Genomic DNA, 144,179 nt, shown 5'->3' with positions numbered 1-144,179 from the left:
TGCAGATCGGTGAATCGCCTTAATGTGCTGTAGCGCCGTTATCCGCTCACTGGTACCACCCAACCCATTTCAAATTTTCCGTGTTCGGAGTGCTCGCGCGCCTTCTGCTGAAACTGCGCGAGTGGGAGCTCTGTTCTCTTTGTGCTTTTCCACCCGCACGTGCCGGCGTTGCACTGCCACTTGTTTTCACTTACTATCGTATTTTGCCTCAAATGTGCCTATATTTTTATTTTAGATGTAGGACAAGCGCCAGCGGTTCACAAGTTTCGAAAGCGTACGGCTATATAAACCGCTTGGCTTTCGAAGCCTCTCGGGTACGCCTAGAATGACAGCGTAACAGCGGGACGCCCTGTTGCCCTACTTGGGTTCCGCGAGCGATCTACGACAATGCGCAGCCCTAAAGTGCTCTGCAGTTTAAAAATTGAAGCCGTTCCACTCAATGTGAAAGTGGTCGTAAGTGCAGATCGGTGAATCGCCTTAATGTGCTGTAGCGCCGTCATCCGCTCACTGGTACCGCCCAACCCATTTCAAATTTTCCGTGTTCGGAGTGCTCGCGCGCCTTCTGCTGAAACTGCGCGAGTGGGAGCTCTGTTCTCTTTGTGCTTTTCCACCCGCACGTGCCGGCGTTGCACTGCCACTTGTTTTCACTTACTATCGTATTTTGCCTCAAATGTGCCTATATTTTTATTTTAGATGTAGGACAAGCGCCAGCGGTTCACAAGTTTCGAAAGCGTACGGCTATATAAACCGCTTGGCTTTCGAAGCCTCTCGGGTACGCCTAGAATGACAGCGTAACAGCGGGACGCCCTGTTGCCCTACTTGGGTTCCGCGAGCGATCTACGACAATGCGCAGCCCTAAAGTGCTCTGCAGTTTAAAAATTGAAGCCGTTCCACACAATGTGAAAGCTGTTGCAAGTGCAGAGCAGTGCTTCCCCGTAATGGGCAGTACGGCTGTTTTCACATCACTGCTGCCATCCCACGCATTTCAAATTTCCCGCCTTCGCAGTGCTCGCGCACCCCCTGCCTGCACCTGCGCCAGCGGGAGTTCTGTTCTTTTTGTGCTTGTTTTAGTGTCGTACGCTGGATGTGTGTTGCGTCATATCGAATGCGTAATTTTTTTCTTGCGGGGCTGGAGCCTTTCTGCGTCACTTCAAACGCGCCATTTTATTTTCCGCGGCTGAAGTCTTTCTGCGGCATTCAGAACGCGCCAGTTTCTTCTTGCGCGTGGAGCCTTTCTGCGACGTTTCTAACGCGCCATTGTATTTTTGCGCTTCCGCTTTTCTCGCTATCGTAAAAAACAACCTAAAGAGCATTCCAAACTGAATGAGCACGGCACCGCAGTTTAATTACTTATAGTTTTACTCAAGTGTACTTATACGTTTATTTGCGCTAAACAACGGCGATATGTGGGATAAGCGCCAGTGGTGTACATGTTTCGAAGGCTTATGATTATATGAAGCGCTTGCCTTTGGAAGCCTCTGGGGAATGGGGCGAACGACAGCGTTAGCACGAAACGCCTTGTTGCTCTACTTGGGTCCAGCGAGCGAGCTACGACGACAAGGCGATCGCCTAAAGTGCTCTCCACTTAAAACTATATTTCTAGCCACTATATCTAGGTGCCCCTGCTTTGAGAAATCGCGAAGACAATACTCTGCCTGGTTTAATTTAGAAGGACTGGCATTTTATACCTCGCTAAAGCCTATTCCGCTACAAAACCACGGTTTTTTTTACGAAAAAAATAGTGCCCTTCCACTCCGTGAAGGATGGCCTACAAAGCTGGACGCATTCCACGGAGTCCAGGAAACAAAACACGTTTATCGTAATTTGCGCTGGAGAATACTTCCTAGCCAGTTGGCTGAATGAAATTCTGAAGGATCCAAGCTTTGTTCTTGCAGATAAACCTGGAACTTACTGCCCCCCCCCCCCCCCCCTGCGTCGTAACCATCGTACTCTTTGTGAAATGCTGGGGTTGTATTGTTGCCGCAACTGTTGTAATAACTTTACAGAATGATGTCATTTCACGTCTCAGTCAGCCGAACTGCATGACATGCCATTTTTTTACGTCCATAGATTACGATACGGCTTTTGCATCGGTAGTATGAACCACGGAAAAAGAACTAGGCTGGGACAGCGCAGGCCGGTGGCGGGTTGTCACTGCCTGGAGAGGAGAAAATGCAGCTTGCGGAGCAGCACAACAGATGACGCGTCAATCATGCTGCCATAGTCTGCATGCTCTTCTACGGACGTGAAGCACAAAAACCATTACTTCATCGAATACATTGTGAACATTTCCAGATATTTTCTGTAAAATACATAAACAGAAGGGCAGAACATTTTAGCAGCAGTTATTGATAAATACAGCCCTAGTTACAAGCCCCACCACACTCGAAACGAATCACGAGAAGGAACCACTGATCTCCAGATCTGTGGAGGGAACAGACGACGAAGGCCGACATCGCCTTCCCTTCCCACCACGAGTGTTTCACTCTCGCCGCTCCCGCCCCTCGCAACTCCTCAGATTTGCGCGCGCTCCTGATGTCGCACAGGCAGGGAGGCGAAGTTAAGGCAGTTTAGATGTGAACTGACGGCATAGAGGATGAGAACGATCATTACCTTGAACTAATGATACCATGATTCTCAACTGCATGTTTTTTGTAGGTATCGCCTTCTAAAAAAATTAAACAAATCAAATCCTCTTCATCTCACAGCGATGTTTGAAACGCGAGGATTTCTTCACCCGCCAACCAACATCAATGAAAGTCCAGTCGCGCGAGGGATCTATTGGCGTCGTCTGCACATGACGGCAGCCGGCTGTGCACTGACTGACCTTTATCTGGCGAGCCTTTTCCCTTTGTCGCCTCGCGACGGAGCGCGCATCGGTGCCGTGCCCGGCGCCGTGACTTTACCGCCCCCGCCGGAGCAAGCCCTGTTGCGTTCCTAAATAATTCTTGCTCCTCGCTCTGAAAATAGCCTAACACGCAAATCCAATCAACTCTAGCAGTAAGGAGGCCGGACTGGTCCCATTAGGCTGTCTAATTTCCGCGTTGAAACTTCGCACCAGCACAACGGACAAGCCATTCATGAGCACGGGCATGAAACCTATTGCTGAGCCTGCACACCCACCCTCCTCCCTCCAACTATTCCCCACTACAAACCTGCGCACGCATAAACCGGCAACCGGTCATGTGCGCGTGCTTAGAAGTGACAGACGGCGTCGAAATTATCCCCTGAAAGCCCTCTCAAGAAAAATTGGCCCACGCCCACCTTCCAAGCTGACAAGTTGCTGTTCATCCGGGATGGATTCGCCGCTACTCCAAAGCTGAACTTTAGGTGGTAACTGCGGCGCCAGCAGCTTTTCGTTGTTTTTGCGCCCATTCGGGCTTGTGTTTGGGGACAGCGCTTTAATTCTTGCTCTTCTTCCTCCAAACGAACGGACCCGCCGCGGTGGCTCAGTGGCTAAGGCGTTGCGCCGCTGAGCACGAGGTCGCGGGTTCGATTCCCAGCCGCGGTGGTCGCTTTTCTGATGGAGGCGAAAAGCAAAAACGCCCGTGTGTTCGAGATTTCGGCGCACGTTAAAGATCCCCAGGTGGTCAAGATTAATCCGGAGCCCTCCACTACGGCGCGCCTCATCAAACCCTACAATCAATCAATCAATCAATCAATCAATCAATCAATCAATCAATCAATCAATCCAAACGAACGGCATCAATCCGTCCCATAACGATTGAAAACCTTCAAGCCCTCGAGCTCTATTCTCGCGTGCAAACATGAGGCTGTTCGTTTTCCTTCCCCCTCGATTGCATCTTACTGTGAGTGTAAAATGTCTGTTTAACACAACCCACACCCGAACCCACGGAGAGCCAAGTATTTGGGGAGGGGAATCCGTTGGGCAGGCGGCTCGTTATTGTCACTGTATGGCGAGAAGGAAATGCAGCTTTCGAGGCAGCCCAACAGATGACACGTAAAGCGCGTTGCCATAGTTTACATGATCTTCTAATATCAACTATATCAGGAAAATTGCCACATTTCTTTCTGTAAAATATATAAATTGGAGTGCTGGACATTAACATCACAGTTCATAAATACCGCCCTAGTTACAAGCCGTACCGCGCTTGAAATGAAGCACTAGAAGGATTCCCGGAGCAGACGACGTCTGCCGACGCCGCCCTCTCGCGGGTTTCTCAGATTTGCGAGCGCTTTTCAAGTTGAAGAGGCATGGCGGGGAAGTTAGGGCAGTCTAAATATGTACTAATGCCATAGAGGATAACAACCATCATTTCTAGAATTAATAATACCTATATTCTCAACCCTATGTTTTTTAAATTGTAGGTTTTACGCCCTGCTAAAACCAAAGTCCCTCCGAGTAACGACAAGAATGTTTGAAACACGAATATTTCTTCCGCCGCAAACCGACTCCCAAGTCTAGTCGCGCGAGCGCTTCATCTGTGTTGTCTTCACATGTCGGCATCCGGCTACGCACTGACTGACCATGAACCGGCGAGCCTTCCCCTTTTGGCTCCTCGGAACAGAGGGCGCGTCGGTGCCGTGCCCGGCGCTGTGACTTTATCGCGCCGCCGGAGCAAGGCCTGTTGCGCCTCGTCAATAATTCTTGCTCCTTGCCCGAACCACTCAATTAAGGAGAGCAGCCGGCTAACCGCATTGAGCCATGTTTTTTCGGCACCTAAATCTCCAACCAGCACAGCCGGCATTTTATCGGTAGCGGCATGAAGCCAGCCGTGCGTGCACTCCCCACTTTTTCTACCCGCAAAACAGACAACTGATGGCGTACACTTAGGTATAAAAGGCACCGGTAAAAATGTCGCTCGGAAGGCCTTCCAAGCAGAAAACGAAATGTAGTCTCAGGCCGGCGTTCCAACTCGGGAAGTTTGTCTTCTACCGGGAGGGATTCGCAGCTACTTGGAGAAGTGAATGTGAAAGGAAACGGTGAGGGCGGGCTTCGGTTGTATTGGGGGGCAGCCCTTTGGCAGCTGTCACCTAAGCTTCGCAGAAGAGGTGTCGGTTTATGTCCGCGTAACCCAGTGAGTGATGAGATGAGGGAGATCAATGAGGGAGATCCCGTGAGACAAATAAAAACTCTCCCTGTTCATAATCATGACGTAGTCACAGTGAGTCATCGACTGGGTTAATGATCAAAGCGATGCCGCCGCAGGAAATGGGGTACCAAATTGAAAGTCTTGATGAGAGGAATCATTTCGAAGAAATAAAAGATGCTTCGTTGTTATCCTGATGAGATAGCCATGGTAAGTCAACTTACGGTAAAATGGAACGAAATGCCGCGAGGAAGTTTAGGGCATCAAATTAAAGGTTTCGATGAAAACAATCACACGGGGCAGATAAAAAGGGCACTCCGGTGATCAGCACTGGTCAGGAGTACCTGAACTGCGCGAATTCATCACTAGAATGGTAGCACAAAAGGAGATGTGGTGACAACGAGACGAGTTTGAGAGAGCAAATTTGAACGAGGCAATGACCACATCATAAGATCATTATGTGCAATCACTTCATAAATAAAAATTCGGTGTTGTGTCGTAAGCTCATGGGCGCTAAACTAATATTGGTTTCCATGTCGCGATTAAGCGAGTGAGTGCTTGTGCTGACGGCGAGCGGTGAGCGTGAGCGTGAGTGGGTGCGTGTGGTAGAGGGCACGCAGTGAACTTGAGTGTCAGTGAGTGCGGGAGGAAAAAAAATGGCTCCAATCCGCGTTGTGAAGGTTATTGAAAAGCAAATCTTTAAAGGGACACGGAAGTGAATGTGTCAAGTTCTCTTTTTGCTTGCACTGCATAGACTGGCTCAAATAGGCACTTTTCATCGTTTATCCAGGCGATAAGCCGGTAATTTTATAAAGACTCAAGGAAGAACAACTCCTATGCGCAGTTTGCGGCGGCTGCACCAACTAACCGCAGTGACGTCAGGTAAAGGTGGTACATGATTGGGCGATGTCCAAGATTAGTATTCAAAACGGCTTCGCTTTCGGTTCTCTGAAACATGCTTGGCATCCGACATTATCGTTCGGTGGTCATTGTCGATATTTCAATAATCGCCATACCGCGCTTCTGTCATGTAGGCTGTAAATTGCCTCAGATAAGCTTCCCAGGACGGCTTGGAATAGTAGCAATCACCAGCCGAGGCCTCCGCAGTGGATGAACGCCCTCCGAATGACCGCAGACGCTCAAAGGCGATGCGCTTTTCCTCAATCTTTGGAACTTGCCTAACTCATGCCTGTATCTTAAAAAGCGTGTTCGCACAAGGACAAAGGTCTTCTGATTCTGGCCACTGCCCAGTGCCCGGAAGCAGTCGGTGCTTATGGCCTTAGCACGCCGACAAGAACTCGCTCGCGCGTTAATGTCAGTCTGCGCACGTTCTGCGAACTCGCTCATGGAGCAATGAGCATTACGGCAAAGAATTAATTCAGTATAGAAAATATCGGCCGACAACGAAGAACTGACCTTACAAAATAGAAAAAGATGTAGCCTCGGGGACTCGAACTTACGGCTTCAAAAATGACCTGGCTAGCGCTTCAGGCCACTGGGCCACGCGTCTTTTTTTAGGCGCGGAAACCTTAGGACCCGTGATGTCCGTACACGTCCGCGCGCATAGCATATACCATTATACAAAACCTCACAGCCATTGACAGGATTCAAGCCTGTGTCTGGTAGACAAGACGGAGTCGGTGTCCGTCGTCTTACCCATTGGGCTACGACCGTGAGTTGCGCCCGAGAGTCAAAGGGCTAACTCCCTCGCCGGTAACGGTGCGGCGTACCCCATGCCCGACCGCGTCTATCCGTGCGGACACCACCATCAAGCGAAAATCTAGCGAAGTTCGATTTGAGCCGTGATTTGCACTTTCGTGTAGGAAATAATACAGTTGCAACTCACGGCTCAAATTGAATAACGGTCGGGGCGCAAATCAGATGTCACTCGAAGCGCAACAGGCACGTCATTTCGAGTCCCGATAGTCCGCACCTTCGCCATCATCCACGGGGTGGAGATGCTGCCATTTTTTCTTTATTACGGGGCCACAAGTCAGCGATAACGTTCTTGGAAATATAAGGCATATAATGCTTAACCAGTTTCCCTTTTTATATCGTTTTACCATTTCAAACTTCTTAGATGACTTTTTGTGTAGCGCTCGTGCAATAAGGGTTCCCCAAATTTCATCAATATCTCACGTCTAGCAATTGCATTTCTTTGTCAGAAAAGGCGTTCACCGGTGTGCGGTCGTGCTGCTGACCGCTGTGCTTGTTCACCCAGAGCAAAAAGTGCCTCCTGCGCCCCAGTTTTACCGTGTACGGTAAAAGTTCCAGTTGATTTTATTCCCTTACTACGTATATTAACTTCGCTGACTCTTCTCTCGCCTTCAATGGGCCTTAAAGGTTCCTACTAGCGTACCAGTCAAGCGAACCGTCGTACGTGCTCTTGTGCAGCCCTTGTGTGGGGCTACCTGGACTTGGAGCTTGATACAGTGTACAAACTAACAAACTTAAGAAAGACCCATTCTTTCATGAACAAACGTGTCCCGGCTTAGTTTGAACTGAGCGAAGGAATTCGCACGACCCGTCGGCGACCGTCGGAGTAAACGCTGGGCCCACTAACTCTGTTGGAAGATCGCCGACCCGTGCAGTAGCGCACTCAAGCCAAGTCATTTGTTCCTGACGTCACACGAAAGCGCCACACAAAAAGGTTGCGGATACAGAGGTTACAGCACATTTGAATTGATTTTTCAACTAAATGAATTCCCGTAAGTGCACCCAGAGTGGTCAAAACATTGCCTAGGGACTCCGGACTACCATTTGAGCTAGTAATCCCGAAATGTATACAAATCACTTCCGTATCCCAGTAATTCTAATTGGAGAAGTGATTGTTTCGGTAGTTATTACTACCTCTTTAAAAACCTTCAGGGTAATTATGCCATAATTAGCGACCAAAGATTAACTGCCAAGTTCAGTTTGGATTTTAATTTCCTAAGTGCGCTAGGAAGTGTCGAGGCCCTTGCGCCTGACTTGCGCAGTGCGTGCGCGCAGACTCGAGCTCGAGTGTTCGTCCATGTAAACCGTGTACAACTCCGATGCACGCACTGCGCAACTGCCTCCCCGGGCGCTTTCGAGGCCGTCATTCGTTGCTTCACGTTAAGCACCCTATCTATTGCTCCTGAACTGACGCAGGAACAGAGATTTCAATGTGAACTTGACTACTTCAAGTGTTCACTAAAGGCTATGGAGTGGCAGCCAGCGATCGTTCCCATCGAAAACGAAATGAAACTAGCTTTGATAATCATTCCTCTTAAATTGTTTATTCATGAAACTTCGCACAGCTCTCCGTGTTTCGAACTTTCGCGCAGATGTTCGTGAAGGTATAAAACAAATACGAAGCGAAATGCGGTTTTTTTATCGGTGACAATCAGCGAATTTTCTCTATTGTCTTTGTGCGTTAAATTGCTGCCACATTCAGCCCGGCGATCTTTTCCTTGGAAGTGGTGGAAAGCAGCAAGAACTTGAATACAGATAGAAAAGACAACGAGACACGCCACTGACTGTGTTTCGCATACTGTCCTTGGCATGCATTCTGCCACTCGATCGGCCTGCGATCGACCGCGCTCTTTCGTTCCTGTGCTTCAAAGGACTGCGACTCACCAGCACAATGCGCGTTGGCCCATGCAATAACGGTTTTTGTGTATGTGTGTGTGTTAATAAAGGTTGCAAATTCAGTTAAATCCACAGTTCACTTCGCAGGAAAAGGATTAAGCACCTCGCAAAATATAACACAATGGCAAATAAAGCGATATGGCGAAGAAATACGCGGTATCATGACGCAGATTTATTTCATGTGCGCATCCGTAGGAATCAGCTGAATCCTTCGCATCCTCGTGCATGCGATCAGTCACATTCGAGCTGACGCTAAAGTGTTCTGTGAGCGTTGCCACGTCTTGATCAAATAGACTTGTTTCAATCTCACTTTTGTGTAATCGATAATAGAAGTGTTGCGAAAAGAAAGAATACCGCTTGCCAAAGTACAGATCATCATCAGTAGTTGCTTCGATCACATCGAATAAAGAAGCACAGGTCGCCCTGTCTAGCGCTCTCGGCCGTGATTCGCGGTAGCTTCCTCACGGTAGATTGGTGCCGATCTACCCGGGAAATTGCCCTTCGGAGCATCACCCGCATGGCGTCGTCGATATACCGCCTTTGGAAGACTCGTGGCGCGGTTAGGAGTGGTGCCACGCGAGCTCTCACCCAGCTTAATGACTTGCTGCAGCAGCGCTCTCCCGACGCGGCAACCCTGAGCTCCCACGTCGACTACATCGTACAGCGAGAGCCTGAGCTCACCGCCCTCAACGAGAAAATTGGCGATGCCCCGGATGACGACCGCCTGGAGCAGGAGATCGAAGGAGTGGCAGACTATACCCGAAAGGTATCTTACGCCGTCTCTCAAACACGCTTCCTCTAACGAAATGCCGAGCAAGTGCCAAGCGCAACCCATTCCGTCGCCAGAGGAGGGACAGCTGCTCCAGTCATTGATCCCATGGAAGCTTCATTCGGGCACACGCATGCGTCACGTCAACGGACGGTTACGCTTCCGAAGCTCCAGATCCCAGCGTTCTCAGGAAATCTGCACGGCTGGCAAGCGTTTTGGGATCATTTCAACGTGATCATCCATGAAAATACCGAGCTTCCGAAGATAGAGAAGTTTAAGTACTTATGGACGTACTAGGTCGGCGATGCCAAACGTGCCATTGAGGGAATCCGTCTTGCTGACGTGAACTATGACCTCGCGGTGAAGAGTTTAGTTCAGCGATTCGGCCGACGAGACTTGCTCATCAACGAGCACATTGACCAACTCATGGCATCGAAGCTGATACGAAGCTCAATGGATATCGAGAGGCTCTGCGAAATGTATGACAAGGTACAATTCCATGTCAGCGCCCTGGAAGCCCTGGGAGTTCCGCAAGAGCAATACGCCGTAATGCTGAACTGTGTGCTCCTCCAATGCCCTCCGGATAACCTGACTCTAATGTATCGGCAGTGGGTTAAGCAGACGGATAAAGGGCTAACGGACGAATCCGCGACGCGGCAGCAAGGAGCTGGCCAGGTCAAAAAGCTGAGGGAATTCCTCAGAATTCAAATCGATATTCGCGAGGAAGGAAGTCAAGGGCAACCTGTATCAACCGCAGTTCGTCGGATCGTCCAGAACGCCGACTTGAACGCCCCAGGACAATCAAAGACACATGTTCCCTCAGCGTTGGCATTGACCGCAGAGGCCGATTCCTTAGCCACACCGGCGTGTCCCTTGTGTGACAGCCGCGGTCACAAGGTGGCGGACTGTCGGGTCAACCTGTTGGTGGCCGAGAAGAGGACGCGATTGCGCAATGGATGCTGCTTCTTCCGATGCGGCAGACGCCACCATGTTGCTCGTCACTGCAAAGCGTCGCGCAACCTGACCTGCAGTACCTGCAACGGGGGTCACCTCAACGTGCTGTGTGACGTGCTCCGGCCGGCTGACCATAACACGCAAAGAATCAACGCCGCAGATACAAGCTGGACAAGGGGCACCGCCAACTGTGGTGACGGATTCGAGCGGGCACTCCGGAGCAACGTTAGTACTACTGCAGACGGCGCGAGCCTGGTTAGAGGGTGCTCGGCGATGTTTAGTCGACCACTTGAAGATACCAGCAGCCAACGCACCTCCATTCGCCAGGATGTGGCTAAGGCACTGAAATGCACGGTTGTCGGCATGGAAGAGCTGTCCTCAGTAACGTTCAGCAGTGCGAAGTCACTGAAGGTTCCACGGTGCCGGCGACTAAAGGTGAGGCTACGCGGACAATCTCGTGGAGGACTGGTCACTTTGGAAGCCTTGGAGGTCCCTGAGATTATCTCCGTGACCAGTCCGCAGCTAGATAGTGCGGCGTCTGCAACCATCCTGGATAGAAAGCAGTATGACATGGCCGACGCCTTCCAGCCTGGTACATGGAAAGCAGGAAAGATCAGCAATCTGGTTGGATCTGACGCCTATTGGAAGGTGGCCACAGGTAAAATACAGGATCAACAAAGATCTGACACTGTCGGGTGGCACACGCAGGCATTTCGACTTCGAAGCATCTACTGTATGGCGTCGAAGAGCTGCTGTTCCTCATCGCCGGAAATCCAAAACCCTAAGGCCCGTCCGAGCACTCGTAAGAAGGCAAGCACCAAGCAAAAAGTTTGAGAAGTCATTACCAATGAAGAGACGCAGATAATATATAGTGCCAGCCAGCCGACATCCGAGCGTGCAGCTACCCAGAAGATAGTCAAGTCGAAGGTCACATCGTGGAGACGGGAATGCACCGATAGCGCCAGAAAAATCGATCCGGTGAAACGGCCCCGAAAGACTATGGAACTAAGGATCCGACGACGAACCCAAGCGCACTATTGAAGGAGGGGACCATAAAGGCATGCTCGAGAGCTTTCAGTCATGAAAGCACATCCAAGGGGAGAAGAAGATAAAACGTACGCCCCAAGGGCGTTCAACCAAGTACAATAGAACCGCAAGAGAACTACCTGGAGAACAGCAAGAACAGCAGCAACGGAAACGACAGGCAGACCATCTCGCGCATAAGCGGTTGCCCAAGGCAACGCAGGACCAACCAAGAACGCGCAAAGGCACTTGTGTCAGCTAGGCTGAAACGTCAGTCATCGGGTGGCTGGAAGGAAGCTCATACGGTTGTGTGTAACCGGAAGATTCTTGCGCTGTTGACTCCATCGCCAAGCGAAGTAAGCAAAACGTGGAGAACCGCTGATGGAGATAGACGACATCGCGATTGTGAGCCTGGCCGACAACGCACCACAATTGCAATGGGGACTCTGCCAAGTGTCAGTTCTGTGTGACGTTTTAATCTTCAAGTTTAAAAACTGTACCTATTTTGAATCTACCGCCTAATCATCTTGGGCCCGCGGGAACGTAAAAAAAGGACGAAGACGACGAAGCGGGTGTGAACACGCGCTACGATCATCATCAGTAGTTGTTTCGATCACATCAAATAAAGAACCACGGGTCTCTCTGTCTAGGGCTCTGTGCAGTGACTTCTGGTAGCTTCCCCGACATCTTTGGTAACGATCTACCCAGGAAATCGCCCTTCAGAGCATCACCCGTATGGCTTCGTCGATCGACCACCTTCGGAAGACTCGTGGCGTCGTTATGAGCGGCGTCACGCAAACGCTCACCACCCAACTGAATGACTTGGTGCAGCAGCCCTCTCCCGACGCAGCAACCCTTAGCTCCCACGTCGACTACATCGTACAGCGAGAGCCTGAGCTCACCGCCCTCAGCGAGAAAATCACCGATGCCACGGATGACGAGGGCCTGGAGCAGGAGCTCGAAGGAGCGGCAGAGTATACCCGCAAGATATCTTATGTCGTCTCTCAAGCACGCTTCCTCCTATGAAATCTCCAGCAAGTGCCCAGCGCTCGTTGGTCAGCTCTACAGCTGGTCGTAATAAGGCATGTTTGGTGCCGAAACACAGGAGGCACGGCCTGGTGGACACCAGATGATGGCGCACAGTGACGTCGAGGCGCGCGAGGCCCGGGAAACCGTTTGATGCCCAGATCCCGTGGGCCTTGCCCACGAACGGCGCCTCCCATGGCCGGCTGCTCGACGCACCGGACTGACCACATGGACCCTGGAAGTATCCAGCAGCAGCGCCGTATCTAGGACACCCTCCCGGCGGGAATTCATCCTACTGAGTACAAGAGGCCGTGATTGAACTCAAAGGGCTGAGGGACAGTCTCCAGGGGTACAAATCCGAACTCGTCAAAGCAACTGACAGTGTTGTGGAATCACAAACTCCGAGATAAAGTATGCTTAAAATTCTTCTTGAATCTCTTACCGAAGTGCTGGACGACATAAATAATATGACATACAGATACGAGATCTCCTAGATATCGAAGACTACGAAAAAGATTACGAAGAGCCTGACAAATACTTATAAATAATTTTCAGCGCGAAGTGCCTGCTTAGTGATGAGATATCGAAGATGAGCTTGATCCGGAAAAGATAATCACGCAGCATGTCACGAATCTGGCAACCACTCAAGCCGCAGCCGACCACACATCATGGAGCTCATTGGTTACCTCTACAGCTGCCCGTAATGAGGTATCTGAGTGCGCAGACCCATTACTCATAACGAATGCGACAACGGCGGAAACCATCCCACTGCCAGCAGGTGACTTGCGTACTTCCCCAAATGCTACGTTGTGGTCACGGATAGCTTTTTTACAGAGTTCAGAACTCTTACCACAACCTCCTGAGGCCTTTCTCAACCATCACAAGACCGTTGTTTCAATGCCTCTGATCACAAACACTGATGCCATGAACACCGACATGAACCGGCGCAAGCGGCGAAGACTTCGGGACAACACTGGCAAACAAAGGACTGCCAAACTAAAAACTAGACGCAGAGTTTGTGGACATTCGCCTAAGCTACGACCCCATTCCGCCAGGCCTAGTGGAACCAGCTCCTCCACATTTACAAAGCGTGTTCAGACAAAAGAGGTTCGATCGAGGCAAGTGCGATCCCTACCAAGACGATGAGAGAGACCAGCTAGACGCCAGAAAGCCCGAAGTTTTGTCTCTGCAACACAACAGAGCGCCGCTGTATCTTCATCTCCGACACTAACGAAGACCGTCAGTAGAAGGCAGCATCAGACGCCAAAGCACCGAAGGAAAATTAGGCTGCTGACGAACGGTGACCGAACGGCTAAACGGATTCGAACAAGGCTACTGAACTGACTAGAATTTTGTTTCTGGCATGTTATTTTCTCAAGAATTTTTTAGTATATGCCTCAATGTCGCGGGTGGGAGGATGTTGCGAAAAGGAAGAAGACTGCTTGCCAAAGTACAGATCATCATCATGAGCGAGTAAAGAAGATAAATTAAACAGCTGTTCTCATCAGAGCCATGGCGTGTGTCTAGTTCCTCAACAAGGAGGAGGGATATTTGGCGGAAAGCGAAGGAATTTCCATCAAACTTTGTGCCGTCACTCGAACGTCAATAAGGGGGTGATATTTTCTTACGAACGCTGTCACCATACAAAGTACTTCTGTGGGCATTGCGGGGGTCCACCAGGTCCACTTCGTCAATCTCACACACGCTGCCCTAGTATATATGTGGTCTAACCGTATTGTGAGACTGGTGCGGAGGTGCGCTCTTTGTTACGTACTACTCAAAAGCAAGGAAGAGAGTGCAGACGTAGCTGGAGAATAATTGGCAGACCCGGCGCTATCTATGTCTACTACAGTCGAGTCATTTGGTTTTTAATTTAAAAAAAACTTTGACACACTCCTACAATTAAAACCAGCGATCCTTCTTGCCCAGTTTGGGTGTTTATTAACCACTAAATCCTATCAGCGGAATCTAACGATTCCTAAGGTGTTCGGACGTGCATGCAGCGTGGACGCTTCGCAGTACATGTTGAAATACTGATTATAAATTGTCCCTTCTTTCGATGGAAGAGCAGCATCATAGTTTACGATCGAATTGGCTAACAATTCAGCGACAGAGGAGGTATTACTGCGAGCATTTTATATGCCACTCTAAAAATCTCCAAGGAGCCTCAGAGGCAGATTAGTTTGTAGAATTTAGATCTTGAGTAAGTCTTGATATCGGCTAGTTGGTACTTGTGCATTCTTGAATGGAAAGCTTTATTCTTAAAGGAGGCCTGGCACACAAAAACTAACATTCCCTTCCTCTAACAAAACTGGCAGTTATAGCTCTCAGCGTTCCAGTGAGAGATTCGTTTGTTATCCTTGGGGTTGTACGGTTCACAGAATTTCGGTGGGTGGACGGTCACGATGACTGAGATCAAGAACGCTACTCTTTAAATCCAAACTGCTTGGACCATGTCGAAATGAGGCCATCGAAGTTTGAACAGACCTCGACTTCTTAATTCGAGGCACCCAAGTTCGATTCCAATCACGGTAAGCGTCGTTCTCTTTAGGCGCTTCATATGCCTTCGCTCATTAAAGTGATTGTTTTCTGAAACCTATTGTGTAAAGTGGGCTTTTCCTCGGCGTGTTTTCTTGATGGTACGGACGTCGCCAGTGAGGCACTAAAAGCTTTGCTCTAAAAGTTTACGTAAGGAGAGGTGATCCCGCTTCACCCTATAGACTATCGAGCATGCCCAAAATAAATGTACAAAGCTTTTTAATTTCATAAGAACAAACAAGTACAGTTGGTTTGCACATATATCTGTACGAACATGCGTGTTCAGCCGGAGTTCACTCGTGCTTCACGAGTGGGTACACAACATCAGAAACCCGCTTCATTTACGGTTAGCAGCAGTGCACAATTCGCAGGAACTGTCGGCTGCAGACATCTGCTGAGCCGAGTGCCCGAGTTTTCTTACCACAAAATTGACGTGGCCATCATAAATTTAATAGTGCGTTTTTTCACCAAACTGCGAAACACCTCCGACCATTACGACGGCTGTATCTGAAATCACCAAAATTAGGCCACCAACAAATGTTACGCGAGAGCCTTTGCAGCAGAATTTTTTAGTGGTACCAATGCAGCGCAAACCACAAACCCGAAGTAAGACCAAGACGACATGACGCGTGTCCTTCATGTCTTCCTTTGTGTATTGTTTATGGCGCTGCATTTACGCTATGATTATATACCAGTCTGCCCGTATTGAGAGTGCGCATAAACTGTATTAGTACTCTGTGGCTTTCTTATTCCTACTCACACAGCGCAGTGATACTAATAGTGACAAATGTCATGTCCGTATAAAATCTAATAGACTGGAACATTGTTAGATGTCCAAGCTATTCCCTTTCGCTTTGATAGTTTTAGAAACTTTGTGTTTCGGAGGCTCGCATCTTGCCCCGCTTATTTTACGGCTGATATTTCCTGGTATATGAAAACGTAAAAAGAGCAGCAGTGATTTCCAATGATTTGGGCTAAAACAGCGTATACAAATCATAAATATGCGCCATTTCAATCTGTCGTCTTAGTGACGGTGACAATGCACGGTAATGTTTTCTGTCAGGGCTTGTTTGTTTCTTGGTAGACTTATATGCACCGTAAAATGCATGAATACATATAGATTGCCGGATTCAAAACCATTCTTTCTTAGTTCACAAGCAAAAACTCTGGCGTAAATCTTTTTTTATAAACAGGGCAAGCTTTCGACCTTTGCAGAAGCTTGGGTGATTGATTGATTGATTGATTGATTGATTGATTGATTGATTGATTGATTGATTGATTGATTGATTGATTGATTGATTGATTGATTGATTGATTGATTGATTGATTGATTGATTGATTGATTGATTGTAGGGTTTAACGCGCCGACCCAACACAGGCGATGAGGCGCGCCATAGTGGAGGGCTCCGGATTAATTGTGACCACCTGGGGATCTTTACCGTGCGCTAAATTCCCGTACAAACGGGCGTCTTTGCTTTTCGCCTCCATCAGAAAGCGGCCGCCGCGGTCGGGAACCGGACCACCCGTGACCTTGTGCTCAGTAGCGCAACGCCTTAGCCACTGAGCCACCGCGGCGGTTCTTTGCAGACGTGGACAGTATAGTTCTCTAATATAGAGCAACAGTTCATTTAGCGCCCAGTTTTTTTGTTTGCAGTTTGCCGTGGCGGCTTTACTTGGGCTTTTCCGGAGAATATTTTACTCCAAACATCGCTGAATAAACAGTGCATATTCAGTCTCCATTGCGAATTTCAGCGTCCGTAAACATGAATCGAGCATCATAGTCTTTACTAAAGATGGTTCAACCTTTACCGGAGCAGTGAGTACAGTTCGCTCATACAGGGGAACAAAGTGCACCTCATAATTTATCATAGCTGAGGATTTTAAGACTCAAGCCTCCAACAACCTACCTTTGGTTGCTGAAGGTTGACTTCAAGTGGCTCATTGGGTTGACTCTCGGGTGCAATTTGTCCGGATTTTCCTCCCTCATGTGCGGTTGCATCGGCCAGCTTCCGCTTCGGTGGTTTGGAAAGGTCGACCTCAGCTAAGGCAATTTCCCGTTCGGCATACTCCGCCCTGGAGGCGCCAAAACAGACTTGGTCCATAATCGCGATGTCTTCGGGCCATGCGGGACCGTTATCACGAGCATCCTTTTCCGAAACTTTCACATCGGCGACGCACTCTTGGCCCGTTGGTTTTACATCCAACTCGGCTCCGACAGCACGTGCTCCTTCCTCGCCTGGCTCAGATAGTTTCTCGATCGGATTTTCCTCGGGCAGTCCAACGGGGTCTTGCACATTTGGATCTTTTACCCCGTTTCTAACACCCGCGGCCTTCTTTTCGAAAGGCGTAGAGTCTGCACCCTGGCGTGACTCCGAGCTAGACGCACTTTCCCTGTGCTGGCTTGCCTGTGCGTCCGGAACAGGTGGAACTACCGGAGGCAGCGGCTGCTCGACCAGCGATCCCACTTCTACAGTTCCGGCCTGCGGCTGGTGTACAGGGGCTGTCTGAGATTCGCGAATCACGTTCAGTGGTGCCGTCAATGTCTTTTCAAGTCCGCGGTCATCAGGTGCTGGCTTCGAGGACTTAGCACGAAGTACAGAACGCCGGACAGAGCTGAGCCGGCGAGACACGTGCAGGGTTCCAGACACCGGGGTCAAGATGGTCCCGGGTTTAACAGCCCTGCTGGCTGACTCGCCCAAGCTGTCGTCGCGCCAGCCTTCACTGCTGGGACTGAGGAACTTTTTTCGGGCGAGCACGAACAGACGTTTCACGCCCATAAACTCGGTCGACCACGAATCCGACTTTTTATCTGGCTTGGGTGACTGCTTGCTTGCGACCTGCAGTGGTTGCCGGAAAACACCAGCTAAGTTATTTGTGGTGGACTCTTAACATGTGGGCTCCCTGGGCCGCCTCAATGAGGCTTATTGCGACAGGTTGCTCTGTTTCTTATACAGTAGGCTATAGCGTAAAACGTTATTTCAGTGTATTCGGATAAAGAAACATGCTACAGTTTAAACGCGGTTTTAATCCATTGTTCGCGCGGATGCTTCATGCAAATGAAATTCGGGAGTTCTCCGCGTTAATTCTGCTTCTGTACAACATGGTCTCTGAACGACTGTAGCAGCACTACCGTTCTGAACCTAGCAAGAACCCTTAAGACTGAATGCTGTCTCGCGTACCGACATGATAATGTTACCCTGTTCATATACCTAATCGCGCAAAATCACAAACATGGCATATTATATAATTATATACTTTGTCACCAACACAAACCATGAAGCCTCCGTAATAAGTCACACGGGTACTGTTGTCTTTAGTGGTAGTCATTAAAATCCTATAGGTTTGTTGCTTCTTTAGTAGACATCGAACACATCACCCAGACGCGCACGCACGCACGCACACGACCACATGCTTGCGTGTGCGTGCACGCGTGTTTGTGTGGGTGTGTTTGTATTGCTCCGTTACCGCCCCGAGACAGCCCGTGCCGGCTACTGGCATAAGACCTTGCTTTGTCCAGGCATCGCCTCCTGTATTTTTGCAAAAATACAGGAGGCGATGGTGCAGGATGAGTGTGCATGGGGGAAAGCCGTATAGTTCACTTCTTGCTTTGACAATTCTGGAGGCGGGAAGTCGTCGGCGCACGGTTCCCGGGGGAGCAGCCGGTGTGGAGAAGCTGGCCTGTTCGACTGGATGTCCAGGTTGAACATGATCATTCTTGTTCAAATACCGAAGACCGATAGCAGGCCAAGAGCGCCAAAATTTATTAATAAATACAAGCTTTCTAAAACTACTAAACTAGGTCATACAAACTTAAATCGTTTAAAGCACTGATAAGAAAGCTAATACAGAAAGCAGGGTTGAGAATATGTGTGACAGAAAATGGGGTGTAGAAAATATACTCTCTGCGGGAAACTTAGAAGCCCGCTTAAAATGAAGCATGGGATCATCGCCAAAAAGCAGGATGGGTGGAATCCATTATGTTTCTGTTATGTTGCCGGAAATGGTATCGTCGTCTTTATTGTAGTGGTTTACATGCATGCGTATGACCTAACCATCCCCTAGCTAGGGCAACTTGCGTGTCTGTTGTGTGAGTGAGTTGTGCATCGCACGAAGTGTGGTATTATTAGGTGTAACTTGTTGTCCGCTCGCTCTAGTCTGCGTGTCATGTTTTACAAAGTTGTCTGGTGTTAGGCTTGTGGCCGGTTTAGAGCAATGTCGTTATGTCCACTGTGTTTGTAAGCGCAGCAGCAGCGGTCATTTCATCTGTGATCTACCTTCCAGTGATCCTACAGTGGCCTCTAACTCCGCACATGACATTTCGAGAATTAAGGCCTGTGGGGGCATAAAAGGCTTGAAAACGGGATGGGGCCATTTTAGAAGTGTCGGGGATGATAGTACACACACAGTGTCCAGTGAATCTGTATAGAGATGGACCATGAAATATGTCGTTCCAAAAAATTACCTACCCCAATTAATATGCCGATACTTTCGCCGGAAAAACACTGCTATTGAAGTTTATGCTCCGACAGACATTCACATTGGTTCCTTTCAGCGCATTGGACACGTTAGGAAAAATTTTCGAGAAGTCCCTGTAAATTGTGCACACTGGTGTTTCTCCTGAAGAAACAGGACGTGCTAGAGAATAGAAATTTTTTGTTCCTTGTTCCTGTCAGTTTGAGTGGAAGACAGATCGCACGACAAGGTGTGACAGTGTTATGGCGATATACAGTCAGTGGTACATCTTTTTGCCGTGTCTAAAGAGAATACCTTTCGTTTATGCACTTTATTTTCACTTTTAGAGAAATTGTAGATCATTTGATAGACGATTCGAAACGTTGCAGTGACGGTGAGTGGACATAGACATGATTAAGCAGCATTCAAGAAGTGCATGTATGTATTTACAGTATTATTATCAAAAGAAATAAGAAGAACTGAGTGCTCAGTCTCAGACGCATGCTGCAACATTTAGTGGTCAGTAAACTGCGCTCATGTGCACTTCTTCGAGAGATATTTCGTGCACCCTATATTTATGGAAAATGCTTGATCAGGACGCGACGCGAGTTATTTATTTCGAGGAGCCTTTTCAGGCTGCGTTGCCACTGAGCAGGGTGATTGTTTATGGGTATCGAGCATGCTAGCTGCAATCAACCTGCTGCGCGCTTGGCTCCTTATATAGTGGATAACAGGCACTCCCATCCTGCTCAGTAGCGACAGAGCGCGAAAAGGTGTCGTAAAATAAATGATAGCTTCGCATCCTGATCAACCATAATAATGATGATCATTATGATGATCATCACCATCCTACTCAGTTCTACTGCAGGACGAGGGCCTCTCCCATTGATCAACAACTCCTGTCATGCGCTTCTCGAGTCCACAGTTCACCCCCCAATGTCTCTTTTCCTTCTTCCATCGTGTCAATGGCCTTCCAGATCTTGTAGACCCACCTCTTGGTATCCACTCAGTTGCCCTAATTGTGCACCGGTTGTCGGTTCGTCTGAATACGTGGTCTGTCTAAGTTCATTTCTTCTTCTTTATTTTAACAATAATAGCTCCTACTCTAGTTTCTTCAGCGATTCAGGTAGCTCATTTCCGCGCCCTGAGTGCTATTCCTCATAGTCGTTCATGGATCGTTCAACCGGTCTAAGTTTGTTTCGTAGTTGTTTAGTAAGGGGCCGAGTTTTAGATCCGTATGTCATCAGCGGAAGTATGCACTACTTGTGGATTTTCCCTTTTAGTTTCAGAGGTAGTTTACTTTTGATTATTGGGGAGTGCTGGCCGAGTGCTAAACAACCAGTACATATTCTGCGCAGGATTTCTCTCTTGTGGTGGGGGTCAACACTAACCATCTGTCCGAGGTAGTTATACCAATATTCTTTTAGCGTGTTGCTTCTTAAGTTGAAGAGTGCGTTTTGATATGGTTATTCGTCATTACTTTAGTTATATTCATATTTATTTTTAGCCCCACGCCCGCGCTTCCAGATTGTAGTTCCTCAAGCAGTGTTTGCATGTGTTCTGTAGTCTCCGTTTGCAAGACTGTGCAAAACCTCAAATGGCTCAAAAGCTCAAATGGCTCAAGTAATCCCAGTTCATCGTTAAGCTTATGTTTTCGCACTCAAGCTTTCTAAATACACGCTCCAGAAATGCTGTGAATGATGTGGCGAGATGGCATCTCCCTGTCTTCCTCCCTTCGGGATCGGAAATTTATCGTTTTGCTGCTTGTTGCGGATTATCCTGTCCACTATATATATATATATATATATATATATATATATATATATATATATATATATATATATATATATATATATATATATATATATATATTTCGCGAATCAGAATAGGAAATGAGGGACTCGTTGAACATAAGACAGAAATAAGAATTAGCAGTCAAGAAGACCTCGGAAAGCAAAGGGGAGAATGTAGTAGCTCAAGATAAAGAATTCGGAAAATAAGAAAGTGGAGAAAAAATGCCCGCCAGGTGGGATCCGAACCCACGACCTCCAGAATACCGGTGCGGTGCGATAATCACTACGCTACCGGCGGGGCTACTTTAGCCTCCACTTTCTGGGGTATTTATGTTCAGGTGTTTTTGTTTCTTGCGCTTGGGGGTGGTAGCCAGCGCCACTCGGACTACTTGGGGTGAAGGGGACCTTCTTTTTAACCCCCGGGCCGTGCCTCGAGCGTCTACGACATGTCGAGAGTGGTCGACCAGCGTTGAACCGTCTTAAGCTCCCTATGGAACCAAGACTGCTAGAAAAGAGGCCCTCGCTATGCATTTAGCGAATCAAAATAGGAAATCAGGGGCGCGTTGAACTGCCAATTCTTAATTGCTGTCATATTATATATATATATATATATATATATATATATATATATATATATATATATATATATATATATATATATATATATATATATATATACAATATGTCTTTTAAAAGTCTTATCTAGGTTTCGGTTTCCTCTATTACCTGGTAATTTAGTGCTTCTAGCACGGCTGCGGTGAGTACGGAATAAAACGCTTCCTCGCAGTATATAAGCCATGTAAAGGGGTTTAGTCCATTCTGTGGATTTTTCGATCGCTTGATTGATGACATGGATGTGATCCTTAGATGAGTAGCCTTTCCTAAACCCAACCTGTTTTCTGGGTTGTTGCGAGTCCAGGCTATCACCTATGCGCTAACTATAACTTTGGTACGCAGCTTGTAAAAATGCGAGAGTATGTTCCAGGGTCTGTAATTCTTGAGGTGTCTGAACTCTGTCTAGTTACGAATGAGGGTAATGTTCGAGTTCGTCCCGGTTATGGGCACTTTTTGAGTCTTCAGGCATTCCCAAAATAGTACAGCTAGCTTCTCCAATACAATAGTTTCTCCATCCTTTAAAATATCAAAAATTATTCCCATTACCTGCAGTTTTTTCTGTTTTCATGTCTTTGAGAACCTTTCCGACTTCCTACTTAGTAGTGAGACGTGGCAAGTTGAGCTTGTAATCTCAGTAGCTTCCCTTAGTCTAACGCCACTGGCGCACAGCCTGGTGTACAATAGTTCTGCTACATTTATTATCTGGTCCAAGTTGTGCGTAATGTTACCCTATTTGTTTCTATGTGCGTATATCAAGTTTCTGTGGATGTCTAGCTTTCTCTCAGTTTCTTTCAAGCTACACCCTATTTGCAACGCTTCTTATATCACTGCCCTATTATATGCCCCAATGTCGTAATGTCGCTTGCTTCGGTAATCCGTTTCGCAAGTTCGGTAATTGAATGTGATCCGCCGTACTTGACACTTTCATGTTCTTACATTTGGCAATTTGTTCCTTCGTTTTCTTATGTTCCCAGTTTGTTCCCTACAGGTTGTTTTTCCCACAGCTTCTGCTTATTCACTGAGTGCCGATGCTGGGCTGTCATTTAGCCTGTCGACACTGACTTGTTCTGCTCATCTAGAAGCGCAAATTTGTTGTGAAGAAGTATTTTAAACTCCTGTAATCTGGCTCTTACCGACTTTATGGGGAGATTCCTAGTTTTCACAAGTTTATTTCCTTCTCGTTTGAGATTCGGCCTTGTCTTGCATCTAAACCTTTAATGATCGCTGCACCTAATCTTCTGCAGCGCCGCTACGTCTGGCACAATATCTGGGTTGTCCCTTTAAAAGCTGTCAATTTCCTTTGTTTCGTGCCATCGGACATTTTCGTGCTCATTTCCTACTCTTTTTTGTACAAGAATGTGCTCATCAACCTCAGGTTATTTTTCTCGGCAAATCCCATCAGTCAGTTTATCTCCGAGGTTGTTTCGATTGTCTATTCCGAAGTTTCTAACTGACCTCTCTCCCATTTGTTTCTTACCAACCTTTTCATTACGTTCCCCCATCCCAATCGTGAACTGCGTTGTTGCCGTCCTCGTAGAAGCTGTCTACGGCTTTGTTATCATTGCTGGTCGTCGGCGCACAGGCATGTACTATACTTAATCTGTATCTCTTGTTTAGCTTGACCACAACAGTCGCAAACCTCGCTAATGCAGAAAATCTCTACATTTTTCTGCAATTTTGCTGTGGACTAAAAATCCCACGCCATGTTCTTTCTCATCTTGGGGTCGCACAGTATATGCCTACTAGTGACCTCCATGAAGCCTTCTCCTGTCCTGTAATATCCAGCTTAATATCCGAGACGTTCTTTAGTAGTACAGCTAAGCTTTCACCACTAGACTAGTGCGTTGAACTTTGCTAGGGTCAAGTTTCATTGAAGGCCTCTCCAGTACCCGCGATTCTTAGCACCCTCTGCTGTGTCCCTGTTCTGAAAAGCACCGTGGACAGGCGCTCTACAGCTGCTGGGGACTGAGGGCCGAGAGTTGAATTGTTTAGTCATGGGAGGTGGCGGCCAACTTTTACACCAGGGTGGCCAGATACTTCTGTGGTGAGGGAGTGCTGTTTATGTCACCATGAGCCTTCCTATTATGGTTAAACCTTTCTAGTGTAGCGTCATAGCCATCCCGGATGATTGTTTTTTGTGTAGAAGGCAACGCTCCATTCTCGCATAAGTACAGCCCAGAGCCAAACAAAAAAAAAGACAGAAAGCGAGAGAAATTTCCCGCCAACCATTTTGCGGGACACGCCTGCAGAGATATTGAGCCAACGTTTGTCGGTTTTACTTTTTTTGCGCAAGATACTTAAGGAACAAGCTGAGACACTGGCTAACGGTTGAGGTCCACTGGCGACTGGCCGTTAAAAGCTAGGCCACTCCCATGCTTAAGTGCATAGCTACGCAAAAAATAGGTAGTTTGAGGCGCAGCTGGCCAAAAAGGGGCTCTCATGTTGTATTAGAGTCCTTCCTCGCCGTTTTAATACCATACAAGTGTCCCGGTATGGCGCACGTGTTTAGACAAAGCTACGCGAATATTCAAATTTCCGACAGGACATATGCCATATAAGTTCAAATTCTTTCACTCTACTCTTTCATGAAACCCTGGAGCCCCTTTGTACATAATTTTAACCTCTTAGCAGCAATATTGTTACACATATTGTAATAAAGATACTACAAGCAGCAAGGGAACTTTCTTAAATGGGTGTGTGCGCAGTAGCGGGACAAATCACCCAGAGTGGGTATGTGCTCGAATATGGGGCAATCCGCCCCAAGTGGGTATGTGCTTGGATCTGGGACTGGCCGCCTCATCGAGATGGCTTTACCCGAGACTGCTTCTTAGACCCGCCGAGAGCTCGCTCTGACCCGTTTGGACTTCACGGCAGGAAGACCTCGCTACAACGTCCTGTCAAAACCCCACTACAATATAAACGTTTTGTTTGCGTCGGCACAGGAGTGCCCGCTTGGAGTCACACCTGGTATCGTATCAAAGCAAGTCAAACAAACCTAGCTGACTTCCGCGAGAAGGTGGCCCTTTAAAGGCCATGCTGGCGTTATTGCAGGATTATTATGATTGTTTGACAAGTTACATCAGCTCGCTAGGCGCATTTTTCGTGAAGCTAGAGCCAAAATCCCAAGTGTGCACAAAACGTGACCGTAGCTTCGACACGTTTCCCGTCATGGTGGGCGAGTTTAGACGGAGCTGTGCGAACTTTCAAATTTTTGACAGGAATACTGCGATGTAAGTTCTAGTCCATTCGCGCTGCTTCATAAATCTCTAGAGCACCTTTGAACCAAATTTGAAACTCCTAGCTCCACTAGTAGTAAAGATATAAACGTTTTCTTTTCTTCGGCGCGGGGGTGGCCGCGTTGAGTCACACTTGGTGTCAAAGCAAATAAAAGAAACGTCGCTCACTTCCTCGACAGGGTGGCCCTTTAAATACTCACGTTATCGCCATACTGTTCCGAGAGCTTGACAAATTAAACCATCTCTCAAGGCATATTTTTGGTAAAGTTACAGCCAAAATCCCAAATATAAACAAAGCAGTGACAATGAATTTACACGAAGCCACCTGAGCAATATTCCACAGTAAGCAATTAATTCACACGGCGAAGCCTTTAAAGAGTTGAAATAGGCCAAAAAAGAATTACACTGTATTGCGCAGGCAACAGAAGAAACAAGGAAAAGCCGCATAACAACACCGATCGTCTCAACGTGAAATAAACCTTCCACATGATCAAGCATTTCCGATAAATCTAGGACGCACTCTTAAACCCTCTAGAAGTGCGCACGCGCGCAGTTTATTGACGTAGTAGCCAGGCGGTGCAGCATGCATTGGAGGCTGGACGCTCCGTTCATCGTATTTTGTTGCACGTTTTAATCCCTTCTGCACATTGTCTGGTGCTGTAGGCACAATTTATAACACTCAGTGTATAGGCTCTACACTGGACTAGAACATAAAGCGCCTGACGAGGGGCGAAGCCCCGATTGAAGAGCTGGGTCATGCATTTTAACAGCTGTAATCGTGGCTGACCCTTACCATACACTCCCATACTGCAACAAACAGCATAGCAAGTTACAGGAGACCTTGTTCATTCGCGTGTTGGTTTTGGTCTAAGAACATACTGAGCAGCACAAAAAACACACACTTAGAACAGGACACCATTAGCCTGTGTCCCGTGTCCTCTTTCGTCGTTGTGTTTCTTTGCGCTACTCAGTAGTATGTTCTTCGACATATCAAGCTAGTAAGAGCAGGCAAAAAAGTTGCTTGTCTGCACCGCAGAACTGGTATGACTGGGCCCCTAGAAAGTTCACTGTTCTTACGTTTACGTCATTTGATGTGTGCATTTAATGACACTTGATTATAAAACAACACCTCCAACCCGTGTTATTTACAGGAATGGAGACGCCGTAAGGTATGATGTCGGGATCACGTCGGATCCTGTGCCTGTTTGAGATTAGAACACGCGAAGCTTTTTTCTGAAATAAGTTAAACTCTTTTTATCCGCCAAGCTGGCTGCTTTATTAACTTCAAGCTGAACACCCCGTTTACACATACCATGTACCACTAGTTAGAAATATTAGAATATCACCTGCATACGTGAAACAGAAAATTGTAGGTGGGAATCCCTTTCAAAGAGAGGTCATCCTAATCATAAGCCTGCAGTACAGAACTAGCCCTTGATGACATCCAGTTCCGTGTTAGTGAAACCTGGTCGTCCCTTGGGGCGGCGGAGAGGGTAATGTGACATCCTAGAAAACAGAAGAGGGGATGCAAACTCTCGCCGTGGGGACTCGATTTTAAAGACGGTGGCAAAAGCAGTAGCGAAAGAGTCCGAGTTCTTCTTGCATAGATCAACATCGCCCCCCATTTGCGCCCGAGCCACCCAACGGCTTTGGCCGCCGAACCAACGTTACACTCCTGGAAGTGGACGTACAAGTGAGGTTTGGAAACCAAACACCCTTGAGGATTTTCGTCGGTTGGCTTCGTTGCTTGCCTACTTCCCATTCCGGCATCGTAGCCATGACACCTGGTTGTGGACGATTCTCTGACTGCGACCAGTGTCACACTTTAGCACTAAATGCATCCTCGGGGTAGTGCCAGTGCGGATCCCTGCTCAAACCTACGCCGACGTCAAGCGCCTTGTCTTCTACAAATGTCGTAATGCAGACATTGCATGCGCCGTAGCCCACAACTCCCACCCAACAACATGTCTCTCTAGAGCTCCCAGGTATTAGATTGGACATCGTCGGTATATGCCTGTGCGAATGACTTCAGCGCCTTTGGGCAACACCGGCGAAATTGGAGGATTCTCATTTTTGACCAAGCTCATGATGGGGTTGTGCAACACACACACGTAAAAGACCGGTGCTTTTTTAGCCATCAGCAACCGACTATACAGGCTCCTTGCATCATGTGTGACTGAACGAACGCCTGCCAGAAGCGCTTGTCAACGTGGGTCCTAAACTCCAGTGACCTAATTCTCACCAATAAGATGGTTAAAAGAGGCTCTAGGCTCCCTTTTGGCAAACCATATTCAACGCGAGCTGGACAGCCCACTAATATTCTGTATTTCCTTTCGATCATCATCGCCGCCTCAAGACATGTGGCACTGCACCGCATGTCGGCGCACTGTGGGCTCACGCGCGCTCTGTTGAAGGTGAAGATGCGTCACATGCAACGAAGGCAATGGGTCAGCAAATGTTTGTTTTGCCCCGTGACAGCCTGTCGCACGAGAGAAGGTCGTGAGCGTGAACACCGAAGCGCGTTGGGAGACCGTGTTCGCTGCACCGGCAGCGCTTTCGAATGCGCGTCAATTTCTGTGGGGTAATCGCACGTGTTCTGCTATGTTGTGGTCTAGAGGAGTCTGTTTCTATAATCAAAGTCGGCACTTTATACCGCCCTGCATTAAGAAAGCAGCTGGTCACTGTCATCGACTCAATGTGTAGAGTTTCATCATTTCTGTGATTTCGGTCCCCACAAGCGCTTCTTCTAATACATACTCTTATTATTCTGACTAGGTCTATATATATAGAAAGAAGGAATGGTGACGATTTAAAATAAGCCGGGTCAGTACTGCACTGAAGTGATATTTAAAGGAGTACTAACACGAAAGTTTCGTGTTATGTTTTTTTTTTCGCTGATACCAGCCCAGCAATCCTAGAATGGTACATTGGATGGTTGGTGCCAACGGAAATACTTATTGACAGCCTCGTTTACTTGTGTTAGTTTCCATTTGACCTAATGAACACAGAGGGTGCCGCCACAACAGGACGTCGCTCATGACAACTTTTTTGGATGCACTACGGCCGGTCTGGACCAGCGCGCGGCTTCCCCGAGACCATTTGTCGAGACGCGTCCGCGCCATGCAGCACGTATCAAGGCAGCATGACGTCAGTCCCAATGCTGTGCCATGATGCACAACACTAAGCAATGCGTGCCAACAGCACTCGTCGTATTGGCTACGTCACGGAAGCCCTGAAGTGTGCAGATTGGGGGCGAGGCGCTCTTCTAGTAAGGCTGATGCCGATGCCGTAAGTGTATTTGTTTAAAACTCTCTGGCACGTGCAAAGGTTGAAATTGATTTGTAATTTATTATTCTGAAGCCTTACTGTTGAACCTTTCTGGGAAGCATCTCCATGTACAAAGTAAGCCTTTTACATGGTTATCTCAGCCTAACATTTTGTCTTTCCTCGGCTAAACTAAATGGCCAAAATGGCACTAAATATCATAAGTACGTTCGACCGAAACAAACTGCTTATCAAATGAAGGTGAATTTTTCAGCCAAAATCCTTCGGTGCCTCATTCTGCAAAAAAAAAAGCGCTGCGGTTGTTGCTGTATTTCTCCGGTTAAGGAAATGACCGTCGCAGTAATAGGTGGAGAACTTGGGTGATGCGATCCAATTTGAACACTGGTATACACAGTAGAAGCCCATCGCTTCAATAAGTGTGCGATATCAAGTGTTTCAAGCTTAGAACAGTAGTTCCTCCCTTCATAGCAAATACGCGCTTGGGATATTGACGAGGAATTATGAGCTGTGAGGGACAATGCGCTCAAGAATTAAGACGTTAAAGCAGCAGAAAAATCCACGTCGCGTAACACCTGGATGTGATGACGCGTGAGAAGAACACGCGTAGATTAGTCACGCAGAAATATTATTCTAGTGCATAGGAAGGCAAAACAGAAAGAACTCACTCAACTCGATCACATTTTTTTTCATTCACGCTGTACTCAATGAAACTCAGATTCAAGAAGCTCGTCTGTTCTCAAAATCACTCGTACTCACTCATCAAATACTCATTTGTAATCATACTCACTTGTACTCAAACTCATTTGCCCTCACACGCATTCGTACTCAATCCGTACTCATGAGTACTGAATCTGTACTCATGAGTACTCAATTTGTATTATAGTGAAGCTGTGGCCTATGTGTAATTCTACTTGCTGACCTTAGTCGCGCCGTAGAACGAAGAAACAAAAACGAAGAAAGAAATGCATACACGGTGGAGCACAAAAGGAGGAGCTTTTATTCCCGCCAAAAAAAGAGGAAATGAAAGGAAAGAGAACAACGTAATTGTGACGTTCCTTCGAACAAGTTGTTAAATAAGCATCGCAACGCTTTTCCATTTAACGTACGTAAGGAGGGTTACGTTTTCCCTAAGATTTTTTCGAGAAGAAAAAAAGTCCTCTTGGACGGTTGTAAAAGCAAAAAATATTTCCTCATGGAAGCGAAGCGCAAGTATACATAGGCTAACTATATATGGATACGACGGCCACTAAACGTGGCTTGCTTGCTTGCCTTCGGTTGTGGCGGCGGAAGCAACCTCGCCGGTGGCACCCCCTCCTCTCGGGCTTCTGTGTCCATGCCTTCGGCGGCCACCATTTGCCGGTAGAACATAGCTCGCTCCCATCCGGCCGGCATCCAAGTGGGAAGGGGAAACAGCGAGTCGCCCACGCTCTGTTTTGCCGGCAGAGATAAGATGCAGTGCCTCAGGCTATATATCGGGCTTTCGAAAGTTGTCCTCTATGGTATAGCCACCACGACGATGCTCGCATATACAATACGGAACACATTGAGCATGCCTAGTTTCAAACGATTCATGGTTACGATTTCGCAAAAACAAACCAGAGCTAGGAAGAAACCACGACTAGCGCAATCTAACAACTAAATTGTGTTGCTGTACATACGAATCTCCGCAACATCACGAAAAACGTTTTACAACATGCGTAGGACTGAAGCCCTCAGATACAAGATGACAGCAGCGACATTTCATCCAACGAAGCCATGCATGGGTGACTGACACACCTGTCTTTGTACCAATATACGTATAACACTTTCACAGACTCACTCGAAGTTCGATTATTATGCGAAAGCAAAACTTTTCAATGAGAAGTGGTGTGCACCCACACTCCTTACAATGCGTTGCTGAGTCAGTCAAAGGGCATCTTTTCGTCCTCGATCCATTGTTCTCTTAATCTTATATTAAGGCACCTTCCAGTTTGTCCAAGGTTTACGTGCCTGTATGGCAAGGGTATCTTGTACCCCACATTTTTGTACATTCAACTAAGCGAAGCTTCTGACTAACAGTGCAGTCTTTTCTGACTATCTTTCCGCACTAATTCCTGCTAGACTATAGGACAGACACTAACTCCTCTTTTTTTGCCAAGAAAGCCACTTCACGGTTCACTGCCACGTTTTTAGTCTGTGAGAAAATATGTACTAGTGACACCTTGGAGCGTCTTTCTGCGTGTCTTCCTTTTACTCTTGCTTCCTCCTCATGCTTAAGCTTTGTTCAACAGAGCTAAATAAATATTCATGGCAAATTGAATGCCTGCAAACTTTGCTTCCGCCCTGCGTTGTTAAAGTGCTTCGTCCTCTGGCCCCTTGGCGTGAGGAGCTTCGCTATCTGCTTTCTTTTTAGGCTTTTGTTTACCGTCGTTCAACCTACAACGCCTTCGCCACTTCTCATTACCTTTTGCTACAGCCATGGTTAGGCGCATGCCTTAGAGTGCCTTGCTCTTCAAAAACACGTAGAGCCTCGGGAGATTCTATTTGAGGACATAAAAAAAATGTACAAACATAACTTACTACAGCCATGCTGCAATATCATGGTTCGGGTGCTCCGCGTGCGTTGATTGAAGGAGCGCTAGTTAGGTGACCCAAAGCCGAATTCCCAGCAGTTCTCCGCATGCTCTGTCTTCCCCTTATGATGCTTTCAACCATCATTTTCTTGAGAATGTCCACAATTACGCTAGTCTAGTCACCGATCGAAATGTATTCCCGAGACTCCTAAGCAATGCCTTTCCGCAACCCAGTGTTGCGGCAGTTGCTTTCGTAGCTTTCGTGTTATTTGTAAACTTGCACTTATGCCAAATATAAACAACGTATTGTCCCTGCAACGGACACTATCGAGCCAGGTGATATGAAGTAATCATGTCCAAATTTTCTAGTTGTTGAGCTGTAGTGAAAGCAATTGATTTTGCAGTACATTTTTGCACCCGGAAAAATAAATGACCATACAACTTGGTAAATGTAAAGATATCTGTCTTAACGCTAACGGGATCTTTACACTAAACAAGCCGGACACACTCACCAGGCGAGATTCGTTCATGAACACAATGGCGAACACCGGGATGAAGCTGAGGTGCATGATGTCCAGCCACACCATGATGGCGTAGATCCACGTGGAGTACTTGTCCCGTTGGGGAGGTCTCACGGCCACTTCGGCGTAGAACAGTGACTAGAAAAAAGATCAGATAAAAAGAAGCAGAGTCCTTCAATATAGCTGTGTATATTCTTTTACAGAAGAACCGTATATTATTAGCGCTCACTTTCGAATATTGCTCCAAATGGTGCAACAGCAGACCCCATGCGCCTCCAGGATACGCCGTTCTGGCTTAAGCCTCGGAGCAAGAAAATGAAACGATGGGAAGCTTTACTTCGTGTGGCAGATTACTTCACAGGTACTTGCTGCACGTTACGCGAGCAGGTTAAGCTAGTGACAGCAGGTTTAGGGATAAACTTCGCGGAAGCAGCGATCAGCATTACCGCTGGTTACGAATACCAGGAATGTCCATTGACTGGACGTGGGTGCTATGATATGGTTCGCCATCGCAGCTGCGAAACTTCGTAGTCCGTGTGTGAATTCATCGTCACGTCATCTGGTCGCTCGCTCGCGAGAAACACAATAACCCTTTTGCCTCATCAAAAAATCAAAGCCGCTTCGTCTATCGAATAAAAATGGTTGAAACACGAAGCTTTGTTTCCCCTCAAATAGAGTAGAATCGAAGTCCAATCTCGTGAGGCATTCTTGCGATGTCGTCTGCCGATGACAGCAACCGGCGGTGCACTGACTTGTGTCCTGATACAGTAAATATGTGTACCTGCATCTAACGCCGAACCGCCCTGCGACAAAGCAAACTTTTCCACGTGCTCTATTGAAGATGACGATCGTGATGGCCTTGAAGCGTTTCGCACGTGCACACTCGGCGGGATTGACCAGGGATACCTTGTTGACTGTGCTCATGCGCTTGATGTGCCTTTGTGTAAACCTATTCCGTAAGTTTTTGGACTTAGACATTTGACTTTGAAGACACTGCCTTTCGACCAGACAAAACTACGCGTTTCAACGGTCTTTACCTTAACCCACGATCATCATCATCGTAAGTTAAACTTTTATATCCTTCAGTGCGTGCGATTGGTAAAGGGTCGCCATCAGACAGGCAAAGGAAGCTTCGCTTGAAACTGCATCCATCGCGTCGGGATGGCGCTGTCAGATACACACAGTTTGCATAACGTGAGTGACCCGGAATCGATTACAATCACCGGACGCGCCTTTTAAAAACGATAGTCTTTCTTGGGCTACTTAAACCCAGGAATTTTGGTCTGTCTGTATGTCTGTCCATCTGTCTGTCTGTGACTCGATTCAGCCCCCCGACCAAAGTAATTAAATGCCTGCGCCATAGTCTTATAGAGTCACAGCTAAATGTGCCCGTCTAAGGCCGGTGTACTATCATACTTGTCAATATTGTTGAAGAACAACAAGACATTACGCATATATACGAAAACAAATTAATACAGAAGTGATATTTGCAGCGTTCCTTTAAAAAAATCGTACATGTTTGATTTTGGCGACAATAAATACTTGATCAACTGAAGAAAAAAATATCACTCCACCGTCGCCTGCTGTATCCCGCGCCATATAGCTTATGGCGGCATTGAAGTAATCAATTTGCAAGATTTACGACAGGTTCCACTAGATAGCTTCCATGTTCTGCTTGGAACGCACGTGGACTAGGGAAACGCGGTTCTATAGACCCTTTGCAAAATGTCCAAATCGTTGGCGGAAAAGCAGCAAGCCACTCTGGCAACACTGTGCACCCGCTGCTCCGCCATTAGAAAGGGAGCGAAAAGGCTGCGAGCACAGAGTTTCTATGGAGTAGCTACCGTCCATCTTCCACGTAACTGCATACGCGTCCCGCGAAGTGGTGTTTCCCACTGCAGGATGGGAAAATAATTTTGCCGCCCTTCCTTCAATAGCACATTCAGGATTTTTATTCTTCGAGGTCGACCACTGAAAGGTCCTACGAGTACGAGAGATCATACGTCAGTGTGGAGTCCATCTTCAGTGTTGACAAACAGCAGCAAGCAAAGGTAGGATTTGTTGCTAATAAAGAATAGCCTTAGCGCTGCCTCCTTATTTGGTTGTCGAGTTTTAATTGTGTTTATTCGATGCGCCCTTGCCCCGTGGTAGCGGCGGCTGGCCGCTATGAACGGGCTATGAAGGGTCCGTATCTAGTGAGCGCTCACTTTGCGTATGTTCAAACTTTTAAAACTATTCGCGAAAATGACCAAAGCATGCATAATGAATCTGATTTTGATGCCTCTGCTAGAGGTCATGTTTGCTATTCACCGCCTCTGTACTTGCGGTGCTTAATTTTTCCGTCGGTGAATGCGGTGCTAATACGGGAGCGATAGGTCGCACGCGTGCGTCAGCAGCGAGCAGAAGCAGTCGACCTTGAGAGGAACTCAGAGGAAGGGACAAACACAGAAGAAATAGGAGAAAAAAGGGGTACGTCTCGACTCGCCCCAGACGAGCCGTTGTGCAGCGGGATAGATTAGAGGAAGTGATTTGACCAGCGTTAATCTTCGAAAGGTAGCGCAAAACACCACTTTAGGAGAGAAATATGACTACGGCGATGGGGCAACAGACTCGTGGGGCAACAGACTCGAGAAGCCGTAGACGAAAACGTGCAACCGCAACTACGTTGCTACGACCTGCTTCCTTTCTAATGGCGTCGTCGCGTTCACCGTCAGTGTTACCACCACTGAATTCTCAGTGTTGTCCGCCTTTTTGCAAATGGTCTATAAACGTTGAAGTTGGGCGCTTCGATTCACACGTGTCTTCGCCGTACGGCAGCGTTGGCATCGAGACACCCGGTTTGGAGCAGTGGTACGCGGGAAATTTAAAATGATTTAAGCAAACATTTGGCGTCTTTACCTTGGGAGGAGCGCGACGCAACAGGAACAACATGAGAGGTGAGCGGGAAAGCGAAGGGAGGCATTTACTTAGCAAAAGTCGACAAAGACTATCGTCATTTGATGACATTTGCAACGAAAGGAGCAGATACGCGGCCAATTTTTTTCTTGGGGCGCTTGTGCAAAGTTGGCATTCCTGTGGTAAGTTTTGCCACGCGCTCGACGACATCTGCGAGGGAGAGAAAGCTTTGTTCTATTATGTTTTTGATATGTGGATTAAGCACGATGTCGGTATGCCATGGAAGCTCAGTCCCTTTTTATACACTCCGACAACAGGTCTTTTTAAAGGCATTGATCCAATAGTAATCGGGCGAACAGGTATTCCATGTGGGCGAAAAATGTTACTAGATATTTCTGCTTTTTTTATTTAGAGTTAAACGTATGGTCAAAAACATCGTAACGCGCCTGTGACATTTTTGTGTGAATTGCCAATGCACGCACCGCTGGCGAAACCACGCACAGTGTTTTTAAGGCCACGTTTAAATGCCCTCAGCCGGAGACAAGAAATTGGAAGTAGTTTACTGCGAGAAGGCGGACATACGTTTCCACGTAATTTGAAGAAAGAGGGCACATTAACAATCTTCTGCAAAATTTCAGAGGAAAGGATAATTGTGCCCGCTAAGGTTCAATGATTCTTGACTGGTCTCCCCATTTGTTGAGACAGCTGCCATCAAAGTTTACGATATTTCATTTTAGAGGTCAGGATTACCCTACCTCCCTAATCTAGCGACCGTTTTTATTCATATGCTGTTACGCAATTCGTATCAAATACGCAGTACATATAGCGACTTCTTCGCGACTCTTGTGGGTGCAAGACCGTCGCGACAACAATCACAGCGGATAGAACCGAAGTGATGAATAAGTGTTGTGACTTAAGAGGCAAATGTTCAAAATTTGTCATAACACCCACACTGTATATCTTCCTTTTTTATATCTTTGTACAGCCTTGTTTCTTTTGGCAAATGCTCACTAACCAATTTAATTCCAGTGTATTGTTGTAGTACTTCTTTATAAAAGCGGCTTATAAACCGCATCACAAAATGGAGTATGTTAAACCTGTTCTGCCCTATTGATAACAAGAACCGGTATTTTCGCCGTAAAGTCATGACAGGAACCGTCCTTAAGAATTGGAACGTCAAAGTGTCACTGCTGGTCTGTATCGGAAAACGTAGCCACTACTGGCCTACATATAGGTCTCCGTGTCAGTATGACTAGCGTGGCTTTGATAGATTTTGCGTCGCGCTTGAGATCATGATAAAGTGAAATAATGACTGAACTCAATTTTTTTCTGTGTTCCCTGATGCATCTTGCTTTTCTGGACAAAATGTTACATCATCTTAGAGTCGCCCACCTTCGTAATTGTCATTCATTTGAGGCTTTCTGAAGGATGAAATCTTCGGCTAGTAACCTGATATGCGCCAGTATGCTTATCCAGCTATATTCATTCGTTGCAACTAAAATTTTAATTTCTAAGCTCTGTGCCTAATTGTCTGCACCGTTTGTTTTTCGTCCCGTATGGTTGCAGCCGTAAGTTAGTTTCTTCAACCACCTGTACCCTCCCTTCGCGTTGCCATATTCGGTTCCAACGTACGCACAAAGCAGGAACTTTGGGTGGAACGGAGAGCATGAATTAAACATGCTGATATGTTGCGCCCTACCTTTGCGTCTACATAAAACATACCAGATTAAAAGAATGCACTGAATTGAGCGAAGCGAGTATTTTGCAGTGAAAAAGGAATCAGGTAGGAAAAATGTTGGCACTCCAGGGGTTGGAACCACGCCTTTTGTATCCCAACCCGTGAATGCAATCTGAAATCCCCTGGTAGAACAGCACGATATCTTAGCAGTTTGCCGAAAGAACACAAGGAGTGAACCACTAGGTTACTCTGGACGCGCAGAGAAAGTGCTTGGATTGTACGAGTCTGTGAAAGGGATGTAGCCGCCGTGCTTTAACCAGGCACAACTACTCCTTCATTCAAGGCTTTCTGAGCGAACATCAGTTATAACATACTCCCTCGTCTGCGCGTCGGCCTTTCCGCTCATCGAGATAGCTCACGTTTGAAAATAAAATGCCAGTATGACAAAGTAACTAGTGCCAAGGTAATGAATTCTGATACTGAACTCCGATGATTCCGAGTGGATCCACTACCGACTGTATTAAACGTGCCAAAGCGGTCGTTACTATTTATGAATGAAAGGATGGTATATAAAAAAACAGAAACCTTTGGATATCAAAATCTCGTAGAAATGGAACAAGGTTCTTATGGAGGCAAGTCGTAGTTGGGGCTCGCGCAGCCCCAAGCATGAAGTGTAGGTAGCTTGGGACTTCGGAATAAAATGTGCAGCTCGGCTCAACCAGAAATAAATCAAATTGAGGTGATGAGGGTACAATTCGGCAAATATTGGTGTAAATGCGCTCCAAAAAGATGTGTGCAATGGAAACGTGAAATAATATTTCCCCCTATTGGCAACCTTGAGCTTTCCCATGCATTTTGCAGCACTGTAAAGTAGAACGGAGGTATATATCTAAATTAGGCTAAACCCATTTGTTAAAAAACGTCTACGGTGTGTCTCTCTCCTATCTGGACTCTAAGACGACAGAATACTTCACCACACTCGAAAGATTGTTCCAGAAAGCCTGCACTGAAATTTAGACGCAAGGCTCTAAAAGTTAAGCTTCATTTAATACGTGCGAATGGGCGGCAATTCACAAGCTGCTTTCCCGCGGGTAAACTCCCGTCAAAAGACGTAACTTTTGTGATTGGGGGCATGACAACGGAACTAGACACTTTGTAAAGTTCTCTAGTACGGTTGGCTTAAGTGTTGGATTTTAATGTATTTGAAATTTTAAGAAAAAAGTCATTGTTTTGCAACGATACGCTGATTACGAGGAGCCCACGGGGAAATTAGTGTGGAAAATAGCGCGGTTCGGAGGCGAAAGTTAAAATTTCCAAGCACTCTGCATATTTCTGAGCGGCTTTCTCCTAAAAGCATCCCAGAATTTTAAACAGAAGGAAATAGCAAATCACGCGTTTTTTTTCAGATGTGCTCGGAGGGGCACAATTGGCCGGAATTGTGGATATTCTTGTAAGATTTCTTTTGGGTGCCAGAAGGAATTTCTATGCCTAAGCCATACGGCGCCACTGCCTTCGCCAATTTGTTTACATACGCTGCAGAAAAATTTTCGGAAGAACGTGCAAAAGGGCGAACACCTGACCGCTCTATGCAACCCTAAATCCTCACTGATGGCATCAAAGTTTTACGCCGAATACAATTGTATGCAGGTTTGTTCTGCTGTATCTTTCGGGTAAGGCTTCGGGTGACGACAGCACCGTTTAGCGGTGCTGTCGTCACTTTCCCATTGCGCCTGCGCGATTTTCAAAAAGCGTCCAGAAGCATGCACCTTTCCTTGTAAAACTGCTCCTATGTAGCAATGAGCATTTGTGTGGAAGCAATGATGGAAGGCATTTTTATAATGCACCTGTGGTAGTACTGAAAAGAACTGCTTCATAAGCTTCAGTGGCAGCACTCGCTCACTCCCAACTGTTGTGCGAGGCATATTTCTACGGTTAGGTTATCAACAGAACTGAAGCAGTAGTACTGCAATGAGTCTCTGAGGGGGAGCGCGTGGTCCAAAAATTCAACTAAACCAAATACCAGCCCGGGGAAGTCGAGCGCCTCACTTCAGTTTGTCTTGAGTGAAAATAACCCGTAGACTTGTACTCACAATCACAGCCACCGGAATGAGAGCGGCCCAGCAGATCTTCACGAACATGCTGCACTCGAGCTCGGTCATCATGTTGGAAATGATGTCGAGCCGACGCATGCCTGTAAGAAATTGAGGCATGGACATGAGGGGAGGTAGTCGAACTCATTCAAAATACTGCTAGTGCTCTATTCGAATAAATCACTGGCAGACACAAATGTTTTTTAGGGGACAGCGTTGCTAAATGCTTTGGCGCTATCCAACACCAAAGGCCCAATTAGGCGGGAGACAGCATAAAATCGTGCAGGAAAAATAGACGAGCGAAGATTTCTAAAAAGGCACCATTACTGTGTAACAAGAAAACAAGAAACTCGATGTTGAACAAAAATTTCGCGAGTTTGCGCGACACGGCGCCCTATCACCATGCGTGCACGTACTACGTGCACGCGTACGTGCGTCGTTGCACTAAACTGCTGCAACATCTCCGTGAACTTGCTGCAAGAAATCATTATAAAAGGAATTCATTACTATTTACAAATAAGCAGCTCGGAGGACGTTTTTGAGCAGTATTGGGAGCCTTATATGAATGTATGAAGAACCTATAACGCCCGTTAAAAAAATACTTCCGTAAAATCTTAAAGGGACAGACAACCGATTTTTGTCGAGTATATATTCTCTATTCCAAATGAAAGGGCATCACTTAAAGCACCTTGACGAGGAACGGTTTTGCTGATAACGCCCTAGAACTTTTTAAATCGAATTTTGTGATCTACGAGCCGTATGTGTCCCTCCCAAAACTAATGCTGGCAACCATGACATAGAGTAGCTCGGCAACATACTTTTGTCTGTATGCGAAATAAAAAACAATATTTAAAAACTTGTTCCCAGCTAAAAAAGTTTCAATCGCAGGCTTTCCTGTTCCTTTAGTGTTTTCTTAATGCAACAGTCTATTTTGCACGAATGCGCCATCTGTTGGGATAGACGATAGGTAGAATCTGGTTTCACGTTGTGGAGGCGGGAAGTTCGATTCTCCCCGGGCGCGACTTTTTTTTTCTTTTTTTTAAGCTGCCGTTGGCGTATTTGGAAACTGAAATCAAATATTTTGGCAGAACAAACGCCTGTGACTCAGGCAGAATCGTCAAAACTCCTTCACTGGGTCTGTTTACTGAACGCTGCCGTTGATTCTGGGCATGGAGGCTCAGTTAGCCACACTGAGAGCAACCCAGCGGCGGCGGGCGGCGTGTCTAAAAAAATTTCAAAATAATGCTAAAAAATACATATACAATTTCAGTTCGTACAAATACTTGTGTTAAAAGGTCTCCAATACGTAAATAAACATTTAGGCAGTTACAGTAGCTGCTAGGTTTGCAGGTCACGTGACAGGGACACATATTGTAGTGCCAAGTTTCGACACTACGAACCGCCACCCTTCCGTTTTCAGGAAGTTTGCTGCCAAATTAAAATTATTTCCGCCAGTTTGTTTAGAAATCGCTTGTGGTTACCGGGCTATATAAAACGCTGGCTTTCATATGAGCTAGAGAACATATACGCGACAAAAATCGGTTGTCTGTCCCTTTAAGTTTAAGGTGACACATACCTAACGCATTTAAGATAGTCTTTCCTGCTTTATAGAGATGCATTTCTGGTAGAACAGTTTTAAGGAAATGTTCGGAGCCTGATGTATGTTATGAAGGCCTACATAAAGTTTTCATCGAAGAATATCAACGTCTCTATCAAGGTAAATGAGGACCTATACCAAGCAGCCAGTCGGCTTCCATGCAGCACTGAAATAATTTGGTGGTCTCATATTAAAATATGAAAGCCCCAAGGCATTTTTTTCTCCTTGTAATTTTTATGTGTTGCAAAAATGTGACGCAATAAGCGTTCCAGACGGATAGACGGCTGCTTCACCGAGTATACATACATTGCTTACGCACCTTATAGTTACACTAGCCCGAAATAATCATGTGGCTGGTATTCGCTGCACCGCACCCGCTAAATTGCCCAGTCCAAATAAAAACGGTATTCGCCCCAAACGGACAACTCACCACAAAATTGCAGCATAACGACACATTCCAGAAACAGCACGAAAAAGCGCAGGTTCTGATCGTGGCGGTGGACGAAGATGGCCGCGATGCTGGCACCACCCTGGGAAAACATGACGATTAACCAGTAGAGCTTAAGAGTCTCTTGCGCTAACGTTGGTGGACCTCTTGAGAGGCACTTCTGCATTGGTGATGAGTATTTATGCTTCTGCTACCCTAGGTGTTCACGACACGATCTGTTTCGATGTACCAATAGATGTGCTTTCTATATCTACGTAATGGCGAAGCCACTGATAAGAAAAATGTGGAAAGGGGCCCTCCTGTGACGAAGCTACAGCGATACTGCGAGGGGCGTCGTGTAATTGAGGCTTACAAATTGAAGGACCAAATACAACCTGGTTACTCTTTAAAAACCTCGGTTTTCGAAACAGGCTCAGATCACCTCAAGCTGAGAAATAATTTTCTTCACCGGAAAAACAGTGCAACTATTACAAAGAATAATTACAATATCACACCACACATCGTCAGCAGTTACACCATACACGGAATTACTGAAAGCATGTTTATCATCGTGTTACCTGTGCTTTAGCCTTTATCTCTTCTATATTTTTAGCGTTATTTTTTTTTATTAAGCCTTTTTTGTTATTTATTTGCTGGACATCTACTTTCTCAGGGCCATGCTGTCATAAACCACTACAAACGGTGATGGAGGAAGGTATGAAGTGTTTCTCGTCGTCTCAGTGGGCTTGTCGCTTGCGCTAGGCTACTGTCACTAGATGAGGTTATAGAGAATCGGCACTATTTTCTCCTGTTGTTCCGAACCGCCTCCATGATCATTGGTTATTTCGCATTACATTTATTTTTTACAGTGCCACTGTAGATCGGCGGCGCCACATTGTTACTTATGTTCTTTAGTCTGTCAACTCTGGCAGGCTTAGCTTCTCCACCCTTCTCGGCAGCTGCGCGCGACTTACGCCGTTCCGAATGCAAATCAACGATTACGGATGCAACAGCATTTCAGCAGCAGAACTGTGTCCGGAGATGTGACTTCGCTGCATCTTCGGTAGTGTTGTAAAGAAAACACCTGGTCAAAGTTAGCAGGGAGGCCGTAGATGCGGCAATCGCGCAACACTGATAAATGACAATCGCTGCCGTTGTTGTCTTGCGTGGCATAGTGGCGGTATTCTGATACCTTATCTACTCACACTACGCTTGGCTTCTCTGACGACAAAAGGTATGTCTTACGTAGTTTCACGCATGCGCTCGGAATCTTGGGCAAGAACTGCTACATGTAGTGACACTAGTCCTGCCTAGGCTTCACATATTGCCACGGGAAGAAGAAGTGAGGTAAGGTATCCACCCAACCTCCGGAGAACAACAAACCCACCCAGTTGTGTGGGCTGTGTCATGGTCGACATTGTGTACTTAGTGTAAATACATCCTCGCATCCATCACGGTTCATTTCCTGTGTCCTACCGCCACTTCACAAGCTTTGGGAAACTTGTGGTTTTCATTCCCATACTGGAGATATAATCTGCAAACAATCTCTACAAGGAACAAAGTGGGGAAGGGGTCCCATTTGTTCACAGGGGCCTTATCGTTCCTAATGCGGTTTCGATGCTTGTTTTCTGGTTTCCTTAAATTCATTGTGACCTGTACGCAGTATGCCTGATTAGCCGGACGAATGCGCTCGGCGTCTTAGGCCTGGACGCCTTCGCGTTTTCGCCATGGGGATAAAAACCTTTGGAGATAGAGGTACACAGCTTTGCTCTAAAAATGATTTTTAAAGCCCGATACAATCTCCCAGTCATGAATTTGTTGGCGGTAATGTTGATCGGCAGCACAAACCTGATTCCGCGACGTAATAGATACCTCACTCAACAGATTGATTGATTGATTGATTGATTGATTGATTGATTGATTGATTGATTGATTGATTGATTGATTGATTGATTGATTGATTGATTGATTGATTGATTGATTGATTGATTGATTGATTGATTGATTGATTGATTGATTGTAGTGGCTAACGTGCCGACGCAACGTAGGCGATCAAGCGCGCCATAGTGGAGGGCTCCGGTTTAATTTTGACCACCTGGGGATGTTTAAGGTGCACTGAAATCTCGTACAAACGGGCGTTCTTCCTTTTCTCCTCAATGAGAACAGTGATCGCCTCTGCCGGGAACGGAACCCGCCACCTCCGAAACAGGCGGCGGAGTCACTATCACTACATCAGTTTTATTTCATATCAAGCTTATTTTTTGAAGTTCGCAAAAAAAAATGTGGTCCTCGTTACCAGGACAGAGTGGTCACTTTAATGGAAAAGGGCATGCTTTGTTTTCATGCCCCCTCTAAGTAGGACTACCGTGAGGACCTAAACTTTCTTCCAAAATATTGCGCATATACATTTAAGCTTTTACGATTCGCGTAAGTCAGAGAAACAGCCACCACTGCACTTTATAGATGCGGCTACATTAAGTGTACGTACGTTAACGCACAACCCCAGCATATACACAGCGAATGAGATGCGAAGTGCACGATTGTTTTGCCGTGTCCTAATCTTTCGGGTCGCGAACTAATGTAGATTGCCGCACGTCAGCCTCTGGATTTAATCTAAGGGGTCTTTCGACTACTCAACTTCGATTTTCTGTCACGCAAGTTGGCTAAAAATAACTATTTATCGAGACGCCCTGGTCAATTTTTCCAGTCTTAGTGATTGAAATCTGTGCAGAATTCCTAAAGCATTTGCGTCACATCCTGGTAGGTCGTCTCCAAAATAGTCTGCCTACACTTGCAGGTACCCACTCCGTTGTTAATGTGGTCACAGGCCTTCAAGCAATCAAGCTGCGACTCAAAAAGACAACCCGAGATAAAGGTTTCGCCGACAATCGCTGCCATCAACACTTCCGTATTCTCTCCTTAAATAACTGGCTGTAAACGATTTCCACAGTAGCTGACTATGGCATTGTCGAGACAACGCACATTACAAATACCTGCAATTAACGCCATATGTATCGATGTTTCGCTCATTTGCTATAGGAATGAACGCTACACCAGATATACGCGGAATAACCACCAGAAAGCGAGCGCTCCGTGATATCATTTTATTTCTAGGAAAAGATGGCATTATGTAATTTATGGCAACATTAGTACAGCTATTGCGCAGACTTTACGTTTTAACATTAAACAACAATATTTCCAGTATAGGCGGGGAATGCTTCGAACGGTACATGTCCAATATTTGTACATCAGTTAGTGGTCTTTCCCAGTAGACAGAATAAAGACGACCTTTTTGACATCTTCATACTTTCGACATTATATCCCCACCGCGTTTAAAGCATTAGCCCTAACACTTGTAGTACAATTACTCTAGGTTAAAGTAACGGGTCGTGGGTTATTCAGGCTTGACTGCACTATTGAAAATAAGCTAAAGGAAGAACAACCAGTGTCATTTGCAGATCTTACTTCACTGCAAGACGGTGACCATCATTCGATACGTAAGCTCCAATTCGGCCACTTCTAGTTATACCACGAGGGTCAAGTTTCGTAACTTGTGTAATACAAAATACTGTACCCGTTTCAATTAGGTTAACTGCCCCTCTGGTTAGGGACTTCAGCAGCCAAACAACCCGCGCGGCGAAGCGCTGAGTTCATTTAACAATACCGGCAAAGTTGCCTTGAAATTCGAAGAATGGCTGCTTTCTCAACTCTCATATTACCTGCGTACCTCGGACATGTTTCTCACCACTGCATTGCTATCGCTTGCTAGAACAATTTACGCGTGTCTAAACGACGGTAGATAAACCTCGCTCTATTGCTAGATACCGCTATTTTACTGGATGATAATGGTGGCAGTAACAGTTATGGTGGAGATAGAATGGCAGTTATTACGCCGAGCGTAGCCGCGACTACAGACCGGGTTGCAGACGAGAATGCTGACCACAACCATGAAGCTGCAGACGAAGAAGTGCACTACGCTTCTATTCGTCAGCACTAGCGGGTGCGAGGCAGCCAGGACTTCCAGTATGATCTCCGGCACGATCAGCTGCGGTAGGGAAGGTTGAGAATATCGGGCTGCTTGCCTTCTTGCGGCTGTGCGGTAAACGCATCATCGTTGAACACATTACAGAGGCTAGGAGAGCATATCGGACAAGCACTGGCTTTTAATTGTGTAAGTTTAGAGATAACACACCCACAATCAAGATACATAAAATGAAAAAAAAAACGGAGCGAATCCTTTCAGTTCTGCTGCGCAACCAGGTAAGTGGCCACCTATGCTCATGAAGAGTAGGTTACGAGAATTCGTGTTTAACTTTCATAGTGACCGTGAATTGTTTACCCTGTGAGCATTTCGGATTTGCCCACAGCCGCTGTTAAAGGGACACTGAAGTGATATGTAAACATTGCGGGATTACTAGCGCAAATTGTAGTCCGGAGTCCCCAGGCCATGTTTCGACCACTCTAGGCGCGTTTACGCGATTTTATTTAGTAGAAAAACTAATTCGAAAATGCTGTCCTCCTCTCTTTACGCTCGCCCATTTTCAGTGGCGTTTTCATGTGACGTCAGGAGGGGATGAGCTGGCAATTGGCTGCGCCACGGCTGCGCTACTGCACGGCTCCCCGGCCGACAGAGTCAGTCGGCCCAGCGTTTCGTCCGCCGGCCGCCGGCGGGTTGTCGCAATCATGCAAGGAGGTTAAAAAAAATTGCTTGGGCGCAATTCGTTCGCTTAGTTGAAACGAAGCCAGAACACGTTTGTGAATGGAAGAATGTGCCTTTCTTAACTTGGTTTGTTTGTACACTGTATCTAGCTCCAAGTCAAGGTCGCTTCACACAAGCGCTGCTCAAGCGCACATGCGACGCTTCGCTGACTGGTACGCCAGTAGGAAAATATAAGGCCTCTTGAAGGTGGGAGAAGAGTCAGCGAAGTCAATATAGGTACTAAGGAAATAAAATCAACTGATATTTTTACCGTACAGCGTAAAACTAGGGCGCGGGAAGCACTTTTTTGCGCTGGGCGAACAAGCACAGCGGTCAGCAGCACGACTACGCATCTGCGAACGCTTTTCCGTCTACGAAATGCAATTGCTAGACGTGAGCTACTGTGGAAACTCGGGCGACGCTTACTGCACGATCGCAGTACAACAAATAGTCACCTAAGCTGCTTGAAATGCCAAAACTAAATAGAAGTGTAAACCGGTTGTACAATATATACCCTATATTAGCAAGGCCTTCGCGTTCCGCTCCGTGGCTCAGTGGTCTGGGGCGCTGGGTATGTCTCCGCAAATGTTTTGCAAGTCACGAGTTCGAATCCCCGCCGGTACGTGCTTTTTTTTTGTAAGTTAACTTTTTTGTTTACCGCCGATGTTTTCTATATTGAGTTCACCTTTTTTTGGGCCGCAACGTTCATGGCTACACGAACTAGTTCACAAAACGCGCGCAGGCTGGCACTGGCGCGCTAGCGAGTTCTCGTTGGCGTGCTGTTGCCATAAGCACCGACTGCTTGCAGGCAGTGGGCACAGGCCAGAATGAACAGACCCTTGGCCTGGTGCGAACACGCTTTTTACGATACAGGCATGAGGGAGGCAAGCTCCAAATATGCGGGAAAAGCGCATGACATTTGGGCGTCTGCGGGTACGCGGAGAGCGTTCATGCACTGCGTAGGTCTCGGCTAGTGAATGCTACGACTACAAGCCGTCCTGGGAAGCTTATCTTGTGCATTTTACAGCCGACAACATGGCAGAAGCGCGGTACCATGATTACTGAGTTATTGAGAATGCCCATCCAACAACGCCACCGGTTGTATTTTACAGAACCGAAACCGAAACCGAAACTTGTGTGATTGCATACCTTGGGCATCGTCCAATCACGGCGCCCCTCCTCCCAACGTCACAGCCTTAGTTGGTGCGGCCGCCGCAAACCGCGCATGGTAGTTTTTCTTCTTTCGCGCTTTGTAAAATAATATACCGATTTGTCAACCGGATAAACGATGAAAAGTGTGCTAATTTGAGCCAGTCTACGCAGTGCAAGCAAAAACGGGAGCTTGACAAATTCACTTCAGAGTCCCTTTAAGCTCTGGCTCTTGCGACGTCTAAGTTAACGACGTCGATAACGGCAATTATGACTGGTATAATACAGAAACATTGTAGTAAATGCGCCCAAAAACTGGGCGTTGTGGGCAGTGTATCTCAAACGTTTAACGCGCCTTCAACAATAAAAAAAATTTGGAGGAGGAGGAATCGGTCCTAGAGACATGTAGTGACAAGCAAGTATTCCAATCACTACTTTGTACCTTTGTCACACGAAAATCACTGGTTCTGTACAACAGTTTTCGATGTGAGCCCCGTTCTGCATGTGGGTTTTTAGTGCGAACTTATGATGGCTCTGCAGGACGATTACATAACGCAACATGACACGTGAATCGCTGTGTTACTAGAGCTGCCATAAAACTGAACAACTGTCCGGCCCCAGAGGGTGGGTGGAAATCCTTTTGGGTCTACAACAGCAAACACACGATAAAATTGTTTGATTTAAAGGAATGCACCTTTCAAGTGCTTTAGTTCCTCCAAATCGTAACGATAATAGCCTTGTGATCACTGTGGTATATTCCAAATTGTTCGGTTAGAACTCGCAACACATTGTTAGCCAACACGCAAACCAGGCACTCTGGGCTGTAACGGGTGCATTCATCGCGTCTGGAAACAGTCCTGAATATTTATTTCGAAACGCCAAGAGGGATTTCCACCTCACCAGCGGCACGTTGTGTGCCTGTCGGTACATTTGCTTTCGAGGTTGTCTTGTTTGAGATGTTGACGTGGCCTTCTGTCGGCATACCAGTAAGGAGGCGTCGCGTAAACGGCTGTATGGTGGTCGTTTAAAAACGAATACATTTCTACGCCACGTCGCGCAAAGTCATTCAATGCATTCATATGAACTTGGGCGGCAGAAGAGAGTGTGTAATGTGTGATGTCATTGCACGTAATCTGGTGTGGAGAGGCATCACAGCGGCGCTTGCTTGAAGTATTGCCGTTGCGGTACTTAATGTGCCTACGCGATGGTTGAACGGTTGCTTCGCAGGGCTTGGTCGCTCAGAATCGCCATGTACGACGGGGAAGCTCGGTCATCTGTGCATTCTCTTCAGCGCAAGAGACAAGCTCAATGCAATGATTCAGTAAATATCGCTAGACGGCCGGCTGGATAATGTCAAGCAAAGAACATTTTGTAGACGTTGTTCTGGCGCTAGAAACAGACACAACAAAGGCGACAGGAAAAGCGCGACGTCCTGTCGACCTTGTGGTGCTTGACTTTTTAGCGCTTGAACCATGTCGCCAAGTTCTCAGCCACTAGTCGAGTAGGAACTTCTTACAGCAAAGTTGGCTGCTGAGACATCGGAGCAAAGGGAGGCAAGATTAGAACGCAATCGAGACGCTTACAAAGAGAGGAGGCGTGTAAAGATGGAAGCTACTGCAGCCGTCACCGCCGTTCTGCAGCACAAACAAGATGATCCCATGAATACAAGCAGTACGCCTTTCGCCCGTGGTAGGTAACGAGGTTTTCGACTGTCAAGCCGAAGCCATCTTTCTTCTTGTCTGCCTTTACCCACGTGCCACGTGAGCGGTGGTGTCGCGTTCATTCTCGTCGCGTCCTCCTAACTTCTGTACGCAAAGGCGCACAAAAAACCCCGACCAACGAGAGGTTAACATCGTCTACGTGATACCTATACGTAGGTGGTCACCATAGGCTCTGAATGTGAACTCCGCACTGGTCCTATAGCCATTTAAAAAAATTGTCCAATTATTATGAAAGCTTTCGTCAGTGTGTTCGAGATTTGGGCGCACGTTACGATCCACAGATACTCAAAATTTCCCCGGAGCCGTCCTGTATGGCACGCCTCATTGCTTGCGTTTCGTCCGCGCTTAATCCCTACAATCCATCGAAAGCTATTGTCAGCGGCAGGGACGAATATCTTGCCGAGAGAGGGGCGGTAAAAAGCAATTGAGTATGGCTCTATGAAACACAAACACATTTTTCCTAACCTACCAATGTCTCCTTACGGTTTTTTGATGGGGAAGTATTGCGGCTTCCCCAGGCGAGGTTTTCCTGCGACATCAAGTGTGTGCCAAGCTTTTTCCAGAAGCTCATTTTACAGACTTGTAGGTTCTCGGTGTGGGCTTTCGAATAATAATTATATTCCTAGTCGCTACATCAATACACGTAACCACTGCCGTCAGAGCCCCCACCGTTGCGCGCCCCTCACTTCTCCCTCAACATTTGCTTCGCCTGACAATGGCGCCGACTCAAACGCAAGCATATTTGAATGAATACCGGTATCCATCTATAGGCCCCATCACGTGCCCTTATGCCCAACCTGCAATACTCCCTATACGACTGATCATCTCGTATCGGTATGCGCCGACAAACCGAACCCCTCCCTTACCACACGCCGCAGCATCGGGAGTGCGGGCAGACCAGGTCTCAGCTCTTGACTAAGGAACACCTGGTCTCCTGGTCTAGAGAAGCAGCCGTCATTCGGTGCTTTTGGGGTTAGGAGAGGCCACCCAAGTTTCTTTATTTTTGTCCGCCCAAAAAATGTTTTTCCACCTCCCCGCCCACCGGTCATATTCCCTTCGCAGAGATTCGGTTATAACAATGAATGGCGTCACAAAGTCGCGGTATATTCAGTGATTCTCATTTCGCTGCGACAGCGACATATCCATCCCACATAACCGTCTGGAAAATGCTGAGTAAAGATTACGGCATTTTCAGAGGCTGACGGCGCACCCACTTATTGCAGTCTCAATGCATTCTCATTCAATGCACGTGAGACGATTTACGGACCCCCAGAAAAAATGTTTTGTTTTCTTTCGCTTTGATCGCATACTTTAAATGACAATTATTTAACGTTTTTTCTGAAGGTGGGTAATTTTTTACCTTTACATTTTAGTATTTATAACCTTGCTGATAATGCCACCATACGGAATATAAGGAGTAATTGATTCAAAAAGAAGTGACCCCCACAAAACTTGTAACCAGGCAAAATACGAACTTTGAAATATTAACTGGTTCGTGGATCCTCAGGGAAGTATGTGGATTACAAACAACATTTAGATAGGGTAGTTGAGACAGCAGTATATGGCAACAGCGACAGGCACTTACAAACTTTGGCAGCATCGTGGAAATGAGCCACAGGGAGTGGACGTGGCTCCAAAATTCCTGGTAGGGCACCGCGCTCATCGCCTGCTCCATGGTGCCCGCCACAAAGTGCGACTCTGTGCAGAAAGGTCGGCATGCAACGTCAAGATGTGTGCCATAAGGGCCGCAATGTGTGTGCTTGAATGGCAGTCTGACACTACGACGCTATTTGTAGTTGAACATTTCATAAGCAGTTGAAGAGGGATTTGAAGCAGACTCACAGGAAGGCTTTTGTCGAGGGCGCTATCCGAGACAAAATAGACTTACCAACAGTCATCTACCTCCTGCGCGGTAGTGTTGAGTTTCCCCAACGGCTCCAGGAAATAGAAACTTTTCTCACCCGTCTTGAAGCTTATTTTCGCCAAAAATCTTCGGCTTTCAAATGGCACAACGGTTGAGCAGACCAGGTGACATCCTTAATTTCCACTAGCCACAGGGCTTCAAAAACGCGTCCCCAAATGGCCAACAGTAGGCATTTAAAACTGTTACTATTGTGTGCTTTGACCTTAAATATATACGCCTGTCTTGCTAGCACTCGGCAAAATGGAAACACTGACGTTATGGGAACAGGCGGCTTGTTTATTTTGCAATATGAGCGCTCCACCATAAATAAACATTTGGTAATACGGGGCTGTAAGTTCCGTTGCCGCAACGCTGTTTAAGCTCAAACACTTATGTGAGGAGCTGCTCGCAAAAATGACAAGAAACGCGCCCAGGAACTCAACAAAACAGTTGCCAAAAGGAACGTGTAGGGCAACAAGACTACATTGAAAAAACGATGTCCACGAAAGCAAGTCGCTCTTAATACCCTAAATTGGAAGACCAAAAGAGGCACTAGCCCAGAAATTCCGTAAATCCAATGCAAGTCGGTTGTTCAACTTGCTCGCCACTCGTCATGTCGGTAGAATTGTTTCAGTATTCTACTGGAGCTAAAGTTTGAAATTAGTCTGCGCCAATCTTGATTCTAAGTGCGACAGGCTTCCTATCCAAAGAAGTTGGCAGTGTTTGACGCCTCAACAGCAACTCGTTCGCAAGTAAGAAAAATTCAGAAAGTTTCGCGGCGTCGGTGTGGTTTCCTGGTAATCCTCATACCTTTTTACTCACTCTAACAAAAAACATTTGTAAAAAGCCTTGGGGGGTCGAAGAATTAAGTAAAATATTTTTAAACATAGTCGTGGCAGCGATAGGGGTTGGGGAATTTGGTCGTTCTAAAGTTCGAGTATTTTAAACATTAGTTTTTTTTTTCACCATATTTCTCCCATTACGAGTTTTGGCCTGCACAACCGAAAAATAATTTGAGGAAAGCAACCAACATACTCAGGATGGATTCGTAAAACTAGTATTTTTATTGTTATAATACTTCCCACTTAAGGTTTTCACGGGATTAATAATACGGATATTATCTTACACTGATATTGGCGGCGTTCAGCTGTTTAAAATAACTATATTCTCGAAATATAACGAAATGGCTAAATGTGAGTAGCAGTGCCATGAATCAAAACAATTATGAACATGATGGTAGCAAGTGCACCACGAGCGAGTGCTACCTCTCTACATTACATTTTGCCTCGTAAAGTACACGGCAAAGGCGCACCGGAGTCAGTGACAAGCGTGGTGATGTCGATGTCGACGGTGGAGGACAGGTGGCCGAGGAACATGAAGGCGATGACCGTTCGCAGCCCCTTGCTCGCTGTGTCAGCCACCAGGACAAAGGCGACATCTCTGTGCAATTCCCAACAAAGGAAGAAAGGAAAGAGGAGCCAAATATAAGGTAGCAATCCCCGAATGTCTCAGGCTGAACAAAATCATGGTGTTTCCTCCATACTTGACCTTTTTAATTACGTGAGTAAATTTCTGCTGTAACCATCGTTGCCACGTAGCCTTTCTGCGCGTTATACCAGGTTTCCCCTCTACTCCGTACAGTGCCCTCGTATCCAGACGGACCAATCTCGACTAACCCCACTGAGTTCTTAAGTCAGGGTGCAATATCATTTGCCAACTATCACCACGCAGTGCACTTTTACGAAGCACTCTAATGCGGCTCGCCACATGACGTCACTCAGCTTATGTCGCGCTGTGCCATACAGGAAATCATTTGGCAGATATCTGCGCTGCCCCCCAGCGTGTTATTTTTCCTTTCGTTGACATTTCTACAGGCATGTTTTGCGCATTTGCCAACGAAACGTTTCTTACACAAAATGTTCCCTAAAATTGCGTTCAATGAACGCGTTCACGCTTCCTCCATTCTCGTGTCACCACTAATGCATTATGTATGTATGTACCTTCACTTGTCCTTTCAACAGGACCCACAACGCGACGGTGACGACGACAAAGCCGTTCAGTATGCAGCGTCTTGTGCCGAAACACGGCCTGTCAAGTTTGAACTACGAAGAAACGTTGCGTGATCTCGTTATCTTCATTTAAAGACGTAGAACTCGCTGCTGGAACCCACTTCTCAAGCTCTTCCGAAAAGGCTCCGGGTTTCCTTCACATCTGGTGACCTCCCATGACCAGAGACTCTCGGCAACCACGTGTTTGTACTACGGAGCAATATGACTTTATGATGTGTGTTTGTATATATGCATGTGCGTATGCATGTACGTATGCGTGTATGTATGTACGTATGCGTGTATGTATGTATGTATGTATGTATATGTGCATGCATGTATGTATGCACACACATGCATGCAGTTTACAGATATAGATGTTGGCTCTGTGTCTCCTATTTATGAATGCAATTGACGAGCAATTTATCGTGGGATGATGGCCGCATACATCGGCCAAAACGAAAGTAACTGCTTCTGGCGAATTGAATCCACCCTTGCATTCGCATGCTGTGGATGTGCATTCACCAGTCACTAATTATGATGCTGCTTTTTACGGTTGCACTGATCAAATTTGAGCAATTGCCCATCATTCCATGAAATAAATTAAACCCCACATGGTTGCCTCTAAAGAGACAAAGCATGCGACAAGGTAGGTAGAAAAAGATTTATGGTCGGCCAGACAACGTTTTAACAGCCTGCCATTGCAATACACTCCGTAATGGCGAAGTGATCTCAACGTGCCCGGCTATTCGGTCGGGATGACAATCATGATGGTAATTGGCTGTGCACACGTATCCTTAAAAACTACTGCGACCTCTCGTTTTAGCGCCAGAACCAAAACGAGTTGCCAAAAAGTGATAATCGAAAGAAAATATTTGTAGTACCAGTCGATAGTAATTTTCTTTACTTCCGATGCATGAGCTTTGTCAAAGGTATCAAGTATTACCAACATGTCGCCAACATATAAAGTATTACCAACATACCATGAATAACCAGCATTTACAATATATATATAAATGTAGGTGCGCAAAGCACAGCCACAAAACAAGAAGGCAAGTTTTTTTGTTAGACGAAAACAGCCAACATGCCACCTAAATACCAATTGTGACCCTATCAGAGTGATCGTAGCTGTCCAATGTGAACAATACCATATTCAACTGATCCAGGTTTGCCTTGTCTCCTCTCTTTATTTCCACAAGTTTCGTGCATGCAAAACCAGCATACTACTTACGTGCGATCGCATTTTTATGTCTACTTACACCATGTATGTGCCTCGCGTATTGTAAATTTACTTTGTGACGGTGTGACAGCCCATTTGTTCCTACTTACGCACCATTTCGTTGTTTTGTTGCTTGTAGCGCAAACATTGCCATTTATTGCGAATTTTGACTGATGTTAACGTGGAGGCAATAAGACGCTCAAGCCCACTATTTATCTGGTGCACATTACGTTGTCACGCGCTACACGTGACTAAATATATTTTAGCTGCTTTATTCTAATTCCGTGACAATTGAAACAAGCCAGAACGGCCTTTTGGAATGCGGATTTTTACTACAAAGTTGGTCACCGGAATGAATAGTAACTTGCGAATATCCTGGATTTGCAGCAATATTTGGGCAGGATAAGAATCAAGAGACACTAGCGAAATTGCAGAATAGCTCGTACAAAGAAATTTGTTCTTCAATTTGGCGAGGGTCTTTGTTGTGACAATGCTGTTGTGAGAAAAAACTAGTTATTAGATCAGATAAAAGTGTGATGAAAGGTCCTTTGGAAAGAAAACTTTCTTTCCAAAGGACCTTTCATCACACTTTTATCTGATCTAATAACTACTTTTAGGGGCGAAGCTCCTTAAGGCGTGGGTCTGTCCATCCTCGACGTATGTATGTAGCCACCTCTAGTTTAGTTCTTGGATTGTTTACTAAATGGCGTGGCTACCTCTAGTTTAGTTCTTGGATTGTTTACTAGATGGCGGTACTTGTATATGATGAAAAGATGCGCTTGGATTGTTTACTAGATGGCGTGGCTACCTCTAGTTTAGTTCTTGGATTGTTTACTAGATGGCGGGGAGCGTTGTAATAACATCCGTTCGCTGTTGGCGCGCGCTCGGAGTCGCCCGATGGATAAGGCTGCAGATGTGCGAGCCCGCGAGGCAGAAGCGCTCCGTGAAGCTGCGCGACGCCGCCGCCAAGATCCTGCCGTACGAGAGCGGGAGGCCGAAGCGTGTCGTCTGGCTGCGCGACGACGCCGCCAAGATCCCAGCGTTCGAGAACGAGAGGCCCAAGCGTCACGGCAACGGCGCGAGGACCCTGCCGTACGCGAAGCGGCACGGCTGCGGCGCGAAGAGGATCTCCAAAACGTCAGAGAACGGGAAGCGGCGAGAAAGCGCGCGTGTCGGCAGGCAGACCCCGATGCAGTGAGAGCTCGTGAGGCGTCTGCAAAGCGCATCAGGCGAGCTCAGCCCCAAGATGCCGACGCGCGGTTTAAGCGAGACTTTCTAGACGTTACGTTCGCACACAGATGTAGTGGGCGAACTTTCACTGAAGAGTCACGGTTTTACCGATGATTTCCCCTCAGGAGCTTCGCCCACTCATCATCATTCACCCCGTGGATATGCTGTGAATTTTTTTTGTTCGCAGGCACCGTTAAGGACGAGAAAAACGTTTGTGTGAACTGTAATTGGGCACAGGTTCAATCAAAGCGACAAAAATGCAGCCATACTCTTGGTAGATGTTTTGGAAGTCGTTGAACCTCGCGATGCCCAGGTACATTGTGCCGGTAACACCCACGCTCTCGAGGGACACGTACAGCGCATCTGACCACATCTGCGAAGATGAGTGGTGATAGTAATTACCCTTTTGATGCCAAAAACAAATTTTAACAATGTTATGATCCAAAGGGGCTACAGATATCACAAATATGAAGTCCGAAAAAAACTAGGTTTATTACATTCAGAGTTGTACGTAACGAAAGGTCGTTCACTACTTGTAATCAAATACATTTTCTTGTAGATGTGTAATATAATCGATTACTTTTCCGAAACTGCAAGGTTTTGGGTAATTCAGTTACATTTTCTTGTAATTGATTACCGGTAATAAATTGCACTTTTTTTCCAAAATAAGTTTGTAACCAGTCTTCTGCGCCAGATCCCGTCAAGAAAAATAAGCGACCCCTCCGTAGGGACCATCAGTCATATCAGATGTCGCCGCAGCTTACCTCTCATAACACCCAACATGGCAGCTTCCATAGTTTGCACGGAGGCGAGGCCACACGAAGGTGCGCCCAGCTGCGCGGCTCGTAAATCTTTCTGCGGTTTCCATCACTGGTGCAGTGTCGCCATGTATAGAGGTTTCTTGCAAGTTGCAACAACACGGGAGCGGCGACATTCGTTCTAATCAAGAAGCTATTTTTAACAACAGAGCAAAATGATAACACCGACGCAATTCTATCCGACATAGAAAACCCCAAAGCCCCAAGAAAACCCCAAAGCCCCAAACCCCAAAGCCCCAAAGCGGTTAGGGAGGTCCCGGAAATCGAACCCGTAACCTTTACGCCATGAAACCAGCAACCTATCCACTGGGCAACACCCAAGGCCTGAAGCGTACGGGTTAGCAGCAGTTGGGAACAATACCATGTGCAGCCAATCAGAAAGAAAAAATAGCAATTCCCGTCGTTCTAGTAGAACATAGGGCCCCATCGCGTTATGAAACCGGCATCTAATATATAGCTGGCTCAGCTATCATCGCGCCTCGAGCGCACACCATTTCCTTTGGGTTCTAATCGCGCGTGTTGGCTTTGGACTTGGCTGCGAGTTCTAGCGTGGGCTAATGCGGTCCGCTTTAAGAGGAATGTGAAAGCCTGCGAATGATACGGAACGGGAATGCCAGTAATAGAGAAATGCCAGCCGCAAGTTCAGAGCTAAAGTCAGGTGACGACATATGGAGCAGAAACTTCGCGCCTTACTAAATATCTTGAAAGCAAAATTAGGTTCGGCTTAACGGGCCATGGAATGACTGATGATCAGAGTAACACCTGAAAACAGGAAACCAGCTTCGTTGAATAGATAACAAACTAGGCTAAATTTCTTTCTCAAATGGAAAAAAGGATAGACTTGGGCTGATCACGTAATTAGGCGAAACAACAATCGGTGGACTTCCAGGGTGACAGAGTGGACCACCGAGAGACGGGTCTGGCAAAAGAGGAAGGCCAATTACTCGATGGAGAGAAGAAATAAGGAAATTCGGAGGCCAAGAATGTGCTCGAGCGGCGCAGGACATGGGCGGTTGGAGTAGTAATGGCGTGCAGTGTACCTAGTGGGCTGCAGCTGATGATGACGACGTAACAGCGTGGTCTCCGAGGCAGGGAAAGGGCTTTTTTTTTGCCAGTAAAACTACATGCAGCCATTTTTTACTTTTTGGAGGTACAGGTACCTTTGTTTGTAACCTTATGGTGTTAATGTCCAAAAACCCACAGATCCCGGGGAAAAAGCATGTTTTGGTTGTTGCTCTTGAGCAACGCTAGACTTCAAAGCATTAACGGGTTGTGTTCGCATGTTTTGTGTTCCAAAATGTTTCATGAGTTGTAGGGAAGCCCTCCGTGGGGATTAAATGACAGCAATAAAACTGATTAAGGTGATACTTTGCGCGGGTTGGTACTTCATTGAACAACGCTTACAACGAGAACATAAGGACGAAGGACGAAGAGTGAGGACAAGGACAAGCGCTTCTCCATGTCGCCACTCTTTGTCCGTCGTCCAGTTTGCGCTGTAAGGATTAGTTAGTTACAGCCATTAGGGGATAGCAAATCCACTTGAAGAAACTTGGATGCGCTGGAGCGCCAGAAAAATGCTCAAGCGTGAAGCCCGGCAAACACGAACATAAACATTATGAGCCATTTCACTCTACGAAGACAGAGGGCCAGCGATGCTGTTTACCACATGACGTACAGGTAAATCAGAATTGTACTGAAAGTTCTGAGCAAGAGGTTGTGATTCCTAAGAAGGACTCATGGAGGCAGGCATACACTTATTTTGACTCTACTGAAGTTGAAAACGGTGCCTATTCGTAACTAATCTGTTCAAAATGTATATTTCGGCAGGAGCCAAAATTTTGTCGTTTACGCCATTTTGGATCTTGGGAATGGTTCCGAGATTTTTAAAGTATTTAGCGAAGATTCATATTCAAGAAGCGACCCTGATGTTCAAATCATGTTTTGAACGGCTTGCGAGTTTAGAGGTGATCGCGGGATAATAGAACACAGGCCAGGACATTCGTTTTTCAATGTCAGCGTTATATAACGCCTCGCGCTTCAGACACGTGTATTTGGGAGCTCGAACGGCTAGTCTGGCCAATGAACAAAGACTGAAGAAAAGCTGGACTTTTATTCTCCTTGCGTACAAAATAGAGTGTTTATTGCCCTAAATGGAAACTAATTCGAGTGCGGAATTAATATGTCATAAATACAATATCTAGGAAGCGCGCCCGTACAGACGTTATCCTGCCTCTCCGACTTCACACCTTCCTGAGCGAGCGCAGAAGCCCCATAATGTGCCAAAAGAAGTTATTTTGGGGTCCTCGTGTGGAAACAGTGTGTCCCGATTTGTATGACTTAGCCGTAGTTGTTTCATGCTTGGAACATGTGACGCCTTTTTTTTCACGTTGCCATTTCAAGGCTAACACGCTGAAATTAACAATGATTCGCTTTATCTGCAGCTGTATTAGCGCTTTTGGAACGGGTTATTCTGTGTACGACGTGTGATAGCATTGAGTACTCCGGAAACATCCACATGCGTAATAAAAAAAAACAATAACGTCGTCATGTTATATCCGCACCAGAAATTAATGTACTTTATTTTCATTTGCCCTTTATTAACCTTAAATTTGCGTAAAGAAGCTCTGCAGCTCTGCAGGGACCTATTTTCTAATTACTGGTAAATCGCGCTGGTTCTGTGTCATGAGCCGAGGTATCACGGAAGGACACCCACGGATGGAATTTGTTTGAAGTGAGAACGTAAGAAACAGTGCAAAAGGCAATCAAAAATGTTTCTGAGAAGAGTTAGTCACCGAAAGAAGAAAGAAAAAAAAGTAGGAAGATAAATTGAGGAGGCCAAAAATAGGGCAGGAAGAAAGAGGATGGACCAAACGAACAAGAGGAAAAGGCTAATTAAAATCGGCAAAAGAGCAACTTCTGAACTTTTGGAAGCCCTCAAAACACACTCTGTGAAGGTGGATGACTAGAGAAGGTAGGGTTAGAATAACATTTCAATAAAAATACGAACTCTTGTTGTGAGTCCTCTTAGTAACACCTGAGTCTTCACGTTATTAATCCACGGTAGAGGGCCAACCATCGGAGCTTGACGTATCTTTTGGTGATAAGAAAATAGTGTATGGGAAATTTAAAGGGACACTGAAGTGATTAGTAAACATCCTCGGATTACTAGCGCAAATTGTAGTCCGGAGTCCATAGGCCACGTTTTGACCACTCTGAGTTCGTTTACGCGAATTTATTTAGTAGTATAAAAATCAACTCGAAAATGATGTCCTCCTCTCCGCATTCTCCCCGTTTTCTGGGGCATTTTCGTGTGAAGTCAGGAGGAAATGACATGGCTTGACTGCGCTACTGCATGGCTCGCCGACCTTCCGACAGAGCCAGTCAGCTCAGCGTTTAGTCATCGCAATTCGTTTGCTGAGTTGAAACTAAGCCACGACACGTTTGTTAATGGAAGAACGTGCCTTTCTTTACTTTGTTAGTTTGTACACTGTATGAAGCTCCAAGTCTAGGTTGCTCCACACCAGAGCTGCCAAAGCGCACATGCGACGCTTTGCTGACTGGTACGCTAGTAGGAAATTCTAAGGTCACTTGAAGGCGGAAAGAGTTTACGAAGTCAGTCAATATATGTACTAAGGAAAAAAAATCAACTGAAACATTTTCCGTACAGCGTCAGTCTCGGGAGCAGGCGGCACTTTTTTGCGCTGGGTGAAAAAGCACAGGGGTCAGCAGCACGACACATCTGCGAACGCTTTCAGTCTAAGAAAAGCTATTGCTAGACGTGAGATATTGTGGAAATTTTGGGGACGCTTACTGTGTGAGCGCTAGGCAACAAATAGTCACCGAAGCTGCTTGAAATGCTTAAACTAAACAAAGTGTGAACTGGCTATACATAATATACCATATGGTTCGGTTCCGGATTCACTACTTGGGCTAAATAGACATATTCGCTTGCCACTTCCACTGCCTTACCACCTATCTCAAACCGCCGTGCCCTCCCGAGGTTATTTAGCATTAGTTTAGTTTTCTGTATATTAATTTTCAGGCCCACGATTCTACTCTGCTTGTCCAATGCGGTCAGCAAGCTTTGCGATGCGTCCCCCGAGTTCATTAGCAAGGCAACGCCATCAGCAAATCTGAGGTTACTGAGGTAAGCTCCATTAAAGGGACACTGAAGTGAATTTGTCAAGCACCCGGTTTTGCTTGCACTGCGTAGACTGGCTCAAATTACCACACTTTTCATCGTTTATCCGGTTGATAAGTCGTTAATTATTTTATAAAGCGGGAATGAAGAAAAACAACCTTGCGTGGTCTGTGGTGGCCGCACCAACTAGAGCTGTGACGTCGCGAGGAGATGGCACCGTGATTGGACGATGTCCGAGGTTAGCATTCAAACAAGTTTCGGTTTCGGTTCTGTAAAACAACATGCTTGACATCCGACGGCATCGTTGGATGGGCATTCTCGATATCTCAGTAATCGCCGTACCGCGCTTCTGCCATATTGTCGGCTGTAAAATGCCTGAGATAAGCCTCCCAGGACGGTTTGGAATAGTAGAAATCACTCGCCGAGGCCTATGCAGTGGATGAACGCCCTCCGCGTCACCGCTGACGCTCAAATGCCATGCGCTTTTCCCGCATATTCGGACCTTGCCTCACTCATGCCTGTATCGTAAAAAGCGTGTTCGCACCAGGCCAAGGGTGTGCTGATTCAGGCCTGCGCCCACTGCCTGCAAGCAGTCGGTGCTTGTGGCAACAGCACGCTAACGAGAACTCGCTAGCGCGTCAGTGGCAGTCTGCGCGCGTTCTGCGAACTCGCTCGTGGAGCAGTGAACGTTACGGCCCAAAAATGGTGAACTCAGTTTAGAAAACATCGGCCGAAAACGAAAAAATCAACTGGCAAAAAAAAAAACGATTTAACCTCGGCGACTCGAACTTGCGACTTGAAAAACTTGATTATTTAGTGCCTCAGACCACTCGACCACAGGCTGGCTCTCCCTAGGTTGGATATATAAGGTATATAATGTATAACCAGTTTACACTTTTATTTAGTCTTATCATTTGAAGTACTTTAGGTGACTATTTGTTTTATAGCACCCGTGCAGTAAGCATCCCCCCAGTTTCCACAATACCTCACGTCTAGCAATTGCATTTCTTAGACAGAAAAGCGTTCGCAGATGCGTAGTCGTGCTGCTGGCCGCTGTGCTTGTTCGCCCAGCGCAAAAAAGTGCTTCCCGCATCCTAGTTTTACGCTGTACGGTAAAAATATCAGTTGATTTTATTTCCTTAGTACATGTATTGACTTCGCTGACTCTTCTCCCGCCTTCAAGAGGCCTTATATTTTCCTACTGGCGTACCAGTCAGCGAAGCGTCGCATGTGCGCTTGTGCAGCTCTTGTGTGAAGCGACCTTGACTTGGAGCTAGATACAGTGTACAAACTAACCAAGTAAAGAAAGGCACATTCTTCCATTCACAAACGTGTCGTGGCTTCGTTTCAACTGAGCGAACGAATTGCGACGACCCGTCGGCGGCCGGCGGACGAAACGCTGGGCCGAGTGACTGTCTGAAGGCCGGGGAGCCGTGGAGTAGCGCAGCCGATTGCGAGCTCGGCTCCTCCCGACGTCACACGAAAACGCCACAGAAAATGGGCGAGCGTAAAGAGAGGAGGACAGCATTTTCGAATTAGTTTTTCTACTAAATAAAATCGCGTAAACGCGCCCAGAGTGGTCGAAACGTGGCCTGGGGACTCCGGACTACAATTTGCGCCAGTAATCCCGCAATGTTTACATACCACTTCAGTGTCCCTTTAACCCTTACGCACACCTGTTCCCTATACAATGTTCGGAATATCTCTTGTAAACATGCTGTGAATAACTTTGAAGAGTGTGTCTCGTTGTCTGACGTCTTTCTTTATCGGTATTCTACTGCTCTCTGCTCTCCTCACGGAGGACAATGATAACTGTGGACCCATTGTAGAAATCCTCTACATTCTCACGTAATGGTCGTCTACACCCTGATTCCAACGCGTCGGAATGACTGCTGAGGTTTCAACCTAGTGAAATGGTTTCTCATATTATATTAGGCTATATAGATATAGGGTTTGAGTATACTCCAAGAATTTCTCTACCACCTGATTGGTCATGTGAATATGGTTTATTGTTGAATAGTCTTTACGAAGCAGTGCTTGCTCATTACATTCACTGATATCTAAGGTGCCAGAAATTCTGGTTGAGATGACTTCGTCCAGTACGTTGTAGACGACTGACAGCAAGCTTATTGGCATGCAATTCTGTTAGTCCTTTATGACACTTTTCTTATAGGCTCGGATGATGTTCGCGTTCTTCCAAGATACCGGTGCACTAACGGTCATTATTCATTGGGTATACACGTTTGCTAGTTTTTCTAGTACAATTTCCCGCCATCCTTCAATAGGTCTGCTGTTGTCTGATGCTCACCAGGTGATTTGCCTCCTTGCATTTCTTTCAAAGCCTTCTTTACTACTTCTTTCGTTACTTGTAAGATGTCGATCTCCTCTCAACTTGTTCCGTATAATCATAAATTTCGCGGATGCTGTAACGATCTCCATAGAACTCCTCGGCTACTATAACTATTTTATCGCGATTTGTGATGGCATTGCCTGGCTTCTCTTTAAGCGCATACGTCTGATTTTCCCCCTGCCTAGATGCCTCTTCACTGCTTTCAGGATGGCTCCGTTCTTTACAGCATGCTCGACCCTCTCGGTATTATACTTGTGTATGTCAGCTGTCTTACTCATGATTAACTTCGAAATCTCCACTAGTTCTATTCTGCCGGCTGGGGTCGATTGTCATGCTTTGCCATTTCCTAATAAAATCTTTCAACCCCTGGGAAAGTTCACCAGTATCCGGTCTAGCGATTGTACCTCCGACTTCTACTGCACACTCCGTGATAACGCGTGTAAGAATGTCGCTAGCTTCCTGCCTCGTAAGCTCTGCTTCCTGTACCATCATCACGACGCGAAGTCGTCACAGTGCCGTTCAACACCGACACGGTAAAAAACCACACAAAGAAACCATGGAGTGGACTGCCTTGAGAGCTAGTTGGCGCCCTCAAACATCGACTCGGCGGGAAGCAATAGGGTAAAGCGTGTAGTTGGTTGAATTTTATTAAGCTTATTACTAAATGTGGCAACCCCGGAAACAACTGATTCCATCTATATCTCCTTCAAGCTCAGCCAAGGTCAAGCAAGCAAGCTGGTCGCTGCGCCAACAGCGGCGCCACCAACCCCGCTTCAGCAGCCGACTGAACCGATTCCCGACCACGAAGGAAGCGCAGCGGATAACGCTTCCGTCGCCCGCCTAAGCAACGTTGAATACAGTGCTTAGGGTACGCGTTTGAGCAGCTTTCTGGCCTTGGAGTCGACGCCATAGGGGTCGGGCAGTGTTGTCAGCCCTAATATCACAAACCACAATCACTAAAATGTCTCGCGTGGACTTGCTAAAGTTAACGCATCCCGTTTGCTGGCACAGAGAAATACTCCGAAAAACACTCCGTGAAAGGCGAATTCGTAACGGCAAGCAGTAGAAGGTTTGCTTTACGTCTATTTCACTATGTACAGATGACTCCTCATTTGCTTTTTGGTAAGCGGGCCAATTTTTGAGACTTAAGTGTTTGAAATTGGAATTTTTACCGCATTAATCAAGCATCTTCTTGCGGCGTGGCGAATTCTCACTCGCTTACACGCCCTTCCATCACGTGCGTAGCACACAGCCCAATCATGTGTGACTCAGCTGAGAAAGAAAGACTGGAAAATTTGCGGGAGAACAGAAGTGGCGTTATATGTGATGGTATTTATATAAATTACAAATTACACAAACACGACAAAAAGACAGAAATCGTCGCTTCTTGAAGCATACCACTTACTTTTATCTCAATTTTTTTCGTGCTATTATACCTCAGAAAGATATAGGAGAGTGTGGAATGCGGAAATGGCTGACGTTGGTAGCTGCGTATCGCTATTTCGCACGCCCATAGCTGCACGTTTTACGTATATGTATTCACAGGTCAGTAAATAGTTGAGAATGAGTGCTTGTCTTGTGTATTGTAAGCTTTTGTCTACCGTTGGAGCACTTGTGTAGGTGCTGAAAGCGCTACTGGCAGCCTAAACCAAAATAAACACGGGGATGGCTCTTTTGAAGTCAAACCCCCACAAGTTTGTACCTCGATGTTGGCTAGAGCACTCCAGTCGGCGTAAAAGACCGAGCGAAGACCCCCGAAGGCACCGGTCAGAGTCAAAGCACGGGCAAGGAGTACCACGCCTGTCGTCACGTGCAAGAACACCATCACGTAGAGGAACTGCGTTCAAGCAGACACAGCAAGAGCCGCGATGACTGGCATGCAAACGCTGCACCACGCACGGTGTTGTCAAAGAACAGGGAAAGAAGGGCATAACAAACCCTGTAACACACGATGCCTTAGGCTTGCATATTCCCGAGTACCGCTTTAAGGTTCTGCACTTTCGGTCAACTTCAGAGGACAAGTGTCGCGCTGCCACCGCCTTGTCATTTAGCACGTATGTAAAAATGTCCCAGCGTAAAAGGAAACTTGCACATATCGACATTAGATAAAATTATATCAACGTTTAGGGCAGTGGGTTTTCATGTCGGTGTATTGGCCGTAATTCTCTGCGTACAAACTAGTTTTGGCAAATTGAACGTGGCCCTCATGAATTGCCATGATATTTGAGTCTTTTTGAGGCCAATGCTTTGTGCGGAGCCTTAGCCTAGAGTATAGCACTGCATGCAGCGACAACCTTCCACTCGCAGGTACACTATTTAGGCGGCAAAAGGGATTGTTCACACAAAAGCCACGTTGCACAGATGATTGATTTCCATAATTGTGGCCGTACAATTACCCAGGCAACTTAATCTTATTTGAACGCGCACTAGAACATACTCCATTAGTAATAAAACAATTTTCACAACTGTAATGCAACTAGGAATTTATAGATTATTCACATTTTTGTGTATACAATAACAATAGGTTCTCCCTTTGCTATTGTAATGATGATGATCATGACAAAAGCAATGGGACAAACTGCTGCATATCAACAACATGAAATGTGCGTCCATACGGTAGAGACTTGGTCAAGGGAAGACCTACTGGGATATTCTAGTGCAGTCACTATTTTGCCTTTCACGGGCACAAAGCGCATGGTCTCACCACATTACAAGGAAATACGTCTGGTCCTGCAAGCTGATTGCATTAAAAACAAGCAGACAGTGAATTATTATTTTCCCTGCCACAGATTCACTCGGACAGTGCTTGTGGTTTCAATTGCAGAGGTCGTGACAATGTGGTATCACCTAACATGACGAAACGAGAGCTATAAGAAGAAATGAAGGGTGTGCGTGTACTAACCCTCGCGTATATGTTTGTTACGGCATTCCTAGCATTCCTGTCATATTCATCACGACGTCACTATTAGGTTCCCTGCAATCATAAATATCACAAATATACAGGCAGGAGGATGCAACTGCACTTCCTCCCCTTAGAATATAGCACCAATATTTACACCTAAATATAGGGGTACTAAAATTTAAATCCTGTTTATATTTCGATCATAGCCCTAGCTATAAGTATGCCTTTCAGGCACGTTTAGCACGAACATTTCTTGGTGCACGCGTCAGGCAACCGCCTTTGCTTATTATAACTTGGCGACCATGTACCGGAGTCATGAACGAAAGAAAACGTTAAGAGAGGCCATGACATCACATTTGTGAAGCCCAGTGCCGCCATGACTTGAGCCCACTGAGCCCGGAGCTCTTTCCCATCATCCTTTTCTGTTTCCGGTTTGATAACAGCTTCGCGGTACGGGCGATTCGCGAAAGCGAACGCAGACGACGGGAGCAGTGTCTGGGTCCGTACAGCACGGCGGTGTGCGCTACATCTCAGCTGCGAATAATTTAGCTTCGCTTAACAATGAAGAAACGCACAGTTAGCAAAGCACCGACTGCGGCTCTCGCCAACGCCGAGCGGGGAGGCTTTTGGGTGCAGCAGCCGGCGACGGAGGCGGCTGCTCGCTCCGCCGATCTCGAGGTGACTCCAGCGCCGCTGCGGCCGTGATACAGGTTGGGGCCACCTCCAACAGCAAAGTTTTCAAACTGACCTAATCTACAAACGCTTGCCGTAGTGACTGCGCTGTGTTGCAAGCGTGGCGAGGCAGCTAGAGTGAAAGCGCCGTAAAAAATTATCCGTGGCATTCGGCCAAATTTAGCCGCCGCAGCCCTAAAAAACTAGGCAACGCTGTCTGTCGGCTTAGGAAAAATTAAGTAACTACCTCCACACTTTTTGCAATGCATTGGTATGCTACGGGCCTCTCCTGAGTATTCTTTTCTCCATGACCGGAGTGGAATCACGGAGCTTGATAGGGAACTGGTCCTCCATTATTGCCACACGTCGCATACATGCAACGCCGAGTTCAAATATACGCAGACCTCATGTCAACTGATGGATTAGAACAACGTTGTCCGTACACTACGCGTTAGAAGTTTGCAATTGAAATGGTTCGCATTTTCCCCTCCTGGGGGCCGCTAGCTCCCTTCAATCCTCTTTCGAAATGGCGGCGGCCCCGGGAAGCGGCGACTCGTCGGAAAAGGTGTGTATAGTGGCTTCTCACTTCCGAACTGATTACCTCGGTTGCCTGAAACTGCGCAAACAGGTTATTTTTGTACTTCGGCATAACATATCTAAATTAGGGGCACAGGGCACCGCTATTGTTTGCACTACACGTCTTGGACTGGGACTGTTGCACATACGCAACAGTGGCCAGTACTGTTCACCACCCCAGATGTTGCATATATACAACATCATTAACATCCGTTCGGTAGTGATTCGCTGTAGATGTTCTCACGAAATTTAGGTTAATTCTCGTGAACTGTTTTGTTCGCGTAGTTTTCACTGGGCATGTTTCTTCTCTACAGGGTCCTCCTGCTATTCTGCTTTCAACGTTTCACGCTGTCCCCGAAGCCGACCGAAGCGGAATTTTCAAAACGTGTTATACGCAATCGACGCCAACGAAAGTGACTTCTCTTGCGACGACGAGAGCGATGAGCAATTTTTTTCCTAATGCTTACGACAGTAGCACTGAAGGCGACGAGGAAGGTTGTGCCTTCAGACGAGGAAGGTGGTAGTAGTACAAGTGAGGAGGAAGACGACCGAGAAACGGTCACCGCTAGTGACCTGAAAAAAATACGCCAATACCCGGTTCACTTCGCGAAAAACAACTTTCGAACAGCAGCCAATGAAGTTTGAAGTCGATTTTTCTGTTCAATCGGCCGAGCCCCTGACGGCAAGCAATAGTTCGATCTGTTTGTTTCTCGACCCATGCTCAAACAAGTCGTAGAAGAAACAAACGCGTAATATGTGCAGAAGAATGGAACTCCCCTCGGTCTCACTGTATAAGAGCTTACCTCTGTCTTAGCAATGTTTTTCCGCATGGGGCTTGTGAATATGCACCGAGTCCGTGGCTACTGGGAGACTGGAAGCAGATACGAGCTAGTTTCTCAAGTGATGTCCAGGAACAGGTTTAAGAAAATCACAAGCCACTTCCACTTCACAAACAATGACCAAGCAACGGACGAGCCGAAGCAAGATAAATGTTGGAAGGTACGTACGTGGCTTTCCTCACTGTGGCAAGACATACTGTCGGTTGCCCAAGAAAAGAAATCTGCCGTAGACGAAATTTTAATTTCATTTCGTGGCCGCTACAGTATAAGGCAGTATATGCCGAGAAAGCCAAAAAGCAAGCGGGGCATAAAGGTCTGGGCTCGAGCTGCTGAGCCGGGTATTTGTTATGACTTCGACGTTTACCAACACTGCAACAAAGGTGTGTATGGTTACTAAGAAGTGTACCAGCTGTGCCTCGGTGCTGTTGTGCGACTGTAGCTATGTACCAGCCTCCCAGACCGTGCTGACAACTTGATTGTTGAAGACAATTTCATCACCACCCCTCAACTTGTTTCAGAACTGACGACGAAAGGGATATTTTTCGTTGGCACGGTCCGCGAGAACAGACCTCAATCTTGCAAGCTGATGGATGAAAAACAATGAAGGAAAGGGGCTGAGGAGCCCATGATTTCTCAGTGACATCATGCGGAGATAAGTCACTAATCGCAGTGAAGTGGTTTAATAACAGTGTCACCATGTTGTGAAATTCCTGCGCCATTGAGCACGTTGAAGCTGTTAGGAGATGGTACAACAAGGCGAAAGATCACGTCATTGTAGACTGCCCCACAATCATCCCAACATACAACAGTTCCATGGGTGGTGTGGATTTGCTGTATAAAATGGACTTCAGCTATCGCTTTGCCCTGCGCTCCAAATTGTGGTACATGTATCTGTTTTGCACACCATCAAGAGAGCAGCTGTGAACGCTTGGTTTCTTCACAAGAGAATAGCGCAGCAGAAAAGGCATCCATCGGTACCTCTGAGAGTATTTCTCGATTAATTGGTTTCTAGCTTGGTGCTACTCCAGAAGCGACCAGCAGGCATACACTCGGGAGAGCACCTCCCGCCAGCTACGAAGCTAGCGGCGTCGATTCCACGAGAGGTAAGGGAGGGCGCATCTGCACACTGGCCAATGTGGAACACGAAGGGCAGCCGCTGAAAAATGTGCACAAGAGGCTACACCTTCATTGCGTGCTCCAAGTGTAACATGAGACTTTGCCTCAACAGGGACCGCAGCTGTCTTGTTGCTTTTCTTCGATATTCAGACTGTGTCATCAACTGAATTCTTCCATTTGATTTTTGTGTCTTATTTCTGTATTCCTTTCATATTCTCTTTGTTAATCGTTTCTTATGAAAACTGTTTTCTGCACGCCTCAGTTCAATATAATAAATTTCTTGACTACCAATGATTCCCCTTTATTTTTTGCTTTCACTGCCCAGTGTTGCATATATGCAACAAGCCATTATTCCTACTGCAAGCAATATTTTCATAAAATCATAGTTTAGAGTACTTCCACGTGGTCTTGTAAGAGCATCGTAAAAATATTTCTCTGTTTTAATAACTTTTTCTTGCACTGGGTAATAATGGGTACATTGCACTTTATAAATTAACCATAGCTATTTAAACTCATGTTTGAAGGATGGCACGTGGTTCATCTTTTTTCTCTGAGCGCGAATGCTAACACCACGGATGCATGCCCTAGCATAAATTTTCTTCACAAGGCAAATCGACAGCAACACGAACGAGCGCTCAAGTGGCTGAGTGTGAGGTTTATTCGGGCACTCAAACAAAGCAACCGTTGTTATGACTCACTGGCGCCATGTTTGCGCGGGTCAGTCGCCCGCCGGTCGACCACCCCACCGCTTGTCGACGGAAACGAAAGGAGGCCGACAAGACACCGCGGCGGCCACTGATTTACAGCGGCTTTTGAGCGGCGTTGAGTGTTGTTGCCCCAAAAGGGATTAAGGAGCCACCGGTATTCCCCCGGCCTGAGCAACTGAACGCGTGTGCGCGTGAAAGCCCAGACGGCGACGACCGGACAATGGGACCCCGTGGCGGCGGCAGCACAGCGAAGAAGGCAGTGGCGATGGTCAAGCCATTAACCCTTCCCGGAGTGATTCCACGAACCTTGTTAATCTGTGCTGTTGGGCTCCCTGGGAACGCAGCGTGCGGCAGACACCAAAAGAATACGCGGCGCCCGCGCGTCTTCCGTTCTTCCCCTCTGCTACAGGCTCCTGACGAGTGGCAAGGGTGTGTGTGTGTGCGTGTGCTGTTTATCTGCCGTCATACCTGAAAGGCGTGTCCCTACCCGAGGGCGGTGTTTCACAGCGAGGAACGTACACATCACCATTGGTCCGCATTGTTTTGTATGGGGATCCCTAACCTAGGGAACTAGGGATCGGCGGTCAACAAAAAGGGCGTGCTGCGGCCCGCCAAGATCTGTCTTCTGTCTTCATCTCGACAACTGACTGTAAAAATGTAAATAAACCCGTTGAGTTTGCTCTAAGCTCTCCCCTAGTCCTGGCTCGACGAAGCGACGGCGACCGGCCCCGCTACCAGCAGACTGCGGTCGCTACTAGACGCAACACCGTCCAAGCGGTAATGTTGATCATGTGCAGGTGATGATGCCGAGGTCATCGGAGCTAGCACTGGTAATAGTGTGCTAATTATGAGGAGCGTTGGTGCCCTCGTGAAGAGCGCAGGAAGCATAGTCATAGCGTCACAATTTTCCTTTTTAGCAGCAGACCTGTTTAAGCTTGAGCTTGGTACGTTGCCGGGGGAAAACGTATACCAAAAAAACACCTCCGTCCTGAGGCGCCCGTCACTACACTCTCCGAGCCAGGTAGGCAGAGTCAAACCATGCCTATATATGACGTAACCGCGCGCATCGCCACCGCTCAACTTTGAAGAACACCCCACCGTCCGTGTGCCCTTCTGTCGCATGGTTTCGCGTGAACTCGCGTGCTCTCTCGCGTGCTCTTCTACTCGCTAGTACACGTGCTTGCGCTCCTGAACTGGGACGCACACACGCTACAGACACATTACACATTACAGACACCGAGTTTGCGAAGCCGGTTGCCGCCGGTTCTAGCACGCGCTAACCCGGTGCAGCTTGGGACAGATGCGAAATCATGGGGACAAAACAATCCGGGCCTAGCGTCATGAAGAACTTTGAGGTGGAAGTACGAAATAACAGAAGCGCACGCAACAAGCCTTGTCTCCGATGAAGAAACGTTCATCCTGCTGCGCCCTAAACTATTCTTGGAGCTTAACCGGAAAGGCAGTGGGCACACCTACATTGTACATGCTTTAATAACCAATTATTCATTGCTGTTTTGGGGGAAAACGCCGCCGCGCAAAAAAACTTGACCATGGCTCGGAGAACTAAAGACGCAGAACAGTTGGCCCCAACATAGGCTCGCATAAACTTAGTCGAACAAAGAATAGGCTAGGTGGGACCGCCAGCATTGCTGTGTGCCCAGTTTTCGCGCTTTGAAGCTGCCCCAATTTTTTGATACTTTGAAAAATAACCGGTTATGATTTTAAAACTTGTGTGAAGAGCTAGGACTGGACAAATAGCGGTAGAGCTTACATTCTTGACTGTGGTGAACCCCCGGTTGGCAAGGGCGAACACCAGCATCCACACAGCGGCCAGCGAGAGTAAGGGATGCACTCGAATCTCGTCGAACGCTCCTTCGGACCAGCCGATGCCGGCACGACGCCTGCAGGGATAAACGTATGGAGCATTAACAGGATGGCCCCAGCTATGAAGCTGGGTAGGGGATCAGTAGTATCAAAACAATCGTCGCTATCATTGCTCAGTCGTCTGATAAAAGGAAACTAGAACTTTCAATGAGTTGAATTGATACAACAGCCGCGTACAGTCAAACCCGGCTATAACGAACCCGGATAGAGCGAATTATGGCATATATCGAACAAAAATAATTCAGTTACGGAAATACATGGCAAACATATTCCTTATAACGAAGTTCACATCCGATATATCGAACTCTGGGCGCCTAGAATGGCCGCCGAAATGCATGGTCCCGGAGCGGCGATTGAGATGTGGATTGGCCGCGACCACGAAGCAAGAGCCGCGACTGATACATTGCGCCTCGAACGGAGCGACGTGACGCCCAATACTTTCCGTAACTATTTGCGACGCGCGGGACTCGCGACGGAACCCTCCCTGTCAGCGAGTCCGGAGCAAGACAGCAGCATCGGTGAACTGTGGGAAGAGCTCGACAGCGTTCCCGATGATGTCACGAGTGAAATTCGTCCGACGCTTATAATGAAGCGCTTTCGGCAGTCGATGTGCTCCGCCAATGCTTCTTAGATTTTTGAGGATGCGGACTCGAACTGGTGCAAACAATTTTTTGTGTAGGGAATGCTATGCTAGTTAAAGCCACCAAAACGAAAGTGAAAACAAAACTCACCGCTTTTTTTTTGTAACCTGCGCAGTTAAGGCGGAAAGTAGCGTTATTACTTGCAATAAATGAATTATTTTGGTATGGTAATGGCTACTGCACTGTGTTCGTTTCTGCATTCGCGGATGGCGGAGTTGGTGAGGGAGGAAGGCGGGCGGGCTCCCGCGGATTGCGGACTCGTAATAATCAGCTCGTTATAGGCGGGTTCGGCTATATCGAACTATTGGATATATCGAACTAATCGCGGTGCATATTGCAGTTCGCTATAAACGGGTTTGACTGTAGCATGTCACGAAAGAGGTTGCTTGGTGTTTTCTTGCTGGTGGTGACCCCCGCACGCCTACGCTGTTTTGTACTCATAACGGGGCATTCGCTGGTTCCTTCTGGTGAAATGGCCTGTTTGAACGGGTTTTTTTTATTTTTTGGATTTGTAAGCCTTGTCAACTCACTTTTCCAAGGGCGCCCAACACAGCATCGATTTGTTAGCCATGACGCGATTTGGTCTTCCTGGTGGCTAAGAACTCCGCGAAAAAACCACAGTTGCGATCTTATGCAAAAATTGGCATTAAGCTGTACGGAGGCATATTGAGTTTAATGACACCGTGAACTCCTTCACAGAACTACAGCTCTAATTAAGCAGCTTTCACTTCATTGTTTGGTAACTGCTCGTTAGCACCTGATGAGAGTAAAAAAAAGGGCCGGATAACGTGATACAAGTTGCTCAATGATGACCATTTACAACCTATTTGTAAATATGTATGGTTTGCTTCAACAATTTAATTCAAAGGACTGTTTAAAAGTCGGGTGCAGTATTTTTCCATTCTTTTGTGATGCTAAAGGAAACCGAACAGCTGGTTCAGTTGGCCATGGGTGGAGGGTAATTGTGTTGGTCTTTCAAAGCGTTTTTTCGCGGTATGAGGCCTCCCTTCAAGTATCTCTTGAGCATTGATTACGGCTTCCTTATCTTACTCGATTCAATTCTTCCTCCACCCTCCAGTAACTGATGCTAACACACAAAAGACCCTACTTGGTTACATGGCGCCAAATTGCCGGCGTGGAGGAACAGCCAATATATATTGATATACAATAAAAATTTCCTGATTACAAACCGAACTACTAGCAACCGGCCTATGACAAAAAGCAGTGAGGATGTATACAGTGATATGGTTTTCCGGCACCCAATCACCTCGCAACACACCTGCTGTCCCTCTGACGCGTTCTATTGCAAATGAATTAGACGCCAAGTTAGGCGACCGAAGCCTGCGAGGGTGAACAATGTACTGCTGCGCTGTATCTCCACTGCATTGGGATACGACTCATTCTTCCATCGGCCGTTCGTTATCAGGCCCGTTTGTAACAGGGGCACGTTTCTGCAAAGTACCTCAGTGGTGTGTGTGCGTGTGCGTGTGCGTGTGCGTGTGTGTGTGTGTGTGTGTGTGTGTGTGTGTGTGTGTGTGTGTGTGTGTGTGTGTGTGTGTGTGTGTGTGTGTGTGTGTGTGTGTGTGTGTGTTGGTATGGGAGAGGTGCAATAGGAGCAATCTCCGGTGCTTAACCCAGCATTTGTGCAAATACGGACAGTTATATTCCAATACCAGTATTAAAGTACTCACCATTATAGAATCGTAATTCTAGAGAGAAGTACTTCAATATAAAGCAGGTTCAATATAAAGCAATATACAGCAATATAAAGCAAACATATATAAAGCAAAAATAATACGAAGAAAACATAAAGCCCGACGCAGAGGCCGGCAGCTTTGTTCGGCAGCGGTGCGCCAAGTGCGCACAGGCTAAATACTTCTGTCTCAGCAGATCGCGGAAATCATGAGCTGACTAAAAGGTGGAACCTGGACGACGCAACTACCGCAACAGTTGGCTGCACAATGCTGCCGGGATACGCGTGAAAGAAGGATATCTTGGTCCGAATCCTACGGCTCATGCGGACCAGGTAGTGACGCCCCCCGCCCCGCCTCCTACATAAAGCCCGACGTAGCGGCCGAAAGCTTTGTTTGGCAGCGGGGCACCAAGTGTGCACAGGGTAAATACTCGTCTCAGCAGGTAAGAGCTAAGGTCTTGCAACACATTCGCGTTTTTTGTACCGCTGCCGAACAGAGTTGTGTCTGTTTTTTTGCCTAGTGTGATTCGTTGTGCTGGGTTCCTTCACTGCGATTCGAGGATGATGAGTGCTCGCAGTGGGAAAAAGGCAACTGATGGTCTGATGTTAACCTTAAGCACGAGTTTGATGATTTCCGAAAGGAGATGGCTGATGAGTTCCGCAAGCTGAGATATAACGTAAAATATTGCAGTGACACTTGTGATGAGGCGACAAGGACGAACAAAGATATGCAAGCTATGATGAAGGAAATAGAAGAACTAACAGCCAGCAATCTAGCATTGAAAGAAGAGAACGGCAGGCTTACGCAGCGAGTAGAAGAACTCGAGCAGTACGGCAAATCTAACAATTTGGAAGTAATAGGTGTACCAGAAGACCAGGCTGCCCAAGAAATTATTCTGAAAATGTCTGAAATAGTCATTGAGCCAGCCACTAAAGACGACATTGATGTGTGCCCCAGGATTCCTACCGCTAAACAAAACGAGTCGAATAAAATTGTACGCTTTGTGCGTCGAGAGAAGCGTAACTCTTTTCTTTCCAAGGCCAAAAAGATGCGGATCACGACAACTGAACTTGGATGCACCGTACAGGCACCCGTTTACGTAAATGAACATTTGACTAGGCAAAATAAACAGCTTCTGGGTGCCGCGGTTGGAAAAAAATTCCACCATCTCTACGAAGTGAATGATGATGAGAGGCGCGAAGCTCCAATGCTTATCGGTAAAGCGTGAAGTATTCACCCGCACATCATTTGAAGCCTCGACACGTTGTGGTAGGGGTGTTTTTATGTACACTTATGTATGGTGTTCATTATTTACATATCGATGAAATTATATACTAGGATTACATTACTCATTACAAAGCTGTGGGAAGCGCTTTCCTTTGAAGAATATAATTTTGTGCTCGGTGAACTACGTGGCGAGAGGATCTTCGATGAGAGGTTGTATTTGGAAGTTGGAGAAGGCAATGTCGATACAGGTCCCTCTGATGTTGGTCGGCGCTTGTGGTCGTTCGAGCTGCACCAAAGACGGTAACGGGACGTCGCCTTCTGTAGAGCGTCTTGTGTCGTGTACCCCCGGTACGTGTCTTGAGCTCGTAGGCGACGAACGACAACCTCTTCTTCTTCCTCTTCCTGTCGGGTAGCAACGAACGCGTTGAACGTTTTGACCTCTTTGGCCAATCTTTGGTTAGCCAATCCCTAGGGGGATCCTGCCACAATCGTCATCAATGTGCCGTGCCGCATACAGCAGCAACGAGGGACGGGACAGAGCCCGAGGAAGAGGAGCTTCGCCACTAAATGAAACAAGCCGGATGGAAGTACGCATGGGCGAAAGACGGAAAAATCTTCGTGCGCCGAGACGATAAGACGCCGATACTCCGGATTCGTGCCCTACGCGATGTCGACAAGATAACTTCGACCACATGAGCAGCTGGATTTTTCTCTTTATGGACGGTTAAAGCTGTTTCACTATGGTAGTGGAACTTTCTGATTTGCAAACCAGCAGTACAAAAAAAGAGTATGTGCATTCTTAAAATCAATGTGCGTTCATTAGAAAACAAGGATGAAAGTCTCGATCTATTAATTGAAAGTTGTGGCATCTCTTTTGACACAATCATACCTTCGGAAACTTGGTATACCAAACACTCTATTCCTTATTCGTACCCTAACTACAGATGTTTTGTTTTGAGTCGTCCAGATAGGCCAGGTGGTGGTGTACTGTTATTAATCAAGAAAATGCAGAATCCTCAGATTGTCGGTGAATTGACCGTTTCCAACCTAAATTATGAAATGGTAACTGTTGTAGATGGTTCAAAAATGTTCTCAGTGATTTATCGTCCGCAAAATGCGGACCCGCAAGCTTTTCTCTGTTTTTTGGAAACCTTTTTAGATGTTGCATCTATTAACAAATACTCTTTTTCTTGGAGGTGATTTCAACATTGACCAGATTAAAACATCTAAGCAGGAAAATGAATTGTTATCTATACTTGAATCGTATGGTTTTAAGAATGTCATTACTGTACCTACTCGCATAACATTATCATCTGAAAGTCTTGTCGACCTCATTATCACAAATACTGGTAATTTTGTTGGAAACAGTGGTACTCTAGAATATGAAATTAGCTACCACCTACCTATCTTTGCAATGATTCGTGACTATAAAGAAAAGATAGCGGAAGGAAGGCCTCCAGCACGTTATCAAAGCATAACTGGTGTAACACAGCTCATTTCGCACGGATATCCTAAATCATAACTGGAATGGCGTGATTTTGAAAACCGATGCAGACTCAATGTGCAATGCTTCACCGATATTATTACATTTATAGAACGCACTTTCCATACGTAGCTGCCCCTAAGTCCAAGAAATGACGCAAGCCTTGGATAACGAAATCACTTTTTCTGGAAATTAAGGCAAAGAACCAATTATACGCGGCGTTTGTACGCACAAAGGACTCAGAAAAATGACGTGTTTTCAATCTACCTATTTTCACTGCGTATCAAACAACACTGACAATTATGGAAAAGGGTTAACTACCTTATTCGACCGAATGAGACACCTGTTCAAAGTATGACAGTAAATAATCGCATTGTTAAGGCAAAGAGCTTTCAGGTCGACTAAATACTTATTTTGTCTTAGTAGGCGACCAGGGCGGCTGTCATATAAGAAATTACCCACGTCTGCATACAGAAGGAAATTTTACTAGTAGTATGGTATTTTTTCCCACCAATGAGGCTGAGATAATAAATGCTGTTAACAGATTTAAAAATTCCAAAGCAAAAGATTCCAACGATATGCAGATGGGCCCAGTAAAGTATGTTAGTGACCTTCTAGCTCCGATTCTGAAAATATTGTACAACTTAGCTTTAGAAACTGGCTGTTTTCCTTCTGAAATGCAAATAGCAAAAGTTATAGCAATAGATAAGCCGGTGATATAGATAACACCAGTAACTTTAGACCAATATCTATTTTGCCCATACTGTCCAAAGGTTTCGAAAAAATATTACATTTTTCGTTTGAGCACGTTTTTGGCGAAGCATTCACTTCTTTCTACTGATTAATACGGTTTTCAAAAAGGCAAATCTACCGAACTAGCACTAACAAAAAAAAAGAGTACATTTTAGATGTATTTGAACGAAAGGCTGTCGTACTGGGGTTGTATATTGATTTCTCTAAAGCATTCGATTGCGTGAATCACAAAATACTACTACACAAATTAGACCAATATGGCGTACGTGGAAAGCCAAATGAGCTTCTGGAGTCCTATTTAAAATATCGGTGCCAGTATGTAAGCCGCCAAGGTGTACAATCTGACAAGAAACGAGTAACCACTAGTATACCTCAGGGGACCACTCTTGGACCTCTGCTGTTCCTTATATACCTAAACGACATTTTTCAACCTTTAGATGACACCCTTTGGATAGGCTATGTGGATGACACATCAATACTGTTGCGTGGGATAGATCAAGATAGCTTAATATACAGCGCAAATAAAATCCTATAGCGGATCTCTAAATGGTGTGAAGAAAACTTTTTAAAAATTAATACCAAAAAACGCAGGCAATATTGTACTGAGCAAAAAATGCAGCCTTAAACATAAGATCACGGATATATTTAAATACAAATAATATTGAAAATGTTGATCACGCTAAATCCCTTGGCGTAATATTTTCTGAACATTTAACATGGGATTGGCATGTTGAACACGCATGCAGCAAATTCAACAGAGTTACGAGAATGTTAATTCGGAATCACCACGTTTTTTCCTTTGGCCGTAAAACGAGTTTTGTACAATGGACTTTTTTACCCATACTCAATTACTGTCATTTAGTCTGGGAAACTACATCCAAAACAAACACAACCAAACTAACAGTGTGCAAATACGGGTGATACGAATTCTTGTTAATGGCCCATACAATTCTCATACACTAATTATTTATTCCGTTCATGCAATATTGTCAACAGCCTATTTTTACTAATTTCGTCTCGCCTGTACGTATCGGACATATATTCGTACGCGAAATAAGCAGTTCACAAATTTATGTAATCTTGTCGAACGCCCTTATGAATTCAATACTCGAGAACAATACCCATGGATTAAACGTTTTTGTCGCACATCCTACGGAATGCAGTTATTATCTTATACCATTGCACTGCTTCTAAGTAACCTTTCGTCATTGGGTATTGATATTTCCATGCTGTCGACTCGTTCGCTACTTACGCATTTTATTTCTGTTTACTTAACTCAGAATAGGTAATGCACTGTCGTTCTTGGTGGAGTTTTGTCTTTTTCCTTGTTATTTGTCTTCCTATGCCTCCCCAATTTATATTCAACGAAACGTGTGAAGTGATGATACATTATGGGCGTTAAATGCCCATGATTGACTACCTAACATATATGCTGACCTAATTTTTTAGCTATGTTAAGCATACTTTTCAACCCTTGATTATATTTTGTAATTACACATATGTATGTGTATATGCATGTATAGATGTGGATATGTATATGTATGCGTGTTTGTATTGCATTACCCATAGTTGCTTCGAAAATCTCTATTTGTTTTACTTGATATTCATTAAAAATTTCCACTTTTTTCCGTTCTTATTCCAAGTTGGAAAATACTTGATTCTGTAAAATGGAGTGTACTAGTCACGCTACGTTGATAACTATGGCATATTACAAAAGCGTACCGGACAAAATAAAATGGGGGGGTTTGGACTCCGGCAAGCTGCAAATGTTCAGCTTTTTCCCTATTCCTCCCTCTCTTTCTCAAGAGAAAAAATAAAGATTTGATTGATTGTTTAAGCAGAATAATCAGTGAGCACCAGCTCTGGTGACGTTACACTGACATGTGGTGACCGTGGAGAGGGTCGTAGACTCCCGGCACGCAAGCGGTTGCGCCTTCGCGGTACTCGCGAGCAGGAACCAACGCCAGCAGGTCTCCGTTCGAGGCCGGGAGTCCCCGGTCGAGCTGCTGGCGTCGGAACGATTCGACCAGGCGACCGCGCACGCTCTTGCACAGCGGCTGCACAGAAGTCACGCAAAAAATTTGGCCCAGGCTGTTCAAAAATGTGCAAAAGTCAGGAATCCATCAACCGGGGTTAGAAGCGGTGCACCCCGAACCGATTTTAGGAAAGCTCTGTATTCCATACCCGGAAAATAGCAGTCAAACACGAAAAGGCTTCTGAAAGTTTTGGTTACGTATTCTGCTCTCTAGATCACCTGTGCCTGCAGCAACTAATATATACATGACTTCAGTTTACTTATTCGAGGTGTGAACAGGGATTTTCCCGACGACCGAATGCGGATATACAAAGTAAATAACATCGACTATGAAGTCGGATTGGAACATGTTTTGCAACCCTTTTTCAAACCACGCATGATGTTTAAACGTGCCGCTACTCTCAGCTGCAGCAAACACGTGCGGCGAAATAATAACTAGAACGCGTATCTACGCTTCCACGTATACCAGTCCTTGACACAGTTAGGCATGATGTATTTTAACAGCTAGCGCCCGTTTCCGGGCACATTAATCACGCTCACATCTCAAATGTCTACTCTAGCCTTCCAAGTGCATTGAACATCTGTTCGATTCGCACATAAAATTTTGAGTAACATCTGGTCAAACACATACATAAATACATACGTTATATATATGCATACACGCATACATACATGCGTGGGTACATCCATACCCCCACACATACATCTGTAGCTATACACTGGAGTGCCGAATACACTAAAAGACTTATAAATCTAAGTCCAGCCCAAACTGCTGGGCCTAGACCCAAGTTTCGGGGCTACAATTCTACCATGGCTTAGGGACCAAATAAAGTGGCATTTTTGGGAATTATACCTAACTAACATAGAAAATCAAGAAAATGGTGTTTCGCAAATCGCTGAGTATATCGCTCACCTCGACTGATACCGAAATGATTTTTGCTGATATATGTAGCCGGGAAATATCCTTCAGAAGCAGTTTTAGGTTTTTGTCCTGAGCAAAACCAGTGATGGGAATCTGCATTTCGGAGCTAATTGGATGTTGTGAATGATTCCCGACATGTTTCACTGAGTGAAATAGCCTATTGATATTTGCTAACCAATGGGAATCGCACAAAGGCACAAAACAATCTCGAAGTATTGTGCTGTGCGACGCCGCAAAAAAATAGGCAAACAGTATATGTTTTAAATTGCACCCTAGGCAAGCAGAAAAGCACTAAAGGCAATGACTACGCCCGATTAAACTGGCAATTCTAGGGCTTCTGTTTTCGAGACCGCATTTCTAATATGGCGGAGCTCATCATTCCTGTATTGTCTAGAAATTAAACTACAGCAATAGTGAAAAGCATCAAACTTTTTAAAGCGCCGCTCTCTATCTAAATCATTCCTCCGAGAATTTTGAAAACGTAGAGCAGAAAACTTAACTTTCTCTGAAAACGATGGTGATCGGAGAAGGGCCTTAAGAAAATGTTTTTTCAGGCTCGAAAAGGAACCTAGGTCCCTCGTGTTATGAAGCTGATGCCTACCTTACTGCGCCATTCAGACACAGACAAAGAAGTTTGGATTTTCAGAGGGTTGATGGACGTGCAAATGTTAGAAAGATCCTGCACCCCTCCATGCTCGCTCATGAGTCCACCCACCCACACTCCGCTCCCCCCTGTCGTGTTATTGGAAAGTGAGCCTCGCCATCGTTTCGGGGCTGGCCATCGGGTCCGGTATTTTTCAATGCTTAAAGGAGCCATGAAGACAAAACGCGAGTTTGGTTCATTCAAAAGATTGCCTCGTTAGAACCATACTGACACCACTTTTAACGTAAACTTCGCCTAAATACTCTATATAATTAGGGAAAAAAGGAATGGCAATGCGAACCACTAGCTCATTTGCCGCAACAGAAGCTATGATGTCATACCAGACTGCTCTTCGATAGGCGGAGGCCGGCAAAAGCAGACGCGAATTACGCAGTGCTTATAAACTTGCCGAAGGAGCTGTTTGCGCCTAAACGTAATGCATATCATTTTACAGCAGTACGAATTGTGCGGTAACAGCAAAAGTTACGAAAATACACGTAAACATAGAAGTACCGATCGCAATGCTGCTGGTACTTGGCGCACTATGATCGTTTTAGCTGCATGGCTGTCCGATGCTTTGGAGTTGTCTTGTACGACGCTGGCCGATTGGCGTAAGCGACGTTGCCTTACGTGACCGTGTTTCTCAAGCGTACCCCTGTATCACAAAGCGATTACTTTCTACCGTAACAATAACAAGCCAGTTGTAAATACGGTCGAATACAAAGCAATCGCAAAGTGCTGAGTATGCTAGCGCCATCTGGGAACTTTGACAGGCAAGCAAGGCTGCGGAGCGGAATCGCGCAGTGAAAGTTCTTTAGTATACGCGCCGTTATGATTTCATTGTAGACGTCATTAAAACACACAATTTGGCGGGAGAACCAAAATTATAGCCTACATTGAATAATTTCTCAGTGAATACGGCATTTATTTGCTGCCGCGCAAGCGCTGGGGACCCTATAAACACGAAATCTTTCGAATAAAACGAACTTGTATTTTGTCTTCATGGTTCCTTTAAGGCATCAGCCCGAAGCGGCCAACCAAACCCTTTCCTTTTACTGCTGCCCCTCTTTCCCAATTGCTAGTTTTCCCAGTGCTTTAGTCATTATGACCTCTCAATCTTGGGTTGACGCGTTGTGGAAAACGGAAACATAGGAAAAATGCGGTCCACTGCTACGCTGACTTTTCTATCACTGGCCGAACCGCCCCTACTTCGGCAATCTGAAACATCAGTTGCCTTGACAACAAGGCACAAGCCGCTCTTGAATGCAGTTACGATAGTGCAATCCCGGTTAACCTTGGTGGCCCAGCTTACATGTGGCTGAAACAGGCGTCCCACACACTTATATTGTGGAGCGGTGGCATTGAAAAATATTGGCCCAGCTTTAAATTGTGGTGGAATGCTGGAGAAAGAGCAAAGCTGGCGGCCCCTCTCCGACGAAGGGCGAGGGGCCGCCAGCTTTGCAGCACCAGCCAACTAGGTCCAAGGTCGGACGAAGGCCTGTCCCATCGACCTCCAACCACTCCTGTTCGGCGCCACTGTAGTGCATTCGTTGCCTCCAAATTTCCTTATTTTTTCCACGAGTATAGTAACTGCCCTTCCTCTTTTTTTAGGCCCGTCTGTCAGTGTCCACTCTGCAACCCTGGTCGTCAACGGATTGTCATTTCGCCTAATTACGTGGCCAGCCCAAGTCCATTTCTTTTTGTATTATTAAACCTGTGATACCTTCTACTCTAGTTTGTTGGAGCGGATGAAGCTCGTTTCCTCATCTCGAAGTGCTTCTCCGATCCCTATTCATTCCATTGCCCGTTGAGCCTACCTAACTACGCTTCCAAGTTCTTTAGTAGAGCACCAAGTTCCCGCTTTATATGTCATCACTTCACGTTTATTGCTGAAATTTCCGCTGAAAGTTCTCCATGACTGGCAGGCCCGGATCATTCCGTCCGCATGCTTTCACATTTATACCAAGGTGGATTACGTTACCGCGCGCTGAAACCCGCGGCCAAGTTAAAAGCCAACGCCCGCGCTACGAACCCAAAAGATATGCCGTTCGCCCGGAATGCGTTGACAGCTCAATCGGATCAACACCGGTTCCAAAACCCGAGGGACCCAGTTTCGATTGCGACCAAAGGAAGGGTTTTCTTAAAGACGCTAGTCTTTCTTGGGCTACTTGAACGTGATACGTTTGGCCTCTCTGTATGCCTTTTTCTCTGTCTGTAACGCGATTCAGCCACCCTGCCAAAGTTTACATAATCGGCACGTTAAATGTATGTCCCCCAAAGCCAAATCTAAACGTCTAAGTCCGGTTGCGAAGTTCCTACTTGTTAACATTGTGGAACAAGAACAAAACATCACCCAAATTTGAGGCATAAAATAAATACACAAGATACATTTGCAGTGTTTATAACAAATTCGTGGATACTTTATTCGAATAAAATGCTGCATCTACTGCATAAAAACAAGTCATTGTGTCGCCTGCTGTCGCCCGCAACACTACAGCTTCTAGCGGCATTTAAAGAAATCAAACGAAGACAGTTACGAAAGGTTCCACGGGATATGCTCCACGTTCCGCTTGAAACGCACGCAGAGCAGGGAAACTCGGTTCTATAAACGTTGAAGTAGGGCGCATCGATTCACGCGCGTGTCCGCCATACGGCAGCTCTGGCATCGAGGCACCCGACCTGCAGCAGTAGAACGCGGTAAATTTAAATTGACTTGAGCCAACCTCTAGCGCACAGCGTATTTACCTTGGGAGGAGCGCGATGGGAGAGGAACAGCATGAGAGGTGAGCGGGAAAGCGAAGGGAGGCTATTTACTTGGCAAATGATGACCACAGACGATAGACATTTGCAACGAAAAGAGCAGAGACGCGCCCGATTTTTTGTGACGGAAGCGAAAAACGAAATCGCATGTCAGGAGATTTGGGTGTATTTTAAAGATCGCAAGGTGCTCCACATTATTCCTTAGCCCTCCACTGCGGCATGCTTCATAGAGGTCATAGCAATTTCGAAGCCTCCTGTATCAGTGTGATTTTGGTATCGATGTCAATGGGGCCGCCTTCAAGATTTACACAGAGTGGAATGATTGATGGGGTTTACAAATATGAAGCGAAGTTGAAATTTCTGTGCTGTAAAGAAAGGCAAAATTAGTTGGAATGCGAAGAAGTATTAGTCACGGTGTTGAGTTGTCAGTGAATGTGCGGGGGGATGAGAGCGTTGGACGTGAGTGCGATTGCCTGTGAGTGGCCAATGGTAGTGGCGAGTGCGAGTCGTGAGCGCGAGTGCTAGTGAGAGTGAGTGGAAAATAAAGGTGAGCGCGAGTGTGAACAAATGCGAGTGGCGAATGGGAGGGCTAAACGCGCTGCGGGTGAGTCAGAGCGGTAAATGCGAGTGGTGACGACGAGTGCTAGTGAGTCCAAAAGATCACGGCCAGTGGTGAGTGTGAGCCCGAGTGAGTGCGAGTGGGGAGGATAAGTGGTGAGCGTGTCTGCGAGTGGTCCGGGCGAGCGCTGAACGTGAACGAAGGTGACTGCGTGAAGACAAATATATTTTTTTCAGCTAGTGTGAGTGAGCGGGGTCCAGTTTTGCCGAAGTATGCTCCTTCTAATAACGACGGTGGTTGAACGCAGAGCAGCGGCGATCAGAAATCCAAACTGCGATCCAGTCAAAGTCGAACCTCAATGAGTGAAAATGTGTCCTATGCGAGTCCAGGTCCACGCACTTACGCAGGACGGGCGCTAGATATCAACATCAGCATCGACAGGTGATGTCTAGCACTTGTCCCGCGTAAGTGTCCCCTGTTGTGTCCCCGTCTTCGACCCAGTGAAAGTCCACACACACACGAAAACTAGATACTCCCTGTCGCGAAATTTTTGCGTTCAGCATTTTTCGTCGTCACATGCAAGAGTATATAAGTTTCCCCTTAATTTCTTTTTCTTTTTTTTTTCAAAAGCACATTGAGACATCGAAGAGGTATGTGCAGATATATGCAAACCATTAAATTGCCTAAAAACAATTGACAAGATTTTTGTAGCACTGCTACTTACTAGGAGGAATCAGGCTTCTGAATTACGTGTTTTTACGGACTACTCTAAAAAACTGGTTGATTTCTCTCTCATAGGAATCGGTCAAACACGAAAAGTGAAATGTGTAGCGAAATCTGCAGCTTAGCATGATTTGCGGTTCGCCGGCTGTATTGTTGGTGTGCTTGGCGACCGACATCCTGCTGGCGGGTTGCATCCGCAAAGGTGTACTGGCATGATTTCTTTGACGGATATGGCGTCAGTGAAATCTTCGTGTATCCCGGCATAGAAAACCTTCGAGTTAAAATATAAAACCCAGAAAGCCAACAACCGTAAGCATAACATACATTTTCGTACTAAAGTTTAGATCCCCGCGAATAGGCAGTGTGCAGGGGTGCACCCTTTACAGGGTGCTTACTTGATTGTACTGGCGTCATTCCTGTGACGCATATGACGTAAGTGTAACCCTCGTGAATCCCTGAATAAAACACTTTTGTGTTAAAATATTCAGCCGTTTATACACCAAATTGCATGTGCATACAAATGCTGCCAGTGAAAATTTTCAAAAACGAAATTAAGTAATTTGCCGTAACTAAAACAAATAGGTCAGCTGGATTATTTACACTGCACTCCCCTAAAACACCTTTTTCAAATTTTCGCGTTTGAATACGGTGTGGCATGGTTGGGACTTTGCGTTACTACACGTCTCCACTTGAAGCATATGGTATTCATATCATAAACAAAAGTTACAAATTACCGAAAATATCTTTTACCAATTATTTTTATCACGGCTTCCAACCCAGACATAACCGGGTACTATCAATATTACACGCATGCATACAGGCACGCATCCGTAGATGCATCCATGCACGCATGCATACCTGCATCTATATGTACGCATATGTGTGCATTTAAAGATACGTAGATTAATGCATGCATGCATACGTCCTTACCTAGATTGCGGTAATATATACATCCATCCATACATACATACATGCATAGATACGTCCATTCATACAAAAATACCTACAAACACATAAATGCATGAATACATACATACGCAGATACGTACATACGCAGATGCGTAAATTAATGCATGCATGCATACGTCCATACCTAGATTGCGGTAATGTATACATTCATCCATCCATACATACATGCATAGATACGTCCATTCATTCATACAAAAATACTTACAAACGCATACATGCATGAATACATACATACGCCAATACATCCACAAATCCGTTTACACATGCATGCATAAAGAGATACGTTCATACACACAAGTGTATATACATGCATGATGCATGACTGCAAACGTGCATACATAAATACATTAATGTATGCAGACACACGCACATACATACATACATACATACATACATACATACATACATACATACATACATACATGCATGCATGCATGCATGCATGCATGCATGCATCCATGCATCCCTCCATCCATCCATCCATCCATACATACATACATACATACATACATGCATGCATGCATCCATCCATCCATCCATCCATCCATACATACATACATACATACATACATACATACATACATACATACATACATGCATGCATGCATGCATGCATCCATCCATTTATCCATCCATCCATACATCCATACATACATGCATGCATGCATCCATCCATCCATCCATCCATCCATCCGTCCATCCGTCCATCCGTCCATCCATCCATACATCCATCCATACATACATACATACATACATACATACATACATACATACATACATACATACATAAATGAATACCCACATGCGTACGTACAAAGTGTCAAAACTTTGAAGGCCGGGGCGACCGGGCCCGGAGCGGGCACGTCACCCAACAGGGGCGCCGCAGTTGGTGCTTTCGACGATTTGCGCGGGTAAAACGAGCAAGGAGAACTTTCCCTCTTGCTTTCGTAGAGTGGCTGGTGCGATAAGGGGAGCGCGCGGCTGATTTCTCAACGCCGGCAGTGCACGCTCTGCTTGTCGCGCCAGCCACACTACGAAAGCAAGCGCGAAAGGGCTCTTCACAATCTTTACCCGCAAAATGTGTTCAGACAGCCAACAGCAGCGGTCCTAATAGGTCGCGCGCCTGCTCCGGAAATGGTCGCCGTGAACTACAAGACCTTACATGACTTTACTTGCATACATACGTACATTCATACGTACGTGCGTACATACATAGATGCATGTATGCATGCAAACATACATACCTGCAATCACGCATGCGTGCATGTGTTCTAGGTGCTACTATTCACGGCGGCTTCATAGGCTGTAATAACTCACTTCCGCTGCATTCGTTAAGCAACTCCTTTTTAACACGAAAGTTTTTTATGCGGGGCACACCAAGATCTCAATGACGTCATATCCGCACGGAAATGACGTCGCCAAAAAAGTGCCATTGACGCGGCGCCGCCCGGATTCGAGCCCACCAGCTCTCTCGCTTCTCGCCGCAACGCGACGTACGAGGCGCTCTACCAGCTGGCTATGAACTCAGACCTAAACAGCTCTACGAACATGCTTTATATCCTTCCCTATACGCCTCGAGCTTCGTGATCGCTGCGCCGCCTGCCACCGCTTCTCCGCGGCGTTTACGGGATTAGCACTGTGGGGCTAATAGGTGGTCATGCAGTGTTTTGGTTCTCTTTAGCGTCTCTTTGTCTTTCCGCGCACTAAACAATTTGTTATGGTGACGCCTGGATTAGCAAATTGCACATTTAAACACTTATAAACGAAAGCTGTGTCTTGCCAGAGCGCTCGAACGCCAACAAGAGCTACCCGGGGGGGGGGGGGGCTTCTGCGCGCTTCTTGGTCGCTCTTGCGGGCGTCGACGACGGCAGCAGCATATTACCACTGTCACCTTGCGCCGTGCGCCGAAATATCGTACACACGGGCTCTTTGGAAGAGTGTGGTATCTAATAAGGCCCTTTGATTTCCGTTTATGCTAGATTATGCAGTCTCCCTGTGTCATGTGACGACGTTTCTTAGAAGAGTTCAGTCGGGGACGCGGATTACTCTATAAGCCCATCTCCGCGCCTCTCGTGGAGGATAACTGGAACAGATGAATCTTTGGAAGCGCTCACCTCGCAGCAAGACGACCCAGCATTAAATTTGTCGTCGTGGCCTGGCTCCCGAGTATAATTTTGCATTATCAATAGTACTTCTTTCGTAGAATGTTTGTGAAATTTATGTCGCATTGGCTTCTCCAGGGTAGTGATCAATATCTTATATGTGATATTGGCAAGCGTAACTGTTGTGCTGTCAGGTATGAGTGCGCCGCTAGATTATGTAAGCGAACAAAGCCGATTTACATCATACTGCGCATGGCCGCAACATGACCATCGGAGGAAACACTGCTTACGGAGACACGGCCATTAAATTTCAGGGCAGCGGAATTGCAATCATCTGTATGCATGCGCCGGCTTCGGGACGCCGGCCTCTGGCACACACCTGGCGCTCATACAAACCGAATGCCCCACACTAAGATCGCGTCATAAACGTTTATACTCTCGTAAACACACCACGCTTCCAAACAGAGGTGCCTGCTCCACATTATTCTGTATTTCGAACGCGTACAAACGGTACATCGCAGTCTTGAAGAAGCCCAAAAATCAACGGTGACAGGGTGACGCGGGCCGGGGACTCCCGCGGATGCTTTCGAAACAGGCCGCGTGGGGGATTTCAGTGGCGCCCCTACAGGCGTGCTCGAGGCGTATGACTCATTAAGATGGTGCTGCCGGCTAGGAGAAGCAGAGTGAAGTAGCGAATCAGGACGCTAATCATCGTCGACAGTAGCCGGCTGGATGCCAGCGCCTTCGTGTACGGGGGACGCGCGTGAATCGCGGCACCATGCACTGCTTACTGCTTTGGGTATGATGGCCCCCTTGTAAGAAAACTTGCATTAAGCGCAGGCTGAAAGGCAACGACTCTGACGGGTTAATGTCGGGTTCGTTACTGCTTTCGTGCGACGAGCGACGCGCCAGCCGGAAGTGGAACGCGTTCACGCATGCACGTCCAAGCCACGAGCTGTGCCTCTCGCATTCCCAAGCTAAGCTCGTCGCAATGCAGCCGTCTCCCGTACACGCCACGGAGCAGAAAATCGTCGCACCTTTGCCGAAGCGACCCGCCAGCAGGACTCCGAGCACCCCCACGACACAGCCGCCGACCCCCCAAACAATGTCTTTTCACTGCAGATTTCGTTGCGCATTTCACTTTCGTGCTTTACCGCCTCCTACTCCACAGGAATCAACCACAGTTTTTACTGTCAGCCGACCTTACAACACCAGGCGCCTTCGGCAAATGAGCGTGTGTGGGCGCGCAAGTGTGAAGAACATAGCGACACTCACAGCGTGTCCTTGACGGGTGGCGTCGTAGCAGGCCCGGTCGCTGCCCACCACCCCTTGGGAACACTCGTTCCAGGTCAGGTTGCGCAGCGAGCCGACGAAGTGGAGCAGGTGCTCGGACAGCGTCACGGAGTCCCTCAGCACGTGCACGATCGCGTACAGGCTCATCGTGTAGCCCAGCCCTGCACGAGCAGGCAGGTCTCAAATAGGGAACGGAGATTCTTGGGTTACCTCTAACCACCCTTCCTATAGCCATGGTCCCTACTAATGCACCAGGCTGGTATTCAAAGTCATAGCGGGGAAAGTGACAATCTAGGTATACTATGTGCAGGCTTTCCATCCTAAGGCATGCTTTCCATCCTACGGCACAAAGTAATCCCCGAGCGCAACGTTCGCCATACTGTCATACGAACGGCCTACCGGAAAAATTTAGGTTAGCTTTGTTGTTCGCAGTGTTGTGAACACGGTAGCTTTATTTCATTGCAAAAGTTATTGAGTGTGTCATCCATTTTGGGTCCCTTGGCGTTTGTCGTCTGCATTTTAAATGCCGTTATATCGAGCGATGAAAAATAGTCCCGCCTGAACCGCAAGATAAGACCGCTTATACATTTGCTGGTAGCGCAAGTCATCACATGCACCTTTACATTTTGTGCTGTGCCTAGAATGTTTCACCAACACGTCCACGCTTATATAACATTGTTGCCAGTTTCGCCTTACGCCAGCCATAGTAATTGAGCTTTGGTTTCCTGGCTCATCTCATAGTGCGAAACACCTCGGTTGGAATCCCATACAATGCTTAAACAACCAGATTTTCTTTTTGACTGAATTAGTTGCCTTGCTTATAAGGACTTCCGCTAGAAATATGGCTGCATTCCGATCATTCACTGACCTGTTTGTTATCCTTTGGGCATAAGGGCGTTTTTGTACCATATACCCCGAAGTAACGACCGACATCGTGATATGATGCCCTTGCAGTAAAAGGCCCAAGTATCATGATTCTGCATGGGCGAGACACTTTAAAAAACCAAATGCTAAAACGTCGCGTCAAATTTTAGGCGTGAATGTGGACTCAGCAGCAGTTTACCAAACTGCCTGGTCCATGAGAATGGCTCACACAATCCTCTAGCGGCAAAGACGGGACGGAGATGGCGGCTGCAGTTGAAGAGGGTAGACGATCCTTCGACAACCCTACAATCGTAGATCCTAAGAGATCCTACGAGTTTAAATGATCCTACGGGGGAAACGGATGCATGTAGCTCGTATAAAGATTTTTTGTATGAGAGAGCACACAGTAGTGGCTAACACCCCTCCCGCCCCCCCGGATAACGTGCGACTGTATGGACGCTGTCACTGCCATTACAAAATATATTAGGGAGCTTAGCACTAGCGGCACGAAGACTGGGCAAACAGCGATGCGGCTGGGCCCACTAAGCTTATTTTTGGTTCCGCTAAGTCTACGCATGGAGAATAGTTTGTTTTCTCTATGTTGTTGTGTTAGCCCCCAAAATAGCAATGAACACTCAGTCATTAAACAATGTACGATATACGCGTGCCCACTGGCTTTGCGGTGAAGCAGCAATAGTTGCGGACGGGTCGGCGGGACGAGCTTTTTGCTCGACATTTCTGAACTCGTTCGATGGCTATGGTTCCGCTTGTTTGGTATGGCATATTGGACGCCCATAAAATAGTTCATTAATGTTGTCGCTTCTTACATTTCTGCCTTCTATAGTTTTGACATTATTTTGTCTCTGCACCGCCAGACTAACCACTCATCCTACCAACCAATAGAGCAGAGCCACCCCGCGACGAGTTTGTAGAGCCGTGCTTGTACCAGTTGCATCGCGCCTCCCCGCGAGGCGTTTCCAGAGCTGTGCTTCTACCGGGTCTATCGCGAAACGACCGGTGGTGAGACGAGTCGTATTGCATGCAGAGATTCTAGTGCGCACGATCGCCGGCCATACTACCAGCTTAACCAGCCTCGCTGTTAAAATAAAGCATTCTTGTGATTCACATCTGTGCACTCTTTGGCCGACCAGAAGAAGCGAATCTAAAAGGTGTGCTGGCCAGGTGATTTCGGAGGGCGGAATGACCCACCAATTACAAAACATTCAAGGTGTTTGGCCAGCGAAGCTGTTTTGTGGATGGCACATTTCCTTTCTTTGGTTTTCGGGCCTTGGACATGCACCCAGTCAAGGCCGCCTTCCACTTTCAAGTTCGGGATATTCCAGCGCACGTGGCTTCTGTCCTTTGCTTACATCGCAATCGTACTTGCTGGCGAGTCCCGGCGCATCCCACATATGATAACAGTGTAACCATCGGATTAAAACAGTGCCTTTCCGAGGGACAACACGGTTTTTAAAGGGCCAGCTCTGAAGCACCCACTCCTCTGGATTCGTGGTGCCATCGTCTTTCGATGTAACCGAGCGAACGAAGAGGGCACTGAAGACAGACGAGGTGGAGCGAGCAGGAAAGCAAAGGAGGAAATTATGATGAAAGTGTGAGAGCGAGGGCAGTATACCGAGGCCGCGCAAGACGTGTGTGGGAAAACCGTTCCTTGGGGTCTAGTAGACCCCGAGAAATAAGAAGACGGAAAACTAGGCATTCAATAAAGCAAGCGTCTTGTTCTTTATACTTCACAAAAAGCACACAAGCCCAGAACGCGCTGCCTGATGCACGTGCATTGGTCCTTCGTCTTCCTGTTCGTTGCTCGGCTCATTCGAAACATGTGACATATCCGCGGGAGGTAATCTTCAGGCAATTCTGGTGTAATCTTCAGTAAAAAAAAGTTCCTGCATTTTTGCAGCTGCCCCATTCCAAAGGGACTATTTTCCGTGCAAGCCGGGTGAACTTTCCAAGGCTTGTAGTCTCCCACAAGGGCCATGTGCATTCGTGTGCCTTGGCAGAGCCGGGCACCTAGCGGTAAAATAGGTTCAAGCGTCCCCCCGGCCTGGCGCTCGGCACCATGGGTGTGACTACACTGCTTGAGAAGTGCCACCCGGCTTATACCGGAAAGCGCCCCTGTGGAATGGGGCGGCTGAAAGACACAGGAACTTTTTTTCCCTCCTTGGACGCCATAATGCGTCAGAACGGCACAATGGCGCCACTCCATCATCATGCCGCCAGCCAAAGTCTGAAGGCGTGATGATGGATTGCTGTAAAAACCTGTTGTAAAAACCAGGTGAAGACTGCTGTAAATACGTGGTCACGGATGACCCAGCTAAAAAGAATAGCCTGCTTTTAGAAGTATGGACTTGATAGGTTTTTTCATGGGCATAAAAAATCCATGGTACCGTACTGATATGTTTTTTCGGTAGCAACGTTTTATAGTTGGTCATCACCTGCCCTACGAATATGAGCAAACATTTCTGATAGACAACCGTTATACTTATTACGTTACTGTTTTAGGTATCATGGAATCTACGCATGGAAGCCTGCAAGACATCATCCAATTGCGCATGAAGGGCGAGGAGAGAGCGCAGTGACGCACCCATGAAGAGCGGCACCGCGCTGAATATGCCTCGGTTGCCGTCTCCCGCAAACTGTGCAAGGCTGCCCTCGAGGTACAAGAGAGGCATCGCTACGGTAACCAGGAACGCCAGGTAGGCCAGCAGGAACGGAACTGCATACCGGAAAAGGACGGGGAAAAGATGTGACTCCCTTCAATATCTATTAGAATCAGTCACCCGTATGACGTCTTATGAGTACGTTTTACGCTTAAGTGTTACTCCGTGACCCGTAGCGGTGGCCTTCCTGCAACAAGGCACTGCGGTCTTGGTTCTTGGGTGCCGCCAGTGTGGATCCCCTTAAGCTGTGCGTTTCACTCGCTTCGTTTTACTTCAATAGTTAATGAACTGTTTGAAAGAAATTGTTCAATTGAGGCTTTTCCTTCATGCGAAATACTAAAATCGGTTGGGTAGCTAACAGCGGACTTCTAGGTGTCCACAATATTCACCTTTATTCGTTGCTATACGGACGGTGCAGCGGTGGCGTAGAGGTAGAGCATCCGCCTCGCGTGCACAAGAACCGTGGCTCAAATCGCTGTGCCGGAGAATTCCCACCGGATTTTTTAAAAATCCACGTATTGATGGAATTCTAGAATGGGGCTTGGGGTGCAGCCTGACCCCGGCGACCATTGCCAGCAACGCACTCCCTCACAAGAGCAGGATTGGCCACCCTGGTGTAGTAACGGCCACAACCTCCCATGAATGCGGAATATTAACCAACGGCCCTCAGTCTCCAGTGGCTGCGAAGCAACTCACCACTGCGGCGGTCAGACCTGTGACACAGCAGGGTGCTAAGAATCCCTGGACCCGGACAGGCCGCCATTGGAATCTGAACCTGGCAACGTTTAACACGAGAACCTTATATTAAAGGGCATTAAATGGGATGTCATCGGGGTTAGTGAAGTTAAGAGGACAAGTGAAGCCTTTACGGGGCTGAAAAATGGACACGTACGTTATGTTACCGTGGTCTAGTAGACAAAAAGAACTGGGAGTGGGATTTCTCGTCAATAAAAGCATATTTAGCAACATAGAAGAACACTATAGCATTAACAAAAGGGTATCAGGTCTTGTAATTAGGCTCAATAAGAGGTACAAGCTCAAGGCCGTACAGGGCTATGCGCCCACATCCAGCCACGATGACCAGGCTGTGGAACGCTTCTATGAAGATGTGGAATCGGCAATGGCTAAAGTAAAAACACAGTATACCATAGTTATGGGGGACCTCAATGCTAAAGTAGGCAAGAATCAGGCTGGAGACAAGGCAGTTGGGAACTATGGTCTGGGCTGTAGAAATAGCAGGGGGGACCTACTAGTTGAGTTTACAGAACGGAATAACCTCCTCATAATGAATACCTTCTTCTGTAAACGGGAGAGCCAGAAGTGGACGTGGAGCAGCCCGGAAGGGGAACATAAAAATGAAATAGACTTCATATTATGCGATAACCCTGGCGTCGTGCAGGATGTGGAAGGGCTCGGAAGGGTAAGGTGTAGTGACCACCGTATGGTAAGATCTCGAATTAGGCTAAATTTGAAGAGGGACCGCAACTAGCTAGTACGAAAGAAGCCGATATATGAGCTAACAGTAAGACGTAAAGTAGAATTCAGGATCGCGCTGCAGAAACGATATTCAGCTCCTACCGAAGAAGCAGAGCTTACGGCACAGGAAGCCAGCGACTATCTTAAAGGCATTATCACGGAGTGTGCAGTAGAAGTTGGGGGCACGATGGCTAGACAGAATACTGGTAAACTTTCCAAGGGGACGAAAGATTAAATCAGGAAATGGCAACCCATGACAATCTCCACCACAGCTGACAGAATAAAACAAGCGAAGTGTTCGAATTTAATGAATAACCGTAAGACGGCTGAGACACGGAAGTATAATATGGAGAGGATCGAATATGCTGTAAAGAACGGATGCAGCCTGAAAGCAGTGAAGCGGCGTCTTGGCGTGCGGAAAAATCAGATGTATGCACTTAAAGACAAGCAACGCAATGTCATCACAAGTACGGATCAAAAAGTCATAGTAGCCGAAGAGTTTTATAGAGATCTATACAGTAGCCGGGACATCCAGGATAATGCCGAATGAGAAAGTAGTTCTCAGGAGATAGACTCCCCACCAGTAACGACCGATGTAAGGAAGGCTTTGAAACAAATGACAGGTGCAAAGCACCTGGTGAGGATCAGATAACAGCAGACTCATGGGATGGCGGGAAAATTGTACTTGAAAAACTGGAAAACCTGTACACGCAATGCCTAATGACAGCGAGTGTACCGGAATCTTGGAAGAACGCGAACATCATCGTAACTGATAAGAAAGGTTACATGAAGGACTAGAAAAATTACAGGCCGATCAGCTTACTCTCCTTCGTCTACAAGGTATTCACCAAGGTAATCGCTAACAGAATTTTTACCACCTTAGATTTCAGTCCACCTAAACAACAAGCAGGGTTCTGTGAAGGTTATTCAACAATGGACCATATTCACACGATCAATCAGGTGAAAAAGAAGTGCGCTGAGTATACTGAGCCCCTATATATAGCCTTCACAGGTTATGAGAAAACATTTGACTCGGTCGAAACCTCAGCAGTCATTCAGCAATTACGGAACATGGTTCTAGATGAGCATTATGTAAGAATACTAGAGGATATTTACAATAGATATACAGCTACAATCAGCCTTCATAAGGAGAGCAGTAAAATACCTATAAGCAAGGGCGCCACACAAGGAGACACAATCTCTTCAATGTTATTCACAGCATGTTTACAAGATGTATTCAGGACATTGGATTTGGAACAGTTGGGAGTAAGGGTTACCTCAGAATACCTCAGTTACCTCAGATTTGCTGATGACGCTAGCTTGGTAAGTAATTTAGGGAACGAATTGCAAAGCATGCTTTCCGCACTGTACCAACAGAGTAGAATCGTGGGCCTCAAAATTAATATGCAGAAAACTAAAGTATTAATCAATGACCTCCGAACAGCACGGCGGTTTGACATAGGTGGCGAGGCAGTGGAACTGGTCAGCGAATATATCTACTTAGGCCAAGTTCTGAACCCGGATCCCAGCCATGAGGCAGAGATGTTTAGAAGGAATGGTGTGGAGTGCATACGGCAGGCATTCTCAAATGAATGGCAGCCTACCATTGTCCCCGAAGAAAGTGTATGACAGCTGCATCTTAACGGTACAGTGCGGAAAGCATGCTTTGCAATTCGTTCCCTAAATTACTTACCAAGGCAGCGTCATCAGCAAATCTGAGGTTACTGGGGTATTCTCCATTAACTCTTACTCCCAATTGTTCCAAATCTAATGTCCTGAATACATGTTGTGAACATGCTGTGAATAACATTGAAGAGATTGTGTCTCCTTGTGTGACGCCCTTGCTTATAGGTATTTTACTGCTCTCCTTATGAAGGCTGATTGTAGCTGTGTATCTATTGTCCTAAGTAGATATATTCGCTGACCAGTTCCACTGCCTCGCCACCTATGTCAAACCGCCGTGCTGTTCGGAGGTCATTGATCAATACTTTAGTTTTCTGCATATTAATTTTGAGGCCCACACGAGCAATCGAACCGAAGATGATAGGTGTCAAGAAGAGAGCGCAGTCGGTCAGGGAACCAACGCGTGTTAAGGACATATTAGTAGAAATAAAGAAGAAATGGATGTGGGAAGTGCAGGTAACGCGAAGGCAAGATAACCGTTGGTCATTAAGGCTAACAGAGTGGATCCCTACAGAAGGCAAGCGTTGCAGGGTGCGGCAAAAAGTTAGAGGGGCAGATGAGATCAAGAAGTCTGCAAGGATAAATTGGTCGCAGTTAGCACAGGACCGGGATAATTGGATAGGATAGGATAGGATGATGATGATATGATGATGATGATGATGATATGGAGGAACTGGTCTCCTTGTACTTTGCTTAGCACAGCAAACCCGTAAGATGTAATACGCAAACATTAGAATCGAAAAAAAAGCGTTCAGAAGCAAGGCATGACCGAGCTGCTCCTGAAGAACCAACCCAGCAAACACAAGGAAACCACGGTAAACCTGGCGGTATCGCGTTGTTGATTAACGCAGTACCTCCTCGTTGGACGGGTATGGTCGTGGTTGCATGGTAAAATCTGGTTTGAGGCTGTTAAGCAAACAACACGTAACCAGTACTAGACGGTGTCATAAAATCTCTCCAGCACAAGTGCGCCATCTCAGCCCCCTTTTTTGCTTCACGCCACATTCACCCACTAGGCATCCTATCCGACAGTTTCTGCTATAACTCCTCACAGCTATCATGTGCATTGGCCGTTTATAGCTTGGTCGTCGTGTCCGTACTACTGTTCAGTGCGCGCAATACTAGCATGATAACTCACTAGCACCATTTTGAGAACACAATGTAACCGAATGTGGCCTCCTAAACCTGAAGCCATAGCGTGCATTACTAAGCGGCTGCATGCTTTACAAAAGAGGCCACCGTGCACTCACTTCCCCCGTAGATGATGAACATCGTGGGGAAGCGGCTGGCGTGGGCGCTGCCGGCCGTCATGATGAACAGCGCGGCCAGCTTGTGGGCCCTGCTCTGGAAGGTGGATGCGGGGGCCTGCATTTGTTATGAGAGAAAGCAGCGTTTTTGTCTGATGTAAAAAAACATTCAGGCAAAAATAGTAGTCTACTTGCCCTTGAATGTAATTGAAATAATACGCTAAACACCAGTAGAAAATTCAGTGAAATATATATTGTCTCTTATCTCTTGCGTACGCCGACCGAGCCTCACATTAATCAACAAACTGTAATGCAGTCGCCTCCGCTATTTTGCCACGGCCATACGCATCAGCCCCGAGAGGCCAAATGAGCCGTTTCTACTACTCCTGCTGCTCTCCTCCAATCGCAAGCCTTCCCAGTGCTGATGGGAGTCCTTTTAAACACGCGTCCTAACTTTTATGAATATCCGAACTGACAGGCGCATTACGAGGAGGCTGCCTTGATCATGCTAACAAGGGCCAGAAAGCGAAGAACCGGCTGTGTACGTATTACAACGTAGAGCGTACTATACTCGGTGACAACTTAAGAACGGCACCGGAAGTTGCTGCTGTGCCTTATCACCGTAACGGGATGTTTCTCCGCGCGGCGCAAGTAGGGCGTTACTGGGAATGTTTTGAACATGGCGTGAGCGGTTCCCGTGATTTTTTGGACTTAATATGCTGATAAACGACTCCAGTGACGACAAACAAACTGCGTGAGACAAGGCAGACGATATCACGCATTCATAGCAAACCCCTTTCAAAACGCGCGCGCACTGTCGTCACGGGTCCGGCTTTTGGGCGGAGTGATACACTACATGAGGTGGTGCCGTTCTTGAGTTGTAACCGAATATAGTCGTGGTTGTGGAGGCCGTGTAACCGGAACATACCGTGGGGGGTTCATCAGCGGCCGCACCTTTTGTTATTGCGCACAAATACCCACACACACTCACCCCCCCACCCACCCACCCACACCCACACACACACACACACACACACACACACACACACACACACACGCGCACACACACGCACACACACACACACACACACACACACACACACACGCATGCACGCGCGCACGCACGTACACAACACACACACCACACGCGCGCCCGCACAACCACACACACGCACACACGTACACCACACATGCCCACAAGCACACACGGACAAAGCCGCACACACGGACAAACACACACACGCGCAAACACACACACACACACACGTAGCATTTCAGCTGGCGTACTCGCAAACTTTCCCGCCAAATATTCGCGGGGATACGGTTGCCAGAGCAGGAAAGCCCTTCCCGCTAAAAAGCGGCGGCAGGAGGTCGCCAGTTTATGTGACACATTCGCCTAATGTACAAAGCTTTTTTCTCTCTTTATCTTCTTTAACCGCTTCGGCGGTGCGGCGGTGCAGGCTATACGTACGCTGACCCAGGCGGTGCTTACATCGAAGGCATGCTACGGGGCGGTTTGCTTCGAGCTCACCCAAGCGCAACACGCGCAACTAGAAACGCTGCCCCGCAAGTGCCTGCGAGTTATCACGGGTCTGCCCAGGCACACCAGAACCAAGGAGCTCTATCGGTTTGCGAGGCTTCCTCCGCTACGCTACATCATAGAGGAGCGGTACAAAGGGCACACAACGAGACGAGCCATCACCAATGCCGGGGCATACATGCAGAGTCTCATCAATGACACGGCGAGCGACGAGTCGCCGATTTTGCCACCGCTGAATCCAATCCCCCCTTGGGAGGGCGAGCTTATCCGCACCCCCAAACCCATGTCGAGGGTGTGCAGGAAGGACCACCAGAGAGGAGCGCGCCGCCGCCGCGGCGCGGGCCGACCTGCAAGAAGGTGCCATATTCGTGGACGCCACCGTCGATGCGACCACCAACCACATTACCATTGCTTGTGCAGATGGACCAGCGTGGGCAAGGCGGACGTTTCAGTTTGACACCACGCCCAGCACAGTGCAATGCGAGCTGGAGGCGGTACTGCTGGCGGCGAACCACATCGAAGAGCGCTACCAGGCGGAGGAGCACCGGGGCCGGGCGTTTACCACATATACTGACAGTAGACAGGCGGTGGTAAGACTCGGTGGCACCCCAGTTATCGGATCCACAAGCCACCTCATCAAGACGATTGCGAAAAGACTTCGCACAATGAAATCCATTACCGTGCGGGTGGACTGGGTGCCGGGACACGCGGGTGGCGTCGGCAACGAGGCCGTCCACGCGTGGGCGAGCGACGAAGCAAGTATCCGCTCCGACCCATTACACCCTGTTCCCCCAGCACGGCATGACCCAGACCCTGCGGACGACAGAGCCGCTGCCAAGCAAGACAGCAGGGCGAAGCTCCGTGATGCTACACCCCATGACCCACGACCACTGCCAGGAGGACTTCCCAGAGGGGCGCAAATCCTGCTACACAAAATAAGAGCAAGGGCAGCCCTTACGGAGGACGTGCTCGCAAAGTGGCGGGCATACGTTCCCCGACGCTCACGACACACACCTGAGAGAACCCCTCGAGAACTCCAGGGAGACTACCATCGTGACCTGCTCCTTGAGTCACGCGCCAACAAGGCCCACAATGCAACACATGCTGTGGGAGTGCTCGGGGCTCGCGGCGGAGAGAAGAGCCCATCTTCCGCCGTACATCAAGACCCTCCAGGAGTGGGCATCGCCTCCTCTGTGCCGGGCTCACCTAAGACATACTATTATGTCCCTGTAGACTTTCGCTTGTACCACGGGGATACACAAGAGAATGTAGACGCTCTCACCTTCTTTACCGCCTTCCCCATCCCTGACTAGACCTTGAGTCTCCCCTTCCGAATAAAGAATTATAATAATAATCTTCTTTTGCTTTCTCCTTCCCTTTCCATCCCTCTCTCTCCCTTTCTTTCTGTCGTCACGTCACGGCCGATTCGTCTCCGCCTCTCCGCCCGACACGCTGCACGGAATACGCGGGCGTTTGAGGCCTGCGTACACGCGGCACCTCCTGTGTTTGTTGTTCTGATGTCTTCATCACATTCGCAGATACCAAAGAGGCATGCGCGCTGGTCCCAGCAGCGGCTGTGTTCGTGAGCTCGTACCAGACATTCGCGGGTAGGCCAGCTAAACGAAACAAAGCCTTGAAATTCCCGTGAAAGCAGAAAGACCATAATAGCGATAAAACGTACGGAGTTGGCTTGATAAATTGGCATTTGATAAAACGGCGTTCGATAAAACAGGCGTTACTTCGATGAAACGACTTTCGATAAAGCTGTTACGTGGCCAATTGTCCTGCGACAAATGCACTAATATGAAATGCCCTACTACTAATTTTCTCTCGACGAACAGTCCGTACACCCATTAGCGTTGTGCTAATGGACAACGTTTCAAAACGTTTAGTCTTTAGACAAACGCACACAAGCAAAAAAATACGACATGGAGTAAAATTACAACATTTGAAAAAGCTGATCACTTTCTTTATAAAGATGATAGGTAAACGGGTTGGCCAGGAGACTATTCTGGTGCGATATTGTTGCCGCGGAAAATAATATTCGTGAGCACATAGAGCAAATCTTGGAGCACATCTTAAAACGGTGATATTTCCTTACACGTCGCGATGAAATGGGTAAGATAATTGGATGGGTCCAGGTGAAGTTTGCGCCTCCAAGTGCAGTAAAATCCCGCTAATTCAGATTCCACGGACCGCAAAGAATGTCCGATTTAACCGAGTGTCCGAATTATCACGAGTATGGTCATAACAGCTGAAAGATGGTTTCAAGATAACCAAACTTCATTTTTGAAATCAGTAATAACTGTTGGTCGACGCAATGGCAGAAAAGACTAGCCAGAAAAAAAAAAAGATATGCCTGGTCGCCGTGGTTATTACCCTCTACCATGGTTGTCGGTTATTTTTATTGCCACAGCGATATTCAGTCTACCGTGAACGTATGCCATGCGTTCTTTTTTTGTGCATGTGCGTGCGTGTGCGTGCGCGCGTGTGTGTGCGCGTGTGCGTATGTGCGTGTGCATGTGCGTGCTCATGCGTGTGTGTGTGTGCGTGTGTGTGTGCGGGAGTGTGTGTGCGTGTGTGTGTGTGAGTTTGTGTGTGCGTGTGCGTGTGTGTGTGCGGGCGTGTGTGCGCGCGCTACCGATCTGTACACAAGCTGGTTGAAGCCCCATTCCGACCTCGAAGACTTTTGGTGTGCCTTCGATTTCTGCTGCGAATCGGAATTAGCTGAAGCGTGGCCGCGGCGGAATGCGCTCCTGTTTCCCCACCGGATCTCGGCGAAAGTCCACGTTATCCAAATTGCGGCCGAATCCGTACAAAATTAAGGATTTCATCCGTAGAAACAGTGGAGAGTTAGGACGATACAGGACACCGGGTCCTAGTTAGCCGAAATTTCGAATAAGCGGAACAGCTTGCCTTTGCATTAGTTAGAATTTGTTAATGCCTTGTTCTTTTATAGGCGGGTTCCAGGCCATGTAAGCGTAATGAAGGCGAGACCTGGTCAGAGCGCTCTGCTCCAACAATTTTATGTTCGGCGTTATCGTTTGAAGTGTGACTAATTTTGAAAATCGATCAGTGGTCTGCAATTAGGCGGCTATTTAGATCCTGGTCAATACGAGATGTTACGTGAATAATATAAATGGGGAATTAAGGGCCACAGTGCCCTTTTTGGGGGGACGCTGGAAATGGCAGGACAGGAATCAGAGTAATAGTAATTTACAGTGAAAAAATGTCCTCGTTATATTCATTTGCAGTTTACAGTTGTTAAGAAAGACTTTTTCGCCTATGTGAATTCATTCAAGTCTTCGTTGTGTTTTTAGAGTTAGAATTCAGGTGGGCTCAAAATTTATATCGATTAGGTTTAAGCATGTGCGAAAATACGTGAGAGTGTTACATGAGAAAATGCCCGGTTACGGTTGGGCTCCTCTCCGTCTACGCCTCACCCGGCGCGGTGGCTCAGTGGCTAAGGCGCTGCGCTGCGGAGCACGAGGTCGCGGGTTCGATTCCCGGCAGCGGCGGCCGCTTTATTAATGGAGGCGAAAAGCAAAAACGCCCGTGTGTACGCGATTTCGGCGCACGTTAAAGATCCCCAGGTGGTCAAAATTAATACGGAGCCCTCCACTACGGCGCGCCTCATCGCCTGCGTTGCGTCGGCGCGTTAAACCCCGCAATCAATTAATCCGTCTACGCCTCATCGAACGCAGGGGAAAACTAGTGCATTAAATACCACTCGATCAGTTGAGTTCGTTGAGGTTTGTCGCGGGTATGTAAGTCGCTGCACTATGGAGGTGTTTGTGGCGGTTTCAAATGATTGCCCTAAAATTCTGTCCGCAAAGTACATTTTGTTGCGAGCAGCGTCTATTATACTTCTAATTGTAATAGAACGGATGCTTACAGTAAAAAAACTTAGTTAACAGTTCCTAGACTTAGGAAAGTTCTCATTAGTTAACAGCGTTAGTAAATAGTTCATAAATTAGATAATAGAGTTCTGAACCGTCAATGTGGCAGGGTAACATAAATAATCTCAAACCGCACCCGAAAGAGAAACTTGAGGCAAAATAGCGTTCACACAGGCACCGATACGGAAATAGGCATAAAAATAGGCATTTATGGCCTTTCAGAGCGCGCAGCCTCCACTGCGGACGAAGCGAAAGAAAAGATGGGCGTGAGCGCGTAGGGGTCTGTAACCAGAGGGGACTGACAGACAGATCCGCAGCCTTTACGGTCCCCAATTCATTTGTAGAGTCTCCGCTCTAGACAAAACGAAAAAAAGAACGAACCAGGGCCCGAGGCCGAGTAGCGGTGCAAGCGCGCAGGGGTTTTTAACCAGAGCGGACGGACAGACCCATGGCCTTTAGGGGCCCCAATACGTTTGTAGTACCTCCTCTGGGGACGAAGCGAAACAAACAAGAATGAACCCGGGCCCAAGCCCGAACAACGGTGCAAGCACGGAAGGGTTTGTAAGAGCGGACTGAGAGTTCCGCGGCCTTCACGGGCCCTAATAGGCTTATAGTACAACACGGCGTCTACTGGAACCGGCGCGCATGCCTCTTTCGCACCCGCGAATGTGATGAAAACAACAACAAAAACCCCTAAACACGGTGAATGGAGCGCGCCCGCAGGCCTCAGATGCCCGCGTATTCCACGCGGCGAGTAAGGCGGTGAGGAATCGCCAGCGACGGGATGACAGAAGGAGAGGGAGAGAGAGAGGGGAATGGCGGGTGGAAGGACGAAGCAAGCGGAGAGAGAGAGAAAACGAAAAAAAAATGCTTGTTTACATTAGGTTTCATTGGAACTAGCGACCCCCCGGCACCGCTCTTTTAGCGAAGAAGGCATTCCTGGTCTTGCCACCATGGTAGTCCGCAATAAAAAGCGGGAAAATTTCCGCGTACGCCACCCGACATGCTACCCATTCACGCACACACGCACGCTCCCAAGCACACCCGCAAACACACATAACCACACAAACGTATGCTCACAGACAAGTACACATGCACGCACATACCCACGAGGGCGCACGCACAAGCACGCACACCTCTCACGCACACACACCTCTCACGCCCGCGCCCGCATACACACACACAAACACATGCACGGGCGCACACGCAACACACACAAAACACAACCTACACACACAACAAACACACACAAGCACACGCACAGGCACAAGCGCGCACACACACACACACACACACACACACACACGTACGCCACAAAATGCGCGCAACCACACATGCGGATACAGGCACACACACTGACACACCCGCACAAACACACAAGCATGCACACACGCACGACCCCACACACGCACGCACACGCACGCATGCACAAACACGTACGTACAAAAGAACACGCACGCCCCCACGCAACAAACACAATAGACACACAACACACGCACACACACGTACACGCACATTCGCGCGCACACACAACACACACACGAACACACACACATATGCCACGCACGCACACAAGTACACGCAGACACGCACGTCACACATGCACAAATGCACACCACACATAGACAGCCACACACGCGGACAAACACACACGCACGATCGCACACGAACGCACACACACACGTAGCTACACAAGCCCACACACACACGTACATAAACACACGCGCACGCAAACGCACGCACACACACGGGCGCGCACATTCACACGCATACATACACACGCACAGAAACACAAACATCCACGCGCACAAGCATGTACGCACGCACACACACGAACACACGAACACGCGGACACGCACACACCTACACAACTCACACGCGCACGTACACACACCAAACACGCGCGCACACAGGCGCAGCCACACACAAGTGCAAACACGCACACAGACCCACACATGCACGCACAGGTACACGCGCACGCACACACACACATAAACGCGCACACACAAACACGCACGCACGCAAACAAGCACGCGAAAGCACACAAGCACACGTACGCACACGCATGTACATGCATGTACACACAGCCACACACCCACTCACGCATGCACACTCGCATGCATGCGCACGCACGCGCAAATACGCGCACAAACAAGTACACACACGCACACTCACACGCACGCACACATTTACCCAAGCACACCCACGCACACACGCCCGCTAACACACGCATGCACACACACACACTTGCACACGTACACACACAGGCACAACCACACAAACACGCACAAACACAAATTCGCGCACACATGCACGCAGACACACGGACTTACCCACACATGGACAAACACCCACGCAGGCACACCCCCCACACACAAGCTAACACACATGCACGATGGTGCACGCGCACGCACGCGCACACGCATGAACCCACATGCACTCACGTTCACACATACGCACACACACACGCACAAACACACGCGCACAAACACACACGCGCGCAGGTGCACAAGCGTGCACGCACCTGGAGGCGCGCACACACGCACGCATACAAGCACAGATACACGCACACGCAGGCACATGAACGCGTTACCACGTGCACGGGGGCACACAGACGCACGCACGCACACACACAACAGACACGCGCTCACCCGCACGCACGCTCACATGCATACACGCGCTCGAACGCCCACGAAGACGTGCAAGCACACGCACGCCGCACACATGGACGCACGCACACACACGCTCGCTGACACACTCAGACACACAGACGCACGCACGCACGCAGGCACGTACGTCGACACGCATGCCACGCTAGCAAATTACACGCACGCGCACACACAAACACGCACGCACACATACACGCACATACAGACGCAAACACGTGGACCCGCACGGATGCACACACACAGACACGCACACACACGCACACGCAAACGCACGCATGCCCACGCACGCCCAAGCGCGCACGCAAACACACGCACGCACACACGCGCGATGGAACGCGCACTCACGTTCACACACATGCACAAACGCAAACGCAGATACGCACGCACGCGTGCACACACACGAACACAGACACATACGTACACATACCCAGACGTCTGGACACACACGAAGCGTACACACAGACGTACACACGCACAGAAACGCGCGCCTTCCTCCAGAGATACTATTACCAGTGCATGCATGTACTGCGAACGAGAATAATTCTCTCGAGCCAGAAAGTGCCTTGTTTTTAAAGACTGTGAAAGTTCATAATGCTTCGTACAACTTTGTTTTCTCTTGTACTTTTTAGTAGGACGTCCCTTGTCTAGCGCCTTTCGTGTGTACCGCACGTCACATTCGGCGGTGTTGTCAATGATTTCGCTTGCTGTATGTGAAATGTTGATTTTAAAGCGTGGATTCAGGCATTTTCTCATAAATCCCATAGAATGTACAGTTTTACTGGCGGATAAAGTCGTAGCGTCGCTTACGTACTATTATGAGCAATATGAAAGGGAACACAGGAACGCGTGGAAAACACCCTCAGACCCAGCTATGCGTGATACGCAGCGGCCGCCGTCGGAAACGAAGTGAAAAGGGGGACGCTGTTGTAACAACTGTTCCCATTTCCGCTGTGCGTCTTATCGGCTCTCGGACGATACCATATTATCGGCGAACTGGCGGAAGCTGCTGCATTGTAGAAATAACAGCGTGGTGGGAGTGCCAACAGTTAGGGGAAGAGCGTCCTCCTTCCCTCTTTGGTTTTCACAGCGCCATCCGCGTATCGTTCCGAGTGTGTTTCGAGGCTCTTTGCCACGCGTTCCTGTGTTCACTTTCATATTGCTTATATTAGTACTTTCATTTATTCTTGGATATGCCCAAGTTTTTTTGCGTACATAATGTAAACATGTAAAAGTAATCCTATCTGCAACTAAGAATCGTGGTTTGGGGTGTTTCCTGGGAATGCGAGCGCAACCCAGACGGCTAACAATGCTAACAGCATACAAAGCTAACAGCATGTTTCTGGACTAGCCGTTTTATTTGGTAGCTATTGATTTGCAATAGGGCAATAATTGATTCTTTCTGCGTTCAATTTTCTGTTACTCAAGCTTATGGGGGTGCTGCTTTAACTCCGGTTTTCGGGCACAAATCGCAAATGGGCCCTTGGGAACCCCGCTGCTAGCATGGCTAACCTGCTTGCATGTACAGAACGAGGGCAGCTCTTTTTTAGTGTGTTGGAGAAGCACGTGTTAACAGTGCCGCGTTTTATCACTTTTCACTGCGGCAACCACCTTTCTTAAATCGTGTTTCGTACATCAAAACAAGTGCTTGTCACTGCTAATACTTATTCTACCATATAAAACGCTAACAGTGTTGTACGCGCTAGCTGTCACGTCAAGTTGAATTTCTTCGAAAACCCTTTAAAAACTATCACAATGTCACCAGCCACAGGTGGAACCTAACTTTAGGCTGAGACTTTTAAGTACCATGAAAGCGTCGAGAAATAAAAAAAAAATACTAATCACACGTTTGTCGGTCGGGGCTTCTTGAAGCATGAGGTGAAAAGTTTCTGAAATCATAGGACATAAAACAGGAGTGCGGCAGAAATCTACACCGATGACCGTTTCTGCACAGACAAGCTTCTTTCGTATGTTACTACAGTAAACGAACAGTGCATGGTTAAAAGCTCAGTAACATTTCCACTATTAAGCCGCAGCTGATGGACACCTGGAGGACGGTCGCATTTCACAATGACTGTGTCTTAACAGAAAAGTCGTTGATAAATGCTTCTCACCGAACTACATTTTTTCCACTTCCGGTAGCGCGCGCGCACCCGGAAATGAAGTGCGTGCATACTAAAATACAGCTGGCGCGAAGGGAACATTCCGCCAACGTGTCAAGCAGGTATTAATCCCCTCATACCTTGTGGAAGTCAAATATAGTTAAAGCCGGGACAAGTTTTCAAGGACATATATCTAGGCCTATGTTATAAACGGTCGTTAAAATGAATTGTGAATATCAAACTGATCCTAGCCTGAATCTGGGTAAAGCGTGATTTTCAGCGTCTTTGTGTCTAAAGGTTAAATAGCAATCAATTTTTGTACGAATTTGAGAATTATTAACTCCCGCCTGTTTATACCGCACATGTGAAAATCTGCGGTAAACTCAGATCAAACGTTCTTATAAAACAAGGGCTACTGCTGTTTTCTGCTATCGCGCCCCTTCCGTAGTTGCCCACGTATTGATTCAAGAAGGGATACCTATAGCCTATACAACTCCAGTGTGAACTAATAATAGTACCTAAAACTCTGAGTACTAATAGAGACTTGTTAGTGCCAAAGTGGAATAACATTTTTGTTGGGAAATGTTTCGTTACAACAGATGTTGAGCCTTTTTATGTAACCACACTCCTCCCGTCGATACCCATTGAGAGCAGACGAGGATCCCGTAAAGTTTACCCAAACACCACTGCAAAATAACTACAACACGTAAATGAAACTCCTATTCATATTGCAGTTGTCTTAGGGGCCTATGCCTTGTACTTTTTCGTTTTGGGGGGTTGAGGCAAGGTTTGACAAAACAGGGGTTACAACCGTTCACTGCTGAGTTTTTGCGATACATTTCACTGGACGGCAAGCTGTTCGTGCTTCGTTTTTGCAGTATACCGCACCTGCCCTTCCCTCGCACTCCGACCGTAAGGTACGGAGGCGGTAAAATGAAACCCCGTACCTCCTTGCTCGCATCCTCGGACTGCACCTTGACGGAAGGCGGGGCGGCCATGTCTCGACGGGAGGCGCCGAAGAAGACTCGAGGCCCGCAGCGTTTGGCGGAGGGAAGCAGGTAGTTCAACTCGAAAGACGAGGAGGGTCGGACAGGTAAATGCGGTCGGCAAGATGGCGGAAGGCACTCTGGGAGAGCGCTCGTGGCTGCGCTTCTTCCTCGTCCGCTTCTCCTGCTCCTTGTAGGCTGGCATTTCACAGACGGGGGAAGTCGCGAAAGGCTAAGAAAAGACTGCTCCAGAAATGTAATTTCGGCGGAATTGCCCAAAATAAAGGACTTTCCATTTAAAGTTAAAACCTGATCTAACGGAGTCACCGGAAACCGCGAAATATTTTTTTTTTAAATCGATAACTTTGTGAAATCGGGGTGGGCGTTTTACACGCAGTGGATTCCATAAATTCTGCGTATAAAAGGAGACGCATTTTAGCTGCTACACTGACATGCTAATTGCAGTGGCCGCTGCGCTTGCCTTCTGATAATTTACAATGAGCTAAAAGACCCCACTGAAAATAGTTACGATAAACGGTAGGGGTTCTGGGCGAAACGAGATTATTTCCTAGCAAAAAAGCATGTGATTTTCGCGTGCGTGCACATCGTTACCATTGGGCGGACAGATGTTTCCTAGTGCGCAAGGGCGTTCCACGCGCCCTCGGTTCCTTTGAGAGCCGTAGCAAAGCGCCGGAGCAAATCAATTGCGTAACTCACCTGTCCTAAAGCCGGCATAGGAGCTTCAGCAGTTTATTGGTCGTCAACATGCGTTGACACGCACAGTGCATTGGAATTACTGGTTGCATGGTTTCTTCGTTGTTCAAAATCTGTGTGGTTTCGGTGACTGCGTCGGGGCTCAGGTAGTCGTGGGAGCTCTGATCTGGTGCCACCTCGTTAAGGCGACAAAGCTGTTCGTAAAAACAGGGTGGGATTTCTGTTTCTTCCTCGTGTTAAGAGATTGCGGAAATTGGGAACAGCACTGAAGCTATTTGGTTAGTTCGACTTCATAAAAGCTTTTAGCCATGTAGGCACTTCCCGGGGAGTCCACATCTCTTCGTAAGGCCACGAAATAGGTAAGATCGGGTTTCATTAGATCCAGTTGTGACTCTACAGAAAATGCGCAGGGTCACAGAATGAGGACGCCAAGGGCATCAATGGGGTAATGCAGATCAAGTACACATCTTGTTCCCTAAAACTGATTTTCCCCAATCACAATGATAGCAATGTTATCGCAAACGAAAACCAAATAATGGGGATATTTGGTATTAGGAATAGGGAGCAGTTGCACTTCCCTGGCCGTTCTCCGCCGACTATGATGTCACAAAAACATTGTGTGTGGGATTAGCGGCCGCAGACCAAACTTACCGCCCCGAATGCATGACCGGGCTTTTGTCGGGGGTCAAGCACTTCCAGTTGACAGTATCCCAAGAACACTAAAGGGCCGTTAACGCGGACAAATCTATTAAGGTCTGGCCCCTTTTGCACCACGCCTTTTTATATCGCGTTTCTCAGCACCTAAATTTCAAAGTTTTCCCATTTTTCTTGCATGTTTGGAGGGAAAAAAATCAAAGCCACTTTGCACAATGCTCCAATCCTGACGTCACAGCAGGGCAGCATTCGTCTCACTAAAAAAAAACACGAAGACCGCCATACACGACACTCAGATCCACTTACCCTGTGTTTGTGCAGGTTGTCCAAGCTATTATGCACGAATATCTTAAGAAAGAGCAATGGCGTTACTCCAACAAAAATTAGTAAATAGTGTTATCAGTACAGTGACGGAGCGGACTATTTTTTCATTATTCAGGATGAATTAATGAATTGTACTTAGGTACCAAACTCGAGATGTACTTTCCTAATAATTAAACTTTCAAAGAGCCACTTGTAGGTACCCATGGGAGGCATCCAGCTGCGGTATTTTAAGCGACAAACTATTTGGCGACTCATTTATTCTGGCTAATCAAGAAACCCCGCGAAATAGGAAAAATACCACGTGATGGCGCTCCCACCCGCGTCGCAAAGCAATGCCCTCAAACAGCCTGCCTCTGAGTTAACAAGATGGAAACAAAGAAAAGAAAGAAAGAAGAAATAGCGGCCGAGTTTTTTTTTCCTTATCTGCCCCACACGCCCCGCGAAACATGCTGTTGCTGCTCCTTCCTTGCATGCGATTATCAAGTTAATAAGCTATCTCCCAGGGCGGGTGACAGGCGAAGCAGTCGCTTTCAATCAGCTTATTTGAGGGCGCTGCTTTATGAGGCGGGCGTGAGCGCTATCATGTGGTATTTTTCATATTTCGCAGGGTTTCTTTATCAGTCCGAATAAATGAGTACGCAATTCATTCGTCGCTGAATATACCGGAGTTAGGTGCCTCTCTACGGTACGTACAAGTTCCTTATTTACACTTTAATTATTAGAACGGAACTTGTCGATTTGGAAAATTAATTGCGATTACAAATTAAGCTTGAATAACGAAAACATTACTGTGTGATTCTCCCCAGCACTGCAAACATTACGCACTACGTTTTCTTCGAGTAACGTCATTGCTCTTTTCTAAAACGTCGGTGCATGATAGCTTGGACACCCTGTTTATACCGCTAGTCAGCTTAAGTATATATGAAACGTAAAGTTTTGGAGGCCTTTATTTGTACAGTGCCCTCATGAGTCATCTTATGTTGCACAGATTGCGGCAGCAAAGTTATTTTGTTCTTCTGCACGATAGCATTCTCGTCTGCCAGCGCGGCGCGCTTCCTTATAAGCGGCATCTTCCATGTGCGTCCGGATCTTCTTTGGTCGGCCGATTACCCACGTGCGCGGCACAGCGTCGGAAAGAATTCTGCAGCCGCAAATGCCACAAGAGACGTTACCTTGTTGAAGGAGCTTCGTTCAACGGCGTGTCTGAAGCGCCGTCCGGCGGTACTGTAATCACCGCACTATGTTGAGGTCCACCGGCGTGAGTGTGCAGCTACATCGCTGTACATAACGTAAGGTAACGCAAGGCTAAGTTCAGACTGTAGTCGGAACTATGGTAATATCTTTAAATAATGACGTAATTTGACGTCTCAGCCAACCGAACTGCGTCAAAAGCCGTTTTTTTACGTTCATAGCGCACGATATGGCTGTTACGTCGGTAGTCTCAACATAGCCTAAAGTGACGTAACCTAAACTACATAACAAGACGTAAGGAATACAGAGCACTAATCGAATCCAGAACATTAATAACTAACATAAGCCATCAAAATTACAATTCAACTTAAATGTGAAAAAATACGAGGCAAGAGGCCGTTTCGAAGCCCCGTTGTTGCCATCAAGAAGGATTGACATAAAAGACGCCACAATGGGAGGAGACACTCAGGTGGTGCTAGCCTAATCTTAAATATTCGAATGCTGTCGGGCCGCCCTCCAGCCACGCCACGCCTGCTGCGTTAAACTAGAGCGCCGTCGAGCGGCACTCTAGATGCTGTGTTCTTTAAAACCGAAGCTTCACGTAGAGATCCAGAACGAAGGAAAAGAAGCCCACAGAACTAAGCAGTCGGAACCGCTTGCATTTTAAACGAAAAGATTCTTTTGGAGGCGGCATTAACTTGCGAAGTCTCGGAAATATTAGTGTGGGATGAGGCGTCATGAGCAGATTGCAGGTGATTCGCGTGTTTCTGTTCGTTCGTAGCGCAAACAAATCTCGCTTGGCATTAAATGCCCTTTCTTCACTCAAATACTTAAGTTTCTAATTTACAGTTTTGTTTAGCGGCCGCTTTAGCTGTCCTTACGCCCGATTCCTGGCCAATCCCCCCTGTGGGAGCGTTCGTGTTACAAGAAAAATCAGGAGATGCATGGTCACATGCGCTCGGCATTTTCGTGATATTTTTTTTTTTGTTCATTGACGACGCAACCAAGAGCTTACACTGCTCTGCTGTTATAACTTTCTGTGTGGCTGGAATGGTGCTGACAAGTAATTTAATCGAGGACAGTTGATTCAAACTTGACACAGTTTCTATTTTGTCTCCATGGCCCCTTTGTGTCTGGAAGCGCTGTGGCGCTTGTCAGAGATCGTTCCTTGCATGGGTTTGGAGTGGACTGTACCGAAAAATAAACGTTTACCTGCAGGTCTCTTTTGCGTCTGACGTTTTCAGGTCTAATCGTATACGGATAGAAACGGAGGACGAGGTCGTCATGGGCCAAGAAACAGTCAAACGGTTCTTACCAGAGCTGAGCGGTGGCGCCGCGGTGCGAAAGCCTACCGACATCACGCAAATGGACACCTGCAACAACATGATGCGAAAGACCAACCCGAAGGAGCACGAGTTTCTTCACGAGCTGATGCACAGGTTCACGACGCCGGGGTCCGAGCCTCTACGCGCCTTCTTAGTAGTGCCCGCCTGATGAGGCAAGAACTTAGAGCTAAAGCTGGCCATGGGCGTTTTCTGCACGCTCAATCACGATCCGCCGAACGACACCTGCGAGAGTGGCGCCAGCACAGAGGAGGCCGATATGGAGGACCGCTGAATGACCACGCACGCCGCGTTCAAACGCCGTCGAAACAAGTCGAACGACGGCAGGCTTCGCGACCGAGAGCTCGAAACGTTTAGGGCCGCGTTCAAGAAGGTAAGTGCATAATAATTTACGAAATCAGTATGATATCGCCGGACCAGATCGACGCGATTGGCAAGCGATTGCTCCACATCACACGCTGGTACATTGAACAGTTCGGCGGCCTCGACATAATACTGTGCGGTGACTTTTGATGCTGTCCCCGTTGGGCTAGGGATATTTGCAAACGGTCTCGCGGCAGCAGCCGAGTTTTTGTAACCGAAATGAAATGGCTCTACACGTCCAACTTTCCCCTTCTCCACATAGTCGGGCAGAAGGATGCGGAGTTATTTACGATACTGACCAAGATTGGCGACGGAACACAATTCAAGCCGGAAGAGCTCGCCCTTATTTAGAGTCTATTTTTGAGAGCCGACAGAGCCACTCAGCGGACGACAGATTCCGCGCGACTCTTCTTCTCGAACGAGGACGTGAATAAGCACACATTTAACTGGTGAGGAGCGATGCCCACGCTAAGGGAATTGACAACGTTGATTAGCTCCGCAGACGGAAAGACCAGGCCGATTACGAGAGCACCGAAAAGTGCACGGACAAGATGACTAGCACAGACATGGACAACCTGACTTCGAAGATCGTGCTCTCGCTCAAGCGTTGCTAAGTGCTCACGTTCAACATCGACGCACTTGACGGGCTCGTAAACGGTTTAGTTTGCGGGATCAAACTTTGTGAATGGGGGCACGATGTAGATTTCCGCAGGTGGGTCTGGCTAAAATTTGATTCGGCAAGCAAGGGACGCCTGGCCGTTCTGAAGGCGATGAGGACACATCGAATTTAATTGGGTTCCTCGCATAATTCAGGGGGGCCACCGTGGCTAAACAGAAAGCATGAGGAAAAGTGTAAGTGTAAGAAGAACCCACTCAGGCCAATGCGATGACCATCGAGAAGTCGCAGGATGAGACGTACATCAGCGTGGTCTATGATCACGGCAACAAGCATTTGCACAAGCTTGCTTACGTGGGTCCTAGTCGACGTACAGGCCTCAAAAGACTGTAGCTGATTAATGCGGATGGAAACTTTTACCACGGAGAGGTGAATCTAGATATCGGCCTGGTGGAAGAGTTTAAGCGTATTGCAAAGTACCCCCTGAAGGCGATCAGCCGAAACTCTCGCGATGCTTCCGAAAAGGTCGGGCGAGACTCCGTTACCCTAGCGTTGCTCAACGTTCGGTCCCTGCACAAGCATGCCGGAAAGGTGATTTGTGATTACAATATGCCGGTCGGATATGCTTTTGTTTACAGAAACTTGGAACAGCCGGATGGAGGTGGATGGTTACAGTTGTATTCCTGGCAACAATAGTTTTGATTGGCCCGTCGGGGAAGTCAGGGTCACTCCAAGCTCGGCGAGGGCGTACCCGATTCCCTGGTTATTAATAAGATGGGGTGCTGTTTCGAGAAAAGGGGCAGCCGTTGGCGGGGCGCTTGTAAGGCTCTGTAACGCTGTTCGGGGTCTACACTTCTTCCGGTAAATCGCATAACAACAATAAGCGGTTCATAACCACGACACTTATGCGTGAATACGACAAGAGGCCCGTCCTGCTCGTGGAAGACGTTATGAAGCCGAAATGGCTCGTTGAGTACTGGAAGAACACCTTTGGCATGCAGTGTGGCTCGCATATCCTGGGTTTGTTACCCCCTACCATTCGGAGGACGTGGACCAACATGATTTTGTTAATCCGGATACGCCTAGTTGTCAAATGATTGGCATGCTGCTTGCAGTCTACCACAGTGATCAAAAGGCAGTCATAATTAAAATCGGCAAGAGCCCCAGGTAGAAAAAGAGGGAGTTTGTGGTCGACTCGTGTGACAAGTTTGCAAATAGGATAGGATAGCTCGAGCGTAAGTCAGCCGAGGTACTGCTTGACAATGCACAGGTTTCTCCTGGGACAGAAAAAGGGGGGGGCGGTCGATGTTTATCGGGGTGAAGACGCGCTGGACGAAGATTCGTGCTGTATAACTGTGCCATTGTACGACGTCCAAGAAACAAATTACTGCTACTGGAAATATCACAACACATTGTACATGCTCCAATAACCGTGCCTTCTTTGCTTTTTGAGGGGCTAGCCACGACAAGACGCAGTAAACTTGAACTTGTTCCGAAGCATAACCCCACAGAAAACTTGGCATAGTCTCCAAGCGCAACCACGTATAAACTTAGCCGAACAAAGAGCAAGCTACGTGGGGCAGTCAGCTTCCCTGTTTGCGCTGTCTGCGCGCCATTAGACCGAAGATGCCCCCTATTTTTATGGGAGTTCAGGAGCAATATTTGGCTAATATGCTTTGTGGGGCCTTTCCGGTGTACTGGATGGGCTTCTTGATTGAGTGCTCAAGGCATTCGAGTTTTTGAAAAAAATTCCTCGCCACACTCAATCCTGGTTGTGTTAGAAAGGAAAAGCTCGGGAATAATTATTAACCTAGCCCTATAAATTGAGTCGGCACAATTTGTTGAAGAGGTAATGGCGGAAACCCACACTCACACGCGCGAAGCCCACGAAGGACAATCGTCTCTTCGCATGGAGGTACGTTCATTATCTCAACGGCACACACCGCGTAATTCCAACTGCCCAATGGGGCATGGGGGAAAACGCGGTGACGTCACCGCGGGCCATACGGCCGGGTGGAAGGAGAACACATCGCTCATGCCGCAGAGATAGTGCTGGTAGTGGCCTGAGGAGTAGCCGCAAGGTAATCCCTCTTCCAGGCGGGTGGAGCTGGCTTTCAAAAGTGTCTAAACACGAATGCCGTCCTGATGCCACGCTGTTGTTGCCACATCAGTAGTTGAAGATATCGTTAACAATTTTTTGCGGATCAGGCACAAATTCAGGGCCCTAAAGTTAACCTAGGACTGCATTAGGAACGTATTGTATAATTTTATAAGGTTTTTCAACGCATTCACGCTTGATAAACAAAAATAAATAAAATATTAATCGAAAACAAATGGGGGCTGAGGTGCGAACTGCGGTTTCGGTATTTTGTGAGGAGAGTCAGTATTGTGGACGTAATTTATAAAGCTTCACACTAGCACCCCAGGGTGTCGTCAACTGTGTCACTTCGACGCTTGCAGAAACTGCAAGAAACTGCAAGGTAACTATAACTGAGGTCGCGGGTTCGATTCCCGGCCGCGGCGGCCGCTTTTCTGATGGAGGCGAAAAGCAAAAACGCCCGTGTGCACGAGATTTCGGCGCACGATAAAGATCCCCAGGTGGTCAAAATTAATCCGGAGCCCTCCACTACGGCGCGCCTCATGGCCTGCGTTGCGTCGGCGCGTTAAACCCTACAATCAATCAATCAAGGTAACTATAACTGGTAGCAAACCTTCTGGCGAAAAGCGGTTCAGGGTCTATTGCCAGAGACATCATCACGGGGAGTTACGGAAGGGGCGATTGAAGCGCGACAAGGTGTGGTGGGAACAAACACAAACAACAAAAAAAAATCCAAGCTTCAACATAAAACACTATTTATATTTTACGAACGAGATTTATTTCTGAATTACATCTATTTAGGCACAGTCTGCAAACAATTTATTAAAGTGTTATTCATTCTCAAAAATCCTTTTTTGTAGCGCCCTCTGAAGAATGCCACGTGCCATTGCTCTGTGGTGCAGTCCTTGTAGCGTTCGGAAAGGCGCGCATAAAGCTCGTCTGCTAGGAAACGCCCCTAACATGTTTTGGTGTGGCACATTTGCATTTGCTTTTCCTCGTTAATTTCGTGTGAAATTAATTTTTGCTGTGCCTGAAGTTGCCAGGTCCGTTGTATCGCGGGTGAACACGTTTAGTACCGTTCCCGACGGGCATGGTGCCCTACGGGGCGATGCTGCGATTTGTTGAAGCGGAGCGCTTTCCTCGGTACCCACGGAAACCATGGAATGTATACAAGGTTGCAACAGCAGCTCCCGAACTCCTGGTGTTTCACTGCACCGTTTTTCTCTCATTTCCACTAGGTACGGCATAACTCTACTACTGTTAACACGTGCACGCTGTGAGGGTGGCATCATTATTCATGTCTGCGCTCTGTTTAGCACGGTTGCAATACACGGGCTGGCCGGGCAGCTTTTCCTCTAGAGTCAGTACCCTCTTTCTTTTCAGAACGATGCACAGTGACGGCAGACACGGCTAAAGCCGGAAGGGCCAGACTGCCGGTTACCGGCAGATCGGTACGACTATATTAAAGGGACCCTGCAACCCTTACCATCGACTACTCGGAATGTATTTTGGGGTAAAGTTCATTGTCCAGCAATCTCCTCCCAAAAGAACTATGAAAATCCGTTCACTATCACCGCAACTACGCGCTATGAAAAATCGCGCATAGGCCTCCTGCGCTGGAGTTTTGGCGACATGCAGCGCTCCTAGTGGCCGACGCCTCTGGGTAGTACAAAAGCAGACGACCCTCGCCGCCCTCCATGTGTTTTCAATTACAAGCCAGAGTGAAAGTTGGTTGTGGCGCTTTGTGGCGTGTTTAAATGACTCCATACTGTATGAAATAGCCCTTAAAGAAGTTGCAGAGGCTAAACAAAATAATATCCGCTAAAAGAAGCCGATTTGTTGGCTTTCTTTTGAGCGAGCTGTCGTGGTGGTCGCGGCGTGGGACAGTATCGCCAGGTCGGGTGGTTTAACTGTTTCACGACAGTTACATTTTTTTCTTCTTGCGTGCGGTCGACAAAGGAAAGTTTACGAGTAGCATAAACACGGAACGCTGCTCATCCTATATCCTGAGGTAACTGCAAAAGGTTGCTTCAGCGGGAGCATGCAAGCGAACGCAAGAATTGCGCAGCCGACTCAGCTGGCACTGCTGGCCTGGCACCGCCTTTGAAACGAGTGGAAATTTTGTTTCGTATTTTCGCAAACTAAATGATTCTTGCGTAGCGTTTTACGCCGCATGATTTACGAACGGCGGGGTACGTGTATACTAGCGAGTAGGTGGGCAATAGCGCAAAATAAACAAATTAAGCGCTATTAAAGGACGCAAAACATGCACCAAATCCCACGCCCGCTGCCTGCGGAGACGTGTACTTCTATAACAACACATAACACAGCACAACATAACGCAGCCCCATACACGGCGTGGGGCCCCGAACATTTACATACGATCATCACTGACTGTGTTGGTTTTCTAGTGCAGGGGTCGTCGAATCTGAACGCCGACACGCCAGTTTTGACTTCAAATGGAGTCAGACAGCGAGACAAGAACAGAGAATTGGCGTCCTCCAGTTGAATTGCACCCCCCACCCCCATCTTCACACTTCGCCAGATTATTGTCAAATATTATCAGAAATTCGCTGAATATTTTTCTCTTTGCATTCAAAGCCCCCCCCCCCCTCCTCCCACCCGATTTGCCGTCCAGCCCTCCGCCGTGTCGGCTGCATGGAACTAAGCCGTTGCTGACCCTCATTCTAGCCTATTAAGGGCGAACTCGGAATGTATGCTGCAAGAGCGTAATTAAGTAAAGTGAGAGCAAACAAGGAAAGCGAGCGGCCTCTTAGTTCGCCCGACCACTTTGTTTTACGGCCACTAATTTCGGAATCGCAAAACAGATTTCACGCTTCTGACGGTCGCAGCATTTTGTCACTGAGACACGCAACAAAACGGCAAGCTAACGCTGCACCATGTATTCGTAACGGTGACGCAAACGAGCACTGTTTAATGAAAGTGCACGCATATTGTGCAGGTACGCAAAAGAGCGGCGCACCGCAGCAGGCGAGCCTGCGGTCCGCCGGACTCGCTGGCTTTTAAAGACGATAGTCTTTCTTGGGCTACTTAAACCCAGAAATTTTGGTCTGTCTGTATGTCTGTCTGCCCGTCTGTCTGTCTGTGACTCGATTCAGCCACCCGGCCAAAGCAAAACACTGCCTGCGCAATAGTCTTATATAGTCACAGCTAAATCTACCCGTCTATGTCCAGTGTAAGGTTCAGACTTGTCAACATTGTTGAAGGAGAACAAGACATTACGCAAATATGAGACAACAAATCAATACAGAAGTGATATTTGCAATGTTCTTTTATAAAAAATCAGACATGCTTGACTTTTGCGAAATTAAATATTTCATCAACTGCAGAAAAAGAATTCACTCCGCCGTCGCCTGCTGTCGCCCGCGCCACTATAGCTTCTGGCGCCATTTTAAGAAATCAACCAGCAACAGTTACGAAAGGTTCCACTAGGTAGGTTTCACGTTCTGCTTGCACCGCACGTGGAGTAGGGAAACGCGGTTCTATAAACGTTGAAGTAGGGCGCCTCGATTCACGCGCGTCTTCGCCGTACGGCAGCGTTCGCATCGAGGCACCCGGTTTGGAGCAGTGGAACGCGGGAAATCTAAAATGATTTAAGCAAACCTTTGGCGTCTTTACCTTGGGAGGAGCGCGACGCAAGAGGAACAACATGAGAGGTGAGCGGGAAAGCGAAGGGAGGCATTTACTTCGCAAAAGCCGATAAAGACTATCGTCTTTTGACGGCATTTGCAACGAAAGGAGCAGATACGCGGCCAATTTTTTAAAGTGCGATCATCGCCGATTGCGTCACTCTTCTTTTTTGATCGGCTGTTTTTGAGAAGTCTTTGTCACCTAGAGTATTTTTTTGAACTAGAAATTTCACTCACAATTTCACTTCGTACGACCATCGATCGGTGAACCTGCGAGTAGCAGACGCCGTCACGGTCCCGGCACTTTCGTCGTCGCTGTAAACGTGTTTAGCGCTGCAAACCTTTTTCCCCTAATGCCAAGTTGATCGCTGAAATAGATCGGACGCGTCGGGGATGAGCTGGTGACCACGTCGCGAAATAATCGGGTGCGTCGAGCTCATTTTGCTTCTGTCAACACGGGATCCTATGGGGCATAGAGTTAATACTACTAACTCTAGAGCAAAAGCTGCCCGGCCAGCCCGTGCATTGAAACCGTGCTACACCCGGGCGCTGACATGATGCCACCCTCACAGCGTTGCCCGCTGCCTTTTTGCCTACTAGAGTTGGCGGCAGTAGTCGGTATTCACCTAGTAACCAACGCATTCCATCATGGCAGCCACCGTCGCTGTGAGTGCGCCGTGAAAACTTAGCTGTGCAGAAACGTTGTGTGAAGTTTTTCCTGTGGTAGGTAGCGAACTTTTGTGCCATGCTGCCGCGTTAGATGCAGTTTTGCATTCTCCGCAACTGAGAAGGGTAGCGCCTAGATTAGCGGGTACTTCGTACGCTCGGAGAGGTAGCTTTTGCGGGTGCGTCAGTGGAGTTCGGTCGTCGCTTCGGAGTTGTGCGGACGTGTTTTTTCGTGCTCCTGTGCTTCGGAGGGGCTTCATTTCGGCGGCCCGTTGCAAGCGCGGGCCGTTGGACGTCGCCTGGCTTTCGCTCTGCTGGTGTGGGCGGTCGAGTGCCAGCTCCCGCCCCCCCCCCCCCCTCCCAGTACCCGTCTCCAAAGCGGTCGGGACCGCCGCAGACTTCGCTCTTCGTCGCACCATGCTCGCCTCCGCGCTTCACTGTTCCCTTCGACGTTTCTCGTCTCCCGGACGCAGCATTACGCCAGCCAACAGTGTTTGTGGTGTGTTGTGTGCGACGGAATCGACCACAGTGGAACTACTCTTCTCTACTCTTTCCTCACCTTTCTAATCTTTACTTTTCTTTCTGCTATCCTATTTCCCCAACTATTCCCGCTTGCGGACTGTATTAAATGCAGGTGAGCTCCCATGAGAGCTTAATAATATCCCCAGTTCATTTATTTTCCTGCTTCCTTTAACAAGAAATCCCTTCCCCTTGATTGCTTTTTTCCCCTGATTTTTTTCCTGGTGGCTTCCCCTGTATTCGCGCATGCGCTGTTTCTGTATATATCATTTTGTGTGTGCTAAAAGAGTTCAGTTGATATGCAGCGCTAGTCCTGTGTAGTATTTTCTTTGTTGTCCCGTCTGTACAGCGCTATTTTAACATGTTTCACCCCCCCCCCCTGTATGCGTCAGCTGATTGTTTTCGCAATCTATTGAGGTGCTCTTTACAACTACTTGCTTTTCTAGCGAATGGAAGTTCGAACTGGACAACGCTTCCAAGAAATGCATGTAAATGGAAATCGTATTTGTGACTGCACTTTATGCTAAACAAACATGCTTTCTGTGCCTGTTCCTGTGCCTGTCTACGAGGCCCCTGCAGCACGTGTGTCAACTTTTTTCTCCAGTTGAAATGCTTTTAGGTAGTGGCCCTTGCATTAGCTTAGATTCAATAACCGTGAAATACCCAAGCCTAATATTACTGAAACTCTCTCAAAAGATTTTCCGTTTTTCTAGGTATGCTTAGAGGATTTGTCATTGATTGTATGCTTGGGGACGTCACACAAGCTACATGATTAATGTTGTCAGGTTACATTAGGTCGCAATAATTCTATTTAATAGCAGCTTAAACAAAATCTCCACAAAAGCAAACTAGAGACTAGAAGATATCATGTAGAACGCGCATTTCCATTCTGGGTTTGTGGAACTATAGCTTGCAGTACTTCCAACTACAAAGAAAGTAGTGCAAGTGTTCATTAGTCGCTGCAGGGCTCTTTACCTTTTAAATTTCATGCCCCCTCTCCCAGAATAAAGAATGAGGAAAATTGTGTGAGGAAGTATTTCCAGCAAAGCTATGGCAGGTTTAAAGCCAATAAACAGACAGGGTTAAAAGCCAAAAAACCTTTGTAAAGAAAAAACAATTTCATGATAAAAAACCTAAGCACTGGAGAAGAGGAGAAGAACGAAATAAACAAATACAAGCAGAGGCAGCATAAAAGAGCAAAAAATCAACAAAGCAAATGCAATTCTACGAGGCAGTTAGTCACGAAAGCTTCCACGAAGGAGCAGACACTTCAGGAGAAATTTTAAAAAATTAGAAATTATGTACCCTATTTACATTATGTACACAGAAAATCAGACATATTTCAGTGGTTTTAGACAAGATGGAGCTGAAGTAGCCAAATCAGTTCTTGCCTTGAAGAAGCAGATTGCAGTGATTAAGAGAGAAAAAGTCACAGGTGTTGTAAGGGTGTTACCAGCATGCAGCATCCTTCGTTTGCCCATTTTGTCATTTTGCCTGCTTCTTTTATGCCTATCTTTTTTTCGCCCATGGTCCTGTCTTTGTACTGGCCATTTCCTCACCATGTTTTTTTTTCTCCCGAATTTTTTATCCTTTATTGTATGCCAGTCCTTTCCTTTCAAGTTTACTGTTCCCATTTCCACATGTAGCACAGCCAGCTGAACAGTTCTTCTTCTTCTTTCCTTGGTTAACCTCCCTAGCTTTCTTCTACAGTTTCTTCCTTTCGTTGAAGTCGCACATTAGGTCATCTTAGCCTTGCTCTTACCATCACAAACTTCCCGAGAGGTCTGGTGGTATTACTGGTGGTGAAATAAAATTTGTTGGATAAGAATTGCTTGTACATATGACCCTCTTGCTTTTTCTGTGTTTATTTTTGCTTCTGATACACGGACTGATGGCATTGCGATGGCCCATTATTCTTGATGAAAATAAGAATGCTGATGACCACAATCTGAATGAGCATTAGCCAGAACTTTCATAATCAGCTACAGCATTACTGGAACCAAGCTTCGGTAATGCAACTTCTTCATCATCATTGTTGCTGTGAGCACGCTGGAATGGAAGCGTGGAAATTTTACAAGGTCTGGTGTGGCCCCTTTGTGGCCACTGGTTTGATGTTGGCATAAATGAGAAGGCTGTACTACACATATCGAATTCCTTCGTTCTATCGCGTATCGCATTCGCATATCGCATTCCTTCCTTTTATCTAGTGTATACAGCTGAAGAACGTCTCCAGATGGCCCTGACTCAACCGATACGTGCAGATGTAACTGTCGCAAATAATAAAATTGAGAGTTCAATTTATTGTCGACTTTCTTAATGACTGCCATATGCAATGCACATTAAGTGCCTGAATACTCTATATTAGCGATTGATAGTCTCATGCTAGGTAGTCTGATTCACCTGCTATAGTTATGTTTGGCAGCTGTTTCAAAATTAACCACTATGATTGAACTAATGAGCGGCAATAACAATTTATAGGTGCACTCAAATTAATTTACTTTTCAAGGGAGACGTATATCCTTCGTCGACTTCGCCTTGCACAAAATACATGACGGTCCCATCGCGACCCAAGAAAGCGCATATGTGTGTTACCTCAACATGCTTCCTAGGCGGTCTCTGTTGACAGACAGATTTCCGGCCGAACCCGCAGGCATTTCAGGCAAAACCGCCTGCAGGCGGGGTGGTCCTGATAATTGGGCGTGAACAGAAGTGGCCATTTCCGTTCATTGGCGAAGGCACCCAGGGAAGGGCAGAATAATTTTTCTTAACGCCCCACCACACGGGTGCCCATCTCAAATGAACGAAGTTTACTCCTCCCCCACCTCCTCTGTGCAGGTATATACATGGGCCATATGAGAGGAGAGGTGCAAGTATACGTAATTAAACAACGTCGCTGATCCGCCGAATTTAAGAAATGTGTCATGCAAAGCATCAAATATATTCTCGAAAATTTCAGATTGCGTGTTTCAGCGATCGTAGGAGCATGCACCAATCGCACACATCCATACAGGAGATTTCTGCACCTACATTCGGGATTACCTTTCGGCTTCGCCTTGTCCTCCTCTAGAAAACCACCTTATCGTGCAAATAAAGTTACCATTATTATTACTAGTTGGCGGTTGTTTAATCTCTGACTCAAGTAAAAAACCGTTCAGTGAAAGTATAACAGCACCCGTAAACAAGAGCCTAGTTATACGCTAGACATGGTAAAATGGTTCGTACATTTGTTTGTTTTTAATTTACGAATTATATACGATTAAAAGGAGCCGATCTGCCCAGACATGTTTCGCGTAACGTGATATGACCGGCTGACGGCGAGTTCAAATCGGCAGCAGCCACTACGGACATGTAGAGAAGGTATCCTTGAAGATAGGCGGCGGCGGCTTTATTCCGTATCGTCGGCAGTCTTCGCGAGCGTGTCTTCGCAAGCAACGAAGTGACACAGCAGACACTAAGGCGTGTTAGAGTGAACCTTTGTAAATTAGCCCCACACGACTGACGCTCCTCACAATATACCGAAACTGAATTTGGCGCCTCAGCCCGACGTCTTCTTTTTGCTTATACTTTCATTTATTTTTGTTCGTCAAGCACGAATACTTCAAGAAAACTAATAAAAAGCATACAAACTCGTAAAGAAACTCAGTTATTGCCATAAAAGTTGCCTAATTTTAGCTTAGGGCCCTAAATTTGTGCCTCATTTTTAAGAAAAATTGTTAGCAATATCTTAAACTACTGATCTGGCAACTACAGCGTGGCATCATGGCGGCATTCATGTTTAGACACATTTTTGAGCCAGCTTTACCCGCCTGCTATGGGGCCCGCGCAGCTTTGTACTACCCGGAAGTACTGCCCGGAAGCCGCTTGCGCAGCGCCCTCTGGGCAGCGCAGGAGGCCTATAAATCTTCCCTCGCAACTCCACCGCGGGCAAGGCAACGAAAGCTGCGCCTCTCTCCAGGAGAGTGGGGCGGCGTAAAGCCCTCCATCACGGACAGGGCCGCTTTTTTAAGTAGCGCCATCCTTTGAAGAGTGCCGCCGCCGTGTTCCGCTTCCGTATCCGCCTACTTCCGCTTCCGCAACTGCGCTTTCCGGTTCCGCGGGATGCGGAATATCTGCTTCCTTCCGCCAAGAACTGTCACACACATGGCGGCTCTCATGTTTACTGGCGCTAGAGTACACTCTAACTGGCGCATTTACGTCGCTTTCTACGCCCAAGTAGGCTGTTTTTTACACAACGTGAGAAACAAACAGTTGTAACGGTTCCTCCGTGACTGAGCCCGACCCGTGGTAGTCCTTCGCTTGATGTCTTCGGTGCGTCGCGAAGAATGCCGTCGTGGTGCTGCGCCCCCGGCTGCTCGACACGGTCGAACAGGGGAAAGTCTCTTTTCTCGTTACCATTTGCGAAGCACGACACCGAGAGACTGGACGTCTGGTTGCAACGCATTGGACGCGCAAGTTTCCAGCCTAGGAAGCATTCCAAGCTCTGCGAGGTACGTGCGTGCGTGAAAAGCTTGACCTCGTCGGGTATTTACGTTACCGGGATGTGTATATCAACTGGCGTAAGAGCAAACTTTGCGGGGTAAATAAAGCGCGCATTACTTATCAGATTTCAGCTGGCTGCCATTGTCATCCTTGAATGCACATTATTACATCAGTATTGCTGTGTAAGTGTCGCTGACGAGTACATTCGTACTGCACACGCAATACCGGCTTTCGTTACTTTCAGGTACTTTGGCGGTTACTTAAACTGCGAAAACGAAGCTGTGATATGTCGCGTTCGTTCTGTAAAACATTCGAAAATCTTCTCTGATCTGTGATGCACAACTTAGTGGAAGTAAATTTCTCTTTAAAAAAGCGGCCGTGAATGCCGATAGAGGATCTTCGCTACAAGCGCATCATTTTGCGATTTCCAGCTGTTGTATTTCAACTACACCTTCATAAGGTTCCAATCGTGTAGCATAAATTTTCGTAACAGGAATGACAAGGAAACAAGTTCTGAATTTAGTCATAACTCACCTAAATGCGTTTACTCACTGGGCGTAACTATAGACATTGCAATCTGTTCCTGATCCAAATAACTCTCAGTAAGCACCCGTGCCTTAGCTGCTGTGCTACAAAGGACGCCATTTATTGGTGCCGGTTTATTTCTTCAAAGTACAGGTCACAAGCTAGCCATCCTGGCTTGAACATGTTTGAGAACTAATAATTCTCTTCACCTGCATAGGACCACTTTGCGGACGACCAGTTCGAGCCTGCAGTGCTTAAAAACTATGGTGTGAAGAAGCTGAAATGCACGGCTGTGCCTTCACTGTTTCGTCTCGTACCACAGAATCCAGGTAGGCACAAACGACACATCGCAATGCCACAGTCTCAAAAGGGAACATTTTCATAATCGTTCATGGCATGCAGTTCAGCCAATTTTATTTCATTGCTGTGCAGGTACAGTAAACGACCATGGATGCTTGTCCAGACAACCCGGAAAAGAAAACGAACAAGGTACGTTGAAAAAGATTTCCAGTGACGGCTTGAAAAGATTTCTACCAATAAATCGTTTTGCGGATTGTCATTCCTATCAATTGTAGTAATCATGCTGAAGTTTAGTGCACACAAACTAGCCTAACTGGTTAAATGTCTGGTTGTTCATGATATTTTGTTACACTGAGTAATTTACTCCATGCACTGCACTTCCAGGAGGACCATCAAGCCACTTGTTTTCACAGGTGGCTGTGCCGTCGCCTTACTCCAAGCAGTTGGTCCCTCGACAGCCACTCGCTCCATTGACCACACTGACACAAGGTACATAGGACTGCCTTGGAGAGGTTCAAGTAAACTAGAGTGCATCATGAAATGTCTCGTGGATTGGTTAGAATAACAGTGACAAATACCGTACGCTAGCCTTAAGTTTCACAACCTCCTTTGCCTCAATATACTAGCTTTAAGGCTCCTCTATACTGGTCTCATGCACAGCCATAAGCACCAGCCACTTTTACCACTGACCTCAGTTTCTGTGAAATTCTTCATTTACCGTGCTTAAGGTGTGATACGTGTGCGACTTGTGTGCTTCCGTAATGTCACCAGGTCATTCATTGTACTTTTTGCATTCACATTTTTCCCAGACTCGGGCTGTGCGAGTGCAGCGATTGGCAGGTCGCTGCTGACGCCCCGGCAGGCATTGCCCGCCACGTCCAGCCCAGGGCCAGATGGCAGAGGTCCTGCCAATGCAACTGACGCAGCTGGTACGTGCACACAACGCGTGGGGTCATGCAACTGCAAGTGCCTTCGTTCCTGTAATGTGCTATTGACTTTTCATGCGTGCAAACTTTTCAGTGTTCACCGTTGTGAGCCCGCCTGCTGGCCGGTCACTGCTCGGAACGCCGACAAGGTTCTCCCCTACACCCAGTCGGCACCGTGGTAGGCACAAATTTGTCAAACTGCCACATAGTGTGCGACTTGTGTGTTTCCGTAACATCTGCAGGTCATTCATTGGGCTTTTTGCATTCACATTTTTCCCAGACTCGGGCTGTGCGAGTGCAGCGGTCGGCAGGTCGCTGCTGACGCCCCGGCAGGCATTACCCGCCACGTCCAGCCCAGGGCCAGATGGCAGAGGTCCTGCCAATGCAACTGACGCAGCTGGTACGTGCACACATCGCGTGGGGTCATGCAACTGCAAGTGCCTTCGTTCCTGTAATGTGCTATTGACTTTTCATGCGTGCAAACTTTTCAGTGTTCACCGTTGTGAGCCCGCCTGCTGGCCGGTCACTGCTCGGAACGCCGACAAGGTTCTCCCCTACACCCAGTCGGCACCGTGGTAGGCACAAATTTGTCAAACTGCCACATAGTGTGCGACTTGTGTTTCCGTAACATCTGCAGGTCATTCATTGGGCTTTTTGCATTCACATTTTTCCCAGACTCGGGCTGTGCGAGTGCAGCGGTCGGCAGGTCGCTGCTGACGCCCCGGCAGGCATTACCCGCCACGTCCATCCCAGGGCCAGATGGCAGAGGTCCTGCCAATGCAACTGACGCAGCTGGTACGTGCACACAACGCGTGGGGTCATGCAACTGCAAGTGCCTTCGTTCCTGTAATGTGCTATTGACTTTTCATGCGTGCAAACTTTTCAGTGTTCACCGTTGTGAGCCCGCCTGCTGGCCGGTCACTGCTCGGAACGCCGACAAGGTTCTCCCCTACACCCAGTCGGCACCGTGGTAGGCACAAATTTGTCAAACTGCCACATAGTGTGCGACTTGTGTGTTTCCGTAACATCTGCAGGTCATTCATTGGGCTTTTTGCATTCACATTTTTCCCAGACTCGGGCTGTGCGAGTGCAGCGGTCGGCAGGTCGCTGCTGACGCCCCGGCAGGCATTACCCGCCACGTCCAGCCCAGGGCCAGATGGCAGAGGTCCTGCCAATGCAACTGACGCAGCTGGTACGTGCACACATCGCGTGGGGTCATGCAACTGCAAGTGCCTTCGTTCCTGTAATGTGCTATTGACTTTTCATGCGTGCAAACTTTTCAGTGTTCACCGTTGTGAGCCCGCCTGCTGGCCGGTCACTGCTCGGAACGCCGACAAGGTTCTCCCCTACACCCAGTCGGCACCGTGGTAGGCACAAATTTGTCAAACTGCCACATAGTGTGCGACTTGTGTTTCCGTAACATCTGCAGGTCATTCATTGGGCTTTTTGCATTCACATTTTTCCCAGACTCGGGCTGTGCGAGTGCAGCGGTCGGCAGGTCGCTGCTGACGCCCCGGCAGGCATTACCCGCCACGTCCAGCCCAGGGCCAGATGGCAGAGGTCCTGCCAATGCAACTGACGCAGCTGGTACGTGCACACAACGCGTGGGGTCATGCAACTGCAAGTGCCTTCGTTCCTGTAATGTGCTATTGACTTTTCATGCGTGCAAACTTTTCAGTGTTCACCGTTGTGAGCCCGCCTGCTGGCCGGTCACTGCTCGGAACGCAGACAATGTTGTCCCCTACACCCAGTCGGCACCGTGGTAGGCACAAATTTGTCAAACTGCCACATAGTGTGCGACTTGTGTGTTTCCGTAACATCTGCAGGTCATTCATTGGGCTTTTTGCATTCACATTTTTCCCAGACTCGGGCTGTGCGAGTGCAGCGGTCGGCAGGTCGCTGCTGACGCCCCGGCAGGCATTGCCCGCCACGTCCAGCCCAGGGCCAGATGGCAGAGGTCCTGCCAATGCAACTGACGCAGCTGGTACGTGCACACAACGCCGAGGGTCATGCAAATGCAAGTGCCTTCGTTCCTGTAATGTGCTATTGACTTTTCATGCGTGCAAACTTTTCAGTGTTCACCGTTGTGAGCCCGCCTGCTGGCCGGTCACTGCTCGGAACGCCGACAATGTTGTCCCCTACACCCAGTCGGCACCGTGGTAGGCACAAATTTGTCAAACTGCAACATAGTGTGCGACTTGTGTGTTTCCGTAACATCTGCAGGTCATTCATTGGGCTTTTTGCATTCACATTTTTCCCAGACTCCGGCTGTGCGAGTGCAGCTGTCGGCAGGTCGCTGCTGACGCCCCGGCAGGCATTGCCCGCCACGTCCAGCCCAGGGCCAGATGGCAGAGGTCCTGCCAATGCAACTGACGCAGCTGGTACGTGCACACAACGCCGAGGGTCATGCAACTGCAAGTGCCTTCGTTCCTGTAATGTGCTATTGACTTTTCATGCGTGCAAACTTTTCAGTGTTCACCGTTGTGAGCCCGCCTGCTGGCCGGTCACTGCTCGGAACGCCGACAATGTTGTCCCCTACACCCAGTCGGCACCGTGGTAGGCACAAATTTGTCAAACTGCCACATAGTGTGCGACTTGTGTGTTTCCGTAACATCTGCAGGTCATTCATTGGGCTTTTTGCATTCACATTTTTCCCAGACTCGGGCTGTGCGAGTGCAGCGGTCGGCAGGTCGCTGCTGACGCCCCGGCAGGCATTGCCCGCCACGTCCAGCCCAGGGCCAGATGGCAGAGGTCCTGCCAATGCAACTGACGCAGCTGGTACGTGCACACAACGCCGAGGGTCATGCAACTGCAAGTGCCTTCGTTCCTGTAATGTGCTATTGACTTTTCATGCGTGCAAACTTTTCAGTGTTCACCGTTGTGAGCCCGCCTGCTGGCCGGTCACTGCTCGGAACGCCGACAATGTTGTCCCCTACACCCAGTCGGCACCGTGGTAGGCACAAATTTGTCAAACTGCCACATAGTGTGCGACTTGTGTGTTTCCGTAACATCTGCAGGTCATTCATTGGGCTTTTTGCATTCACATTTTTCCCAGACTCCGGCTGTGCGAGTGCAGCTGTCGGCAGGTCGCTGCTGACGCCCCGGCAGGCATTGCCCGCCACGTCCAGCCCAGGGCCAGATGGCAGAGGTCCTGCCAATGCAACTGATGCAGCTGGTACGTGCACACAACGCCGAGGGTCATGCAACTGCAAGTGCCTTCGTTCCTGTAATGTGCTATTGACTTTTCATGCGTGCAAACTTTTCAGTGTTCACCGTTGTGAGCCCGCCTGCTGGCCGGTCACTGCTCGGAACGCCGACAATGTTGTCCCCTACACCCAGTCGGCACCGTGGTAGGCACAAATTTGTCAAACTGCCACATAGTGTGCGACTTGTGTGTTTCCGTAACATCTGCAGGTCATTCATTGGGCTTTTTGCATTCACATTTTTCCCAGACTCGGGCTGTGCGAGTGCAGCGGTCGGCAGGTCGCTGCTGACGCCCCGGCAGGCATTGCCCGCCACGTCCAGCCCAGGGCCAGATGGCAGAGGTCCTGCCAATGCAACTGACGCAGCTGGTACGTGCACACAACGCGTGGGGTCATGCAAATGCAAGTGCCTTCGTTCCTGTAATGTGCTATTGACTTTTCATGCGTGCAAACTTTTCAGTGTTCACCGTTGTGAGCCTGCCTGCTGGCCGGTCACTGCTCGGAACGCCGACAATGTTGTCCCCTACACCCAGTCGGCACCGTGGTAGGCACAAATTTGTCAAACTGCAACATAGTGTGCGACTTGTGTGTTTCCGTAACATCTGCAGGTCATTCATTGGGCTTTTTGCATTCACATTTTTCCCAGACTCCGGCTGTGCGAGTGCAGCTGTCGGCAGGTCGCTGCTGACGCCCCGGCAGGCATTGCCCGCCACGTCCAGCCCAGGGCCAGATGGCAGAGGTCCTGCCAATGCAACTGACGCAGCTGGTACGTGCACACAACGCGTGGGGTCATGTAACTGCAAGTGCCTTCGTTCTTGTAATATAAATGCATTCTGATTAGAGTTAGACGGGCAAAAGTACTGCATTGCATTGTTTATTTTCAGGGCCAAACAGTGACGATTCCTTGCAAACGGAAATCTCCGAGCTGAAAAGGAAGCTTGCTTTGGCACAGCGAAAAGTCAGCGCCCTCATGGTGGAAAATGAAAATCTTCGAGCAGGTGCGCAGTGCAATTCCATCAAATTCATGACATGATCTATGCTTTCATATAAAGGGCCATTTCCAGATTTTTTGCATTACCTATGCAGGCGTTGTTGGCTACCTGAACCCCGACCAGGCGACTTGCCTGCAGAAGAACACTATGCGAGGTTCAACATGGAGCGATGAAACAGTCATGAAGGCTTTGAAACTGAAACTCTCCTGCAGATCTAAAGGCTACGGCGTAGCTAGGGAATTAGGAATGCCTCTGCCATCAGAAAGGACGCTGCAGCGGAAAATAGAGAATTTCAAGTTTTCCCCTGGACTCCTAACAGAAGTTATGGACCTTCTTAAGATCAAGGTTTGTGTCTACACTCTTGTTTTCTAACAATCCATGATGCTGTGGGTAATTTGTTTGTCTATTTTTTCTGTTCAGGTGGGCGAGCTTTCTGAACAGGAGCGTCATGCAGTGCTGATGCTGGATGAAATGCAGATCGCAAAGGGTTTGGATTTTGATCCTTCGACGGGGACACTTCTTGGGCGACCGACTGTTCCATTGTGCAACAACTCCTTGCCGGAATCTTGCCATGCAACACATGCACTCGTTTTCATGCTGGGAGGCATTTCCACCCGGTGGAAGCAGGCGGTGGCATATGAATTGACTGGACATTCGTTTCATGCCGAAACCATTAAAAATAAGATTAATGCCATAATTCGTGCTTGTGAAGAAATTGGAATTAAGATCCAAGGCATCGTCACCGACATGGGCCCTTGCAATCAAGGGCTGTGGAGTTCTTATGGTATTAAGATTAGTAGGAAGAGTCGACAGTCTCATGTACCGCACCCTATTGACTCCAGCAGGCGTCTCTACTTTTTCGCTGATGCGCCACATCTTTTGAAAAATCTGATAGGGCAGTTGACGCAAGGAGACAAAATAGAGTTGCCGGACGATATAGTGACGAAGTACAAACTCCCCGGTAGAGTGGTTTCTCTTGAGCATGTTGAAGAGCTGCTAGAACTTGAGGAAGGTAAGGAATTTCAACTTGCTCCCAGGTTAAAAAAGTCCTGCCTAAATTCCTCACATTATGACAAGATGAAGGTTGGCCCTGCATACTCGCTGCTGAGCCACGACACGGCAGCTGCGTTGCACTACAATGTGCAAAAAGGGGAACTAGATGAAGAGGCAACAACAACTGCGTGGTTTATAGACAAAATAAACACCTGGTTCACGCTGCTCACATCGCGAACGAGAAAGCAGGCTGAAAGACATCTAGGTGTACAAGGGGATGCTTTCTTTGACGAGATGATCACTTTGTTTGAGAACATGAAGATCGTAGGAAAAGATGGTAAATGGAAGCCCTTCCAGACAGGAGCTATATTAGCTACAATGTCGGCACAGTTGCTACAGCAGCACCTTGTCACTATGGAAGGCTTTGTTTTTGTCCTCCTTTCTCGCTTCAGCCAAGACGCGTTGGAAAACTTCTTTTCAACGATAAGGATGAATAATGCTGTGCCCTCGCCGCGCGAGTTCAAGTGTGCACTGCGCAGTGCAGCACTCTCGCAGTTTCTGCGTGCAAACCCAAAGGGCAACTACATGTGCTCAGATGGTGTTGCACTAGTGGGTATTCAGGGCAAGCAACAGCCGTGCACTGTTGTTATCTTTCGCCCGACGCCTGAAACCCTAGAAAACATAGTTGTTGATGAGGGGTTTCGGTACGTTTGCGGCTACACAGTAAGCCAAATAATGAAAAACTTTAAGACATGCCACAACTGCGCCGAGGCCATCACAGGTAGCTGCTCAGACCTTGCAGAAAATGACTGGCTTCGGGTCAAGTCTTATCTGCCCCACAAAGTTTCACTGGTTGTGCCTTCAAAGGCAGCTTCTGAGCTGTTGAAGCTCTGTGAGGCCTTCTTTGGGAGCAATGTGGAAAGCCTTTTGCAGAACAGGGCTTCATTGGTGCACATCAAGAAGGAAATTTTTAAAGATATGGTGACCGACATACCAACATGCCATGATGTGCCACGCAAACTGGTCACTGCATTTTTGAGGACGAGAATTCACATTTTTCTCAAAAACAAGAATGAAGCCTTAGTCAAAGAAGCGCCGCAACCGAAATGTGGAAGCCGAAGTGTCGGCATGCGTGAGGCAGTAAGGGCAATTAGGTAAGATGAGGTTGTCAGAAGTATGTAGCAGGTTCATAGTCTCAGTTCATACTGGCTTATCAGCTTGGCTAATAACGGATTCCACTGCAGAGAGTTCACGTAGGTATTCGTAGAACCGCATTGCAACCATATTGCAAGTGTTACCTCTGTCTGTTGAAAGGCGATCCTTAGTGTCAACTATCTTTTCTGTGTCGTGTGTGGGGCTGTTATGGGTTGTTGGCGTTTTTGAATTTGTGTGCCAACTAGTTTGCATGCTTAAGGGTCTTGTAATGAAAGTGTGCAGTTTCTAGTCAGCATGTTCTCTTGTCGCATTACGCTGTTTTGAGGTTTCGAGTCTCAATGTTTCTGTATTTGTGTGTACCACTCAGTTTGAGTGCTAATCTAGTAGCTTTGTTTTATCCATATGCCTAGCCATTGTAGTTCTGTTGACATTTTGAGTGTCCATGCCATGCAGACTAGCATCTGCCGTGGCCATGGTTGGTTGTAAACAGCACGGCATACAGTCAACAGTCCTAGCAGTGCATCTCTCTTAGGAGCCGTAAATCTCGCTGCCCAATATGGCAATATTCACGGGCGCTTGTCTTCGCACCGTTCTCATCAGTCTTGGGTAGTAACTAGTTACTTGTAACTGTATCTAGTCACTTTGAAGTTAGAGGGCCCTCTAACTGTAACATTGTTACCCTTTTACGGAGTAACTGTCACAGTAACTACCATTGCAGTTACTTTATTTTTTTTATAGAAAACTATCCTATAGCAACACTTGTTACGGGCCGACGTACAGTTTATGCTTTCTACTGCTTCGGACTTTTTTGTATCTCCACCTTTTTCCTTTCCATAACACTGCTTTGCTCACAGTTTAGAAAGGGTCCCGAGAGGGTGGATTTTCTTTCCAGCAAAAGATCAAGGTCAGAGGTTGTTGGTATCTAAAACTATTCCTTCGCCTTGAGCGAACAGACACACACAACAAAGAAACTGGAAATTACACCCCCGAAAAAAGGGAATCTTTCGGTTGCAAACTTTGAGAAACAGCGCACCCTACGTTACAATGAATTTTGTCGATGAGTTCCTCCACACAACGGGTGCATCAGTAAAAAAGTTAATGCAACAAAATTAGGCGCACATAAGGATTGTTGTTGTTAGGCTTGAGTGCACCCCTCTTTAGGTTCCCTTCACCTACAGTTTTACTAAAGCCCCTGCATGCTGCCCTTCTGCACTGCCTAGGTTGAGGGGCTTTAGGTTTTACCATGTGCAATATAAACTTTATCGTTTGGTTTGTGATATGTTGTTTTCCTAGCGTCGGTAACTAACACTTACTTTTTGCTGGTAACATGCCCACGACTGGTTCTCATCCACTATTCATTGGCGCAGCATTTGATGTGATGCTGAAGAGTCTTTCAAATGTAGTGTGCAATTCCTAGCTGGCATGTTTTTTTGCCACATAGTGCAGTTTTTAGGCTTTGCGTCTTGATGTTTCTGCATTTCTGTGTGCCGCTCAGTTTGAATGCTAATCTAGTAGCTTTGTTTTATCTACATGCCTAGCCATTATAATTCTGTTGGCATTTTGTGTCCATGCCATGTGAACTATCATCCGACAAGGTAATGGTTGGTTTTAACAGCCCGTTGTATAGGGCTATGGAACAATCCCACCTGTGCGTCTTTCTTCAGAGCCGCAAATCTCGCTGCCAAAAATTGCAGTGTTCAGGGGCACTTGTTGTTGTACTGTTCTCAACCACTATTTATTGGCTCGGCAGTTGATGTGCATGCTTGAAGGTCTTTCAGCAAAACTGTGCAGTTTCTAGTCAGCATGTTTTTAATGCATAATGCAGTTCTTAGGTCTTAAGTCTGTTTCTCCATTTCTGTGTACCACTCAGTTTGAGTGCTAATTTGGCAGCTTTGTTTTATTTACTTGCACAGTCATGGGAATTCTTTGTGTATATTGTATTTTTGTGCAGTTGTTGAGTGCTTAGTCGTGTTACGTTATGTACCATACGTAGTCCTTGCAATTGCGTTGTTTACGGTTTTTCTGTGCAGGTGGCTACCATAATTGAAGGATTATTTTGCAACTTTGAAGGAGCATGTTCTGTGCTTTCTAGAGCTTACCAGCTGGCAGATGCTTGGTTGAAATGAAAACGGCCCAGAGCACAACTGAAAGCACTTATGAAAAACTTCGAATATCTGGAAACTGATTTGTCCGAAGTTGTGAACGAAATAAACATACTTAAGTGGAAGGTTTGAGTGCTGGTTATTTTGGCAGAAACCATAACAGGCATACAAGATGTACTGCTTTCAGTAACTAATGCACCGGTGCGGTGGAAATGATTGTTTCTATTCAATTGTTTTATTAGCCACAGTAAGCATTGTACAATGTGTCCGCTCACTGACTAGCCGGAGTCATTGGCCACAAAAAACAAAAACAAAAAAAAAACGGCGCGGGGAAAATTCGTCAGTAATCTCGACGAAACCCACTGACAATCTGGTTTTCCTTCCTTTTTTCTGGACGGAACTTGCACACTTCACGTTAATTTCGTCCAGACAAAACACTACTAGACACAGCCATAATAAAAAGATGAACTTGTTCCGCGCTGCTGCCTGTACTCGGCAGTGAGCACTGCGCATAGCTCTTACAGCGAGAGCGCAAGTGCTCCACACGAGGTCGCGGGTTCGATTTCCGGCCGCGGCGGCCGCTCATCTGATGGAGGCGAAAAGCAAAAACGCCCGTGTGTACGAGATTTCGGCGCACGTTAAAAATCCCCAGGTGGTCAAAATTAATCCGGAGCCCTCCACTACGGCGCGCCTCATCGCCTGCATTCCGTCGGCGCGTGAAACCCCACAATCAATCAAATCAAGTGCTCCGCTAATCACGAATACATCACTTCGTTCACCACCACACCAAGAACTCCCGGCGTTGACTTGCAATTACTGGGCGACGGCCTCCGACGTTATAACCACAAAACAAACGTTTTAGCGTAAGTGGTGCTGCTTCAATGAACGCTCAACCAGGGCTACTTCATAGTGCTGCATCGCCGCGGGACGAAGGAAGCACGGCAAGCGGGATAAGTGTCGCACGCGTACATTGATTCACAGTCCGCGTCTCGTGCTCACGGACGACAGACATCACTCATTATGGAAGCGCAACATCGAAACTCGCATGAAGACTGCAAAGCCAATACGCCTGTAGTTACAACCGCTCGCTCCGCTCATGCTTTTTCATGCGCACTACACGTAGCCTGAGTAAACCTTGTCAACATCACATCTTCTCGCTGCAGCAACATACGAAATAACGTGCAAAGCAAAATTACAACTCAAACCAGTGGAATGCTTGTGCGTGCCGTCAGCCAGCGACAGCACCACCGGTCGTGGACAGCACAGAGTGACAGCGTCGCGGAATTCGGCGGCGGAAACGGCGTCACTTGCGCCCCTACTCCATGGCGGTTCTTCCGCTTCCGCAGCTCGGGGAAGAGGACGGGGAAGGGCAGGTTGGCGCTACTTAACCTAGGCGGACGAGAGCAGTATGGAGGGGCTTTAGGGCGGCGCGCTGCGCTCTGTTCGGCAGCCTTCGATATGTCACAGGCCGGGGAGTCTTGTCCTTTTCTCCGCAACGTGGACGGGTCTATTCCCGGTCTGGTGCCACAAAAAAGCAGGCATGACGGCCTGGTCGCAAGCAAGCGCTCAGGCTGGTAGGGCGTTTTTGAAGCAATAAACGTTTGTTGTCGAGTGGGCTCGTTGAAAGTGGAATATTTAGTTCGTCACTCAAACTCCGCGCGCACTCAAAACAAAAGAAACACCAAAAGCATGCCGACAGGTTCAGGCATAGAAGAGGTTGATACACAGTGCCGACGACGGCGGATCGTCACAGGAAATGCCAGAATTTAGCCGCGAAGTTGACCAGCGACAGCCAATAGAACAGCCAGGACAGCCATGGCCCGATTGACGTCGCAGAGGCCATGCCAGGGGTGCATAATGAGGAGAATTGAAGAGAGCGCGGTTGGTTTTCCCACTTCGTTCACAGCGATTTGCGCGCTTACCGCTTCACGTGCACGTGTAATATTTGGCTGGGGTGTTCCTGGCAGTGTAATCTAAACGTCCCGCAGGATTACTTGCACTGCACGAAGAGTGTTGCAGTGTCCCTTAAACAGAAGAGAGGGGGGGGGGGTGTTCCCGAATAAACCCCCATTGAATATTCCTGTCGGTTGCCTTTGTCATGCCTGTCTCCCACTTGGACCTGTGGATACGGCAGCCGCATGCGCTGGATTACCTAGTGTGACCCTCACCACAAACTGAAGTGAACAAACTAACACCAAATTACCCAAAAGATATAGAAAAAAAGAAATAGCCGCGTATCTGCTCCTTTCATTGCAAATGTCACCGAAAGATGATAGTCGACTGGCGCCCCTACCAAGTAAATGCCTCCCGTCTCTTTCCCGCTCACCACTCATGCTGTTAAAGGAGTACTGACACGAAATTTCAAAGCTGAGATAACTATGTAAAACACTTCCTTTTTATCAGGAGATATCTCCCAGCAAGTTTCAACAGCAACCGCTCAGCGAAACATATTTAAATCCATTTTAATCTTCGCCCGCACGAGAAAGCCCAGAGCGGGCCGACGTGACATCATCTGCTACGTGCCCCAAACTGCCGACGTCGGGGCTCCCGTGACGAAGCCGACGCGCTGGCTGTGGTTGGCGCGCGCTGCTCGGGAGTGTGTACACGTCATGGTTTTGGGACTGACGTCATGCTGCCCGGGCCTGTGGGGACGGCGAAAACGTCGGCCGGTCTGGGCGCGCGCGTGCGCTCGCACGCGCGCGCTTCCAGAGAGGCAGCGATACGGCAAGAATGGTGACGCCATGTGATACATGCTGTCATGGTGGCCGCTCGGCGTTTTTTCGTCGAAACCGAAACTGGCACGAATAAACGACGCCGTAAATGAATGTTTACGCTGCGCTCGACCGTCTAATCTGTCATTCTATGATTAGTGGGCTGGTAGGCACGCATAGCAGCGAAAAAAACGTAACATAAAAATTTCGTGTCAGTAGTCCTTTAAAGGAGCCATGAAGAGAAAACACAAGTTTGGTTCATTCCAAAGATTGTCTCGTTAGAATCATACCGACACCACTTTTCACGTAAACTTCGCTCAAATAAGCTACATAATTAGGAAAAACGGGAATGGTCATGCGACCCACCAGCTCATTTCCCGCAACAGAACCTGTGATGTCACATGGGCGAAGCTCTGCGATTGGCGAAGGCTGGCAGAAGCAGACGCAAATTAGGTAGAGCTTACAAACTAGACGAACGAGCGATTTGCGCTTAAATTTAGGGCACATTATTTACAAAGCAATAGGAATGATGGGACAAACAGTGGAAGTTACGAAAGCACATGTAAACATAGAAGTACTGATGCGTTCTGCTGTTCGTACTGCGCACAGCATGCTTTGGTTTAGCTGCACAGTACTACGGGGCTTGGGGTTGTCTCAGACGACACTGGCCGATTGACGCAAGCAACGGTGTCTTACGTGACCCCATTTGTCGAGCGAGCACTGTTTCAGGGAACGAATATTTTCTCCCAGAACAAAAACAAGCCAGGTTTAAATGCGGGCAAAAACAAACCAAACGCTTGCCACGGTATGGTGGCGCCATCTAGGTTACGGAACGTAAAGAAACGCGGGAACAAACCAACACCGCTACAGGGTGGAGACAACCTTTGAACGGTCCCGTGCCGCCGCAATTGGGCCAACCGGCTCAACGCGTTATTCTTTTCGTTTCCCACGAGACCTAGCAACGCGAAACAGACAATATGATTCAAACTTCTTCAGTAAACCGCGTTGCGGCGATAATTTTAGCGCGGTTTTGACACAATGACTTGCTTCGGAGGCGAGCGAGCAACTGAACATGGCGGCGCCAGCGTTACGTGTCTCTACCCTGTACGGCAGATGCGTGAATGAAGGTACTCTAGGCTGCAGAGCGGTCGGTTCCCGTGATGTCACTTGGGGCCACGAAAACGCACGATTGAGCGGGAAAATCAAAATTTTAACCTAAATTGTTTTTTTTTTTTCTTAGTGAATAAAGCACTGTTTGTATCCGGACAAGCGCTGGGGGCACTATAAAACACGAAATCTTTCGAATAAAACCAACTTGCATTTTCTCTTCATGGCTCCTTTAATATCCCGTCTCGTCCCTTCCTAGATAACACGCTAGAGGTTTACTCAAGTCAATTTATATTTACGGCGTTCCACTTCTCCAAGTAGGGTGTCGCGATGCCAGCGCTGCCGTATGGCGGAGACATGTGTAAACTAAGGCACCCTGCTACAACGTTCATTCGCCTCGAGCTTCGCGATCGCTGCGCCGCCTGCCGCCGCTTCACCGCGGCGTTGACGGGATGTGCGCTGCGTCGCTGATAGGGGCTCGTGCAGAGTTTTTATTCTGTTTCGCTTCTTTTCGCCTTTCCGCACCCTAAAAAAACTCGTTATGGTGACGTCTATCAGCAAAGAGTACGTTTAGGTAACTTAAAAAGCAGCTGCGTCTTCGTAGAGCACGCGATCGCCTGCAAGAGCTACCCGGGGACGCCGTTCTGCGCGCATCGTCGCCGCTCTTTCGGGCGTCGGCGACAATAGCAGCAAATTACCCCTGTCACCTCCAAATACGTCAGGCTCAAATGAATTCTACTGTCGCCTCGTTTAGACTTGATACTGGCACAGTGAGAGGTTGGCTTCATTTTGCAGCCTGGACAACGAATGCGGTTTCGTTTCGAATATATACGTCACAGAAATATATGTTTCGGGATGTGATTAGCCAATCCCGGACAATAACTTATGCCTTTTACAAGAATAGAAACCATGCCAAAATGTTAAGTATATTTCAAGCCTGTATGTTGTTGAATATGTACCCACACACGCCTTATAACAAGAACCAAGGCAATCTAATATGAAACCACGAAAAAATACATGCTGTGCAAGTGCGGAAGAAACATAATAGCTCTAAATTAAACAAAAATACAGTGCAGCTTCTGGCATGCTAGAGACGTTCGTCGAAGCTCGCCAGAACAACTATACCCGAAATGCACTGCTATCACTGCTATTTCGCGAGATATAGGTGGGGGTTATACGGCAGGGGGACGCCATGTACAAATGCCGAGCGGAATCAAGCAATGAACGTTTTAGTAATCACACACACAAATATCGCGTTCACTGTCGTTTTCTTTTTCGACTTCAACGAACAGCGGACCGCTCGGCGGACGCATTTTTTGAAGTATTCAGGGCAGGCAGTTCACAAGCGATGAAAGGTGTCGTTGGAAGAGTGTGGTATGTGATAATGCCCTATGATTTCAGTTTCTCCTTTATTCGGCTGGCTCCCTGTGCGATGTGACGATATTTCGAAGAAGCGTTTAATCGCGGACCCCGATTATATTTTACGCCCGTCGGCGCGCTCCTCGCAGAGGATATATGTAGCAGACGAATGTTTGCGGGAGCTCCCCTCACGACAAGACGACTCTTTGTCGTGTGCTGATCCCTGAGTATAATTCTGGATTATCCATCGTACTTACGTTGAATATTCCCGACATTAACACACACTGGCTTGTAAATGGTGGTGTTCAATATCTGAGGTATATTATTGGCAAAAGTAACTGTCGTGCTGTCAGGTATGTGTTCCACTGAATATGTAAGCGCACAAAACTGATTTGCATCGTAATGTATACCCGTAGCACGAATATCTGAGGAACCGGTGGTTACGGAGACACTGCTAGTAAATTCAGGGCAGTGTAACTACAATCAGGTCCATGCATACGCCGGTTCCGCGACACTGGCCTGTGACACACACCTGGGGCTTATACAGACCGAATATATACCACACTAAGATCGCGTCAGAAGCATTTACACTCTGGTAAACACACCCCATGTGCGAACAGAGTGACTGCTCCCCATAAACATGGATTTCCAACACCCGCAAACGCTAAATCTCACTCGTGAACATACCGCAAAAGCAACGGTGACAGTGGGGAGCGGGACGGAGACTTTTTTTTTTTTTTTTTTTTATTTACGCAAGTACGCCCTTTGGCATAAACTAGATGTAGTCCAGCAGTCCCGTCTCCACAATGAAGTCGAGGAGGGGCCGGTATTGGGGACCGTGCGTCCAGCGGCGAAGGTCAGGTGGTCGTCCCGGGTGGTACCCAAGGGCCCTCATGTGACGAACTCGTGCTGCCTGGAGGCCCGAGCATGAACCAAGGAGGTGGTCCAGGGTCGCTTCAGTGGCAGGGGTTTTACAGAAGGGGCATGTTTCTGGGGGAACTTGCGTCCTCCATGAGGCCTTTATCGCCGGGGTCAAAGCTGCGCCCACGCGAATTCTCCGAAGCGCCACCTCCTCGCGGCGGGTTAAACCGCCAGGAAGGTCCGACCCACGCGGGGGAAGAAGGGCACGCGTGGAGCGCCGGAGAGACTCCTTGTGAATGATGAGGGTGTCACTCTGCGACAACTGGAGCAGGGGTAGCGGCCCAGTTACCCTCTGGGGATGGCAGGCCGTGTCAGCGTCAGTGTGGGCAGGTGTTGAACGTCTATTCCACAGAACTCGCACGGGACACGGAAAAGAGTTCACAATGCGATGCACATCGCAGGTCAAGTCGAGCGACTTGGCGACGCGTCGGAGTTCCCGGACTGCCTGTGTGGAGTCTGTGTACAGGTGAAGGCACGACGGCGGGTTTATGCGTAATCGAGGCTCTAATGAGGATAACCCATCCCGGATGGCCAGAAGTTCTGCCATGATTGAGGGAAGAGGTGCCTCGGTGAGGTATGAGCAGGTCTGCTGCAGTTCTGGATGAGTGGGGCACACAAGGCTGGTGTGTAGGAGATTTGGGGCCATGCCTGCGTCGACGTACACTTGCATTGCCTCGGCTGCGCCATCCGACTCCGAGGGAAAAGGGTTGGGCTGCAGGGACTGATTATGAAAACGGCGTATCCGGGTCAGTGGCCGGTTGTCTGTGGATTGGCTTCGGCTCCAAGGGGCAAGGTCAGGTGATTTTCGTAATATAACAGGTGACTTGGAATCGAAGTAGTGGGCCAATGCCGCAGCAACGGGAATTGTTTGAATTTTCAGGTGACGTGCCCTCCTCCGCTGTTCAACAAGCTCGTCGAGGGTGTTCAGCTGGGCCTCCGCTTGTAGCGTCGGAATTGGGGTCATACGAGGCAGGCCTGTGATAACTCGCATAGCCTCTCGGTTTACACTTTCCAGTAGGTCCCAGTCCCTTCGTGTGAGATGCTGAAACTGAGCTTGGTATATCAACCGGGGTTGCAAGACAGATCGAACTAGGATACGTGCCATGCGACTACAGGCACCGCCGGTCTTTTGTGAGATCCGTCGGAAGAGATGAAGCGTCTTGGAGGCTTTGCCGCGCACGCAGCGGATCCATGGAGCAGCGGACCCAGAGGCGTCTATTTCTACGCCAAGCACTCGCATTGACGATGCGGGATTGAGGGCACGGCCGTTTAAGGCCAAGGAGAGGGGCGTCTGGGAAAGACGACGTCGGCCCCACCTATTTGTGATCGACATGAAGGTCGTCTTTGCAGCCGAAAGTGTCAATCCAATCTTGGCACACCAATGCGCCGTTTTGTCTAGGGCCGCCTGGAAGCCTGCTTGCTGTCTGTTCAAATCTGCATGTACTGACCAGACTGTAATGTCGTCGGCGTAGATTAGAACGAAAATGTCCGGAATGGTAGCTAACTGCCACGCGAGGGGAAGGAGTGCCACATTAAACAACACTGGTGCCAACACAGAGCCCTGGGGTACTCCCCGCTCTGAGGTGAAATGCCCTACACTTTCCTTGCCGATTCGTATAGAAAAGGTACGACTGTCGAGGAAAGACCGCACCAAGTTGCAGACCATGACTGGAACTTTCAGCTGACGTAAGATGGTAAGGATCGCTGAGTGACTGACATGGTCATAAGCCTTTAGGACGTCCATGGTTAGGAGCGTTCGTATGCTGCGAGCTCTGCCACCCAAAAGTACCATGTTCGAAAGATGTTCCAGGCCATCTTCTGTACCGAGGTGTTGGCGGAAGCCTATCTGAGCTGGATGATACCACAGGTAGCGCTCAAGCCATCAGGACAGGCGAGTAGCGAGCATACGCTCCAGCAGCTTGCAGATAGTGCATGTCAATGCAATCGGCCTAAGGTTACTCATGCGGTCCACTGGCTTGCCTGGTTTTGGTATCGGAACCACTTCCGCATGTTTCCAGGAAGCTGGGAGCTCCCCTGAGGCCCAGATGGCGTTGAGTGAGTCAAGCATCCACTGAAGAGCTGGGCCATCAGCGTTCTTGAACACTTCATAGGTGATACCATCTGGTCCCGGAGCTGTGCGCAACATGGCCTGGTCGATGGCGGCCACAAATTCCGCCATTGTAAAGGGCCCTTGTATGCCATCAATGTCCACCTGAGTTGGGCACGCACCTGCTTCAGGAGGGAGGTAAAGTTGGCCGATGAATTGTGGTGGAGCCTGGTCGAACGCCGGGAAGAATGCTTTGGCTAACTCTGGGGCAAATTGTTTTGGCGTTTTCCCAGAGGCAAGGCACGCACTAGTGGCAGGGTCCGGTGGTCGTGCACCAGCTTCCATGCTGCGGAATGTCCGCCAGATGGAAGATGTCGTTGAGGACGGTCCAATGGACGCACACCAATCTAACCACCTTTGTCTAGAAAGGCGCTTCTCGTGGCGGCGGGCAGCGGCTGTGGCACGATTTAAAGAAGCTCGCAATTCTGGAGATCCTGGATACCGGTTCACAGCCCGTTCAGCACGACGACGAGCTGCCCATAATCGAAGGAGATGCAGGTCAGGAACTGGCCTAGACTCGTCCACCCAAGCTGTCCGCGTTGCGTCCTTAAGGGCGGCGCATAAAATAGGCACTGCATCGCATAGGGTTCCAGGTAGGGAGCTGTCTAACACCCTCCTAAACAAGTCCCAGTCAGTCACACGACAGCGGCGCCGTAGGCATCGTTGGGACCCTGGAGCTAAACCAAGACGTAAGGGATAGTGGTCACTGCCCCAACAGTCCGGCTCACGGTCCCATGAGACCGGAGTTACGCCTGTCCACCAGGAAAGGTCCGGGGCATAGGGGGGCGCGCGAGGATGATCCCAGCGACGTGTCGATATGTGCGGAGCATTGAGTAGCACAAACTGCTGGCTTGTAAATGTATCTAAGACTGCCACACCACGCGCACTGGACGAAGGGTAACCCCATGCCTCATGAGGCGCATTAAAGTCCCCACCGACTAGCACAGGTCGTCCGGGGTACGTGCGGCGAAGGTGAGCAAGCCAGCCCATTTGCAGTCGGGGTGCACTGCCACTGTACGGACGCACGTAGCACGACACCAGGATCACGTCTGTGCGGGGTAGGCGAACCAATACAGCAACCACTTCCTGCCACGCACTGCACCAAGGCACCAACGGCACTTGAGTCTGGGGGTAACAGGTGGCTACGTACACAGCCACTTTACCAGGTGGACCAGATGCATTGCTGCAACGGCGGTCCGGAATGGTAGGTGAAGAGTACGCAGTGAATCCCTTAATGCGTGGCATTGAGTTTGTCTCCTGCAAGAGCAGAGCCCACGCTTGAAGTGTGCCCATGCGGAGACGAGACTGCAGCTCCCCTACCTTGGTCGCGAGACCTCTGCAGTTCCACTGGAGTACACACTTGTGTCGTAGCGGGCTTGGGGAAGCATTCGCACCTTGAGGGGCCACTGAAGCCATCATGGACGTAGGTGCGCCACGAGAACCGTCGCCAGATGTTGCAGTTGCTCCGCTACGAAAGTGAGAAGTTCTGTGGCCGTAAGGTTAGAAGAATCAGGATGTAATTCCCGAAGCGGCGCTGAAGTGGCAGGTGGAGAAGCAGGTGCATCGTGGTGCTGTCCCCGTTGCGCAAAGGTCGCGCGACGTTGCACTGATGTGGCAGTTGTTGAAACAGGTGTTTCCTGGTGCTTCGCCCGTTGCGCTAAGGTTGCACGACGTTGCCGGATACGCTTCATTTCTGCTTCTAGCTCCGCCAAACGGTGGTCCAAAGCAGCCACGCTATCCGCGCAATCCATAGTTGAAGGCAATGGTTCCTTGCGGGTATTGCCTGGTGGTTGACGTCGCCGCTTCACCGCAGTAGCGTAGGTGTGGTCGCCGAGCGGTTGGCTCCCATTTGGCTCCGTAGATTCGTCACATTCCTGTTCCTCTGCTAATACTTCATACCTGTTCGACAGTGCTAACATATTGCCAGTGTCTGCCGCAGCTTTGTTTTGGCGCGTTTGTCGACGGTTTTCCCGCAGTTTCTCTGTTGCGCGGCACTTTGTTGGGCACTTCGCAGACGTTATGTCGTGGTCGTTGCTGCGACACAATGAGCAGCGATATTCTGGCGTTGTCGGGGCTTCCATGTCGGCGTCCTTCGGAGGAGTCGGACAAGAGGCCTTCATATGTCCAGGAC

The 144,179-nt window shown here is 47.6% G+C and overlaps 3 protein-coding genes across 3 annotated transcripts; 1 reads left to right on the top strand and 2 right to left on the bottom strand.

The window, feature by feature from the left end:
• Window positions 1-40,547: 40,547 nt before the first annotated feature.
• On the bottom strand, window positions 40,548-68,201 carry LOC144165879 (sodium- and chloride-dependent GABA transporter ine-like). The gene is made up of 7 exons (XM_077695634.1): window positions 68,193-68,201; window positions 63,092-63,226; window positions 54,350-54,453; window positions 50,899-51,026; window positions 49,269-49,381; window positions 44,031-44,159; window positions 40,548-40,562 (listed from the first exon to the last, which is right to left on the bottom strand). The coding sequence occupies exons 1-7, from the start codon at window positions 68,199-68,201 to the stop codon at window positions 40,548-40,550; spliced, it is 633 nt and encodes a 210-aa protein (XP_077551760.1).
• Window positions 68,202-69,368: 1,167 nt separating this feature from the next.
• On the bottom strand, window positions 69,369-107,042 carry LOC144165878 (sodium-dependent dopamine transporter-like). The gene is made up of 8 exons (XM_077695633.1): window positions 106,992-107,042; window positions 96,723-96,791; window positions 95,841-95,934; window positions 91,356-91,487; window positions 87,872-88,050; window positions 77,765-77,940; window positions 69,973-70,102; window positions 69,369-69,410 (listed from the first exon to the last, which is right to left on the bottom strand). Exons 1-8 carry the CDS (start codon window positions 107,040-107,042, stop codon window positions 69,369-69,371), a joined length of 873 nt encoding a protein of 290 aa, XP_077551759.1.
• A 16,315-nt stretch (window positions 107,043-123,357) lies between these two features.
• LOC144165877 (uncharacterized) lies at window positions 123,358-142,563 on the top strand. Its single transcript, XM_077695632.1, has 25 exons — window positions 123,358-123,655; window positions 124,390-124,501; window positions 124,605-124,661; window positions 124,857-124,961; window positions 125,700-125,798; window positions 125,890-125,973; window positions 126,074-126,193; window positions 126,285-126,368; window positions 126,471-126,590; window positions 126,682-126,765; window positions 127,263-127,382; window positions 127,474-127,557; window positions 127,660-127,779; window positions 127,871-127,954; window positions 128,057-128,176; window positions 128,268-128,351; window positions 128,454-128,573; window positions 128,665-128,748; window positions 128,851-128,970; window positions 129,062-129,145; window positions 129,248-129,367; window positions 129,486-129,599; window positions 129,688-129,938; window positions 130,014-131,195; window positions 142,414-142,563. Exons 1-25 carry the CDS (start codon window positions 123,491-123,493, stop codon window positions 142,561-142,563), a joined length of 3,867 nt encoding a protein of 1,288 aa, XP_077551758.1. The 5' UTR covers window positions 123,358-123,490.
• Window positions 142,564-144,179: the final 1,616 nt, after the last annotated feature.

This window comes from Haemaphysalis longicornis, unplaced genomic scaffold (assembly GCF_048455015.1).
Source record: "Haemaphysalis longicornis isolate Haplotype H1 unplaced genomic scaffold, Haemaphysalis longicornis Haplotype H1 scaffold_15, whole genome shotgun sequence".
Taxonomy (NCBI): Eukaryota; Metazoa; Arthropoda; class Arachnida; order Ixodida; family Ixodidae; genus Haemaphysalis; species Haemaphysalis longicornis.
This window is presented reverse-complemented; position numbering and strand designations above follow the sequence as displayed.

Excerpts from the sequence above, each read along its gene's own strand:
- LOC144165878 (XM_077695633.1), bottom strand. The coding sequence starts at position 107,042 with ATGGCCGCCCCGCCTTCCGTCAAGGTGCAGTCCGAGGATGCGAGCAAG. Across the intron at positions 95,935-96,722 it reads CACAACCACGACTATATTCG|AGCAGGGCCCACAAGCTGGC; the intron begins GTTACAACTCAA and ends TCCACCTTCCAG. Across the intron at positions 77,941-87,871 it reads CCACCCGTCAAGGACACGCT|CCGCTGTGCAAGAGCGTGCG; the intron begins GTGAGTGTCGCT and ends ACTTCTGTGCAG.
- LOC144165877 (XM_077695632.1), top strand. The coding sequence starts at position 123,491 with ATGCCGTCGTGGTGCTGCGCCCCCGGCTGCTCGACACGGTCGAACAGG. Across the intron at positions 128,177-128,267 it reads CAATGCAACTGACGCAGCTG|TGTTCACCGTTGTGAGCCCG; the intron begins GTACGTGCACAC and ends CAAACTTTTCAG. Across the intron at positions 128,971-129,061 it reads CAATGCAACTGACGCAGCTG|TGTTCACCGTTGTGAGCCTG; the intron begins GTACGTGCACAC and ends CAAACTTTTCAG.
- LOC144165879 (XM_077695634.1), bottom strand. Across the intron at positions 54,454-63,091 it reads GTGCTCTAGCCAACATCGAG|ATGTGGTCAGATGCGCTGTA; the intron begins GTACAAACTTGT and ends TCATCTTCGCAG. Across the intron at positions 44,160-49,268 it reads CCACGATGCTGCCAAAGTTT|CTGATCGTGCCGGAGATCAT; the intron begins GTAAGTGCCTGT and ends TCCCTACCGCAG.